General features: G+C 37.7%; 1 pseudogene; it reads left to right on the forward strand.

Moving 5' to 3' along the window:
* The first annotated feature begins 21,011 nt into the window (after positions 1-21,011).
* Positions 21,012-121,016, forward strand: LOC121329868 (annotated as a pseudogene).
* Positions 121,017-121,896: the final 880 nt, after the last annotated feature.

Here is a 121,896-nt window from a genome sequence, read left to right on the forward strand (position 1 = left end):
GCCAAATACATCTTTCGAAGAAGGCAAACTAGAAAGTGTAGCCAAAATGCTTTTTTTAAATTGAATTTTAACTGTCATTCAACATTTATGGCATAATTACATTTGAAGAGTTTTTGCCTATTTTAAGATCTATTAAACACAAATAATTGTTTCAACTTCAATCGTAGCTATTTTCAGTCATTGAAAAAAAGGAAAAGGACAAGATTTACAATCTTAACCCATACTTTACTACACAACAGCATTTGAAAACAATTAATAGTAAAAATGTATTTTTAGATAAATATTATGATTTGTGCAATACACTAGTGCTTTTACTAAAAAAATAATAATCATTTTAAATTTGACATAGTGTAATACCCAAATTTATTTTGAAATAAAATCACAGCAGATATAAATGAGTTATGGAACTTACCTCTACCATAGTTAATTACCAAACAGGCATCTGTGTCAGATACTAATGCTTAATGGAAAAAATGCATATTGTAACTAAATCCATTCTAAAACATTGGTTGTTTAAATTAATCCAGTATTACATTGCTTTTTAAAACTTTAGGAGCTGAACTTATGAAAATGGCCTAGCACTGCATTCGTGTGCAATAAATTAATTAAAGTAATATTATTTAATGAGTTTTTCCTTCATAACTAAAAGCAAGAAAGAATGAAAGAAATTAATCTAAAACCACTTCAGGGTGGAGCTTTACATTTGTGTGCAGTAGCTGTTAATTGGCTGTTTGCATGGGTCCATAAGCAGTGTGAATGTTATTATAAAAGTAAATGACAAAACCCCTTAACAGCAGGCACGTGCTTAGACATTTTATGAAGAAAGTTGAGCCATAAATATCCCTTCTTGACAGTTAGATGCAATACGTGCTGTGTAATATAATATATTACACTTTCGGTTTTAAATATTAAGATTTCATGTTAAAACAGGAAACTAGGTTAATGATTTCCCAATGCCAATTTATAGCACAAACAGTGATTCCCATTCATAATAGATTTAATTGCATATACTGTAGGCAATATTTAGAATCTTATAATGTTTTAACTACAGAAATGTGTTATTTAACGAGCATACTAAACAGAGTTATTTAATTATTACATCATGAATACAATTAACATTAAATCATTAACACGTCTCTACCTATTGTCATGATTTAGATCTGCCGCTATTTATATCAACTGAGTAGATCCTGTTATCTCCATTCAAAATTAAATGCATTTCACAGATACATTCATAACACAAAAACATTAATGCTAATGACCACTGGACAGAAATTGATCCTTTTTTGATCCAAGTTTTACCCTGGTGACATTGCCTGTTAGGACATTATACAGTTTTAAATATTGCCTACAGTAGATATAATGCAATTAAATTATTGATCTATAGAAATATGATACATTTTTGTGAACAGCAAGGAATCTGCCAATAGTTTTGTTAACAGTTGCGTTGGGTTCTCACAGCGGTCAGTCAATCAATCTTGCTTGGATGGGGAAAACCAGTCCTGATGTCTACATCAAACACAACCTCTGAGAGGCTTTTTATGCATTAAAAATAACTATAATTAATAATTACAAAATTAATGTAAAAACAAACAAACAAACAAACAAGCAAAAACATGTATCAAACATTTTAGCTGCAGTAAATGTAAACAGCATTCAATCAAGCTAGTTGTTTATTTTTAAAAAAAATTATCTTCCTAGCTAAAAGTAAAAGGTATATCCCTATTGAGTGCTTTTAGCTAACACAGTATTTCCAGAAATAATACATCTCACCGTGAACATCCAGTCCCAAATAGTATAGCAAATAAACATATGTTATAGAAAAAATATATTTTTCATTTTAAATTGTGAAATCAGGTAGTAGACTAGATTCCTACAGCTCTGTTTGCAGGCCTTACTTTCAGCAACTTGTACTTCCTGAGTCATTTCACATGTAGAGTGAAATTGTCCCCCATGCGTTTACACCTTCTTTCCTGCCAGTAGCCAACCAGCTGTTTACCCTCCTGATTGACACAGTTTTCATCCAGTAACATGCTTTGATCCTAAAGAGTCTGTTAAGAAATAAATAAATAATAATGTAAATTGACCTAGGAAGTGAAACAGTAACAGACTTCCTCAAGTAGAGCAAGCAAACAGAAACATTAACTAAACCTAATGAAGTACCACTAGACACCAGCTTTTAAAGTGAAAAGACATATACATTGTTGCTAATCCATATGTTTTTGATCCATATGTTTTATTCAAAACTGCACATTAGAGTCCTACATAGAGAATTGAAATGCACAATAGGTATTTATGGAATTATTTTGATAACTAGCTACAGTCGAGTAATATAACCTTGCTGCATTTTTATCTTATACACTACATAACATCACCAACAGCCATCTACACAATGTATTTTAAAATGCTGTTTGAAGCCCCATTTCGAAGTATCAGTACTGAATTCCTCCATTATACAGTTTGTTGTACTGTCAAGTTTCCCATATGAGACTTGTCTTACATTTACCTGACAGCATTGGTCCTCATAATTAACTCTGGCAAAGAGGGTCCTCCTGATGCTGTTCTGGGTTGTTTTTTTTATTTTTTTTTCATTAAATCTAATTTAAAACTGGAGCAGCAAACCTGCTGGTAATCTGTGACAGGCTAGGCTGGCAGGGGCAGACACAGTCATATGTTTAGCATCAAACCAATTATATTTTTATAGACTTGCAATAGTGTCATGATGCTCAACAAACTGCCCTATTTTTAAATTACAATAATTTATTTAAACCTGTATTATACGGTAACGACAGGTAATATCGAAAAAGCTGTATCTGAATTTGTCAAACTTAAAACAACTGGACCAATTTTCAGACAACTGGGAGGTATTTCAGCAGCCAGGCGTGATCATTATTCCCTGGCTGAAGTAAACAGTATGCGGAAACATCCATTTTTATAAGACCAATTTGTCTTTATAGATTTTTGGTGTGAAATACCCTCTCCAATTTTACAAACAAGTCCGAGCCAGGATCTTGTTTTGTGCTTTACTTGATTTGAATGAGACATTTTATTTAATTTTTGTTTTGATATGCTTTTTTCTTATCATCGTTAGAAAGGAGTACCTTCCATCAACGGTCAAATCAATTGTTATAGGCATGTGTTTACATTATAAACTGTGAGGAGAATCTCTGGGGACAGGTCAAACATTGTTTCAGTGAATTTTTTTAATGAATGTTTGGCACGAATAAAGAGCCAACAGGAATCTGGAAGACTTGCTTTCAAACTGAAGACTTTTCACGGCAGATGTATTTGCTGCAGAATTATATTAATGCATTTCATTTTAACCAGAAAAAAACAAACAGTAGCCAGCCTCTTGAAACATACAGCAGTACACACAGTGTACACTTTTTATCACCTTGGTTTGAAATAAAGAACATTCAGTTATGTACAATAGAACATACATGTGTAGATAGTTATTAACATTGGTATAAAGTATACCGGAACCAATAGAAGCTAGATCTCTTTCAGTTTGCATGTGCATCGACTTGTGATTATTCAAATCTAAAGGGGGTCCCGCGCTTCATCTTGGGGGTGCTTTAGGTTTCCATGTGGGTTAGTATTGATAATAGGACATTATGGAATCTATCACGGAGGAACTGTATCTGTCGCAGATTTATTATGTTATGTTTTGCTTTGTAAAAAGGACAATAACAAATATATATTTAAAAAACACGATTGAGGACCTAGACCTTTCAGGTTATACAAGTACTGATGCAGCTTAAATCTATCTTGCATTCATTCAAATCCAACAACAGAATAAGCAGGCAAATTGCATTGTTGCTAAGCAGATGCAGAGCTTGATTTTAAGGGAGTTAATTCTCTGAATTCAGGTGTTTAATTGAGGTTGTATACTTCTTACCCCTTTGGGGGCTTGTTGGTTAATCTCACTCGTGGAATAAATACTGTACTCCATGAACAATCAGGTTGCAAAAATATATATATAAAAACAAGAGGGGTTTTTTTTTTTTTTTTTTAGTCAACAGTATTGCCAGATGAACATCAAGCTCCCCAATGCCAGTTCCTTGAACTACCTATGTAGGGATGTTTTCACAAGATTCCTATCGAAGACAGTTGTCTTTGTTGTGTTTTTGTTTTCATGGTCCCAGTAGAGCCATTCTCTGACCTTCTAGTGTGGAAATTTCAGAACAGGATGACATTTTCATAAAAATGTCTGTTTAAAGAGGTTCTGACAATTTTGAGAACAATAGTTGGGGAAGTCCTAAATTGTCTCATCATAGCATTGCCTAATTATATATTATAATGTAATAGGTAATAAATTCCAACAAATTTGAGCTGTATTTATTTTTATACTAGATCGTCATATATAGTTTTAATCAGTCTATATATTTCAGAACACATAATTGACATATTGAAGCATATTTGCTTCAGAAATAAATGTTTTCTCATTTTAATTCCATTTTAGTATGTACTCTTCAAGTGTCTTTTATTCAGTGGTACTTTAGACTTTAATGCATGCAGTCTGAAACAGGACAGCACACTTTCCTCACTGACCAGTAACAAATAATATTGTGTATCCGTCCCTACACGGGGCCTCTTTCTTGTCCTTAAGTACTAGCTTCAATTCCCTGTCAGTGTAATGTAATTAAAAACACATGTTTTACTTTGTTAAATTTGTAACTGGAAACATGAAATTCTGTCACAGTGGCATTTTAAAAAAGAAGACTAAGATGTAGGATGTTTTTAGAGACTGATGTATCCAGCAATGGCTAAAATTAAATGCAAAGCACAACTGTGTAGGTAAAGAATTACTCAACGTGTGGTGGGGGGTGGGGGTGGGGGTGGGGCGTGGGACCCCCCCCCACTAAAGTATAAGTCACGGTGGAGAGCGGACACGTGTGCATTCTTAATTGAGTTGTCTTGGGGGGGGGGGGGGGGGGTGATTTCATATTCAGTGCCACCTATTGTCTGTGTGTTCCTGAGTGTTAACAACAATTATGAATGCAAACTGTAGCTAGCTGCACAAATGAAAACTGCAATTTCCATTATGGAAGAGTTCATTTAAGGAAAGTTTTAAGCTTTAAATTCATTATTCATTTGTTTCCATATTTCATTATTCATTTGTTAAAATGCAAATCAAATTCTTATAGAGTAGTTTAACCTCAGAATGGTACCTTAATGTTTTGGATCTAACGCATGCCATGTGTATAACACCCATCACATGTATATTCCTGTACATGACTGTGTTGCATTTGGTTACATCACTTGTATACCCTCTCCTTTTGTATGAATGCACACTATAGCATGTCAGAGGGGGTACCCCCTATAGTATTTACAGTTGTGCGCATGGGCAGCACAACTGTAGCTAGTTCTCAATGGGGGGACTTAGGTTGTCAGGCCTGTTTGGATTAGGAATATATCAAAGAGACTGGAAGTGCACTGGTTCCCCTGGTAAATTAGGTCCTGTTTACATTTCGTTATTGGGTTGTTTCATTGTCAGTGTGTGTGGGAGTGGTAAGTGAGGTGGCAGATGCGATTGGGTTGGGATGAGGATATATTTGTTATATTCAGAAACATATCATAACCTTTTCTGTGAGGACAACAATTTTTAAACCATTGTACATATTGAAGGTACAGACCAAATTGTTTCAGTTACTATCGTCACATGATAGGTGTATGTAAATGGGTAGAGAGCCAGATTTTCCATATGTGGTGCACTGCCAGCCGAGTTTGTTTTCAGGGAATCATAACCGAGGATGATGATGATGATGATGATGATGATGATGATGATGATGAATGAATGAATTAATTAATTAATTTAAAAGACACTTTTAACCAAAGAGCCTTAGAGAAATTAAACACAATATAACAATATATAAATTACAGTCTTAAATTGAAAAAAATAAAATAAAAATAAAGATACAGAGAGAAATGGCAGATGGAAAGACATAGCAGACATATAAAAGCAAATGAAGAATTATAAATATTTAAAATAGACAATTAAGTAACTAATAAAATAACATAACACAAGAACACAGAAACAACTCAGAACAGCCCCAAAACAGCCAGTGTCCTTTCTCGATGTGACACGTGGCCCATCACACCAGCAGGGAAGATGACGCCATAGCAACCCTTAACTGTATCCCAGCAGAGTGTTTTGTTATAAAGGGGGTCAGCTGTGGTTTCTTTTGGGTTTTTGTATTCCATTTCCTGTACACTTGATGTATAGTTTCCCATGCCGTACCATTGCTGGTATCGTCACCCGGTTGTGTTTTGCTTATTTTCGTTATAAATAAATCCTGTGCGCCCGCCGCCTGCATGTCAAAGAAAACTTCCTGTGTCTCTCCCATTGGTCAATGGACAATCCACAATCCCTATTACAGCTGTATTACAGCCTGTATTGTATTTATTACATCCAGTCAAACATTAACCATTTCACTGCCACATTCTTTTAACCTTTGGCCATATCCATTTTATTTTCTGTTGAAAAACGAATCGAACACAGATCTCATCCCTTCTATGCCCCTGTGATGCTTGCTTTTTTTAAAATGCACAGCTTATTCTTGCTGTTCATAGCTTACTTTTATTTTTTTTGTATTTAATTAATAAAATGTTATAGTTGAGGATAACTGCTGAGAGACAGCAAAAACTGCAAAATGAAATGAGGGCAAATGAATGTCCTCATGATGTTAGGAAAATACTAATTTTAATGAGAACAGTTAATAGAACTCAGTTAAAGTTTAATTGAATTACTGATTATTACACAGGTTGGATTCTGTACAACTTCACAGAATGGATGTCATAAATGATGTCTTTTATATCCATGCTCCTGCTTGACAGTGGGGTCGCTTTGTGTTTCTTTTATTTTCTACCCACTAAATTTGAGGTGAACCGAATTCACCTTAAACTCTCAGTAAGCGTGCTTAAAGTGCTATGTTATTTCAAAAACACACAAGAGAACAGTGTGAACTGGGCATACCCCTCTTTCAGATATATCAGGGCAGCCACAAAGAAAGACACTGTAGTACAGTTATCGCTGTCAGCATGCAGACAGTGTTTGGAAGCAAATTAAAAGGCAAACAAAATGATTGGATGTATTAAAAATGTAGAATGTTTATGCTGGGGTTACTGGTGAGACAGCTCTTAGAGTACCATGTAATTCAGTTCCTGAAATTACCAAAGGTTGGAAATTGAATGGGGACGGATGAAGTTATGAGATCAATCAGCTGCTAGGAATCCAAACACAGAATGTTGGGATGAATGTAAAAATAAACACTTCAACAAAAAAAAAAAAAAATAATAATAATAATAATAATAATAATAATAATAATAATAATAATAATAATAATAATAATAATTCAGTGATGAAGAAATTATGTTGGCTGACATTACAGACCCATGCTTTGTTTTAGTTTCAATTATCCAGTTTCCTTTTTCTGAAATCGTGACTGTCATGGAATAAAAATAGAATCCCACAGGTCTTGTTAGGAAGCAGATTTTTTTTTTTTTTTTTTTTTAGCTAACGCATATCTTTTTAAAGCAGCTATCATCAGCAGATCAAGAACAATTACACTGATAGTTCTGCTGAAAATTCTGCTTGCATTATCAAACCACTTTTTTTTTTTTTAAACTGGAGACTGTAGATCAGCTTCTATTATGTCTACCGCTTCTAGTTTTTGTCAGTCTCTGTCTTCTTGGAATTTAAAATATGTTTAATTCTGCTTGGTTTTACAGCGTATTGATTTTGGGGGGGGATTTTCCCAGGGGAAGGGTACTGGAGTATAAGTATAGAAAACTAAGATTGTTTCCAAAGTTTTTGCTGCACCCTTTTTTAAAAGAGTACGCATCCATGAACAGAGTGGTTTGAGGTGACAACTGCCAGTTTGCAAAGACATACAGAAGTCCCTCTTTCAAAATATATGTAATACAAAAAAGTCAGCACTAATATTAAAAATAATTAGAAAATGATTAAGTGCGAACAGCCAATCAGCTTTCAGATCTAGAGAGCTTCTATTTTGCATAGATGCCCGCTGGAACATTGAAGTGCCTAACTGTGAATTAAATTTAAAATCAATCCGTGCATAAATACCGTTTTTTTCCCTTAACATTATAATCTACTCAGTACTTCTTACAAAGTCAGTCAAGTCAGTCGAATGAAATCCAGCGACAGGAAGCAAAACAGTTCACAGGATATCAGCACCCCTGTCATAGACGTGAGGAGAACTTGCGTGGATACAACTAGTGGTGAATCTAACGATCCTTGTGAACCCGATCAGATGAACCAGTGTAAGAGAGAAAAGAACCTCAGCGGGCACAAGCCTGGCTTTAATTGGCCAAGAGCTTGTGAGAAAACTGCGTGGGACACAGTAAACACGGATCTCTGTTTTACTTTGGAAAGGTTAAATGGAACAGTTGAAAAGAAGCTGGATAAATTTGGGGACATCATCTACGCATATGGAAGCGAGAGGTTTGGGACTGAAAAAAGGAAGGAAAAAGTACAATCTATTCCTGGAAAGTCTAGACGGCAGCAGGAGACTGAACGCTTAGAGAAAGGGGGCAGTTGAGGAAGCAATGGAGAAAAGCAGAACAAAGTCAGAAGGAGGGACTCAATCTGTTACAAAGGGTCATAAAAGATAAGCTTGCAACATTACGCACAGCTGAGCGCCCATGGAAATGCTACAAAAAGAAAGAGCGTGCGAGAACCAACTTTTATAAAGATCCATTCAAATTTGTAAAGAAGATATTCACCAGCGAGAAAAATGGCACTCTCACAAAGAAGGCCGGAGTGGGTGATGTCAGACCAGAAACAGGAAATAAACAACAAGAGAGGTAGAGTTTGGTGGAGCTGAGCAAATGGTCTTGCTCAGCATTTAATAAATAAACTGAACAAAAAATAAAAAGGTTGTAAATACAAAAAACACAGGACACGGCACTCGTCGCGAAAATGGACTATACAGACAAACACAGTGAGCAGATATTTAACTACTATTATTATCACAATTATTACCTCTGTCTCCTATCCCGTTCTCCACTCACCGAACACACAACCCAGAGTGGGTGAAAACATGCAGCTTTTATGCAGCTGTACCGAGACCTGATTAGCAACCAGTCATTCAATTGGAGTCGCGGTACAACTGCACGTGAATTAATAAAGTGCAATTCCCCGTGCTCACAAATTATTACATTCTACTTGCACTTGAAGTGCTGTGCAATCCTCGTGCCTAAATACAAATATACATTTTAAACACTTGTGTTACACAGACCTGTTTATATCCCGTGTACCAATGACTATACACCAACATTAACACACAACACAAAATACACACAGGAGTGGGCACTTTGCCACCCACACTAAAATCATCTAAGTTTGAGCTGGAGAGATATTTGGAGGAAACACATACAGATTCAAAAAGGCAGGAGCCTATGTCAATTCCTTCAGATATCCCAACTATCAATCCATCCAAATACCAAATGGAGGACTGTGCACCTAAGTGGAAAGAAGTAGAGCAAGCTGTGAAAAAAGCAAGGGCATCATCATCTCCAGGGCCTAATGGAGTTCCATACAGAGTGTACAAGAGTGCTTCTGGAGTTCTTCGAATCCTGTGGAAATTGATGAAAGTGGCATGGGAAAAACAGGTTGTACCAAGAGCATGGCGCCGAGCAGATAGAGTCTTTATACCAAAAGAAAAGGATTCTACAAGCATCGGTCAGTTTCGCCCTATTTCCCTATTAAACATAGAAGGCAAGATTTTCTTCAGCATTATTGCTCAGAGATTGTCAACCTACCTATTAAAAAACTGCTTCATTGACACTTCAGTACAAAAAGCAGGCATTCCAAGTTTCCCAGGATGCTTGGAACACATCAGCGTAATCTGGCAACAAATTCAATCAGCAAAAAAGGAGAGGAAGAAGCTCCATGTGTCATTCCTGGATTTGGCTAATGCATATGGTTCAGTACCACATGAATTTCTTTGGGCAGCATTTGATTTTTTCATCGTACCGATGACAATAACAAATTTAGTGAAAGCCTACTTTAGATTTACAATTTCGTTTTTCAACTTCAGAATTCAGCACTACATGGTAATACCTAGAAGTTGGAATAATGGCAGGATGTACCATTTCTCCACTGGCTTTTACCATGGCAAGGGAAGTAATTATAAGGGCATCAAAATGGGTAGTGGGAGGAGAGTGCTTGGCTTCTGGAATATGACAACCACCGATTCGAGCATACATAGATGACATGACAACAATGACTACAACAGTAGCCTGCACTAATCGGTTATTGGGCAAATTAACCAATAACATTGAATGGGCACGAATGCAATTCAAGCCCACTAAATCAAGGAGCTTCTCTGTAATTAAAGGTAAAGTAATAGATAAAAGTTTCTACATTAATGGTGAAGAAATACCAACAGTGTCCGAGAAGCCAGTGAAAAGTCTAGGGAGATGGTACGACGGGGATCTAAAGGACACAGTTCGTGTGGGAGAAGTTAGACAACAAGCAGTGGAAGGGTAGAAGAGCAGAGACAGCAGCGCTTTACCAGGCAAACTGAAACTCTGGTGCTTTCAGTTTGGTCTACTGCCAAGACTGCTGTGGCCACTGACTGTGTACGAGATTTCCTTGACAACAGTTTTGAAGCTGAAAGCTTTAATCAGTTCATACATCAGGAAATGGTTGGGAGTTCCAAGCTGCCTCAGCAGAGTGGGACTTTAAGGTAAAGGAATACTGCAGCTACTGATCTCTGCTCTAACCGAGGAGTTTCAGTGTGCCAAAGTCCAACTGGAAATGACACTAGTAGATTCACGTGACAAATGCGTAACACCTGTGTTGAAAACTGGAAGAAAATGGATGGCAAAGAAAGCTGTGGAAGATGCTAAGGCTGCCCTTCGAATCTGAGATATTTTTGGGCCAATTCAGCATGGAAAAGGAGGTTTTGGTCTCAGTTCAGCTCCTCCTACATGGCACAAGGCAACCCTGGCTCAATGGAGGAATCTGGTAGTCAATGAGGTGCAAAAGCAGGAGGAGAGGATCAGGTGTGTAAAGGTCGTTTCCCAGGCCAAGTAGGGAGAATGGATGAGATGGGAGATTGTGGAACAACACAAGATCGGCTGCCAAGACCTATGGACAATGAAACAGAGTAGGATCAGTTTCCTCATCAGATCAGCATATGATGTTCTCCCATCACCACAGACCCTAAACCTCTGAGTGGGTAAGGATCCCTCATGTCCTTTGTGTTCCTTACCTGCAACATTAAGGAACATTTTGACAGGATGTACGGTGGGTCTTAGCCAAGGACGGTTTACTTGGCACCATGACCAGGTGCTGTGATGTTTGGCCTTAGCATTGGAAGACAAGCGTAACATGACCAATAAGTTGCCACCAGTTCCATCAAAGCATTACACACAAAAGACAATATTCCTCCATCCAGGAGAGCAACCACCAAGAAAAGATGTTAAAATCAAGCCTCGCTCAGGACAACTGGAAGCTGCTAGAGACTGGAAGATGCTGGCAGATGTTGGTCAACGGCTTATTTTTCCACCTGAGATTGCCACCACTAACCTTCGACCAGACATTGTCTTGTGGTCTGGATCAGCACGCCTTGTTCATCTGGTAGAGTTAACAGTGCCATGGGAAGATGCTGTAGATGAGGCATATGAGAGGAAGAAACTTTGGTATGCTCAACTAGCTGCTGAAGCGGAACAGCGAGGCTGGAGAGTCCGAGTTTACCCAGTGGAGGTGGGTTGTCGAAGATTTGTGGCACACTCTACAACCCGGTTTCTCAGAGACGTTGGGTTCAGTGGCCAAGAGTTGCATCGCACAGTGAAGAACTTATCTGAAACAGCAGAAAGAAGCACCAACTGGCTGTGGTTGAGACAGAAAGATTCTGGATGGGAATCTCAAGCACAATAGAAAGAAAGCAATGCTGATGTACAGGTAAGCAAGCTGGGCTGAGCTGAGTGGGGGACGGAGGGGGGTGATGCTGGGATGCCAGAATCACTGTTGAGCCCTCTTGAGGTGTCGTGGGCTAGTCAACGAAACACCGAGGATGGAAGGCGCCCACTTGAAGACCCCAGAGATGTACCCTACTTAGCTCAATCCAGATGGTTGTCATGCTGATGCGCTGGGGAGACTGCACTGGGTTGATCCCCGAAGGCAGCATCGCAGCTGTTGTGTGTGCTGATGCGCTGGGGAGGCAAAATGAGCTGATCCCTGGAGCCAGCATTACACTTCAGCAATCAACACCAGACAAAAGTATATCTACATTATCAGATGGAAAACAATGCAAATGGATGGAGATGCAGATGGATCACACTAGTTTACTGCAAAGTTATGTCTTAGCTGGTGCTTATCTTGGTGAGACCCAAGTTCAAATCAGCATGAAGTTCAACATCTACTCTCATGTAATGGAAATCAATTACAACTAATCTGATAACATACAAAGCTACTTAAAACATACTTTCTGATGCTGGCACAGTAATGAAGGCTCATTTCATAGCTACTGGACAGTAAATAAACAGGACAGACGCAATTGGTCCTCAATTCTGTTATCAGCCATAGTATCAACAGTATCTACAGAAGGTATGAACATGACATCAGCACAAAAGCAGCCAGGATTATTCACATTGAAATCATAAAAAAGAAGAAAATTGACAGAACTGGGTGGTGCAAGCCATCGGGAGACAGGTCAAAAATCACACTGGACATTTCCATCAATGCATATAAGTTCACCAACTAAAGCATCACCATTTTCCGTCAAATATTTATGATTAAGATTATCGGCTTAAGCAGTGTTTAACTGATGGACAGATAGTACTCTCACACCAAGTTACCAATACATACCTCTCTGCAATAAACAGTGGCTGTCCAGAAAAGCACAGCACTCTGACAAACTCATTAACACAGCTATTCTGCGCTTTCTTTTTATTAAAGCGTGTGTAAAATCCACATAAATGGACTGCTTGTCTCTCAGTTCATTTTATTGATTTGGTTTAATGTGTTGCTTATTTTCAGTATGTTCTTTTATTGTCCGCGCGAACATGTACCTCAATGCATCCTCTGCCTCATCTGGCCCACTTCTGTTATTTTTGCTTTTTTGTTCACTTCGAAACATTATTTTTCTTTTGAATATTCATAAACTGATTTATGTTTTCTCCACATTCTTCATTCACTAAAATTATTATATTTAAGTGTAAGTATTTCAATTTAGTTTTTGATCAAGCTAGTAGTTACTATGCCCAGCAATTGCCACAATAATCATACTTTGATTGGCCAACACAATCAGTTGATAATGTGTCTGTGAAGTGACAGTGAACCACGTTTGCACGTTTTTGACCTCTGACATCTAAATGTCTGCTGTATCCTAGGATACAATGTAGGGCTGCTGATTACAATGTCAGCATTTTGATCAAAATATTGTGTATTTCCTAGAAAATAATACTGGCATAATAATAATAATAATAATAATAATAATAATAATAATAATAATAATAATAATAATAATACTGGAAAAATATTGAATAATAGACTAAAATCGGGTATTAATCAGTAAAAACTGACATCCAGTTTTAAACAGAATGTTTCGGTAAAATTCGGAATAAACCGGAAACACGCAACAGTATGTATGTTTAAGCACAGTTCACATCTATTGGACAGTAAATACTAAACAAAGACACAATTGGTCCAAATTTATTTCATTATCCATCAAAACCAGCCAATCAATACTTTACATTGACAAAAGCAACCAATCCTGTACCTGCAACTGCTGAGAGCCAATCACAGAGACGGTCAGCTTGACTGGAGCACAGACACAGCAACAAAGCGAGACGCGGACAGTTCAATAATATTGATCCTTTCATATACAGATTCAGGAGAGAAAGCTTTAGCTTAAGTTGGAAACATGGTAAGTTAGGAGATATTTTAGTGGTATTTAATGAGAGATTGTATTGGTAGTTCAGACTTTTCTTAGAAAGTCTTTATTCAGTGGAAACGTACCTGACGAATCAGTACATGTTAAAGGTAAATCTAGGGTTTAAGATTTTTTAATTTTTTTTTTAAAGAAAACAATTGTAAAAATATTTTTATAATAGCGACAGTGCCCTCTCAATGTGGCTCTACTGTGTGGCAGTTGACCTTAACTTTTGTTAGCGCCACCGCCTTCTGCTTGGGACATATAAGTGCTGTTGAGGTCAACTACATGGTAGAGCCATTATTCATGGAGTTTCCACGCAGGTCAATTTACACGTGAAATGGCGATGCGCATGCATGTTTGGCCGAATTACTCGTGTAAATCAGGTTTGTGGCTAAAAAAAACGGATAGGGTAAATCTCATTTACTCGTGTAAATGACGAAACACACGGGAAAATCCACGCTCAGTTTCGCATGGAAACCCACATTTCATGTGTAAATGTTAATGAGCGTGTTTATGTTTATCCTTAACTATAAATATTGCAAGGGAGCTGGTCAGCTCTTACTGTAGATTCCAAGACGGCAGAATGTAGCGGCTGAATGGTGATTTTATGGTTAGCAGTAGTGTAATTCACCTTAATAATAATGTGGGCGGCTTTTTTTTATTAATGTTTTTTGCTGTGTCAGTATTGTCATGTTGTATATCTCTTGTGGGTTTACAGTTCTGTATAAAACCACTTACCATGAACTGCGTTATGTTATAGTATTAAAGCAGCTGTTTGAGAATATCCTTGCTGTAAAAACTATGCTAAAATTAAACACAAGTACAAGTGATCTGCTTAAATGTAACTGAATTAATTCCTGTCCTTTTTTTTTTTGATCCTAGCTATGTCCAAAGACAACGCGTGTCTGCCTTCCAACGTTGGTAAATATAGTTGGTGAACCTGATGTCATGAACCAGCTCGATCGCCCAAAACAGCCCAACAAACATCCAGCAAGTTGTTGATGCCCTCTCAGAACTGACCAAATAAAACTGCAAATGAACGTATTGATTGTGTTTTATTTGTTTGCATCACTAACATGAAACAAAACGGTAAGTCCAACACAACTTACAAGAAAGGAGAGAATCTCTGACAGCACGAGCCTCCTCCGATCACTGCTGTCCAATTGAAACTGGCTGCTGAGGTAACCTTTACAGTTGCCAAGTCCGCTTATAACAAGCGGAATTGGGCTTGCTTTTGAAAGTCGCTGGTTGTAATTTGCATAAACACTCACTGTAACATGGGATGCGCTTGTTTTGAGTAGGGATGCACCCAATCCAAGTTTTTAGGATTTGGCCGAATACCGAATCCATGTCAAAAGATTTGCTCAAGAACCTAACACCCAATCAACAAAAACGGTCAAGAAAATTGAAGGAAACTGTTGAATGAAAAACAGACTGGCAGCTAATACTAACAAGGAACACGCACAATCTAAAGTTTTGAGCTAGTATTTTTCATTACCGAATGCACATATATCCCTGAATAAGATTTAAATTGGAAACATACTCAATTTACCGCTAGTCCCCTCCCCCACAATAGAAATGCCAAAATACGGTACTGTTTACCGTTACAAGAAAGGAGAGCACCACCGTCGCCATGACCAATGGTGTGCTCGAGCCGGAACGCTCCGGAACACGGTCCGATACTTTCTCTATAGGCAGAGTCTTGGCTTAAGAATTAATTAAGAGCATTTACCTTAATTAAAAAAAAGAAGAAAAAAAAGGAAAATGCTTATTTAGAGCCAGACCGCTCTAATTTTGGTGGCTGGGCATCAATTAAGCTATCTATTGTCTGAAGGAAACATTAGCACTTATATTACAAACTACAGCACTACTTTAAGAAGGGTTACACTTTATTTTTGGCTAATATTCAGAATGTAGTGTACAACTGTATTGGATGCAGAGCTCCAGCAAAAAAGACGGGAGGACCTGCTATACTACAGCCTGGCGATTGAAGTTCTGCGCTGGAGATGACATAATAGAAAATAATAGGCAAAAACAAAAAAAGCATGCATGATAAAAATAGCCAAAAGATAACCAAACCACCAAAGGCAACATTAACCCGCTAGCTGCTTTCAAAACAGGCCAAATTTAGCTGGAAAAACGGCACTCAGCACTCGGGGAGTGCCTCAGCTTCACATGCGAGACACACGCATTACCTATTAAAATAAATGTTCCGTCAAGTTCAATGTACACATAAAACGTTAATCCCAATCACTGGTGTTTATCTGGGTCGTTTATTTAAATAATACAAAAATAAAATAAATATTTAAACAAGAAATCACTGCGCACAGAGCAAAATAAGTTTTAAATAAAACAAACCACGAATAGAATGATCAACACCTCCACTATTCCTTAGTTTTTAATTTTAGTTTAGTTTTCGTTCCCTCCTTCCGCTCGCTCCATAACCCACTATTTTCTTTAATGACGTTTCAACCTGTGTCACCTGATCTGAGACTGAGCGCTATCTGGAAAAACTTACCATGATGAGTGACCTAAATGATGTCCCTGCGAAATAAAACCCACGTTAATTTAAATGCACCGTGTGTGTAACACATATCAAATAAGCTATGAAATTTTACACATTCTTCTCGTGTAAATGTCTCGAGTTAAAAAAACAACAACTTGCATGGAAACCTGGCAGGCACTATCGAAGTACCGTATTTACTGAAAGCTGCCTTTATCCCAGAAGAGTATAATCTTATTTTACTTAATGTCTTAGGTATAGTTTGATACTGTAACTGCCCTGGCGATGGCGATGGCGGCATCCTCCACTTTGTGTTTGTCTTGTTTGTTGCACCCTGTCTAATACTCTGTGTATTGTGATGGTACAGGGCACGCCGTTAGTGTGTGTATGTGTGTGCGTGTAGTGGGCGGGTCCCCCGGAGGCTGTAAGCAGTGCTGGGGGCTGGGGTAACTGCGAGCGGGTGAATGTGTGTGGATTGTACTGGAGTAAGACTGGAAGACAGAGTTGTCTGGGATGCAGTGCGTGAACCTCGGTGAGTTGCAGCAGAAGAAAGGCAGAAAGAGAGACTACTTGTTTTATTATTTTTGCGTTTTATTTTATTGAGAGAATAAAAGAAAAGTAGAATCCCATCTGGTATCCCCATATTTACATTCTCTAATTTATCAAATTAAAGAAAACCTCAAGATTAAAACCTCTCACTTTGATGAAACGAGTTTTTCGAGATATTAGGCTAAGATCAATTATAGCCCCAAATGTCTCATAGACCATCAGAATAAAGTCCATGCTTTACTGATTGCTGAGCTAATCACACAAGTTGATGTCACCACCAATGCTTGTTCTGTAGCATACCTGCAGTAACCATTACAAGTGATTACCCTGCACTTTATGCAGCCTCTGTTTTGATAATCAACACAAAACTTTAACCAGAAAATTGGCTTCAGGAATTTTAACTAAAAGTTCACAATCTAGATAATTAAATAGTTATTATATATTGAGGACATGTCCAATGAGATACTCTGTGTTTAAAAGGTGAAATCAATGGGTGACATTGATGGGTCAGAGGATTAGGACACTTTGACCCCCTAGCCCAAACCATACGATTTCCTGTTTGGAGCCCTGTGCTCTAGTGTAAGTTACCCTGCACTGAGAATTATTTTCTATTCCTTCTGAGACTTAAATATAACTGCTTGCAGAGGGAGGGAGGACAAACCAACATGGTTTTTAGAATGGGTTTCGGAAGAAGGGAGGTCATGGTTGTTGGAGACTCCATATTGAGAAACACAGCAAGTTCAGTGCACAGTCTGGACCCCCTTACTACAACAGTGAGCTGCCTTCCGGGAGCCTCTGTCAAGCACATCATTGAGAACATGGACAGGCTCCTAGAACGAACAGGAGATGACCCAGTATTAGTCGTTCACATCAGTACAAACAGCACTGGAAGAGACAGACCAAAATCCCCGCAAAACAAATTCAGAGAGCTAGGAAGGAAATTAAAAGACAAGACCAAAACTGTGGTATTTTCTCTAATATAGTCGGCACCTTGCAAAGGAGCATACAGACAGCTGGAAATAATTAATCTAAACACATGGCTGAAAACTTTGTGCACACAGGAAGGCTTCACCTATCTTGAACACTGGACCACATTCTACAACAAGGACTGCACTTAAATAAAAAGGGAACCAACGAAACTAAAATTAAAAACTAAGGATAAGTAAAGGCACCTGCCCAGCCTGACCTTAGTTTTAGTTGATCACTCTGTTCGTGATTTGTTTTATTTAAAACTTTTATTTTGCTCTGTGAGCAGTGTTTTCTTGTTTAAATATTTATTTTATTTTTGTATTATTTAAATAAACGGTGCACCACACGCCTTTGCCCTGCATTACCTGTGTGTGTTTTGCTTCCTGCATCTGGTCTGACGTCACCACACGCCATCCTGTCACAGGGCATAATAATAGGAGCATGCTATAGGCAGCCAAATTCAAATGCCGAGCAAACTAATCTGTTATACAGTGACATTAGAAATGCATGTAGCAAGGGGGATTTCAACTTCCCCCATATAAACTGGGAAAACCTGGTGGGGAGCACGACGGACAAAATTGAAATGGTGGAAATGACAAATGACTGCTTCCTAACCCAATTTGTCAAGGCAATGACTAGAGGGGAGGCATGCCTTGATTTAGTCTTTTTAAATAACAAAGACAGAATAACTAAAACAGAGGTCAGAGAACCATTGGCAAACTCAGAACACAACATGGTCTCATTTGAAGTGATTTTTAAAACCCAAAAGGTAATGACTAAAGCTAAGGTTTACAATTTTAGAAAGGCAAACTATGAAGGTATGAAACAAAGACTAACAGAAGTAGATAGGAGAAAAAAAACTATTCAGTGAAAAAAGGCACTACACAGAGCGTTTAAAAGGGACCAAAAACAAAATACACAGAAAGAGTACTTGGAACTGCAAATGCAAGTCAAAAAGAAAGTTAGAAAGGCCAAGAGAGAAACAGAAATGAACACTGCTAAGGGGGCTAAAACCAATTCCAAAATGTTTTTCCAATAGTACAACAGCAAGAGAACATTAAAAAAGGAGTCTGAAATACAAATGGCAAAATCATAGGCGAAGAAAAAAAAAAAAGCAAATATATTAAATGATTACTTTTCATAAGTTTTTACAAATGCGAATACGAATAACATGCCCCACATGTTGACCCTTTCCTATCCAGTTTTAAATAACCTTAGCATAAACGAGGCAGAAGTGTTAAAGGGACTAGGAGCTTTTAAAATAAAACAAATCCCCTGGGTCGGATTAGATCCTCCCAATAGTACTCAAAGAAATGAAAGAAGTTATTTACAAACCGCTAACCAAGATCATGCAACAGTATCTAGACACAGGGGTTGTACCGACAGACTGGAGAATTGCAAACGTAATACCGATCCACAAAAAAAGAAAATAAACCAAACCAGGTAACTACAGGCCAATAACCCTGACTTATATTATATGTAAACTTATGGAAACTATAATAAGATCCAAAATGGAAAATTACCTATATGGTAACAGTATCCTGGGAGACAGTCAGCATCGTTTTAGGAAAGGCAGATCGTGTCTACACAACCTGCTCGATTTTTTTGAGGATGCAGCATCAATAATGGATAATTGCAAAGCATATGACATGGTTTATTTAGATTTCCAGAAAGCTTTTGACAAACTCCAGCATAAAAGATTAATTCTCAAACTGAACGCAGTAAGGATTCAAGGAAATGCATGCAAATGGATTAGGGAGTGGTTAACATGTAGAAAACAGAAAGTACTGATTAGAGAAGAAACCTTAAAATGTATACCACAGGGATCAGTATTAGGTACTCTGCTATTCCTAACCTACATTAATGACGTTCTGGTATAGAAAGTAAACTTTGTCCACAAAAATAGGAGTGGCAAACACTGTTGCATCAGCAAAGGTCATTTAAAATGATCTAGACAAGATTCAGAACTGGGCAGACACATGGCAAATGACATTTACTAGAGAAAATTGTAAGCTACTGCATGCAGGCAATTAAAATGTGCAATATAAAAATCATATGCGAGATACTGAAATTGAAGAAGGAATCTATGAAAAAGACCTAGGACTTTATGTTGACTCAGAAATGTCTTTATCTAGACAATGTGGGGAAGCTACAAAAAAGGTCAACAAGATGCTCGGATATATTGTGAAAAGTGTTGAATTTAAATCATGTGAAGTATTAAAACTGTACAATGCATTAGTAAGACCTCATCTAGAATATTGTGTTCAGTTCTGGTCACCCCGCTACAAAAAGGATATTGCTGCTCTAGAAAGAGTGCAAAGAAGAGCGACCAGAATTATCCCTTGTTTAAAAGGCATGTCTTATGCAGACAGGCTAAAATAATTGAATCTATTCAGTCTTGAACAATGAGGACTATGCGGCGACCTGATTTAAGCATTCAAAATTCTAAAAGGTATTGACCATGTCGACGCAAGGGACTTTTTCGACCTGAAAAAAGAAACAAGGACAAGAAAAAGAAACAGGGGTCACAAATAGAGATTAGACAAAGGAGCATTTAGAATAGAAAATAGGAGGAATTATGTAACAAAATTTCCCAGATGAAAAAAGCTTTTCATGTATAGCTCCGAGAAGCTGTGGTTCATGCTTTGATATTTTTTTAAATAAACACCTATTTGGTCGATAGGGGAATGGAAAAGTTTCTCATCCCTTTTCCTTTTACTGTATTGATTTGAGAGTACTGTAGTTTTTGGAGTACTGAGTATAGCTTCACTAGTCAATCAATGGTCACAAATGTAAATGTAAAATGAGACTTTCTATTTGGTTAACCAGTTATTGCTTCTAACTTACAGGAAAGAACATGTGGGAAATTGGCTCTCAATACAAGTACAGTCATATGTGTAGGTCTTTAATATGCGGTAGTCATCGTAAAGTAGTCTATAGCTGCGAGTGACCAAATTTTCTGAGAAGGACTGAGCACTTCTCTCAAGAGGTGAAGCTAGTTCGGGCAGGCAGCTGCTTAAACACCTATGTGCTAATAAGCCTACTGCCAGGTTTGTGAGGGGTCTTAGTCTGGGGGGAAACAAAGTATCTGTGTGAGCTTGGAGAAGATCTGTATTTTTTTATTTTTTGTTATTATTTCATGTAGAGCTAGTGCTTGAGTGCGGACAGGAAATGACCCTTTCATAACCTGCTTCACTGAAAACAAACAGCACAGCTTGAAGCTATCCGGCCTCTCTCTCGTTCTCTCTCTCCCCTCCCTCCCTTGCTGTACAGTGATGAGGGCTCCTCCAGCAGTTCTCTACCAACGTGCCCTCGCTCGCTGCTGTGTGTGATATAGTGACAGTGTATAGGATTGGTGGTGGCTTAGCTTGCGCTGTACCCAGAGCATCGCAGCCCATGTGCTCTGTATGGATGTTGATATTGCGCTGTGTAGCTTGAACCACCGCAAGTCGGCAAGATGTCCAGCACACCTCATGATCCCTTCTATTCCTCTCCTTTTGGACCTTTTTACAGGAGACATACGCCGTACATGGTACAGCCAGAGTATCGGATATATGAGATGAACAAGAGACTACAGTCGCGCACAGAGGTAAGCACCTTTCTATGTGAAAATATGCATGCATATATGATGGATGTGTGAACTATATATATATATATATATATATATATATATATATATAGAGATATATATATATATCTATATATAGTCTATAAAAATAATCTAATAGATTAGCAAATCAATTAACGTTTAGTTGGCGGGGATTGATTGACCTGCTCAGTAGTATACAGTTTAGTGTCCTAGAAGTATTTTGTTCTGCATTAATCATGAGCGTTTTGTATCGGTATATAGGATGTGCTGTAGCACTTCTTGATGAAAATTGTTCATCAAAAAAAGTGTTAATTGTTTTAAGCAAATTCAAATTTATTTGTTTAACGTATATAACGGCATTGCCTATACGTTTGTTCGTTTGTGTGTGAGTAGTTTTTTTTTTTTTTTTCGTCGCACTACGAAATGCTTTGAATCAAGGGACTTAGTTACTTGCTTAGTAACAGTCATATCCCAATGCGGGCACTAATGATGACTTTACTACTGATAACAATAATATAATCTATATATATTATAATATATATATATTATATATATATATAATATATATATATATATATATTTGGGGTGTTTGGCCAAACGAAAAAAAAATCTTAGAAAAACGTAATACCGGGAAAGTGAATTGTTTAACTTCACATAGAAAACACAGGATTTAAGATAGCATAAAAATGTTCCACATTGCCCACTGGTACCCCAATACGTTTGCTGATAAGAAAACTACCAATGCACGTTGTACCCTCAGTGTCTGGACAACTGTGTAGGAGATAGGAGTCACGTTTTACAGCTTCTGATAATTAAAACGGTTCATTGGGTAACCAATTTTTAGATATGTGTTAGAGCAATGTCGAGCGTCTAAAAGTTGTACATTTTACAAGAGCACCCAAGTCGTGTTACTTATGCTTACAATTAAATAAATAAATACATAACTTTGGGCAAACTACCTGTAAGCGAAAAGTAATTTGATTGACACATAATATAGAAATATATGTTTATTTATTTTTATTTTTTATTATTTTTGCTTCTCATAAATAGCTAATTCAAAGTCTGTTTACTATGAACTGCCGTTTCTGTACGAGGCAGAAGCTGTTTAGGGATATGTTGACTGTATAGACCTGGTAGACTTTTTTGACTGTGTAAATTAAATCTACTGACACAATCAGTATCTTCAGTAAACGAGTGAGTCAAAGTTCATACTGTAAGTGGGTGGGTTTGCTCTATTGTTTGGTGCTGCATCAGTTATTTCACGATTGTGATGTTTAAAAGGCTGACTGAATTATAAATGGACCTGTTATAAAATTGAGAATCTTGAATCCAGTTTCGTGATTATTATTTTTTTGTTTGTTTAATTGGATATCAGTTTCACCCTCTCAACCCTGCATTCCCCTCTGCCATTCCTGAAGCCAGTTACACTTCTTAAACTGCAGTAGTTGAAGGTTATGAATATAGTTGACAAGCTTGTACTGTTATTGTAGCGTGGACAGGATGCAAATAACAGTTTACAGAAAATGCCCATGGCTCTCATGGTTTCACCATTGGCTTGGTAAAGAAATATAATACTGTATTGTGAATTAGTAGATTTTGGACACATTAAGAGGTTTTGATGATGTTACAGATCATTACAGAAACTTCTGAGATGTGACCAAAAATGTGTAAGTGCACTGTTTTTTTCCCCTCTATAATGTTTAGTTAAATAAACTGGCAGAGATGGTTTTTCAGAGGCAGTGTGTGAAGGGGCTGTTTTAGCCAGCACAATATAATGCTGTGATAATTCGCTATTCACTGTGAATTACAACTCTTTCTCAATGGGTTGAGAATGGGTTACAGAGAATTACAATATAATATAATATAATATAATATAATATAATATAAAATGTTATATTTTATATATAATATACTATGTTTTTAATAAAATAATTAGACAGTTTTGTTCAGTGAATTATATTCTCTATCTAAAACAAAATTCGATTCACCACCAAAAAAAATAACAGCGGGGAATCTAATTGGTGATATTATGTATGCTGATAGTAAAGAAACAATTATCCAGAAACTAAACCCAAATACCTCCTTGTGTGCACCGGATAAACAAGGAAACATGTTTCCTGCTGGACTTCAAAACTGGAGATAATTTCACTGACCATCTCATTTATTTATTTATTTGCATCTTTACAGCGCTTTTAATAATAATAATAATAATAATAATAATAATAATAATAATAATAATAATAATAATAATAATGCAATATAAAAGTTACATTAAAACCAACTTAGACAAGAAAGACATTTTATAAACGTAAGTTTTCAGTTTTGAGTAAAAAACTGTAATGGTCCCATCTTCCCTGACAGACTCAGGTAGAGCATTCCACAATTTAGGAGCTTTACAAGAAAAGGCCCTCCCCCCCTATGGTGATTCTGTTGACCCTAGGAATAACCAGTAGCCCCGCATCCTGTGATCTCAGAGTGCGATTGTGAAATGTGACAAGTGTGTCAATAATGATCCCCTGTCCATTGTTTCAAACGTGTTGTTTTACTTACATCCATAATGCTGCTGCACCGTGTTTGCTGATCTGTATACCAGGTCACCCAAGTAGTTCACATCCCCTGTTCCCTCATCTTTTTAAGAAAAGATTAGCCTGTACATGTCAGTAGTTGTTCAAGTGAAGCACAAAATGCTTAGCAGGTTTCAAGCGGCAATAAAGATGTCCCTATCAGTTAAACTACCGTACTTTGGGGGCTGAAAAAGCAGCATGCAAGGGTGTGGAAAACAGAACACAATCACATTTTAGCATACAAATGTATCACATATTGTGAGGCTCTGCAACTATAAATGAGTGAAGCAGTTTGCAGTAAATGCTTTTGTTTGTACACACACATTCCTGGATCGGTATACAGGAAATATATAGTAACTGGAACCAGAACCACACTTGTCATTATTGATTGGCAATGGTGTATGTGGTTTGGTCACACGCATAATACTAATAATAGCTAATACATCTTTAAAGCAGTCGTGTCAAATAACACTTTGTTCCACATTGTTAAAATGTACAATAATCACTGCAAGGTAAAAACGTCCTGTTAATGAAACTTTCAACTGCAGCTTTAAGAAAAGCAAAGTCGTGCAATATAAATGCAGCGGCAAAACGTAATTAATTATTCAAAAGTGGCAGCGTAAACCCCAGAAGACATCTTCTGCTACTGGACTTCAGTTCTGAAAAGCAATTTTGAAATCTTGTGAAAAGTGCTGTTATTTAACAGTTCATTTTAAAACACAACCCTTCTTCTACATGGGAATTTGTTTTATACAGATAGACAATCTTTTAAAAACATAATAAGATTTTGTGAAAAACAAAACAAAAAAAAACATGGTTTTGTTTACAGGTTGAATTAAACCAGAAAGAGGCTAATATCCTTTCAGAATTGAAGGCTTTAAAACTTTAAAAGTTTGGCTAAAGTGTATTTAACAATTTAAAAATAAAGTTTTTTTGTACAACTCAAATCTTTGTACCACTCTGTATTGTTAGGCGGTTGTAGCATGGTGTGAATCTATTGTGCCTTTTTTAAGAAAGCACTGGTGATGCTGTGTTCACACTGTAGCACGTTTTGCTACTCAGCAGAGGCATGCAATGTTTCTGCTGCTGTCTAAGGAGAGGCCTGTGTTATCATGAATACAAATACATCCTCTCATTAATATTCAAAGGAGGAACCACACATTGACCTCCACTCTACAGTAGTTATCTTCAATAAGAAATATGGAATAAAAACAAATGAACAATGATAACGCAAGCTTCTTGTTTATTTATTTATTTTTTTTACTGTACGTGAAATAGTGTCATAAAACCAAATTTCTACGATCATTGTACTGTACATTTTTATTGTGAGACGCCTTTCTCAGGTTTTAGGACTGGTCCCTCCCTGTACATGGCACAAAAATAAGACAGCCATGTCTATATGCAAGACACAGTAATATTTTTACTGTCGTGGTCATAGAAGCAAAACATTTTCATTACACTTTTAATATATATTTTACTGTAAGCAGGGGGAGGGGGGCTAATTTTTTCTTATACCCCTACAACATTAAATAAAGCGTGATCAACACCCTTTGAAACTATTGACAATTAGGTTTTCAAACCGTGATGATTTTGCATTATTTAGGCCACGTGTATAGTGTAACAAACACCTGTTTTTGTAGCTGTTGCATTTATCACTTAATTAAACAAATAAAACATATCAGTGATCCTTTCTCATAGAACACCATAGAAACTGGTTGAACTGTTACTTTTTTGCTGAATATTGAAGTGTTACCATTTCTTTAAATATCATACAATTAATTTGCCATATGATGCTAAAAATACTAAATAGCTAATTTTATAAGTAAATGTTACTATTGGTTGCTTCAGTGTAGTGTGTCATGGTGGATCCATGGTTGAAACTATCCTGGATGGTCCTGGGGGCAGGCTGGGCTCACCTGGTAAAAGCAGGGCTGTATGGTGTGAAGGGTGAGTCACACAGCCAGGGGAGCGCAGGAGGGAGCATCGCACAGCTCGGCTGTCACAAATTCAGGGATGCAAAGTTTGAAACTTTAAATAAAACGGCATCAGGAAAGGGTAACCTGTTGTTTGTTTATTGTCATTCTCAATCATATGCCCACTTTTATCACTTCCCACGCTGCTGTGCAAAACAAATTATTTTGAGTGAAAACATGCCAACAAATGAATTCACACAAACACATTAGCACTGGAGTGATATTTTTTTGTTTTTTCTTGGAAGTATTCCACTTTTTAAAATAGTTTTTACTTGGTGTTATTGGTGTTCTTTCGTCAGCTTGGTTTATTGAACTTAATGCAGGCTAAATAAATTGACGGTCCACATACAGTAGTGAACTATCCAATTATTCTTACGCGAACCCCTCTAGATGTGCAACAACACTTTACACCCAGACACTCGCTACAGTCCTCCATGCAAATGTCATGGGAAAATGGTTTTTCATAATGTTTTTTGGGCGATTTTGCTTCTGCGCATAAGTTAGCATATTAAATAGTTGGATAGGGGTTTGTGACCAGTTGACATAATCATATCAGTCTGCTGTAACGTTATCTTCCTAATGTGGAGCTTTTTAACAGCTCAATGTTATTTAAGAGCTAACACCAGACTTAAAAAACAGGCTGCTGTTCTTTAGCCCTACCTGTCTCTTTAACTCCTAACCAAATGTTTTTTATGCCCTCTAGAATGGGTTTGAATTAATAATTTGTTTTTATCCCAATCAAACAAACTACAATATACAGTAAAGATTTCAACACATTAATCTGAAACAGAAAGCAGACAACTTTGTATTCGTACAAGCAAACTAGAGGTTTAACCTGTTACATTGAGGGACACAAAAACCTGAGAGGTATTACAACAAACCAGCATTTCTTAAGGGTGGCCTAAAACATGAGAATTTTAAAACCAGCAATGTGGCACGGTAGTTTGTTTGGTACTAGCAATGAACAATGAGGATTTGTAATGACGCATTTTGCACAAATCAATAAATATTGTATCAACTCTTGGACGGAAAGAGGATGTTGCATGACTGGCTATGATTTGATGCGATAGTCTAAAAAAATACACTGAACAATAAGGTAGTATGCTGGCCAGCAGGAAACGGCAACAATGTTCCCACCTTTTTCCTGTGACTTACCCAAAGTTCCTTCCAGGCTAGAGTGCTACGCTGATAAGAGATAAGGAAGAAGGACTCAGAAATATCTGGTACGGTTTGGATCTCTAATAACGTACACCAGCCGAGTTTCTGGAGTAGCCTTTTGTTGCACCACCATTTCCTTTGATTGAATCAAAACAAGTTTTTTTTTTTTTTTCCCCCCTGTAAATGTTTAATTTTGCTATAGTATAAGTTAATTATCTTTCACCTCTGGAGACCCAGCTTTGAATACAGCTCGGGTCACAGTTGAATACAGCTTTGGTCACACGTGTAATTTGGCGGAATGGGCAGGTTAGACCCTAATGGCAGGAGGTGTTCAGGTCTCAATTGAGGTGTGCTGCATTACTCTGGGTGCCTGCCGAATGTCTGTGGCCAGGGCCATTGTCTGTACCATTTCATGAGCACAAAATTCACATTTATACATATATATATATATATATAAATTGCAAAAAACTATGTTAATGCAACAGTTAGGGTTGAACTTATCACCACAAAAGCATAAGGTTTTTAACCCTAACTCGCCATTCCCAGACTAGCAACCGCAGACTGCTGTTATCAGGTAAGACACAGAACATGCAACTCTTTCCAGATGACAAAATCATGGACCAGCGGTGCTGTAGCAGTGGATATACATGCACACTTCAGTACATGCACACACGCTTCAGGCTGCAGAACTGTGTCAACTTTACAAAAATAGAACTATATTAACAGTAAAAAAAAAAATCATGAGCATGAAACATAAATGTAAATAGTTGTTTCTATAATCGAGAGCAAGCATTTAACATATTGCTCATTCTCCACTAAAGTTAGAAATTTGTTTTAAAAGTTAGATATTTTTTTTAAAAGTAATTCTATTAAATGTAATGTTAAAGTGTCGTTACAGTGTGGTTTTACTGCAATGTGGTGTTAAACTGCAGTTAATGTTCCTGCAGTTTATTGTTAAACAATTAGACTGTACTGCAGTGGGAGTTAGACTGCAGTTCCAATGATTATTTCCTTTTTGTGTTAATCTGTAGTTAAAATGTGATTCAGTACAGTGGTGTGCAATTCGTATTGTCTGACGCCCAGGACAAGATTTGTGTGAGGGACAACAGGTTTTGCTGTTATACTTTGTCCGTTGGACAAATAGTTTTTATTTATTTATTTTTTCTGTGTTTGTTCTCAATTTTCTGAAAACCGAATTGCGGAAGTGTTTACATCCCACCCCTATCACTTCTGATTGGCTAGCTGTGGAAGAAGCTGATCTTCTAATAGTTACAAAGAAACCTAGAAATAGCCGCTAAGAGAGCAAGGCACCGTCTAATCTTTTAAATTTAAGGTATTGCTGGTATGTGTGTTTTTTGTAAATGAGTGATAGTGCTTTCTTACTACATGAACCTGACCTTGAAAAGCAGCAATCTAGTAAACTGAGAAGTGCCATTAATCAATAAAACAAATAAACATACTTTTTTTTTTTTACTTCAAATATTACAAATAGTTCCCTGTTGTAAAAAACAAAAAAAAACAAAAAAAAAAACATCCGGACAGCTATTGTTAAAGTAGAGCTGCAGCATTCCAGCTACAATTGGTCTAACTTTGGAACGGCACCACCTCCCTAATGTGCTTGCTGAAAAATCCTCAAACTGCTGGTTGATCCACTTTGTACAGAGCAATGTTGGCTTTTCCACACATTTTGACAAAATCTGAAAGCACAGTTTCCCGCTGTTCTTTGGCAGTTGTAAGACGCTGAAGTGATCCAAACACAGTGGCCTGTTTCAGTGTTTTCAGTGGCCCTGCTGTTTCAGTCTCATCTTGTTTACATTTCGTTTCATTCCATTTATGTTTAGCGCTTCCCATGTGTTCTGTAATGGTCTGCCTACGAGTGTAACAGCACATTACCATCGACATGAAATTTGTCCTTGCCAAACTCGTTGATCCGATCTTTAGGGGTGATTCTTATTGTTCTCGGCATCTTTGAACAGCTCTGAATACTGAAGTAAACTGAACTTGAATACCGGAAGCAGTTTTATTAGACGGGTATGTTTATGTAAATTTAAAGCAAAGTTGCCTGTGTTAATGTTTATATATTATACTTATATTGATTTGATTATTATCAAACAAACAAAAAAAGCCTTGCAGGTATTTTGCCCCTCCCCAAGTGTAAACTAAAAAATCTCCAAAACCATAGAAAATCTCTGTATTTCCATGTTATTCTGCAGCAAAAGGATACCTAGGATCCCTGCTAATTATTAAGGATAAGATTTTGTCTTGGAGGTCACAGAAATTGTGAAAATCGTGAATTTGAACAAAAGACTGTGAAATGTTGGAAATGGATGAAAAAACACATTTGGTTAGGCACTGTCTTTTATTTCCTTTAAAAATGTCATGCACTGAAAATAAAAGTATCTGTAAATTGTTTGGTTGTGTAGCACGCAGCATTTACATGTAGCTGTGTAGTTCAGTGAATGAGATTTGTATTTTGTAGCTGAGCAAGCATGTAAATGAACAGATTGTGTGTTACTGTAAATTCTCGGTTGTGATCTTCACATACATACATACTGTGCTTGATAATTAATTTTCTGAAACACAAATGTGGGCTTGCGTCTTCAAAAAATATTATACTTACATTTCATACAATGTAGTGTAACCAAATAGTACTGGTTTTTGTTAACTAAACCGGACAGCTAAGCTGTTTACTGGCCACAAAACATATACTTTTCAAGCAGTGGCGTAGTCACGGGTGGGCCTGGATGGGCCTGGATGGGCCTGGGTCGGCCGGGCACAAAATCTACGTCTATGTGAATGCCAGGTTTAAGTATATTTATAAAAATAAATAAATAAATATACGTCAACTGTGCGCCCCAAAGGCGGGTGTTTAAGTTTAGGTCAAATAAGCTATTTTTAAAATACACAGGCTTTAGCCAGTTAAATCAAACTAATAATTGTGATGCAATATTTGGGTCGGCTCATCCTCTCACACAGCAAATCATGTGTGAGTCGCGTTTGATTGACAGCTTGTGAGGGAGTTGGCGCAGATCTGTTGAAAGTCTGTTCAAAAGTCACAGACTTTTATTTTAATGTGCATTTTTAAAGTAAGTTAGCAGCAGTGCTGTGGTTAACAAAATATGCAAACACTTTTAAGAGTTTAGTTTAGTAGAAAGGCTCGAGTGAACAGGATTAAGACAAAATGCTGACAAATAGCTTAAAATTGCTGTCCTTTGAAGAAATACGTGCAAATTTCTGGAGTGTCATGCCTGTATAACTGCAAGCACCGATGCTTTATCCTGTGTAAGGTGGAGCGAAGACGAGAGGATACTAACTAGGCAATGGTAAATAACTGACTGACTTTCATTGTATTTAGTAATTACTTCAAATGTAATACTGTGTTCTCACTGGTTTGGTGAAGCTGCCTTTTTGACTTTTTAAAGTGCATTCACTGCGAATATATGTAAATACATGTATTTTATGTCTACTTAAACAATTTAATGGTTTAGATGGGAGATATAGTGGTTGGGAGTGTTCCGTCTATAGACAGTTGTCCAACTTAAAAATATTTTGGAAACTGAAAAATGAGTGTATGTTTGGACTGTGTACCGTAGACAGGCATTGAACACCCCCTTGAAATTTTTTTATATTTTGTTGTGTCAGTGCCTCAGAATTTCGCGCATTTAAATGAGGATTTTTTCCACTTATCTACACACCATACTCCACACTGTTAAGGGGGGGGGGGGAATTATATATTAAATATACAAAACTGAAAGATCATAAGTGGATATGTCTCCACCCCCCTGAGTTAATACTGGAAGCACCTTTGGCAGCAATTACAGCTGTGAGTCTGTTGGGATAGGTCTCTACCAACTTTGCACAATATTTGACCATTCTTCTTTACAAAACTGTTCAAGATCTGTCAAGTTCCATGGGGAGCGTTGATGGACAGCAATCTTCAAGTCAGGGCACAAATTTTTGATTGAATTTAGGTCAGGGCTCTGACTGGGCCACTCAAGGACATTTACTTTTTTTGTTTCTTAGCCACTCGATTGTAGCTTTGGCTGTGTGCTTTGGGTCGCTGTCATGCTGAAAGGTGAACTTCTGTCCCAGTTTCAGCTTTCTTGCAGAGGGCAGGAGGTTTTCCTCAAGGACTTCTCTGTACTTTGTGCCATTCATTTTCCCTTCTGTCCTGACAAGTGCCCCAGTCCCTGCCAATGAGAAACCTCTCCATAACATGGTGCTTCACAGTAGGGATGGTGTTCTTTGGGTGATGCGCTGTGTTGGGTTTGCGCTTTGCATTAAGGCTAAAAAATTCCATTTTAGTTTCGTCAGACCACAAAACTTTTTGCCACATGGCTACACGGTGTTTTTTTGCATACTTCAAGTGGGATTCAGGGTGGGCTTTCTTGAGTAATGGTTTCTTTCTTGCCACCCTACCATACAGGCCAGATTTGTGGAGTGCTTGAGATATTGTTGTCACATGCACACTTTGACCAGTCTTGGCCATAAAAGCCTGTAGCTCTTGCAAAGTTGCCATTGGCCTCTTGGTAGCCTCTCTGATCAGTTTCCTTCTTGCTCGGTCATCCAGCTTGGAGGGACGGTCTGCTCTAGGCAGGGCCTTGGTGGTGCCATACGCCTTCCACTTCTTAATCGTCTTGACCATGCACCAAGGGATATTCAAGTCTTTTGATATTTTTTTATACCTATCCCCTGATCTATGCCTTTCAACAACTTTGTCCTGGGGTTCTTTTGAATGCTCCTTGGTGCTCATGGTTGAGTCTTTGCTTTGAAATGCACTACCCGGCAGAGGGAACCTACAGGAACTGCTGAATTTATCCTGAAATCATGTGAATCACTACAGTTTAACACAGGTGGAAGCCACTTAACTTGGTGTGTGACTTTGAAGGCGATTGGTTACACCTGAGCTAATTTAGGATTGCTATTACAAGGGGGTGGACACTTATCCAACCATTTCAGTTTTTATTTTTAATTAATTTTCTACAAATTTCTAGAATATTTTTTTCACTTAGAAGTTGTGGAGTAGGATGTGTAGATAAATGAATTTTATTTTTTTTTAATGCATTTTAATTCCAGGCTATAAGGCAACATAAGGTGAACATTTTTAACTGGGGTGTAGACTTTCTATAGGCACTGTATGTCCCATGGAAGAACTGGGACATTTTCTTCCAGGAATTGTGTACAGATCCTTGCGACGTGGGGCCATGCATTATCATGTTGAAACATGAGGTGATGGCGGCAGATGAATGGCACGACAATGGGCCACAAGATCTCGTCACGGTATCTCTGTTCATTTAAATTGCCATCGATAATATGCAGTTGTGTTTGTTGTCCATAGCTTATGCCTGCCCATACCATAACCCTATCGCCACCATGGGCCACTGTGTTCACAATGTTGACATCAGCAAACCACTCGCCCACACAGCACCATACACGCTGTCTGCCCTCTGCCTGGTGCAGTTGAAATGGATTTATCCATGAAGAGCACACTTCTCCAGCGTGCCAGTGGCCACTGAAGGTGAGCATTTGCCCACTAAAGTCGGTTACGACGCTGATCTTCAGTCAGGTCAAGACCCTGGTGAGGACGACAAGCACGCAGATGAGCTTCCCTGAGACGGTTTCTGACAGTTTGTGCAGAAATTCTTCATTTGTGCAAACCCACAGTTTCATCAGCTGTCTGAGTGGCTGGTCTCAGACGATCCCGTGGGTGAAGAAGCCAGATGTGGTTACACGTGGTCTGCGGTTGTGAGGCCGGTTGGACATACTGCCAAATTCTGTAAAACGACATGGAGTTGGCATTTGGTAGAGAAATGAACATTCAATTTTCTGGCAACAGCTCTGGTGGACATTCTGTAGTCAGCATTCCAATTGCACGCTCCCTCAAAACTTGAGACATCTGTGGCATTGTGTTGTGTGACAAAACTGCACATTTTAGGGTGGCCTTTTATTATCCCCAGCACAAGCTGCACCGGTGTAACGATCATGCTGTTTAATCAGCTTCTTGATATGCCACACCTGTCAGGTGGATGGATTATCTTGTCAAAGGAGAAATGCTCACTAACAGGGATGTAAACAAATTTTTACACAAAATTTGCGAGAAATAAGCTTTTTGTGCGTATGGAAAATTTCTGGGATCTTTTATTTCAGCTCATGAAAAACACTTTACATGTTGTGTTTATATTTTTGTTCAGTGTGTGTGTGTGTGTGTGTGTGTGTGTGTGTGTGTATATATATATATATATATATATATATATATATATATATATATATATATATATATATATTATATATATATATATATATATATTATATATATATATATCAACTTTTTTATGTCATTATATTAACTTGGTTCTAAAATATATGTCCCTCTTAGTAGCATACTATGTTAACTTTTCAGTGTGTTGTCAATGGCCAGTATAGCTTCATATTCAAATGTGTGTTACAAAGTGTTGAACAAAGACTGTAGGGGTTTATTGTAAGCCTTGGAATAAAACCACTGAGCACACAGTGGCCAGTCCAGTTATTATCTTTTAAATTCAGGCTTTAATGAATATATTAAATATAATTGTCTCATATTAACTGTACCATGCTTGGACTTAGCCTGACCTCTCTCTGTTTCTAAAAATCTCCTGCGCAAGCAGATTTCAGACACCCGGTTTACCTTTCAAGGCTATTTTTTTAATTAATATGAAACTCTACTGCTTTTCTTTTTTTACTTTTCTAATTTAAATTAAATGCTCGCTTTGACTGCCAAGATTTCATTAATTTCTATAATATAATGAAGAGAACGGACATTACCCCATATACTCCCTTATTCTGGTACTAAAAGTTATTTCGGTGGTTAATTTAAAAAAAAAATGCTCGTTATATAAAGGCTTTGGATTCAAAACTGCTGATTACCAGCAAGTCTCGCTTCGGCTATCAAAAAGCACTTTCCATGCCTGCTCTGCTATAAGCAGGTAAAGGCGAGGTCACCAAATTATTTTTCTTTAGTAAGTGTACTGTGTACTAAAGTTATTAAATACAGTTTATTGTCTTATATTCCAAATTAACAGCTCCTGTTTTTTTTATTGAAGTAAAACATTTATATAAACTAAATATTTGTATTCTTTAGTTTAATTGATATTGTTTAATTCTTAAATTGATTAAATTAAGTGCTCGCTCCTGGTTTTTCAGTCTGCTTGTATTACAGTAGCCTTAAACACACTTTTTAGTTAAATATTCTGTTAGTTTACTTAAAACATACGATTTCTCTTCAGAAAGTTTGGCCTAATGAATTTATTTCAATTGACTGATTTCCTTATATGAACTGTAACTCAGTAAAATCGTTGAAATTGTTGCATGTTGCATTTATATTTTTGTTCAGTGTATATATATATACACACATACAGTGCCTATAGATAGCCTACACCCCCGTCCAAAATGTTCACCTTTTGTTGCGTTATAGCCTGGAATTAAAATGCATTAAAATATGTATATATTTTCATTTATCTACACATCCTACTCCACAACTTCCAAGTGAAAAAAATATTCTAGAAATTTGTAGAAAATTAATAAAAAATATTAGATCAGAATACTTTTTTTTATTTAAAACCTCTATGCTTAGTAGTAACAACACAATCAAATAAAATCAAATTGGTCTTTTTAGTTTCAAATATCGTTCTGTCTAAAAAGGGTTACTTTTTGTTCTTGCTAATTTGCAATACCTAGCCTCTGTGTTTTAATTCTTTAAAAATTATGGCTCCATTTTCAAGCTAATTAAATGAGATGCCTGCTTCTGCCAAGGTTACAGGCTTCTGTAGCAGCAGCTCTTAAATAAGAGAAAGCATGGCTCATTTCACACGTGTTTCTTGGTCAGCGTGAGCTCAAGCCAGTGCGCTCTTTTTACACAGAATTACACAGACTCTGTAATACTTGTTTTTTTACTGTTATACTGGACTTTTCAAAATAACATATATCTACATCAACAGATGGAAAGAAATGCAAATGGATGGAGGTGCAGATGGATCACATTAGTTTACTATAAAGCTACGTCTTAGTTGGTGCTTATCTTGGCAGGAGCCGAGTTCAAATCAGCATGAAGTTTTTAACATCTACTCTCTTGTAATGAAAATCATACCTAAAGTCCTACACTATTCTTTTAAACCAATACAAAGTATATTTAATATTATCTCAAATGTGTCTTAACAATTTGTTTACAACATTCAGTAAATGCCAAGCAGATCAACTCTTTTGTTATAATACACTTTTAATATGTTCTTTCAGCAGTTTAACTTTTAAATTATTTTATAACATGTATTTCTAATTCAGATACTTCAATATAGCAGTCTTTCCTAGAAGATGTAATTGTATTTTACTCCATTAGTATACACAGAAGGCAAGAGATTAGTTTTAATTAGGCATCTGCTTGGCAGAAAATGCAAGCTTGAATATTCAAACTTAGGATTGCTCATACATTTTCTTAATGTTATTATATTAGTTTTTTTATTTATTTAAATACTTTTGTTTTTTCTTACTATAATCGAACCACATACCTGTCCTAGTTCGATTGCTCTGGCATAGTCACTCTGTTCTGTAGAGTTCTCCTCACCTCCCCCTCCTTCTCTGTAGCTGGCAGCTTCTTTTTCTTGGGCTTCGGCCCCAGAATTTCCAGCAGCACTACTGCTGCTGGTCGACACCACAAATCCCAGTCTGATGTGAGCAGACATCCCCAGGCAATGGCGAACTGGCATCCCCAAGTGGTGCCGGCCTGACAGTCCTAGACGGTTACGGGACAGGGCAATATTCAACAAGTTGAATACATTCAATTCAGGTAAGTTCTGGTGTAAGCTTTCGTCTTGGGCTGCACTGATGAAGTCAGTGGAAGATTGCCCCTTCTTTTTTTCTGTGTGATCTGCTTCTTTCTGTCCGAACTCAATCTCGGTCGATACTGTTCGTTCTTATCCATAAAAAAAATTTCCCTAACACAATTGAACCGGAAGTATTATTTTGGCAGATAAAGCCACTTAATTGAACCACAAGTATTATTTTTGCGGATAAAACTGCTTAAATGCTCATTACTTATTCATTTAGAATGGCAGAAAATAATGCATGAAATGTAATCCGCCGGCTCTTAAAACAGAGGATCACGTTAGAAAATAAGCATTTTGACGGATTAACAGGTGGAAAATATCTGCAGATTTTGCCATTTTCCACCGAAAATGAAACCTCTTGCAAAAATCTGGTCCATTATGTTTATATTAATTCTGCTTAATTATAATTTTCAGTTCATTTTAGTTTTCTAAATTCTTTCACTTTGGGAAAAGTACTTTCTGGAAAAAAAGCTCTCCCACTCTCCTTTCTAGTCTTTTTAGTGCATAAGGATATTGCTTTTATCTTCTGGTGAGGAAGTTGGCATGGTATTGGGATATATGTATGTTGTGTTGCCACAGCTATGTTTGCCATTGCTAACTGTTTGTTAAAAAAAAAAAAACTTGCTGATCACAAGAAGCAGATAAGTAAGGCTGTTTCTGACCTAAGACTTAAGTCCCTGTGTTTTAAAAATACCACTGCTATGTTTCAGCGATGAAGTGGAAAAGGCAAGCGAAATGAGCAATGGCATCTGAAAAGTCTGAATTTCTCAGATTGCCTCTCTTAAGAGCTTTACTGTACCCCAGTAATGCTCTTAAGAGGAGGAGGGGGGGGGGGTTGCCAGGTTTGTACCTGTTTCAGTTACATCATATATGTTTTATGAATAGCTTGTTAGGGAAAAGGTGTACACACACTATTAAACCCCATGCAAGATCAATATCCGGTGCAAAGGTTAATGCTGGAATTATTGTATGTGTTTTAACGACCTTTTAAAGCCCCTGATTGATAAAATCAGAATCTAATTGTAGCGGCTATTTACCACATAGGTTCGGATGTAAATGTAATTCTAGCATCTCAAAAGAATATATTATCTACTTCTTATCAGTCAATGTAAATAAATTCAATTAAAATAAAATATATATATATATATATATATATATATATATATATATATATATATATATATATATATATATATATATATACTTTTTTCTGTTCATAGTATATAGCTAATTTAATATTTTAAACAATATTCTCCATTTTCTTGGCCATACCGATAACCAATGGTTATCTACCTATATCGGTCGATACCAATAGGATACCAATAATAATAAATAGTGCAGGTAAGCTATTGTAAACTACTAGAACAAGGCACAGAGCCTATTTAAAATTGTTTTATAAATGTTAAAAAATGAACAGATATCGTTTACTTGTTGTATTTATGACAAAAATCAACAGGTATTGTTTATTTGTTGCATTTACTTCAGAAAATGAATACAAAGAATAGTGTAGGCTAGTTGATAGCAATGAATACTTGTTTTACAACATAGTCACACAAAAATAACACTTAGCATTTATACTAGTAAAACACTTCTGTAGAAAAAAAATACACACAGAGCGATTTTCGCCGGATTACAAACACTGTTGACATTTTGTGACTGGGTTTATTCTATGTAATTCAGTCATATCTGACAGAGGGCGCAAGAAACCAATAAAAGGTGTTACAGAAACCTAGTATTACACTGTTATATGGTCAGGGGTTTTGTAGGCTCAGTAATTCAAGTTTAAATTTGCAAAACATACCGGTACGTTCGTACTCCCTGGAGACCAGAGAGCAACGAACGTGCCAGTATGTTCGTACTACTCAAAGGGTTAAGGTTAAATATCCCAGTGTAAGGGACATGCAATTTTGATATTTGATTTCAGAGAAAAAGTAAAATATGACACAGAATTAATGGTAGAAAGTGTGATTTGTAACATGGCAGTTTGATGACTAAACTAAACAAACCATTACAGGACAGTGGAAAATGGGGCCCTCTGTCTTTATGGTTGTACGTAGGTTTTGCCTATGATTTACATTACTGTTTCATTACTGGTATTGCATTGGAGTTGGGCGGCATTTTTAACTGCACAGCCCATTATATCTGGATGATTTGCTAAGGTACTTGTCCAATCTTTTTATTTGGGATCAGCGTTATATTATTTTCTTGCTCAACCTTTGCCTGGTGCAGACTCTTGATATGTTTCTATGCTGCATCAGCCCTTCGCCTTTGTGATTCCCTGTAAAAACATTCCCATGGAAATAGGGATCATGGCAGAACTGTGGGGGCGTGGAGCATCTGCCAACAGCAGTGCCTGTAGTAATGTAATATAACTGAAATGCTGGGGGCATACTGACATTATAAAACCACTGGGAGCCTGAATACATTTTTAAACCATAACCTTTTACTTAACTGTTGTTAAGTAACGTTTAGAATTCTTATTTGGAAATATTATTTAGAATCAGTGAAATATGTATGTCATGGGTTATTAATATCATTAAAATGCATAGAATATCTGTCTATCTGTCTATCTATCTATCTATCTATCTGTCTATCATCTATAGAAACACATACATGTACAATGCTTGGTTCTTCTTAGTTAATGTGCTTACAGTAAGTCTTGACAAACCAGAATCTGGAAGCTGTTGATTTATATACAAATTTGGAGACCTTTGGAGTTTAGAGTTTTAGTAATCCGTAAGATAACAAGGTAAGCAACAAAGTAAATCAAGAATCTACAGTGCTACCATTTTATAAAACCCCCTGTGGCAGGAAGAAGGAGGCCCCGCACATAAAAAGAGGGCGGGGCAAAGCCCTGCTGTAAAATGTATTGTTTGTTTATTTTAGAATGGGGTACTCCCCGTCCCTGTGCATATTTTTTATTTACTTTGTATTGTTATTATGAGTTATTTATGTATAAATATGATGATGAAAAGCCGTATTTCTTACTGTTTAGCAGCGTAGATGGGGACGCACCATCCCACAAAACCTTGTGTAGAACGTGACTGTCTCCCGAGTTAATTAAGTGATTCACTCGTTGCTAAACAGGAGATAGTCCCTAGTATAAAAGCCTGCAGATTTTCTTGTTTGTGGGTGGAGTGTCTAGGAGTAGAGAGCGAGAGGAGGTAAAGAAAACAACACGAAAGTAAAAAGAAAATAACTGGTACGAGTACTGGACGATCCATCACCTTATTTGTTTAGTTTTGATTTTGTTTACCTTTTTATTTTGCTCTGTGAGCAGTGGTTTTTGTTACTTTTGTTTCTGTAACAGGGCGAGCAGCCCTGTATGGTGTATTTTTAGAACAGGGTTTCCCCCTCCGCCCCTGTGTTATTTTGTATTTGTTTGTTTTATGATTTATTGTATTGTGTACATGTATAGATGACGGCGTGGCCATGCATTTTGTTTTGCTGTTGTTTTGTATATGTTTTGCAGCGTGGATGGGAAGCCCCATCCACATTAAAAGCCTGTGCAGAAGGTGGCCATCTCCTGAATTAATTAAGTGATTAATTTGTTGCTAATCGGGAGATGGTCACCTGCATAAATACCTGCAGCTCTCTGCACTCCGGATGGGTGTTTGGAAGTGGAGAACGGGAGAGCGAGAGGAGAGAGAAAAAACTAAAAACTAAACTGAAACTTAAAAGAATCCGTGAAGGCTACTGCCCAGCTGGACCTTAAGTGTTATGTTGGTGTTCAGGATTATTTTTGTTTAAATCTTTTATTTTTCTGCTCTGTGAGCAAGTGTTTATTTTTGTTTAAATATTGTATTTCTTTTTGTGTTATTTAATAAACGGCGCACGCCGCGCCTTTGAACTGCAGTACCTGCCTGTCTGTGTTTGTTCCGCCTTCTGGCCTGACGTCACCGCAACGCCATTTCCTGCCACAGTTTCATATAAAAACGGCGCCGTAGTGCGCTTTCTCCTGAGTACCTGTGTCTGTGGTATCTGCTGCTGGCCTGATGTCACCGCCCTGGCTACCCTGTCACACCCTTTTATAATGCATAGGTTGTAAGGCAGAATGGTGAGTGGTCCCATTTGCCACGTATTGCCACTTGCATTTTTGTTATAGAGTGGAACACAAATGGAAAGTTCTTACTATGGCTCCTGACTATGTCAATGTCCTGTCACAAAATACACAGGGTTAGGCCCATTTGTGTCCCTGATTTAGAAGTACTTTTGGACTGCCTTATCGTTCATACCTTACCTGAGGTTGTCCAAAATTAGTTTAGGTAGTTTGAGATTACTGCCCATTATTGTGAAACCAGTCATCAATCATACGTCTGTTAAAACTCCTTTTGTCGAGTCTTTGTCTACAGGCCAACAAAGGTCATGGCCCCACAATCATGGAGTCAAAATGGTTGTGTGTCTAACCACATGTTGCACACGACACATTTCTAATGTACCTCTAGGTGATGTGCCCCAGAACACCCTTGTTAATTAAACATGTTTTAAATAGACACAATAAACAACCGTTAAACTGTTGGTGTTGATTCCACTGAATAAAATGTTGGATTACAAAGCTGTTTTGCTCTTTGAGTTGTAATTACACAGTGCAGTCAATATGCTGTAGCTGTTAGTGTATTAAGAAATATTATGAAATAACCTTGAACTTGTTATTTCATTAATAAAACATTAACGCTAGAAGTACTGATCCGGTATCTCATAGATTATCCTATTACAATAACTTCTCCGTCACACCTCAACTGCAGTATGCGGCTTCCAGAAAGTAAACATACGGTGAACTTAGACATTGTTTACTATCGCTTTGAGTTTGCTTAAGGATGTAAAACCTGCAGGATGTGAAATCTGTATTTTATATAAAATACATAAAAAAGTATGCACATCTCAGCAGGCAATATTGTAACTCTAAGAGACTGAAAATATTGACAGCAAGTCAGTCACAAGCTCTACACTATGTAGGCACTTATTGTCAGTAAGTAGTTATTGTTATTTACTGAGGAGTCTTTCAAATCCTGGAGATTCCCCCATAAATCCTTCAGGCTGCCCTGCTGTAATCCTTACCGCAGCATGCATTGACACATCAATAAATCCCTTTGACAAGAGCGATATGTAAAAATCAATATCTGTATATCAGCTGTGCTTCTGAAGGCTGTCATGTCAGTTCACCTGAGGTGTCATGCTTTTCCCAAAGCTGAGGAATTACTAGATTTCAACACAAAGACTATGTCAGCTTGCTCACTTGGCTAAATAGCCTTTTCCTGACAGAAACATGTTGGTAAGATATGATGAGGTCTATACAGTACAGTAACACAAATCTAGTGGATAAGGTCCAATGATGATGGTATATACTGGGGGGTTGTCACACTTTAGAGTTGTTCATAGATTTGTTAACTATGATTGTGATTAATCTCCCAGATATATGGTTGCTGTCTGTCTTTGTATGTCCAACTGTCTTGTCTGTATTTCACACTTAGATTTTTACATACCATATTTTTTCGAATTTAAGACGCACTTTTTAAACCATTTATCTTCTCAAAAATGGCCAGCGTCTTAATTCAAGTATAGTGAAGCGTGTATTAAAACCGCCAACAAGACGTCACTGCCCCAGTAGAGAAACAGCAACGTGACTTCCTGCCTAGAAAAGACGAACAACAACGCACCGCACGATCCTGAATCATCCTTGACATGCAGCAGCCATTTTCAAAGACGTGTCATTAGCTTCCAGAGGAATTCGAAGTGAAGCGTTTACAATTTCAGTGTTTTGTTATTTGGCTTCATTCTAACGAACAGTACCAGCTTGGACAGATTGTAAATGCTGATCAGAACCCTGTATTTTTCGACATGCTAAGCAATAAAACAGTTCACAAATTGGGAGAAAAACAGGTTCAAATAATCACAACTGGAAATGAGAAGCAGAACATGACTGTCTGCTGTGTGACAGCAGACAGCGGCAAACTGCCTCCATTTGCGTAACTGAGGTTGTATCTTTGTAAATGCAAATTGAGGATGGGAAATTTGGGCTGTGTCTTGAATTCAAAAGAACACAGTATATCTAAAAAAAACCAAAAAAACCCGCTAATCCCATATTTTCACCTTATTGATCATTTTGTATTTACAGCTACTTCGGGAAATGAATGTCCTAGACATGCTTTTTTTTCTTCAAACACTTCAAATCCTAAAGACACTGTGTGGCAAAGTGGTTAACAGTGTGCAGGTGATCAATAATCAGACAAGCAACGATAATCAAGGTGCAGTGAAGGTTTATTTTTTAAATCCAATGGCTTGATGGCAAACAGCAGTAAACAATAAACAATGATAAGCAACACAGCGGCATGTATTGCTTTATTTATAATCCACAGGTTGGCCCCAAAATAATAACAGTCCCATTTTAATTCACCCACACGTAATGCATACACAAACACCAGTCCACATTGCGTGCTCTAGTGCTCGTAGTGAATACAATTATTTTTTAAACAAAGTGCAGTGATGTTGATCCGGGTTTTGTACTGGCCTTTGGTGACAGCTCCGGATTGTGTTAGTTGTCTAAATAACAACACAACAGTATTTTAAATAACGACAAACAAAACACTCACGGTTCACAATACAGGTTCTCCTTTTGGTCATGCAATTTGACCATTCACAAAGGAACAGATTACATCACTTTGTGCCCTAAATAAAGTCGTCAATGACCCCTTGGTCAACGAGTGCAGCCGCTCCTCCAATCCACAGCTCCACCCCCTTTCTAGATGGCCGATTTCCGCCTAACCCTGGGAATGAACTGTCAGTCCATCCAGTCCAGGGTACTCTGTTCCCTTTACACAGCGCCCTTGCAGGTCGGGAGGGAGATCTAACGCCAAGAATCATTCGAGCTCTGTCAAAAACTGTCAGTGTTGTTTTTCACTAGCATTCAGAGTTGTGGCGGGTAAAAAAATATGTGCAACTCCAGTTTGGAAAAGAGGGTGTTCAGATAAAGGAAGGTTCTTAGGGTTTTTAATATTTATTGTTTGTCATAGTTTTAAACATACCTTGATGAATATGTGCTGTTCAAAAACATTAGTGTAACTATCCATGATCATCCACAAGCCTTATGAAACTGGACGGAAGTTTATTGTTAAAGGTCAAGCAACAAAGCCTGGATTGTTTCAAATTGAGGAAACACATTTTTGTAATTTATTAGCTGAATACTAGCAGCGAGTTCCCATGGTTCGTTAAGCAGTTGTGGGATACAAGCAGTGGTATCTTGACTGCAATGCACAAATCTTTTTTTCTTTTTCTTCTGAATTTACTAATATAAAACAAAACAAAAAATGTACCAAAACTCTAAAAGAAGAACCATTTAATTTCCCCTATTAAACACGGGTAGCCTAGCTGTCCAGGAGAATGATGGATTAGTTTTGAGGTGGTTCTGAATTTGCAAGCCTTTTCCTGGGCAGCAGCTCAGGGGAGATGGGGGATTGAATTCCAGCCTTGCTTCTCAGGTTCCCACATCCCTTTCCGGTAGCTGGGGCTTTTCAAAAGGGCAGCAGCTTGATTTCAGGCAGTCACACTTGGCTGACAGCAGATTCGGTCTGAAACGCTGTGTATTGAGGCTGTGTATTTTTTTTTTTTATTGGTTTGCGATAATCTTTTATTTCCTTAGGATATAATGGGGTTATTTTAATGATCTAACCCCATTTATATGTTAATCCAGCATGGATTTCCCCCAGGGGTAATTGTACAGAGTTGTTTATAAACATCAATACCGTTATTATACAAATCCAGTGACATTTGTTACATGTTTATTATAAAATGTAGGAATTAGGAGTAACCCCTGTTTTAGATGATTAGAACAGGCCCCAATGTCATGATAGATGGGTGCTTATAAAGTGGTAAGTTGGAATTTTGTTTTGCCATTTATTTAATGTACAATAACTTAAACTCCCAGAAGCTTCCTGCAGTGGGGTCGTCTGTCATCCCAGTACCAGTTTTAGCTTTCTGAACTATTCAGGCAAGCTTCATGTATTTCCACTCATACATATCTCTAATTCTTACACTTGAATGTTTATAGTGTCCCTCCATGAGATTTCATTGACTAGGCTAAAGCTGCCTTTAAAATCGATGGATATGTTAAGTAAGCCCTACGTTACTGAAGAACAGTGAGACTGAATGCTGGCGATTCTGTTCGTCATTCCATCCCTAATAATTGCATGGAGTTCAGCAGTAAGAGGCTCTGATGTTTCAGGAGACTGGCTGGGTGTCGTTGTCCCATGTTTGGAAAGAGATAGGACATTTATTGGTCAACTAGACCATCCAGGATCATCAAAAACTCAACTTGTATGTTACTTGTTTTACTGCTTTCATGTATGAAACCTTTTATGCAAAATAACAATCACAAACCATACATAAACAAAGGAGAACAGATTTTGCAAGTGTTTATAAAATTAGTATTTTGCCTTGGACTGTGCAAAGAATGGAGTAATACACATATATTACAAGATTTTGATGAGAAACCACGTTAAGTTAAACTGTTTTATATATCCCATATGCAGTACACTACCTAATAACATATTATTATGTTATATTATTATTATACAGTTTCACAGCTGTGTCAGTTAGTAAGACTTTATGATATATGAATACATTATTATGAAATAATGATTTGCTCTTTACTGTCAGCCAAATTAAATGTAATTCTGCAGCTGCACTGGTCTGCCTCCTGAAAATGCTCAGTGTGGTGCTATGCATGTTTCATTATACAGTATGTCCTCCTATTACCATGGTTTAAAAATGCTTGTAAAAATACCCTATTTCTTCTAATTAAAGACACATGTTTTTACCCATTTTTTCTTCTCAAAAATAGCCTGCGTCTTAAATTTGAGTACAGTATAGTGATGCAACAAAAGACGTGACTTTCCAAATGCACAAACAGCAAAGTGATTGACTTCTGAGAAAAGACTGCAAAGACGTCTGCCCGAATAACCAAGCAGCAACGTGACACTGCTGAGAACCAAAATGTTACTGCCCGATTTCCAATCATCCATGTTATACAGGCAGCCATTTTCAAAGAAGCGTCATTAGCTTCCTGAGGAATTCAAAAAGAATCTTTAACAATTTCAGTGTTTCTAACAAACAGTACCAGTTTGGACAGATCGGAAATGCTGATCAGAACCCTGTTTTTTTCTACATGCCAAGCAATACCTCAGTTCAAAAGTTGGGAGAAAAACAGGTTCTGACTGTTGTGTTTGCAATGCATTCAGTGCTGTTCTGGTTGCTAGGTTACAGGTTGCCTGATGTCATTCTTGCTGTTGCCAGGATGCATGATGGTGTGAGTGGTGGCATGTGTGCGAGAGACGCCATCTTAAGTATTATACAGTGCGCAGCACAATAAACAAGCTCTGTGGTTTAGCTACAACAACAGTGTTTCATGTCATTTTGGATAACACAACAGCGCAAATGAACATTTATTTTATGCTTTATTTTTTCCTTAAAGTGGTAAATTTGGGCTGCATCTTAAATTCAGGGTGTCTTATAATCGAAGGAATACGGTATGTTCATTACAGAGGAGTACAGTCAGAGTTGGAAATTAATGAGTAACAACAGTCAGAGTTCATATATTAGCTTTGAGTGTTTGTACTTTTTTTTTTTTTTTTTAACTTAAAGGCAAACGTACTCTGTTTGTAAAATGTCTAATTTACTGTGGTTCTTCTCAAAGCCTTTTGCTTCAAATGTGTTATTGGAACATTTTTCTTCTCAAAGGAAAGACAATGCCAATTATGATTCCGAAACGAAGAGGAAACCACTTAGGATGACTGCTGACAAGTCCCTAAATTTAACACCTAAGCTGTTTATTTCTGGTTTTGTAACTTTATTGGGCAAAATGTTCCATTCCACAAAACAAAATAAAGGGTGCTAATGTCTAGACTGTTGTGTTTTACTGGCACATATTTAAAAATGTGTCTGGAAAATCCAATTTCAAGGACTCAATACAGGAAGTGAAACAAAACACATTTTATAATTGTCAATTCAATCCTTAATGTAAATAACAATAATGCTTTTCCAAACTGTGATGATATAATAAGAAAATCACAAATTGTGCTGCTGCTGACTAGAGTGCATATATTTTGTAGTATTTGGTGAACAGAAGGGGCCTTTTTTCTAAAATGTTAATTAACAACCATTTTAGGGAGGTGATTTTCCACACCCCTTGTATATAACATACTATACTCTGAACACTAATTGAGAGTTTAGTGATGCTGTTTAGTATTGAACTGTATGAATTGTCATGAAGTTGTTTCCGATATCACTGTTAAGATTTAGGGAAAATTCCAAAGGACTATAAACACCCATCATCATGTGTGAAGACATTTTGAGCATTCCTGGTGTAGACCTAAATCCAAACTAAGACTGGGTCGTGTGGAGCAGAATGAAAGTAGCAGCAAACACTCGTCTGATTCATATCCTACGACACTTCAATAAACCATCACGGCAGTGGCAGTCACTGTTTAAAAAATGAGGGCGGAAAAAGCAAATTGTGATAATATTGAAAAAATAACCGTCTCTGAATCTCTGTTTCTCTCACATTTGACAAATGACAGATAATGTGTGTTTAATTAGAATCCTAGGAACTGTAGCAAATCTAACCTTAAAGGGGAGTATAATTTATTATTTTAACATTTAATAGGAGTGCTTTTAATTGTAAATCGGAGTTCACATTTCAGTCTGCTACTGTAATCCAAAAATTCACTTTTGTGCAAGACTGATGATAAGTTACTTTTTTTCATTTATGTATCATTGCATTTGCATGGGGGGAAGATGGGACAAACCAGTTTATATGAGAAAAGTGAGTATATTTTAACAATCTAAACAGCAGCAGATCTAAATACTGCCGTGACACTTGTAAACTTGTTTTATTAAGGACCTCTTTAAAACAAATTTGTATTGCAGTTAGTTACACTGATAGGGGGATGTGGCAAAGTGGCTAGTGGAGGGGAACAGGTGTAGCGGTGATGCGATGCAGGAGTGACAGGCAGACAACAGTTTCCAGTGAAAAGGTGCTTTTATTTATAATCCAGGTCTGGTGACCGTAAAATAATAAATCCCTGGTTATACACAACAATGTGTAAAGCGCGGCAGTCCAGAACAAAACGAACACACGGTCACCAGTCCTGGGTGAGTGCAGACGTGCTTGTGGTGGGTGAAGACACTGTATTTCGTGACGGTTCCGTGCAGTGGTGATCCGGATTGTGCTGACCCTGGTCGACAGCTCCGGATAGGTGAGTTAACTGTCTGGTGGTGCAAAACGCAGACAATTACAAACAAACACAACAAAACACAACACGTAACTATTTTTCACAATGAGAGCTCCTCTCTCGGTCCTTCTCTCGCCAAGCGTTTACCCAAACAAAGGAAAAGATCAGCGTTACCCTGGCCCCTATATGTAATCCCGCATGATATCTAAGTAAACGGTTGCAGCTGCCTTATTACTTGCAGCTGCCTCTCGTTTACCTTTCAAATCAATACGGTCTTACAACAGAGTCTCGCTTCTTTCCAGGCTGACCCACTTCCCTGACCCAGAAACGAACTGTCAGGCCAGCCCTTCCAGATACTTCTTCTCTCGTTCTTTAGCGCCCTCACAGGTCAGGAGGAAGATTCATCACCAGAAGTCGTGTTTCCGTCACAGGGGATCAGTAAATTCACCTGACTGGAGATATATATATATATATATATATATAATGTCTAATATTGTCTAAATCACTTGCTTTTGCATCCTATAGGAACTGGTGGTTGCATGTATGATTGTATTGCTTGGTTGACCAGTAGAGCAACGTCTGCTCTTGCAGATAATTACAGCTTAATGCTGCATGGGCATCAGTTCCTGTCAGAGCCTTTCAGACGGTACAGGTCTTATGTGTTACTAATTCCATACAAAAGCAATTTCACACTTTTCATGTACAGTTTTTCCCACCACTAGACCAAACCCTGCTTTTCTGAACAAAGATTCTGGAATTTATTGATATTTTATGACATGACCCCAAGCAAGCTGGATTTATCATCTGTCATTATTTCTCAAGTCAGAGAAGATACTACAGACGTACCAGCAACCGAGAGGAACTCAATTAACAGCTCTGTCTCCAGCAGAATTGTGATTCCCTCACAAAAACAACACTAATCTGCTTTAACCAGCAGCAAACATGTCAGTCAAATCTGCAAAGCCTTCAGGATAATTGGTTACATCATGTCATGTTTTTTTTTTTTTTTTTTTTTTTTTGTTAGGGTAGAGCCTTAGTTATCAGACCAGTTTAGCAAGTAAAAGCTATATCTGTAAATCATTAAACCCTTGAATTAAAGCTAGGGATTTAATTGATTGAAATAAACCCACAACATAACCAATTATAGATTGAGCTACTGACCTCGGTTTTGCATTGGGAATAACTGTACTCTGTTAGAAATAAACTATTAGAAAAAAAGGAAAGAAAAAACGTGATCCGAATTTAAAAGCTACCTGTACAGCTTAACCCAGTGTACCGTGCTGTTAAACTAAAACAAAGTACAAATAAACTGTCTAATACAGTTAGTTAACCTCAGGGGAGACTTATCAGTACTATACATGTTATATAATAGTCACATTTTGAAATATGATTGTGAATGAAGTAAATGGCAATTGTGTGGTAGCAACTTGTGCTGGTTGCATATTATTTAAGTAGTGTGGAGAGGGTGTTACTCATGATGTGATACGTATAGTCAGTTCAGAGCAGATTGATCAGGCACTAGGTAATTTCAATAAAAAACATAAACAAGTTTTATGTGTAATATGATGTGTAGCAGTTCTGGTTTCTGATTAACTTTAATGTCCCTGGCATGAACGATGAAGCAGAATCTGTCGAGGCCATATTTTCCCAAGTTAGCGGGTACTTTGCGAATATTTGGGCAATCGCTGTGCTGATGGAAATAGTATCTGCAGAAGGTATGAATGTGACATCAGCGCAAAACAAGCCAGGTTTATTCGCTTTGAAATCATAAAAAGAAAAGAACATTGACAACAAGGAGACACGTCACAAATCACACTGGACAGTTTCATCAATGCGTTCCATAAGTTTACCAACTAAAGCATTGCCATTTTCTGTCAAATATTTACGATTTAAGATTGTCAGCTTAGGCAGTGTTTTAGCTGATGGACAGTACTGTCGCACAAAGTCACAATAATCAGACTTTGATTGGCCAACAGAATCAGGTGATAATGCTTGTGAACAGAGAACCAATGTGCAACATTTTAACATTATTTGATCCTCTGATGTCTAAACGTACCTGCTGTATGCTAGGATGCAATGCTGGGGTGCTTATTACAATGTTGGAGTCGAAATAAAACAGCATATTGTGTCTTTTCTATAAAAAAATTTCTATAAAATAGTACCACGAAAATTTTGTATGGTAGACAAAAATCCTGTAATTTTTCAGTAAAATTCATAATAAACCCTATAAATGTCTATGAATGTATCAAATGAAACAGCTGAGGCTCTGTCTGCAGAGAAGTGGTTGAGAAATAGATCAGAGAAGTGCTGTGGATAAAAGCTGTCATCAAAGACACTACCTCCTATGCGTTGCGAGTTATGTGCAATTGTAGAAGTCAATTCATAGGCAACATTTTTGAGAGAGAGAGAGAGAGAGAGAGAGAGAGAGAGAGAGAGAGAGAGAGAGAGAGAGAGAGAGAGAGAGAGAGAGAGAGAGAGAGAGAGAGAGAGAGAACACCCAGTGAACATGTCACACCACAATCCCATCACAGGGCTACAGCTGAGAGTGAGGGAGAGGGAATTATGGAGTGGGATGGATAGTGGAAGAGGATGAAAGAGGGAAAGGGTGGGTGAAAGAGGGGAGAGGGAGGGTGAAAGAGGGAAGGAGAGGAGTGGGAGGAAGGGAGGGTGAAAAAGGAGAGGATCGTGGTTGCAAATGCTGGCTGAACCTTTTTCATTGTTTTTAGCTCTTAAACAGTTGCAGATTTCCAGTTAGAGATAACATGTTGTAAGTAACTTGAACTTTGCAGCTGTTTAAGAGAAATTGAATTAAAAATGTCATGACTAGTTTCAGTACCAATTTCTGAGTCCTTAACATTCCAAGCTGCTTGTTGATATTTTGTAAAACTAATAATTAACATTTTCCTTTTGCAAAGCCCTTGAAAAATCTGTTCCACTGTCTTTGTATTTGGTTGACAGCTGTATTCTGTTAAGTAAGTAGTAAATCATTAACAGTTTTTATTGCTAGATTTGACCTCTGTCCACATCAGTCATATACACCATATGCTTTAAATATTGCTTAATAAGTTCGCAGTTCTATTTTATGACTCACTTTTGATTACAATTTGTAATAAAATCACTGTTGTGTGGCCACTATTTACTGCAATTCAAAAGCACTTCCCAACCTTCACAATCTGATCTGATTTATCTAGAGTGGGAAATAGAGAATCTGTAACGAGCATCTGTTTGCAAGGTGGTCTTGTTGTATTTTTATTTTATTATTTATTAATTTTTTTAATTTAGTAAATTGGCAATTTTTTAAAAATGTTCTCCCAATTTAGCATATCCAATATTTTTTAGGCTAAGCTCACCACTACCACCCTGCACGGCAAAAACGAGCACATGCTGTCCTCTGAAGCGTGTGCCATCAGCTGACTGCTTTTTTTCACACTGCAGACTCACTATGCAGCTGTTGGAGGGCAATGCAGTTCTGGGCAGCTTACAGGCAAGCCCACAGGTGCCCAGCCAGACTACAGGGGTCACTGGTGTGTAGTGAGCTTATGACACCCTGGGTGCTCCCATCTACGGTCGTCAGTAGAATAGCTTGGCCTCGAACTGGCGAACTCCAGGTTATAAGTCGCATTCTGCACTCCACTCGGAGCGCCTTTACCAGATGCGCCACTCAGGAGCTCCAGGTGGTCTTGTTTTTAAAGAGATTAGGCAAATCTTAAAAAGCTGATCTCAATCTCAACCATTTCTCAAAGGTTATTGATATTTCAGTTGTCTGTGTCCTCATGTTGCCTGGCTGTTTAATGTTTTTTTGTTGATTGTCCCCACAGGAAAGTGACAACCTCTGGTGGGATGCCTTTGCCACAGAGTTTTTTGAAGACGACGCTACATTAACACTTTCATTCTGTTTGGAAGATGGGCCAAAGAGATATAGTAAGGACCAGTTTTTTTAATGTGACTAATAACATTTGTGATTCAGTTGTGTCATGGAAAACAATCATGTTCATTATTCCCTTTTGAAGATACGGGTACAACAAAGAACCTAGCTGATCTGTCCAACCTGCAGCTGGCTGGAAAAAATACATTTCCAGAAAATTCTATGCTTTTATGTCAAGTGATTTGCTGACAAAACTAATCAATTGATGCTTGTCTACTTCTCTTTTCTGTAACAGTGCCCTTGAGACTTGGCTTGGCAACCTGGCTTTACGAGTGTGGTTTAATTTTTTTGCAGCAATAAATGTTACCAGACTGATTTTAACCCTTTGCAGTCCATTTATTCAGCGCCTGTCAGGCGCGTCAGGTCCAATTTGTTTTCACATGCGTTGTTTATTTTACATGCATGTGACAATGTTGCCCCGCCCCTGTGTGTATTTCTGTGTTGTATGTTGCATGCAGTGCGTTAATGTTGGTGTATAGTCATTGGTATATGGGATATAATATGGATTATGCTCACGATTGTTTAAAATGTATATTTGTATTTAGGCATGAGGATTGCACAGCACTTCATGTGTTGGTAAAATGTAATAATATGTGAGCACGGGGAATAGCACTTTTTATTAATTCACATGCAGTTGTACCGAGACTCCAATTGAATGATTCTCGGTACAGCTGCATAAATGCAGCATGTTTTCACTCACTCAGGGTTGTGTGTTCGGTGAGTGGAGAATGGGATTGGAGACAGAGTTAATAATAGTAAATCATAATAACAGCTCACCGTGTTTGTCTGTGTAGTCCGTTTTGTTTGTCTTTTTGTTTTAGCTACCAGTGCCATGTCCTGTGTTTTGTTTGTCTTTCAACCTTTTATTTTCTGTTTGTTCATTTCTTAAATGCTGAACGCAACCAAGCACTCAGCTTCACCAAACTCCGCGTCTCTGTCTGTCCTGTGTTTTACTGTTCCGGGCCTGACGTCACCACTCAGCCATCTCTATGACAACTCGCTATTTAATTTTTTTTTTTCCAGCATAAAACAGGTTTAAAAGGCATTGTATTCTGTCCATGATATTCTTTGAGCGCTGGATGCAGAAGCAGCTATCTCCTTTGTTATGTCAGCGTTATCTCTGTAGTGCATGGGGCTATGAGATACGTCCTTTTTGCGGTTTCACGCGGCCATTGAAAGGTTTTCTCAACTTTTTCCGGAGAAAAAACGACTATATTCCTGTGCTTTTTGTCTTTTTGATGATGTCAGACAGGGTCCGACATTGGACTGGAAAGGGAAAATTGTAATGTTGGACCTGTCCAACATAAGAGCGCAAAGGGTTAAATGGTCAAGGGAAAGAATGTCACTGCCTAAACAGTATGACCAGTCACAGATAAAAGTTCCAACACTGTAACACAGTACACACAAGGTGCTATTTGGGCAAAATACTGAACTTGCCTGTCACCTAGAAGTGAAGAAAATAGGAAATGAAACTCTACACACATTAAGGACTACACTTTAAACGCATTATGTCACGTATGCAATCATTCACTAAAGCTATTAACAGATGATACAAACAAAAGAATGGACAGAACAAGTGCATCATAAATCACTGCAATCTTATGAATGGATTTATACACAGCATGGCTGACAGCAGATTCAGCTGAACCTTTCATTGTAGTGAATATCCTTAACAGCCAGTCTGATTTGGTAGTATACTTCCAATTATTTATTTAAACCCTTTCAGGCTATGACCAGTTTTGACTATCTTGCAAAAGACAAAAGCTGAGAGGGATAATTCTGTAATTATATTTGAGTCTTTAAGCATCTCTGTGAGATGAGGATACTCATGTACCATAAAAATTGTTGTATAGGTCACACTGGCATAAAAGTCGCTCCCCCCTTTTTGAGACTTAAATTTTAGGAAAACACCTTTTTATGTTTTAAAATACTTTTTTTACCAGGTTTTTTTTTTCTTTTCTTACATGCTAAGCATCGATAAATAAAGTTTACTTTCGTAATAACCCTCGTTTGCAACATTTTATTTCATTAATAATTTTACAGTTTTAATATTCCCAAGTTTTCTAAAATTTACAAAGTAATGATTAACAGAGCATAAAATCAAGTTATACATCCCACATCACATCTGTATTAACCTATTTTATTTTAGCTTATCAAGTATTCAAGTCAAATTAATTTCAAGAACATATCTTCTTTGCTTTACTGAACATTTCTTTCCAAAGACAATAGTTCCAGCTGCACTGGCTTTTACACGTTAATTGTATTAATTAAAATTTAAAATAAAAATATTACAATAGTATTATTGCATCAATAAAAAAGCAAAAAAAAAAAAAAAATAAAATAAAATAAGCACCATCTAATAACCAGTAAACCAAATATTTTAGTGTTGCATACAGTGCAGTGCAATTGCATTAAACCTCCAGCTGCACTAATACATTCATATTGTTTTGTTACTCAGAACCATTACCATACACATCTTTACACGTATACCACTGTGCTGCACTGACATGCAGAACAAGTTACAGCAAGGCCGTAACCAGCTATGAGACGCCCGAGGCACGGGCCTCGGTTAAAATCATACAAATAATTATTTATTTAGGCTCTCTTATACGTTGCTTTGTCACAAGATAAAATGCATTTCGTCCCTTGTTATGTTTATGCATGAATTCCCAAGTCCCGCTGATATCTACAGCCTCTGTGCTCTTCAAAATCTTCACTGTCATTGTAGACTGCAGCAACAGCGCTCAGTTCACACCACCACAGCCGTTAAATGTGTTTGAAAAGGTTTCTAAATGACCAAGGATTATTAACGACTTACAAGGTGAGGCAAAGTAATCATGTTGATATATCAGCCTAATAATAAGGAATAATACATTCTGTTGGTGGTCCGCAGTTTAGCGAACCCAGCTTATTAATATTCCACTTCTAAACTTCTAGGGGGAGCAGCTTGTAAACCACAGTTTATCGAACCCAGATTATTAATATTCCACTTCTAAACCTCTAGGGGGAGCAGCTTGTAAACCACAGTTTATCGAACCCAGCTTATTAATATTCTACTTCTAAACCTCTAGGGGGAGCAGCTTGTAAACCACAGTTTATCGAACCCAGCTTATTAATATTCCACTTCTAAACCTCTAGGGGGAGCGGCTTGTAAAATGCACGGTGCGGTACGTTGGCAAGTGTAGCGGTGGTTTTTCATAGCTGGCTACAGCCATGTACAGTATGTATTAAAGTCATTCAAAGTACTCCATTCAAACCAAATGTTTTCGGGCCATAAACACTTTCCACCTCTATCATCTCGTTTTTCTTTTGCCATTTTAAGTTTGTCTTTTGTTTTGTCTCCGCACAATTTAAAACCTGTTGTGTAGCATTTTCATTTTTTGTCTGACTGTCCTACCTTATCCCATGTGAAAGTCACCTGCATTATTATAGCATTACAGTTACAATGAACGGAAGACTTCATAAGTTTGCTCAGCTTTCTAACCAATAGCTGTTTGCTACGGACCCCTGGGGCAGGTTCAGTCTGAATGTTGACAAATCAGTGGTCTGGGGGGTGGGAATAAGGAAATTCATAGAGACTGCCAGCTGTTGTGTTGGCAGTGAAGCAGTATAACTGTGACGTTTTCATATTCTGAAGATTGGTAACTTTAACCACTATTTTTTTTTTCTCCACCTACACTCGTGTCTGGGTGGAGAGGAGGTCAGTCAAGAGTCTGAGCCAACAAGGTGTTCACTTGTGGTAGTAATGCACTAGCAAAAGCCACAAGGCAGTGATGTCAGCTCCCTAGCAACAAGCCTCCTATGTTGTTGGGAATGGATTCTTTCAATGCAATGGTTTTGTGCATTTGAGAAAGGAGAGGAAGACTCATGAAATTAATTGGAGACTGAAGTTGTTGAGAAGCAATTACCCTCTGCAGTACGAATTAAAACAGTGTGCTGCTTTATATACTAAAAATTAGAAAAAACAGGTTGCGTAGAGGATTTATACTGGACCCTCACATCCCTGGTAAAATGAAGGAGTGGTTGTACAGTATTTATTTGTTAGCCAGTTTGTTTTTCTAAGGGTCTCTCGCTATATCGCGGCCCTCGATATATAGCGGATTTATATTGGATCCTGACACCAGCATTATATTGAGTGGGTGGCTGTCGCAAAGACGGCCTTAGGGGGTGATGTCAGACCAGAAACAGGAACCAGGAAATAAACAACAGAGAGGTGGAGTTGGATGGAGCTGAGCGATTGGTTTCGCTCAGCATTTAATGAGTGAACAGAACAGTAAATAAAAAGGTTGTAACAAATAAAAAAAACACAGGACACGGCACTTTTGCCAAAATAAAGAGACAAACACGGTGAGCTGATATTTTAACTATTATTATTGTTACCTCCGTCTCCAATCCCATTCTCCACTCACCGAACACACAACCCCGAGTGAGTGAAAACATGCTGCTTTTATGCAGCTGTACCGAGACTCGATTGCTAATCAATCATTCAATTGGAGTTGTGGTACAACTGCACGTGAATTAATAAAGTGCAGTTTCCCGTGCTCACATATTATTACATTTTACTTGCACGTGAAGTGTGTGCAATCCTTGTGCCTAAATACACATATACATTTTAAACACTCGTGTTACACAGACCCGCTTGCCACAGACAAAGGGGCATTCAGAACAGAAAATAGGAGGCACTTTTTTACACAGAGAATCGTGAGGGTCTGAAATCAACTCCCCAGTAATATTGTTGAAGCTGACACCCTGGGATCCTTCAAGAAGCTGCTTGATGAGATTCTGGGATCAATAAGCTACTAACAACCAAACGAGCAAGATGGGCTGAATGGCTGCCTCTCGTTTGTAAACGTTCTTATGTTCTTATGTTTATCCCGTGTACCAATGACTATACAACAACATTAACACACAACATACAACACAAAATACATACAGGGGCAGAGCACTTTGCCACAGTGGCGTATATATTTTTTTTGTTAAAGAATGAAAAAAAACTTTGAACGGTGCGATCGGTCTCGTGTTAAAAAATCTACATCGATTTAATATACAAAATGCATGCTTAATTTATACTGACGTTCTTTGTATGCATCTTAGTGGTTCAGTGCTGGTGATTTTAGTTGCATTGCAGAAACTATTATTATTATTATTATTAATAATAATAATAATAATAATAATAATAACTTAAGAGATTTCAGGGATCAGAATGCAGTGCTTCCAGACAAAAACAAAAAAGTAAAACGTAAGAAAAAACGAGCTGATGAAAGAAGAAATTATTTGTTTTGGACAGTATATAATGGGCAAAGCCAGATACTGGGGAAAAAGAGAAAGATTGATCGTGAACATCGGCAGTTTAACCCAGAGTTGACAAAAACATATTGTTTTGTTGAATCAAAACTTGTCTTGTCTGCCTTGAATGTATTGCCGTCCCTAAAGAATACAGTTTACATAGTCAGTATGAGACAAAACATAAAAAACACAAAGACTTGCTGGGAGAATTCTGAGTTACAAAAATCTCAGAATGCAGTTAGTCGGCCAGCAAGGTGTTTTTAAACATGAAGTCCACCAGGAGCTGGCGTCCCTTGCATCTCTGCACGTGTAATGCATTTAAGAGAGCAGAAGAAGAATTACTGTTGCCCAAGGATAAGCTGGTGGGGGTCTCTACTGATGGTGCACTGGCTATGGTAGGTGAGTGCCACTACCATTGCATAATACACCAGGAGGCCTTATGTGTGAAATATTTGAAATTCAAAGAGGTCATGGACTTTGTTGTGTTGACAGATAACTTTGTGCACATTCTTCTGAATTTAAGTCATTTTTGGAAAATATAAGTGCCGTTTACGGTGAGGTTGTATATCACACGGAAGTTAGATGGTTTAGCGATGGCAACATCCTAAAAGGGTACTTTGCGCTGAGAAATGAAATAAAAACATTTCTACAAAAGAAGGGCAGGGACACCACCATTAGAGAACAGGGACTGGCTTGCTAGTCTTGCTTTTTTAACTGATGTTACAAGTCATCGTAATGATTTAAGCCTGAAGTTACAAGGCAGTCAGCATCTTATTTCTGATTTGTTTGTGCGTTTGGAATTAAGTTAAAGCTGTTAACAAACCAGCTTGAGAAAGGTCAGCTGACGCATTTTTTGAAGCCTGTCAAGAAGCCTTTTCACATGACAACATACAAATGGAGTCGACATGTAAGTGTGCTGAATGAACTACAGCTAGAGTTTGGCAACAGATTTCAGCATTTAAAGAGCGAGCCTCACTTAAACTCTTTTCCAGACCCTTCCTCAGTTGAAGGTGTAAGTGTCCTTGATCAACTGGAAGTCAATGGACACCAGTGTTCCACTGTGCTCAAGAATATACATAGGGAAGTACAACTCTTGGAATTCTACTGATCTGTGGATCAGTTTTCCAATCTCTACAGAGAAGCTTTAAAGTTGGTCTCCTTGTTTGGCAGTACTTATCTGTGAGCAGGTGTTCTCTCTGATGAAGTTGAGTAAGTCAAACCTGAGAACAAGACTGACAGATGATCACCTACATGCTGTGCTTGGAGTAGCCACCACTTCAGTGGGAACCAACATCCAAAAACCTGTGTCCCAGAAACACTGACATGTTTACCTGACACTGTGCCACCTATTGGAGAGGGTGAGTAATAAAAAGCTACCATCGTTTAAAACTAAAATGCATATGGTTTGCAATATGTGGGAATCATTTTCCATTTCTCAGTAATACTTTTCCTCATGAGTTGGCCAGTTAACCTTCTCTATATCTTGCCCCTCACAAAATGTAGTTGTCCACCACTGAGATAGCTACATGTGCAGCCCTAACAGTGTAACCTTGTAGTAGCTGATCTGCCCCGATTAGGTTCAATCAGCGTGTCAGATAACAGATTTGCTACTTGGCAAGGTCATAATTGCTTTAGAAAACTCTTTTTTTCATTATTTTCTTTAAAAACATTTTTTTTTTTTTTAAAACCAATACCTTGAAATTATAATGCTTCGTCAGATACCCTTCCTCTGAGAAGTTTTAGGAAAATAGTCCAGCATACTGTACATAATGAGAGAAAAAAACAAATAACTTTTTAAATTATTTGTCAGAGTTACTTGTAATTTATCTGGACAGTGCCAGATATCTAAATGGAGCAATATTACTGAATTGTCTTAGTTGGTTGTTGAATGATGCTGAGTTCCAGTCGAGCTGACGAGGCTATGGATTGGCTAAGGCGTCAGTGGCAGGTACAGGACTGGTTGGCCATGTGTGGTGGATAATATAATAAATTTGGACCAATTGTGTCTTTGTTTAGTATTTGCTGTCCAATAGATATAAACTGAGCTTTCAATACAGCAAGTGAAAAAGCCGGCACTTGCACAGATTGATCTTAAGTTTGATTCACAGATGATGCTGGAAGCTGTTTGGCTGATGGTACTGAAACTTTATAATTTTAAATTTAATTACTGGTGTTGTTCAGTAAACGTTAACCCTGCTTTATTGTTTTAACTTCTGGCCATATGAATAATACAGACTGCACACTTTGAGGTACTGTCTTTACAGTTGGTACTGGCCACCATGCTCCATTACGAATGAAACATTGCCACATTCTTTTAGCTTCCAGCTAAATCAATGGTACAGATCTTTTTCACATATCCATTTTGCTTCATATTTCATCAGGGATGCCTTTCTGCCTTTATTATGCCCCCAGGGATGCTTTTTTTTTGTTCTAAAAAAATTTAATACAGTTCTAGTTTTAGTTACATACTTGGATACAGAGATATTGCCCATATACTCTTGTCTTGAAAAAATAACATGCATTTATGAGTCTAGCTCAGGCAAACAAAACAAATCTAACCAGGCTGACCAAAAACACATTTTCATTATCTGTCGGTTACACGTGTCCGGTATGCATGGTTATAATTTAAAATGTCTGGAGAACCTGGAAACTATTCCTGTTTGGATGAGGAGGAACAAAAGCAGCATGGGAGGTAGGTAGAGCTCCTAAATTATGAAATGCTCTGCCTTCGTTTGTCAGGGAAGCTGAGACCCTTACAGTTTTCAAGTCAAGACTAAAAATGGACTTCTATAAGATGGTTTTCTTATCTTGCTGGGTTTTAATGTAACTTAATTGCTGCTTTTGTATTATGTGTATACTGTTATTTAAATATGTAATTTAAATGGTCTGACTGTGGCAGTTGTATGTGTGACATGCTATACAAATGTATTGTGGTTTGTTCTTTTTTTCTGCTATGTACTGTATAGTGCTTTGCGATACTTTTGTATAGAAAAACACTATGGAAATGCAATAAATAAATAAATTAATAAATAGACTTGAGAGACCGGCAGGGAGAAGCAGAACCCAAGATTATTTTTTGCTTCTTGCTCGCTCATAGTGACAACACAGTGCCAGTTTAAAAGGAAACTGCTGTTGATAAAACAGACCACACAAGGAAGTAACAATAACGCGTGAGTTTATTATAAAATAAACCCAACATCAATATAAAGTCAGTTTTTGTTTTTCTCCTAGTCTGAAATATGATGGCTTACTCATGGGTAGTGTTTATTTATAAATGTGATCCAAATTCGATTTATTTACACCAGACTTTGCTTTCGGTCTTTGCAATCCATGTGATATTGAAAAACAAAATTGACCTTGGAAGGATGAGTGCAACGCTGTTAGTGACTAATTTGGATGCTGTGTGCAATCAGAATAAAAAGCATTGTCAGCTCATTAACTTGGGCTGTTGAGTGCCATCAGTATGAATATATTTACTATCCTCACAAACCTTATACAGTGATGCATGGGCTTACAATATCACAGAGGACTTCATGGAAACGCCTATTGCAGAAGACTTCATGGGAACGCCTGTCACAGAGGACTTCATGGGAACGCCTGTCACAGAGGACTTCATGGGAACGCCTGTCACAGAGGACTTCATGGGAACGCCTGTCACAGAGGACTTCATGGGAACGCCTGTCACAGAGGACTTCATGGGAACGCCTAACACAGAGGACTTCATGGGAACGCCTAACACAGAGGACTTCATGGGAACGCCTGTCACAGAGGACTTCATGGGAATGTCTATCACAGAAGACTTCATGGGAACTTCAGAGGACCTTATACAGTGATGCATGGGCTTACAATATCACAGAGGACTTCATGGAAACGCCTATTGCAGAAGACTTCATGGGAACGCCTGTCACAGAGGACTTCATGGGAATGTCTATCACAGAAGACTTCATGGGAACACCTGTCACAGAGGACTTCATGGGAACGCCTGTCACAGAGGACTTCATGGGAAAGCCTAACACAGAGGACTTCATGGGAAAGCCTAACACAGAGGACTTCATGGGAATGCCTAACACAGAGGACTTCATGGGAACACCTATCACAGAGGACTTCATGGGAATGCCTATCACAGAGGACTTCATGAGCACGCTGATTAAGGCTATGATTTTGGCACAGTCATTTTTAGGACATTTCACAGGCACCAAAACCAATAATTCATTGAAAGTTCACCAAATAATATAGTTTTAGCTACATCATTGTACACAAAAGCTTTTAAATAGTACACCAAATACAGTAATATAAGGACTTGCTGTTGACTACTGACAAGTTTAAATGTTACTTTAGAGTACAAAACTTAAAATACATACTTCAGACTCCGACATAATTTCTGGTCCTGTCGAGGGTCTCTTGACTAGAGGTCTGCTTGGGCCTAAAATTAAAACCTGATCCGAACCTGACCAAACACGACCCAAGCCCGAGACCTTTGAAATATTTGCATACCCGACCATCTCCACAGATATCATAACTCCAAACATACGCTATTGAAACTAAGTACCTTCCGTGTAGAGTTTATTCACGATTTCTAGTTAAAACGTAAATAAAGAAAAAATTACTCAATTAATCGTATTGCATTTACTTCTTTTACTAATAATCAAACACTGCATGATTTAAAAGACGACAACAAAAGGCTTCTTCAAAACTTTGTTCTCATGCTGATTTTGGACAAGCATATATATCATATCAAACCACTAAATTAATGTTCAACAACAAATATTGCACCACAACTATGGCTTTTAAAACAGCTCCAGGACGAATACATCCCTTATCAGTGTGCCACTGCAGAGGTGAATTTCTCATCTTTTTGCTGTCATATTCCAGTAATATTTTGTAAAATTTGCATTGTACAAAGCCATGCAGACTTTTATTATTGCTGAATACAACAATGTCGTAATTTTTTCAAACAGTGGATTTAGAAGTGCCCTTTCCAGCAACGAAACATTCCACTGCTACACATTCTCCTGTTGACCAAGTTTCACATTTGCCTATGACAGCACATTACAAGTGAGAGAAAAAAGAAAGAAAACTAAAAGTGAATTAAAGAGCATTGTTTTAATACTGTACATTTAGCCGTTCTTTACATTTAAACACATGCATATGGTTTACTACAGGACAAATACATTTTCTATTATTAACTGGAATGAAACAGTTTGTGTCATTGTGCAAAAAAGTACTTGGTAAAGCCAGGCCACACAGGTTGCACAAAATGAATAAGGGGGTTTGTGAGATGATACTAAGGGCCTCATGCAGTAAACGGTGGTAAATTACCCGAAATACAGCATGGTAAGAAAAACCCATACTGCGTGCAAAAAGGAAGGCGTGAATGCTCTGTTCACTAATATAATAATATGCACGAATAAGGCGAGCTAAATGATTCATTTGCCAGTCATCATAGCATGTGAAATGCTGCACACGTTACACACCCTTTATTTTAGTATATGAGCACTCCAAAGGACAGACAGACAGGTAGTCCGGCTCTCACTTTGTCAGAATGACAGCGACCAAGGAAGCGGCAGCCGGCACCAGCTGCATCTTCAGCGGGTCTCCGTAGGATGAGGGGAGACGGCCCGGGAATGTCTTGCTTTGAGACTGTCAAAGCGGAGAAACAGAAAATAGTAAAACTGAAAACAAATATTTGTTTGTTCACCTTTATCCCCCTCTGGTTTATTTTGAAGGTACTCCAGTACTGAAACGTTGGCTCAATATAAATGTGTTTCTTTTAAAGGGATTGCAAGTGTGCTGTTTATTTCTTTTAAGAAACTTAATTTCGACGTGCTGCACAGGCTAGTCAATTTGTGCAGTATTCACTGTTGTCTTTTCCATGACAAAAATGCTATTGTTTTCAGGGCCAGAATAATTCAGTGTAATTCATGTGTTAAAAGAGCACAAATAGTGAAGCTGCACAGCTAGTTTTACTGGCTGTCTGCATCTGACATATCACATTCATCTGCAGCAGGAGTGCTGTATGAACCAGGCTTTAATAGTTTTCCACGATTCTGAAACAAACAGCATGTTGTAAAGAAAGCCTCTGCAAGTTGATAAACTTCTATTCTCCGATGTATTTGTTCTTCTCTTTACAGAAAACAGCTCACTCACAATTTGTTTTATGTTTTAGCTGTCACTCATTTACATACTTGCTCAGCTAGCTCATTCGCTGACCTACATAGCTACATGTAAATGCTGCGAGCATGCGCAACCAAACAATTTACAGGTACTTGCAGATTTGTATTTACGGTGCATGACATATTGCATGTTTTAAAGGAAATAAAGGAAGTGCCTAACCAAGTGTGTTTTTACATCCATGTCCAAGATTTCACAGACCTTTTTTTCAAATTCACAATTTTCATGATTTCCATGACCTCCGTGACTGTGACAAATTCATAGCCTTATTGATGATGGATGGACTTCATGGTTCTGAGGGAGCAAGAAATGGTACAAAAAAATAAAATAGTAGAAAACTGGCTTGTTGCTGGTTTCCCAAGAGTACAATAGCTTGATTGATGTTTGAAGGTTGTGTATTTTTATCATTTATTTATTTTTTTTACAGGATGAACAACTATTTTTCTAGATCTTGGTCTGTAACCATAATCAAATATCGTACTTTATAGAATACTGAAGGGATTTTAGCCAAATAAACCTAATTCATGGCTTCAGCTGTACAACATTTGCTTACTACAGTACTTCGTTCTCGGTTGAAATCACATACTTGAAAATTATACCTTAGGCGCCTCTCCCTTCCTTTCATTGCAAAGTCAGGTCAGAACAGGGACATCACACTGGAATTCCCTTCCAAAAATACGTCTTAAACCTTAATATGGTGGAACAGTTTGCAAGCTGATGGACAAAAGAAACATCTGCACACATTTCTAGCTATACATGCCTGTTTATTGGTTTAAAATAAAATGACATTTATTAGTTTGTCAAAACTGGACATATGACTTTGCAATACACAATTAATGTTTGATAACCTAGTAATCCATGTATTATTATTATTATTATTATTATTATTATTATTATTATTATTATTATTATTAATAATAATAATAATACATCATTGGTAAGATAGGAGACATAGCAAAAGCAGACCACCACTTGCACTGTTGTTTTCTTTCATACTGGTCCTAAGTCTAAATATGTGGACCTGTGAAATGTAGACGTTTTGAATAAAATAAAGCTCATGTGCGCTTTGATTTACTAAGCCGAGCTGGAGCAGACAGGAGTGCTGGGTTTGACTGGCAGGCCTGAGTAGATTCTCCTCGGCGTGGAGATGCAGACCTGCCTGCTGGTGTGGACTGACGGTGATTGACAGCACGGCACCATGGAGACAGGAAGGCATGCTCAGTGTGCATATGGCTGAGGCATGCTCAGTGTGAATGAGGCTGAGGCATGCTCAGTGTGAATAAGGCTGAGGCATGCTCAGTGTGAATAAGGCTGAGGCATGCTCAGTGTTAATGAGGCTGAGGCATGCTCAGTGTGAATAAGGCTTGGGCATGCTCAGCTTGAATAAGGCTGAGGCATGCTCAGTGTTAATGAGGCTGAGGCACGCTCAGTGTGAGTAAGGCGAGTGAGGCTGAGGCACGCTCAGTGTGAATGAGGCTGAGGCACGCTCAGTGTGAATGAGGCTTAGGCATGCTCAGCTTGAATAAGGCTGAGGCATGCTCAGTGTTAATGTGGCTGAGGCACGCTCAGTGTGAATGAGGCTGAGGCACGCTCAGTGTGAATGAGGCTGAGGCACGCTCAGTGTGAATGAGGCTGAGGCACGCTCAGTGTGAATGAGGCTGAGGCACGCTCAGTGTTAATGAGGCTGAGGCACGCTCAGTGTGAATGAGGCTGAGGCATGCTCAGTGTTAATGAGGCTGAGGCACGCTCAATGTGAATGAGGCTGAGGCATGCTCAGTGTGAATGAGGCTGAGGTATGCTCAGTGATAATGAGGCTGAGGCACGCTCAATGTGAATGAGGCTGAGGCATGCTCAGTGTGAATGAGGGTGAGGCACGCTCAATGTGAATGAGGCTGAGGCATGCTCAGTGTTAATGAGGCTGAGGCATGCTCAGTGTGAATGAGGCTGAGGTATGCTCAGTGATAATGAGGCCGTAGCATGCTCAGTGTTAATGAGGCTGAGACACGCTCAATGTGAATGAGGCTGAGGCACGCTCAATGTGAATGAGGCTGAGGCATGCTCAGTGTGAATGAGGCTGAGGCACGCTCAATGTGAATGAGGCTGAGGCACGCTCAGTGTGAATGAGGCTGAGGCACGCTCAATGTGAATGAGGCTGAGGCACGCTCAGTGTGAATGAGGCTGAGGCACGCTCAATGTGAATGAGGCTGAGGCACGCTCAGTGTGAATGAGGGTGAGGCACGCTCAGTGTGAATGAGGCTGAGGCACGCTCAGTGTGAATGAGGCTGAGGCACGCTCAGTGTGAATGAGGCTGAGGCATGCTCAGTGTGAATGAGGCTGAGGCACGCTCAGTGTGAATGAGGCTGAGGCACGCTCAGTGTGAATGAGGCTGAGGCACGCTCAGTGTGAATGAGGCTGAGGCACGCTCAGTGTGAATGAGGCTGAGGCACGCTCAGTGTGAATGAGGCTGAGGCACGCTCAGTGTGAATGAGGCTGAGGCACGCTCAGTGTGAATGAGGCTGAGGCACGCTCAGTGTGAATGAGGCTGAGGCACGCTCAGTGCGAGTAAGGCTGAGGCACGCTCAGTGTGAATGAGGCTGAGGCACGCTCAGTGTGAATGAGGCTGAGGCACGCTCAGTGTGAATGAGGCTGAGGCACGCTCAGTGTGAATGAGGCTGAGGCACGCTCAGTGTGAATGAGGCTGAGGCACGCTCAGTGTGAATGAGGCTGAGGCACGCTCAGTGTGAATGAGGCTGAGGCACGCTCAGTGTTAATGAGGCTGAGGCACGCTCAATGTGAATGAGGCTGAGGCACGCTCAGTGTGAATGAGGCTGAGGCACGCTCAGTGTGAATGAGGCTGAGGCACGCTCAGTGTGAATGAGGCTGAGGCACGCTCAGTGTGAATGAGGCTGAGGCACGCTCAGTGTGAATGAGGCTGAGGCACGCTCAGTGTGAATGAGGCTGAGGCACGCTCAGTGCGAGTAATGCTGAGGCACGCTCAGTGTAAATGAGGCTGAGGCATGCTCAGTGTGAGTAAGGCTGAGGCACGCTCAGTGTGAATGAGGCTGAGGCACGCTCAGGGTGAATGAGGTTGAGGCACGCTCAGTGTGAATGAGGTTGAGGCACGCTCAGTGTTAATAATGTGCAGTGTTTGTGCAGCACTGTAGAGGATGTTGAGGTAGAGAATGATTAACACCTTCAGGGCAGAAGGAGATTCCAGTAGTTAGGCACAGAGTCTCTCAGAGCCTGCACAGGCCACAAAGCCCAGCAGGACAGGTCTGGGCTGTTTTTGTCCTCTCAAACCTCCTAGTTTCTTGCCTTTTCCCTCTGCCACCTTTCTGAAGAACCCCATTTATTTATGTATATATGTATGTATTTATTTTCATATTAGTATCTTAAAGTGCATGCTTATTACCTCGTGCTTCTGAGCATCTTGAGAACTGCTTACTGCAGTGCGACTAAACTTGGCATGAATGTTCCTTAACAAACATAATCTCAGTCATGGTTACCTACATGTGCAACCTTTGGATTTTCTGAAGGAAATGTACTATTAAGAATTACTGTTTACAATTACTTTATTATTATCATTTTTTAATGTGTGTTTATGTTCAATAAATCTTAAACCACAAGAAAACAAAAAAAAAAAGATTGTATGTAACTCTTTCTCCATCTCCAAAAAATACTGAAAGCTGAACTTTCTGCTTGGGACACAACTATTACATTTTGCTGATGTCCAAGATTTTTGTGATGGGAGAAAAAAAAAAAAAAAAAAAAAAAAAAAGCCCCCCCTCAACCTCTGGAAATAAACTTTGATTATTTTGTCTTTGATTACACTCCTCCAAAACTACCTGAACTTGATGTGAATGAATTTATTATAGACTGAAAGTCCACTAAATAAACAAGATATGTGATTGAAAGTTTGCAGCGGATCCAGCTTCATTGCCTACGTTGCTATCATGCTTGGCAATCAATATATGGTTCAGTTGTTACTTTCTAGAGGTATTGTCAGAGGTAATGTTTTAAAGAGTAAGTAGCAGGGTTCTGAAAAATATAGCATTACCCATCCCCATGCGTTGCTACAACAGTTTAAATAACGTACCTGTAATTTCTCTTTTCATTGTTTACATCCTGACGCCTTTTTACACTTTTATAACTTTAAAGTCAGTTTAAAAATATTTTCAAAATGCACACTCTAGTGCACTGACAGTGTAAAGATTATTTCCCACATTGTCAAACAGGTATAGTATTAATGATCAATGATGTGTTAGGGAACAGAAAAGCCAGATCATTTGTTATGACGTTTGTTTTGTTTTTTTGTTTTTTTTTTATAAATCGCTCTTGCTGCAGTGATTTTAGAACAATATGTCAAACCCCAGTGCACTAGAGCGGCCATTTTGCAAAGAGCTTTGAAACAGACTTTAAAGTTTAATAAGTATACAAAGTTGTAATTAAAAGTTGTAATTAACAACGAAAAGAAAAATCACGAGGACATTATTTAAACAGCTGTAGCAGTACATGGGGACATGTAACGCTATATTTAAACAGTTATAGCAGCACGTGGGGATGTGTAACGCTATATTTAAACAGTTATAGCAGCACGTGGGGATGTGTAACGCTATATTTAAACAGTTACAGCAGCATATGGGGACGTGTAACGCTATATTTAAACAGTTATAGCAGCATGTGGGGATGTGTAACGCTATATTTAAACAGTTATAGCAGCACGTGGGGATGTGTAATGCTATATTTAAACAGTTATAGCAGCACGTGGGGATGTGTAATGCTATATTTAAACAGTTATAGCAGCAAGTGGGGATGTGTAACGCTATATTTAAACAGTTATAGCAGCACATGGGGACGTGTAACGCTATATTTAAACAGTTATAGCAGCACGTGGGGATGTGTAATGCTATATTTAAACAGTTATAGCAGCACGTGGGGATGTGTAATGCTATATTTAAACAGTTATAGCAGCAAGTGGGGACGTGTAATGCTATATTTAAACAGTTATAGCAGCAAGTGGGGACGTGTAATGCTATATTTAAACAGTTACAGCAGCACATGGGGACGTGTAACGCTATATTTTAAACAGTTATAGCAGCACATGGGGACGTGTAACGCTATATTTAAACAGTTACAGCAGCACATGGGGACGTGTAACGCTATATTTAAACAGTTACAGCAGCACATGGGGACGTGTAACGCTATATTTAAACAGTTATAGCAGCAAGTGGGGATGTGTAACGCTATATTTAAACAGTTTAGCAGCAGTGGGGACGTGTAACGCTATATTTAAACAGTTACAGCAGCACATGGGGACGTGTAACGCTATATTTAAACAGTTACAGCAGCACATGGGGACGTGTAACGCTATATTTAAACAGTTACAGCAGCACATGGGGACGTGTAACGCTATATTTAAACAAGCAGCTGGGGACGTGTAACGCTATATTTAAACAGTTATAGCAGCAAGTGGGGACGTGTAACGCTATATTTAAACAGTTATAGCAGCAAGTGGGGACGTGTAACGCTATATTTAAACAGTTATAGCAGCACATGGGGACGTGTAACGCTATATTTAAACAGTTATAGCAGCAAGTGGGGACGTGTAACGCTATATTTAAACAGTTATAGCAGCAAGTGGGGACGTGTAACGCTATATTTAAACAGTTATAGCAGCACGTGGGGATGTGTAACGCTATATTTAAACAGTTATAGCAGCACGTGGGGATGTGTAACGCTATATTTAAACAGTTATAGCAGCACGTGGGGATGTGTAACGCTATATTTAAACAGTTATAGCAGCACGTGGGGATGTGTAACGCTATATTTAAACAGTTGTAAGCTATATTTAAGCAGTGGGGATGTGGGGTGGGGACGTGTAACGCTATATGTGTAACAGCACTATATTTAAACAGTTATAGCAGCACGTGGGGATGTGTAACGCTATATTTAAACAGTTATAGCAGCACGTGGGGACGTGTAACGCTATATTATTTAAACAGTTATAGCAGCACGTGGGGATGTGTAACGCTATATTTAAACAGTTGTAGCAGCACGTGGGGATGTGTAACGCTATATTTAAACAGTTGTAGCAGCTATATTTAAACTAGCAGCACGTGGGGATGTGTAACGCTATATTTAAACAGTTATAGCAGCACGTGGGGATGTGTAACGCTATATTTAAACAGTTGTAGCAGCACGTGGGGATGTGTAACGCTATATTTAAACAGTTATAGCAGCACGTGGGGATGTGTAACGCTATATTTAAACAGTTATAGCAGCACGTGGGGATGTGTAACGCTATATTTAAACAGTTATAGCAGCACGTGGGGATGTGTAACGCTATATTTAAACAGTTATAGCAGCACGTGGGGATGTGTAACGCTATATTTAAACAGTTATAGCAGCACGTGGGGATGTGTAACGCTATATTTAAACAGTTATAGCAGCACGTGGGGATGTGTAACGCTATATTTAAACAGTTATAGCAGCACGTGGGGATAACGCTATATTTAAACAGTTAGGGATGTGTAACGCTATATTTAAGCAGCTGTAGCAATACATGGGGATGTGTAACACTGTATTTTTCAGAACCCCGCTACTTCCTCTTTAACCTCAATGAAATGCAGTAGCAGCACAGGGGTGTTTAGTTCATATCACCCGATGCCCGGGACAACACGTAAGACTAATCTTTAAAATTTAAGGTATTATTTACGTTTTTCGTAAATTTGCAAATAAGTGATACTGCTGTCCTAACCCTTAGCGGTCCATTTATTCAGTGCTTGTCAGGAACATCAGGTCCAATTTATTTTTACATGTGCTGTCAAATTTTTGGAGGAAAACAGGTTTAAAAGGCACTGCATAGCAAAGGACACATGCTGATAAATCCTCTCCTGATCATTCGTTTTATCACCAAACGCCTCAATAACGCGATTCCACCAAGCCATTATTTTATTACTATTACATCTCAAAAAACTCTGCAGATGTCAGTGATATTCTATGAGTGCTGGATGCAGAAGCAGCTATCTCCTTTGTTTGTGTCCGTGTTATCTCTGTGGTGCAGGGGCTATTGTATTGCTCAGATACGCCCCTTTTTTCGGCTTAATTCGGCTCCTATTGGTCTCAATCGGCTATTGAAAGGTTTTCTCGGCAAGAGACCTGTGCTTGATGCCTTTTTAATGATGTCAGACAGGGTCTAACATCAGGCTGAAAAGGGAAAATTGTAATGTCGGACCTGGTCAGACATAGGACCGCAAAGGGTTAGTGCATGAGCCTGACATTTAAATGCAGCAATCTAGTAAAGTGGAAAAATAAAATAAAACACCATAGTCGCTAAGGTATTTGTGGATAAGAAAAAATCGTGTTGTGTAATTTGTAACACTTTGTGCTCAAGCGTGTACTTGTTGGGAATATGTTTAAAAAAACATAAAGTTTACTGTTTAGAAGCATTTCAAGACAAACTTTCCCTGGCAAAAAATGATTTTCATTTTTCTTTCAATTTTAGTGTTGCTAAGTTAGCTATTTACCATATTTACATATTTGTTTAGATTTTAATGTTATATTAAAACTATATATATATATATATATATATATATATATATATATATATATATATATATATTTTTTTTTTTTTTTACTAGATTTGTGAAACTATTGTGAAACTATTAACATGAAGATTGACAAATATCTTTGGAATGATATAAATGAAATGCTTATATATGAGATCATTTGTACAGTATTTATTTTTTAATAAAATAGACAGTAAATCTCACGATAATGTGCTTATGTATTAATTAATTTATGTATTTATTTTTAGTGCAGAAAAAGAATGTTGCCCTCCCAAACAAAATTAAAATAAAAAAGCACAATGATGGTATGAAACAAGGATGACCCTGCAGCAGTGTTCCAGCTAGCAATCATGTGTGTTATAGGAAAAAAAGCTGGAAAATTGTGTACACTGTTTACAAAAAAAAAGATTATATAATAGAAATAAACAACAGAAAAACATATTTTGAGTTAGCAGAATTTGATGCAGCCTATTGTAAATATTGTGTGCTTTTTGGTAGAAAAATCTGGGGTTCAGAAGTTACAAAACTGTAAGAACGTCAAGAAAAATCTGAATTCCACTAAGCAGCAGTAATAGCTGGCCCTGACTCTGTATCTGTGATGCAACAAACTGAAACACCCGTACATCAGGAACTGAATTTAGCTTATAGAGAAAGTTGTACTCTTATTGTATTACTTTCTTTTTAGCACTTGTGTTCCAAACTGCAATGAAAGGAACATTTTCTTAAAGTATGAATTTGTTGAGGTGAGGTGGGGTCACAGGGAACCGTTTGTGTATCTTGAAGAATTTAATGAACCAGTCAAGCTGCAAGGCTGGATCTGCCCTGTTAATCACTAATTGATTGATTGTGTTCACTGTTAAACAAAACCACAATCCTACAAGTTATATTCTACTTTTTTTGTTTGTGCAATGGGGAGGGGGAAATTTGATTTTTAAGAAGTACAAGTAGATGTTGTCCATTAGACAACAATTTTATTTCAAAAGTCGCACAGCCCTGCAGCAGAATGCTACTGTCTGCTTGCCTGTATGATATAACTAACTATCAGGAGATCTAGTGGAAGTTTAGAAAATCTCAAACTGGCAAAATCAAAATTGTTGTAGATTTTTTTTTTTTTTTTTTTTTTTTAACGAACACCAACTAAATTTCCAAAATTATTTTTAAAAATAAATACATAAATAAAACAACTTGGAACTACTTGCAAGTCCCTAAATTAGTCTTTTTAGTGCATTATTTGTATGCAAGTTCTCTTTGTGGCAACGTTATTTTATTTTTGGACGAAAAGACTAAAGCTGCTTTTTTTTTTTATGCACAATGCTTCATATTGAAGCACAGGTACTGTATGTGTAGACAAATTAGGGTTTTGTCTGGATTTTGGACATGTTAAGTTTCCAAGTGGAGTATAAGATTTATTTGTATAGTTTACATTTGTGTTTGTGGCATTTTAAAGGTGTTTACTGTTGATAGCATAATTAAAAAAAGGAGGATGGCTGTGGTGATGTGTGACGTCAGGTTACAGGAATGCGGGGCAAAACATTGCATGGTTGCGCAATTTTTTATTAAACAAAATAAAGACTTTTCAGAACACAAAATAAAAGGGCACAAGGGCCAAACAAAACAGAGCTACAATACAGAAAGTAAACAGAACAAATACCTCAACAAAAATAGCAGTCATTTTCTACCAATGCTGTATTGCTCCTTCAGACTCTCCAAACTCAGTCTCTGTTCTTTCTCCTAACTCCAATCATCCATAATGAGCCTGGTGCTGGGCTTATATAGCAGGTGGTTAGGAGTTAATTGCACAATTGACAATTAAACTCCTAGCCACCTGCACCTGACCAATCATCCCTGGATGGGAATTAACCCCATCCTAGCCAAACACTAATGCAACTGCATTTTAACTAATACATAGCCAGTTTTCAAACATCAGAATATACAAAATACAAACAATAATATAACGATAAATCATAATACAAATATATAGGGGGGCAGGCACCCCGTCACAAATATATGGTTTGTTTTTTTAAATGCACTTTCAAATAACATGTGTTCAGCAGAGAACTGTGTATTAATATAAACCAGCTTTCTGTCGTTAAATAATACGTTTTATGTTTTTGGAGTGCATTTTCACCCCTTTCCGCCTTCAGTATTGCTGCTAACAAATGGGTTAAAAGCTTGCAGAACCAATGCCGTTAAGCATCCCACAAAAAAAAGGTTTTCTGAACACATTTAGGAACTTAACTGTATATATGACATGATTTCATCTCTTTTGCTTTGTTTGAATCAGCTCCTCTCTTGTCAAACTGGCTCCTGGTGTGATGTAATCAACAATAACAACAAAGCAGTTTGCTCATTGTTGTTTCAGATAATCTCTAATCAAAACAAGCACTAATGCTAATGTGGTCGCAGTGGTGAGTTTTTGTGTATTCATTGGATGGATGATATTGTGTGTGTGTGTGTGTGTGTGTGTGTGTGTGTGTTTTTTCATCTTCTTTACTGCAAAGCCCCACTTGATTTGTGCAGGGAAGTGGATCACAGGGCAGAGAGGCAGATTCACCAGCCAGCGTGGGGCTTTAACACAGATCTGGAAGTTTAACGATCAAGACTTGAATAGAACACAGCGGATTATGCTGTTTCGTCATTTTTTGTAAAGGGATTTACGGGGAAAAAACTCTCTTCTCCCCTCTACTTCCACAGTGACCTTGTGAATGCAATGGGGCTGAATCAAAAGCATCAGCTTAAAAGCCTGAGAATTGTCCTTGATTTTATATGGGCTGTGAACTAGACTGCTCGCTGTCTTCTAATACAGGTGTCAGGGGTCTTATATATAATTGCTTTAGGGGTTTGTGTAAATATAGGAAAATAGCCACTAAGGTAATGAGTTTACTTCTCCCTCTACTGCTTGTTAGGTTTGGGCCGGACCTCAGTTGGCTCAGCAGTGTGGCATTAGGTTCCTGAGTTATTGACGGTGATTGCTGTGGGCATGGGTGTTGAATTATCATGTTTAGAAGACTTTAAACCCTCCAACCACTATGCTGACTGACTTACCAGTGGCCATTTCTATTTGGAAATGTTGTGGTGTGTGGTAATATCTGCATTGAACAGAAACAATGTGTGATATTCTGTATGCCTTAAATTTGAGATTTAAGAATAACTAGTGTATACTATTTATACTATACTATGTATTGTTGAAAGTTGAGTTTGAGTTGAAATACTTTAAAATATCAGGTCACGAGACTGCTGTTGAGCAAGCAAGTTCTAACAGTGTGTTAATGTGATGCTGTTTTTCGATAGTGAAAAGAAAAAATGTAAGTTGTTTGACGATAATAACTATGATGTTTCATATTGTCTTAGTCGCAAGCAAGTTGATTTTTCTTTTTATTCAATGCATTTCTTTCAGACGGTATAAAAAAATTAACAGCCATATCATATGTTTTCTCCAGCTAATTAAAATAAAATAGAACCAAATAAATTACATTTCTGTTCAGCTAACCTACATAAAATGGAACTCAGTGAGCTACCTTTGTTAGTCCTAAACTTGAAAGCTTACAGTGTACCAAAAACAGATGTAGTAAATAGTTTTCTAGGTTTTAGTGCAACTGGTAATTTACAGTAATATATACGTACTTGATGTATTTATTATCTTTTTTTTAGACATGGCATTTGGCTGAAGGAACAAACAGGCAGTACAGCTCAAATGAAAATGTCACATTACATCACTAAAAGTGATTAGAGTACTTGTAATTGTCTTCCAATACAATTTCATATCACTAGTATACAGGTGTGGTTAATTGACCGTGTAGATTGTATTGTTAAATCGAGCAATAGAAAATGTCAAGATTTAAACCCCTAATATATATAGAAAACTGGACCGAAACTTGCCTTAAGTAATTCTAGAGAATAACTCAAGTTTTCTAAGCTCCCAAACTAGAACTGAAACTAATGCAAGCTCCTTCCTTGTAAATTGACCAAGTCCAATCAGCGAACATGTTTTCCTGTAAATTGTCCCTGATGTGTCCAGTTAACCAGTGCATATTTGCTCTTTAGATATAATGTGAAATTTCCTAAACACTGGCATCACAGTTGGTACAACATTTGCATTCAGTACAGTTCAGTACCTTTGTTCTAGTAAGCTATGGTATCTTGACTATCTGCTTAGCTTACATCAAAGGGACTTAGCATTTTCTATGTACTGTACATCAAAGGACATTCAAAGAAGCCTGTGAACAGGCTGGCTGTAGGGGCGACCTCAGGCCAGGAAAGGAACGCAGGACACACAGCAACTGAGAGCGAAACTGAGACGCTGTGGAGCTCTGTGTTTGATTATAAAATAAAAGGTTTAAACAGAAAACAAAAACAACAGACAATAAACAATTACTGTGCTGGTTTATAAGCCAGCACGTTTTAGCAATTGCTGTTTTAGTTTTTAATCCATTTTTTTTTTTTTTTTTACCTCCTCTTCACACCTGTTCTCCACTCACCGAACACACAACCCTGAGTGAGTGAAACACTGCATCTTTTATGCAGCTGTACCGAGACTCGATTGCTAATCAATCATTCAATTTGGAATATCAGTACATCTGCACGTGAACTAATTTGTGCAGTTCCCTGTGCTCACATACAAATACCCCTTTTAATCTGCATGTGAAGTGATTGTGCCATCCTTGTGTCTAAATATAATTATATATTTTAAATCACCTGTGTTAAACAGACCCATTTATATCCTGTGCATCAATACCTATACACCAACATTAACACAACACACGCAACATATAACACAAAATACACACAGGGACGGAGCACACTGCCACAATGCCACAATCACACAGGTTCATATGTGGGTGTTGCAGTTTACATGTATAATAATTTGATGCTGAAAGTGTAGAGCTATTTTTAAATTTGTTGCTGAAATAGACTCAGTCAGGATACATTCTGCTATCTGTCTTCTGAACTGTCTTTGTTGACCTTGTGCTAACTAAGATGTTAAGTGCATTTTTGACCCATTTTGTTGGCTGATATTTGCTCACAATTAGTATTCAAAATAGTAACAGTACTACTTTGAACTAATTTTAATATGTACAGTGAGCCCAATATTTCCATATTTCTGTAGCACAGAACTGTCTATGCACATAAGTTATTGAAATGCTTGCAGCATGACCGCAATTACAGGATTAAAGGCTAAATGTTGCATAGCAATTGTTTGAGATAGGTGACAGGAGTTTGTATTTCCTGTCAGTTTGTTTTGGATTACTTTATCTTTCACTGGTGTCCTGGGCAGTAGGGTACCATTCTAGTCACGCTCTCATGAGCAGATGCATTTTGCTTACGTCCTTGAGCTCATGTTAATTATCCATGAAAAGATTCTCCAGGTAGTAAAGATTTCTGAGAGGGAGGCTGGGAGTACAGAATGAAAACCAGTTGAAAAATACATGTCTTCTTACTGTGTAGCAGGAAATTTGCAAGACCCCAGTAAACAAACCAAGCTTTTTTTCTGGTAGCTTGTGTTGTGGAGAAGCATTCTTTTGTCATAATGTTTGCCTTGGGGTATTGCAATAACTGCGATTCATTGACAGCCCTAAATATAACAATAAATACATAGCTTTAATGTGGAGGCAGGCATCCGATCCAGATTCTCCAATCAGTCACCACTGTATCTAGTTCCAAGGAGGCAGATGAGCTCTTGTCTCTGTAGTTATGATTAGTACGTCTATTATCCAATTATATTTTTCCATTTCTTCAGCTGGCTTGCACGGAACGCCTCTCTTTTTTGTCTCTTTTGCCTGTTTTAGCAAATGGCATCTGATGCTGTACTGACGAGGGTGAAAGTAACGAAGCATGGTAGAAGGATGTAGTGAATGTCTATAGATTGATTCATTTTAATTAATACATTTAAAAAAACGAAATTATAATTAAGAGTACTGTTTCTGTCTGTTTCTTTGAATTGTAATGTACCTCGCTTCCTTTTTATAAAAATAGTTTTATTTGTACAGAATGGTATATAATAATTTTGTTGGTCATTTATCTAAATTTAGCAAATTAAGTCGATAGGATGTGCTTGATTTTTGTCTGCCTTTCTCCTGCCTTAACAACTTTGTTTAGAAAGTAGTTTATGGAAAATATGTCAAGTTGACAGTAAATGCTATAGTAATATTCTATTGAGTGAGTTTTTAAATATATGCCGGCAGTGTGTAACAGGGAAGTTTATTAGAATTAACAATGATGGGCTACTGTTTTCTTTTCTTTGTTGGCTAGTGCGTTTAACAGCCAAATTGGGATAAAACGTCTATATATGAAAATTGTTGTCGGTCAGAATACAAAATACCATTCTACTGTTTTGCTGAGGTATTAAGGAGACCCTAAGCCCTCTGACTTTTTTCTATCTCTCCATTTTTTTTTTGGCCACCAGCCACCACTGGAAAACGGTAACCCGCCTCAAACAGAGTTGCAGTAATCTAATCGAGATCTGATCAAAATGCAACCTGTGCTGCGATCCCTGGCTAAAATATAAACATTCTACATTTGGTAGAATGATTCGGCACAGTTTTATAGCAGCTAACCTATCCTTGAGAATTTCTAGGAAGGAATGTATTTGGATATTTTAAATCTTCCTTTAACTCGCTAACTCCAAACATGTAAAACATTACAATTATACTGGCATAAAAAAAAAAAAAGTAATTTTTAAAAAATATTGTAGTGACCTTTGCCCTTGGAAGATAAAGAAGCAGACAGAGACATTGCTAGGTGCAATGAGTAACCAATTTATTGGTGGGATGAACACGGTCCCTGTTTGGGCCAAGACCACGCCACAAAAACAATAAACCCCCCAAATTCCTTTCTTCCTGGAGTTCTGATGGCTCGGTTCCATCAGCATTTGAACCCCCACTCTCTCTGACTCACACTCTCCCGCGCTGGTGGTACTTATACCCCTTGTTGCTCCCGTCCACTCTACCTGGACTGACTAACTGGATCCAGCTCCTCTCCCCATTCTAAGTGGCGTGGTGGCACCCTTACAATACATGCAACATGTACACAGGACAAGACAGGCGAGACAAACAAACGGGACAAGTCCAATAGACACACAACGTTGCCCGGGTCGCTACAATATATTTAATGATGTCTGTGACATAGTGCTTTGGTTTTGAGTTCAGGAACTACTCATCAGTTCTAGTTGCGTGCCCTAGACATATACGTACAGTGGCTCTCAAAAGTATTCACCCCCCTTGGACTTTTCCACATTTTATTGTGTTACAACATGGAATCAAAATGGATTTAATTAGGAGTTTTTGCCACTGATCAACGCAAAAAGGTCCATTAAGTCAAAATGAAAAATAAAAACAACAAATTGTACTAAATTAATTACAAATACAAAACAGAAAATAATTGATTACATAAGTATTCACCCCCTTGAGTTAATATTTAGTAGAGGCACCTTTGACAGCAATTACAGCCATGAGTCTATTTAGATAAGTCTCTACCAGCTTTGCACATCTGAACACTACAATATTTGCCCATTCTTCTTTGCAAAATTGTTAAAGCTCCATCAAGTTGGATGGGGACCTTTGGTGAACAGCAATTTTCAGCTATTTCCACATATTTTCAATTGGATTAAGACTGGGCCACTCCAGGACATTGACCTTTTTGTTTTTAAGCCACTCCAGTGTAGTTTTGGCTGTATGTTTTGGGTCATTGTCTTGCTAGAAGATGAATCTTCTCCCAAGTCCCAGGTGTCATGCAGACTTCAGCAGGTTCCTCCAGGATTTCTCTGTACTTTGCTGCATCCATTTTGCCCTCTATTTTCATGAGGCCCTGACGCAGAGAAGCATCCCCATAGCATGATGCTGCCACCACCTTGCTTCACGGTAGGGATGGTGTTCTCAGGATGATGTGCGGTGTTAGGCTTGCACCAAACATTTAGGGTTGCTGCCAAAAAGCTCTATTTTGGTCTCATCAGACGATAGAATCTTCTTCCACTTGGTCTCAGAGTCTCCCACATGCCTTCTGGCAAACTCTGGCCGAGAGTTTTTCAACAATGGCTTTTTTTTTTGCCACTCTCCCATAAAGGCCAGTTTTGTGACGCACCCGGTGTATTGTTGCTGTATGCACAGCGTCTCCCAGCTCAGCCGTGGAAGACTGTAATTCCTTTACAGTTGCCATAGGCCTCTTGATGGCCTCTCTGACTAGTGCCCTTCTTGCCCGGATACTCAGTTTTTGAGGACGCCTGTTCCAGACAGATTCACAGTTGTGCCATATTCTCTCCATTTCTTAATAATGGACTTTACTTGGCTCCTGGGGATATTCAATGCCTTGGAAATGTTCTTATGTCCTACCCCTGACTGGTGCTTTTGAAGAACCTTATTCTGGATTTGCTTTCAATGCAATCAATTATTTTCTGTTTTATATTTGTAATTAATTTAGAACAATTTGTAGATTTTATTTTTCATTTTGACATAATGGACTTTTTCGTGTTGATCAGTGGCAAAAACTCCTAATTAAATCAATTTTGATTCCATGTTGTAACACAATAAAATGTGGAAAATTCCATGGGGGGTATATACTTTTGAGAGCCACTGTATATCAAAGTGGTTGCCAATACCATCTAGGGATCTGCCCCTCTGGATCAAGTTTCCTGTACACTAGAGGGCGGTGGCGCTTACTTCTGTAAAGACACTTGGCGTGATCTAGCCTGCATTACAGATGTCTAACTAGAACCGAGGAGCAGCTCCTAAACTCAATCAAAGATTGACAGATCGATCACTCAGCTGTTTCCACCTTGTTACTAAGTGATTACCCTGTACTGTACCTTGGCTATTTAATCCCTGTACGCAGTGTCAGGTTTATTTACAGTTTGAAAAAACAGCACTGACTGCAACAGCAAGCAAGCATGGCTGGAAAGAAAAAGCAGTGAGCATCAGCATGAAAATTCAGTGTAAATAAACTGTCTCTATTAGATGCTGTGAGCTTGCTAAAGCGTGCTTGGAACTCTGTTAGTCAGCAAACAATGCAACGTTGCTTCAAAATGCTGGGGATAATTATGGACTAGGGAAAGGGAATGGGAGTAAATGAATGGATTAGCACCTAGTTATTTGCAGGAGTTACTGACTCTTCCAAACTGCACGGAGATCACAGGATGTGTGGTTGCTGGTTATTCCTAGGGTCAACAAAAGCAACACGGGAAGTAGGGCTTTTTCTTGTAGCGCTCCTAAATTATGGAATGCTGCTTTTGTTTGTCAGGGAAGCTGGGACTGCTACAGTTTTCAAGTCAAGACTAAAAACTGTGTAACTGGCATTAGAGAGAATTATTAAATGTATTTATTTATTTAGTTTTTTTAAACCCGGGCTGTGATGGATATTCAGATAAATTGTAACATTGAAGAGATGGGCTTTGTATCAGAAAACTGGTGACAGAGTCGGAAATCGCATGTGATGGGTAAGAGCATTCATTTGTTACATATATATTATGGGGATTGATTTTATTCTTAATACAAGGGTGGTAAAACGTGGCTGACATGTATCTGGGTGATGGACATCCGAGTGTTGACTGTATTCTTGTTCAGATCTGTTAGCGTTCTCTGTGTGTTTTGATGCTTGTGTGACTAGAGCTGACAGACTTCTGTGTCAGTGCGTCACAGAGAGGGGCTGACATGATCAGTCAGAGATAGGGAGTGTTGGACCAATGAGTGAGGAAGGGGGAGATTTGTGATTTTGTAACACATGGGTGTCCTCTATTAATATGTGTCTACAGCTTCTACAAGTTCTGCTCTGGAGAAGGTCTTGCGACCGAAACATTTGTTTCTATTTTCCTTTAAATAATTAAAAAAGTGATATTTGGCAAAATATAGTGTGCAGGAGTGTTTTATATTTTTTCATGTTGTTATTTGGCTTGCTATGCACCTCTGATGAGGCTAATCAGGAGTGCAAATGTTTAATTTATTTTGAGATGACAGTTTGAAAGAGATAAGTGGATCTGGCGGCAGGAGCATTGAGAGAGAGAGACAGAGTTAAGAAAGGTTAAGTTTGTGAGTGAGAGGAGAGGAATGAGAGCCACTGTTCGCTAAAAGCTAAAAAAATAATAAATACAGCGGTTTCCTACTGCTTTGAACCACAACTGTTGTCTGTCTCATTATATCCTGGAAACCCTGCAGCTCAGCACTACAATATGTAAATAAATCCTATTCGCCTGCAGGGCGTATCAGCTTCAACCTCCGTCAAGATCTCCTGCCTGTCAGCGAGTGCACGCATCCACACGACAGACAGCTACTCTGTCACAAGCATTAATACCCTGTGTCTTTATAAACAAGGGATTTAGGGGAGCTCCCTAATAAAAGCAGAATCTGAAAACAATAATAATATAGTGCAGTAATTGTTCAGCTGTGTATAATGGTATTTAAAACAGGATTCATTTATCCGCCTTTTTACAAATCTTTACATCTGTTATTTTGCGCAGTCTTGCATGCAGAAGAACCTGGTAGTATAGCACCTGCTGTCTATTCAGGTGTGTCAGTTCAGCTGTCTTGCATGATTGAAATTGACTGGCAGGGGTGTGATTTAATTTAAAAGTCAGTCATGTAAGGGACAGACGGTATGCACACAAGTGTCTGTGCTACAGCTGGCAGGCGGTTCATGGCTTTTTGTACAACCTGTGTATATTAAGGCAATTTAAAAAGCAGAGACTGCAGAAGACAGCAGAATATGTTTCTTTTTATTCTGACGTCTCGAGTACAGCTGGTTCTGTATTAATGTACACTAAAATACACTCTGTAATGGAAACACATACGTAATGGTGTTTCTCCACTGGCTTTCACTCTGTGTTTCCTTGAAACTATGGTGTCCCTGGCAATGTAGCATTGTGTCTGCAAAGGCAAACTGTTGCAGGACGCTGTGAAACACCCTAGCTTGCAAATTGGTGAGTTTTTTGTTCAGATTGCTTGGAGTGGATAAAATAAAGCAGTCTTGTTTCGTTTAGGATACCAGACTTAATGCTCAGTGCAAAAATTAAATAAACATGCAGGCAGGTAAAGCTATTTACGTGTCTTGGGTATTAGGTTTGCTTTGCTTTTTATTCTCTGGCTATTTTAAAGAACCTTAAATATGGTAAAAAATAAATAAATATAAATAAATAAACAAGTACTACTTTGGTAATACTTTTGTAACAACTGTCAGTAGCTCAAATGTAATGTACCAGACTGATTTTCTGTTCACATTAATTTGTGATACATTTATTTATTTAATAACATTTTAATTTCCTTATTAAAATTAAGTAGTTTGGGTTCTATTATTTATTTATTTATTAGCAGACACCCTTATCCAGGATGGCTTACAGTTGTTACAAAGTATCATATTACACACTATCACCTTACAGATAAGAGCAGTTACAAAGTACAGTAAAATCAGTAGAAAATAAGATCAAATTAAAATAAGAGCAAAATAGAGTACAGTAAATAATTACATTTAAGAGCGAATTCGACTAAGAGCAGTTAAACATATAGTAAAGATATCTGCTATGAGTAAATTCTATTACGAGCATGCAGTAAATACGATAAATGGATAAGAACCATTTCAAATACAGTTGAACCCAGTTTATCCAAGCTCCGATAATCCAGGTCTCCTTATAAACCGAACCACCAAAACAGAAGTGGAAATGTTGCCCTCGATGTCCGGTTTATCTAGTCACGCCTTTTCGCTGTTGCAAAATGACTTCAGGTGCTTCAACTAGTGAAAAACGAAAGCGCGTTCTACTGCCTCTACATCCTAAGGTAGAAATTATAGGTAAAATAAAAAAGGAGAGTTGCTCGTAAAAATACAAACGACTATTATCTCAGAAAAAGCACGGTATCTGACATCAAACACAATGCAGAGCAGATTATTAAATTTACCTGTAGTAACGCACTTGAGTCTGCTGCTGGGCCTGCAGCACGGAAGACCATGAAGCAAGCTAAGGATTTTAATCTTAATGAAGCTGTATCGGTGGTTTGTACGAGCGAGAGAGGTAGATGTTCCAGTTAGCGGCCCTTTACTGTGTGACAAGCCAAAGAGCTTCAATCAAGCTTTAGGAGGGGTCGGAAGTTTCACTGCAAGACAGGGATGCCTCAACTGGTTTAAAAGGCGGCACGGCATCCGACAGCTTACAATCACCGGAGAAAAGCTGTCTGGCAATTCAGAAGTTACTGCTGACTACCAAAAAAAAATTAAAAGACATTCTAGCTGAGCACAACTTGTCACCAGAACAAGTTTATAACTGTGATGAGACAGGTTTGTACTGGAAGATGTTGCCGCCTAAGACACTTTCCAGAACAGAGAGGTCTGCACCTGGCTAGAAATAGAACAAAGAGACCTTGACTCTTGGCATGTTGTAATGGAAGTGGCACACACAAACTCCAGTTAACTGTAATCGGCAAAGCAAAAAATCTGTGAGCTCTAAAAATTCAAACATGAATGCTTTGCCTGTCGATTACAAATTACAGAGGAAAGCATGGATGAACAGTGCTCTTTCGCGACTGTTTTTTTTCACATGTTTATACCAAGCGTAAGAAAACATCTAAATGAAAACAACATCCAACCAAAAGCTTTCTTACTGTTGGACAATGCACCTGCTCATCCTGACGACAGATCGCTTACCTCTCAAGAAGATTCAGATCTTCTATTTGTTTTCTTCCTCCAAATGTAACCTCTCTAGTACAGCCTATGGATTAAGGAGTCCTGGAAAGTTTAAAACGGCGCTATAGATGGTATCTTCTTAATCCACGACTGATGTTAGATGAAGCATCTGAAAGCAAAGGGGATATGTTGCAAAGGTGGGAAAAAAATGAATATCAAAGAGGCTATTTATGGAATAGCTGAAGCATGGGAAGACATCCCCAGGTCAACGTTACAAAAATTGTGGAAAACTCTATGGCCTGAAGTTATTAATGAAACACAAGAGGATGACCATGCAGCAGCAACAGCAGCATTGACATGGCGAAGATAGCGATGAAGCTGAAGATTCCGCTGATGAAGAGTCGACCAAAAAGAGACAGGGTGCGATTTGTCAAATTTCCAGGAGGGGGAAAAATACACAAAACAGTAGGAAAACCTCTAGTAAAGGTACATGTTGATACACCACTAATATGCTAACATCTGCCACCTTGCAACATGTATTATTATTATTATTATTATTATTATTATTATTATTATTATTATTATTATTATTGGTAACTAAAAGGCAATAAAAGTGTATGCATATAATTAGGGATGTAATAGGGTTAAACGGTTAACCGATAAGAAAATGTACACCATTTTTACATAAGTTAACGTATAATACAAATTGATAAAATGTGTCCTCCATTTTGTGTTTTAAAAGTAAATATCCAACAAGACATGTGCTCTTTACGCACTGCCTCTGAACTCTGCAACTCCTCTGCCTGTAACTGTTTTTATTTGGAAACATATGACATTGGATTAGGCATGGTTAGTTGACTGAAAACTCATCTATCAAACTAGTCTCAAGCTGGCGATTTCCGGTGTTCGTACGCGGAGCACAGCAGCTGGTGTCAAAATAGAAAAGGGAAGAGTGTAAAGATGGAGTGGTCAAAATGAAGTTATGTGTCTAATACCCATGAAATAAAAACATTTTAATTTAAGAAGCAGGTGCGTTAATGTATTATTTTTGCCACTTTTTACTCAGTTGTACTCCCAGTGAGTTGAAAGTTCTGAAAGTTCTGAACTGGTTACCTAGCAATCAACTTGCCATGTCAGTGGGATGCACTTCTGTAGTCTCTGTGATTTTTGTTGTGAAGGGAGTTCAAAAAGTTGCTTTATATATGTAAAAAAAAAAAAGAAGAGAAGTTTTGGAAATGGGGAATCGAGTGCCACTGCAGTAAAAGAAGTGCCGACAACAGTGACCCGAGCAGCATGGTTTCCTAGCAGATCGCTTAAATATTCTTAACACGTCACTCCAAGGACGGGACATATTTGTCTTTTCTCTCACTGACAAAATCGAAAGCTGGATCAAGAAGCTTGTGATATGATCGTGTAAACCGTGGCAGCCCAGAAGCATTTGTAATTTTTTTTTTTTTTTTTTACTGTTCACTGTAAAAAAATATAGCGTAGTCATTGTTTATTGCTGAACCAGGGGGTCACAGTGCAGCGAAGTTTGAGAACTGCTGCTCTATGATAAAGATGACATTTTCGTTTTTAACATTTTCGTTCAACTAAAATGTTTTAGTCCAGTAGTTGTAGGAACAGTTTATTAAAGTTGCAGTTTATGTGTGGTCTTTTCAAGCCTGTTGTCTTTTATGTACTTGCTTTTAAAATGGATTCATAGCATTATTTCATAAGAATCTTGAAAAATGAATTTTTGATTGCTACGCTAAGCTTTAAATGGTGTTTTATTTTATGTGAAACCAGTGTGCCCTGTAGTGGATCGATATTAACTATGATGGCGATACTGTCGTCAATGTGATACAATCGTAATGCAATTAGAGGATTTGTGTTTTTAAGATGCCTCTTTGTATGCTTGGTAAACAAATGTCAATGAATGACAAAGAGTAAATATATATATGGAAAGTGTGTTTATTTAAAGGGTATTTAGTGTAACAGTGTAACTACGGTTAAACGGCAACTTATAATGCTACAAACAACATTTGCCAAACAAAAAATGGAGTGATGGTGTGCTGTATGTACGTACAGAGAATTGCCTTACTTGATGCAAAATGTTTGCATATCATCAGTAGAAGTTACATTTTCCAACAGCAAGTCATTGTCAGTACAAAATATTTTTTCACTGCAAGGCAGACAGAGGTGTGATACAAAAAGCAGAGCCAGGGACATGCTCCCTTCAAAAAGCAGAGTCAGGGACACGCCCCCGTCAAAAAGCAGCGCCAGGGACACGCCCCCATCAAAAACAGACCCTGTGACATGCCCTCTTCAAAAAGCAGAGCCAGGGACACTCCCCCTTCAAAAAGCAGAGCCAGGGACACCTCCCTGTCAAATCACAACATGCTAACAGATTTTGCAAACATATTTTTTAAATAAGCTTGTTAAGGCAGACTAAAATCAAGCATAGTCTATCGACTTAATTTATGAGACATAAGTAAATGACCAACAAAAGTATTATATACCGTTCGTGCCAGTGGTGACTGGTGACTCACAAGAGGCAGAATTACAAACACGTTGTTTCATCTAATCAATCTGCCATGCAAAAAAAGAGCTTCATTCATTTCTTCATTCATTTCTTCATTCATTTCTTCATTCATTTCTTCTAGTCCAGTAAAGGAAATGGATGAAATCAGGTCATTCTGTATGGTTTTTGACATCCTAGTAAATATGGTTCCTTATTTCCATGTGAGCAGCTGAATTTTGCATTACTTGAGATATACTAATGAATCATAATTTCTTACAAATTTATTTATCGCCATGGTTTCAGTGTGAACTTAAGACATTATAAATGAAATGCACTTTTTAGTTATAAAAACATTAAAACACAAAACAGATCAAGTGAAAATTATGTGAACACAGCAGTTATTACTTTCTATTCTGTCTACTTTTTGTTGATATATTTGCTTTGAAATATGCGCTATATCTAGCCTCAAGGTAGAACCATTTTTGGCCTACTTGCTTCCAGGTGTTAAGATTTTTAATTTGCCAGGCTCCCCTTTTTTTTTTTGTATCTTAGGCTACGATCTGCTCAACATGCAGATGGATTGCCATGGGACACAGTCCCCTCTACACTTTCTACAAGGAACTGGCTCACTAGTAACACTATATCAAAAGGATTGACAGCACTTATTTATAATCATTTGCTTAAAAAAGCTTACAAGCCCCTTGGCCTTCTTACGTCCTGGGACCATGATATTGGTGTGTTTAACAAAAAGATCTCGTGGGATGTGGTGTGGGTTAATACTTTCACAGCCTCGAGGAATCCAGATCATCAGTTAATTTATTATAAACTATGTCATAGAGCTTACTTGACTCCACGTAGGAGATTCAGAATGGGACTTGCTCCCAATCCAATGCAGGATTTTGTCACCATGTTACTCCTGGCACTTTTCTGCATATGTTTTGGACATGTCCTGATGTTTTTTCTTTCTGGAAGCAAGTTGCCTCTACTCTATCAAGGCTAGTTAATTATGAACTTCCTCTGGAGCCTTCATTATTTCTTCTGATTGATGACTCTACAATTCAACTCAGTTTCTCAAGGGAGAACTTTGCTAGCCAGTCTACTGGTGCTAAAAAACTATTGGTTCAGCGTTGGCCTCCTCCACACTCATTATCTTGGCGACACTGGATGCTTACTTTCTCTGACGCTATTCTGTTAGAATTATCTACTGCCAAAGTCAATCATGCCTCTGCTTTTGTGCTTAAAATATGGAAGGAGGCCCATGTTAAGGTATCCACGTTGATCATGGAATAGTTTTCTCTTGTTTTATTCTGGTCCTTGGGAGGGGGTGGGGAGATGGGCTGTGTGTAAGTTGCTTGGGTTTGGGTTACTGTTTGGTTTGTTTTGACCAATCTTTAAAATAAAATAAACAATTATGGATCGCAAAAAAAAGGTAGAAGCATTTAAAATCATCAAAACATATAAATCATTCACCGTTTTCCGTATACTATGTGTATGCTGATACGATAATACTAATCCTTAGGTCATTACCTTTCAATGTAATATATTTCAATTACATACTGTATTTCTTTTTTTAAAAAGCTGAATTGCTTGAACACAACATGCTGACTGTATTCTGTCTTTTAAAATGCCTGCACACGACAAGCACCAAGGGTTGAAGATGATAAAACACCAGTGTTTAAATATATGGTTTGTATACAATACACAGTTTTTAAAATATTCCTACCGTTATGATGGATTTTTTTTTCTGGTCACTTTATAAAATCTCTTTCAGAAAATTGAATAATGCAATTTGCAATATTCAACAATTCACTCATAATAATCGCGCGTAGCAGTGCTTCAGCAGGGGACGAGAGGATCTGAGTTGCTCCTCCAATTAAAACCAGCCTGCGTCATCTGCCATTGGTGGTACTGTACTGCGTGTGGTTATAGGTGATAGGAGTTTATAATGGGGGCTTGTCTCCTCTGAGGAAAAAAAACTCTGGACCCCTCCAATTAAAACCCATGGTTATCTGCTACAGCCAGTACTGTGGTTTAATAGCATATATATATATATATATATATATATATATATATATATATATATATATATATATATATAATAATTGTAATTAATCTAATTACAATTCTTGAACAACAACAAATGTACTGCACTCTGTTTACTTTTCTTTTTAAACAGCTGAAGGACTTTCGCCCGAAACGTCCTGAAAATAAAAGAGTTTTTAATCATTTAAACTTTTTGTGTACATTTTTTAAAAACCTTTTCTTTCATATGCCTTCAATTTTGTACACTGCAGTTATATATATACACACACACACACACACACACACACGCACTCTATAACAGCGTCAATGTCAGTGCTACAAAGTGTTTGAAAAAACTTTTCAAGCACGGTGTGCTTCGTCTTGGGACAACTGTATACAAGAATCTCCTCCACTGGACAGACCTGTTTAACTTTTATGTGTATTACAATAACTTAGTTTATGCTGGCTGTTATATATTATACATTATTTTACCTATACATGAGGATGATGGCAAAATGTAATTTTAAGCTACTACCTGTAACTCATTAAATGGAAAGACAAGGATGAATTATTTAATCAAACCAAAATCAACATTTATTCATCATGAACATTTTTTTTTTCTTTTTTTAATTTAGTCACCAGTTGATTTTACACCGTTTTTTCTCCCAATTTGAAATAGCCAATTGTATTTTAGGCTCAGCTCACCGCTACCACCCCCTCGCTGACACGTAAGTGGCGAAGACGAACACACGCTGTCCTCTGAAACGTGTGACGTCAGCCGACGCTTCTTTTCACTTTGCAGGCCCACCATGCAGCCAACCCAGAGCTACAGCGTCAGAGGACAACACAGCTCTGGGCAGCTTACAGGCAAGCCCGCAGGCGCCCGACCAGTCTACAGGGGTCGCTGGTGCGTGGTGAGCAGAGACACCCTGGCCAACCTAAGCCCTCTCCCCCGAGCGGCGCTTGGCCGATTGTGCGCCGCCCCCTGGGAACTCCCGTCCATGATTGGCAGTGGAAAAGCCTGCTCTCGCCTTTACCGGATACGCCACTTAGGAGCGCTGTGAACAGGCATTTGTGATACAGCGTGACTGATATATTTAGATTGTATGTTTTTTTTAAAGGATTTTTTAAAATTAATTAATTAAGTCAACAGCTCTCTCAGATATCTTACTGTAAACTAATTCAGATGACTCTGACTGCCAGTTTGTAACTTGGAACATTTGTAAATAAGAGCTACTTTTTAACAGATTGAGCTGGAGGTGACATTGGTGGTGAATTAAAACTCTAGTCTGCCCTGGCCTCCATGAAATGAGTTTCTGGTTACACCTCAGTTGCTTGTGGACAGTCCATATCACAAAACTGTATGTGCTTCTCTGAGCCTCACTCAGACAGCCTCTCAGCTTGCAGACTAAAGCATAGAGAGCACGCAGGGTAATAATGTGCTGCTGATACTAATATTCTTGTGCCAAGAACATGGAGGTTGCCATGGTGCACTGGAAAGACTGAAGCAGTAGCAAATACTTTGCCAGTGCTTGGAATTATAGCGATTCTAACAAAAAAAGATTGTTGCTTTTCTGATACTACAGGGTTTCTAGACAATATTTTTCCAGTAACAGAAAGGTTTTTTTTTTTTTTTTCTGTACATGAAATTGTTCTGTTTAAATTGCTTTGTTTAAGTGAATGTGTCTCCCCTGCTTTTCTGGTGCCTCATTTCCATATGTCCTTTCCTGATTGCAAACTGCACTTTCCTCATGTTGTATTTGCAGCATAAACAGTTGCTGAGTTTTAATTGTTTAAATTGGAGATTACTTTCTAGTATGTTTTATTTCTCATGTTTTTTTTAGCCCCTAACCAATGTTAAACCAAAGTAAGTGAGAAATATCTTTGCAGTAAGTATGGACCATGATGCAATATATTGCCAGTGGAACTGTATTGACAAGACAATACTTGGAACAGAATACAGTTTGTCATGTCTTAAATAACCCTTTTTTTATCTAACCCTTATATTTTATCATACTTCGATCTGTTATGATATACAGTTAACTGATGAGGATACAGGCCGTGTAGTACAGCAGACAGAGTTAAGGATTTTAAGTCACTCACTCTCAGTATATCAATGGAAGCTTTAGAGCTTAACCAACCGATGTGGAGCATATCCAATCAATGTGGAGGGAGGAGCTTCTGAACGTGAGTCCGTGTATGGAGGAGCCGTCTTTATGTTGGAAAGGGTTGCGGTTTTCAAGAGAAGCTGACTAATAATCTCGGAGGTGGTTGATGACAAATGGTCAGACTGTGCAGTTCTTCCAGTCTGCAGTGAGTAAAATAGTAGCTGTGTCATCAGAGAAAGCATGAGAGATTTTACAGATTACAGATTTTCTGTAATTCTTAACGATGATGATCTAATCACAGTTTAAGATATATGTTGATATTTTTACCCACAGAAACACTATGTAGCGTTTTTGTGCCAGCTCTCAGACCCCCCAAAAACTTGAGATGCTATATTCTTTTTCTTCAGCGTTTCTAACTGTGGCATAAAAATGCCTGAGGAATTTATTCAATTGAACACTCTGTACAGTTTTAAAGTCCAGGCTAATGTTTTTTTTTTTTTTTTTTGTTTCAACTAGTTATAAAAACATTTATTATTATGAAGGTGTAGTGATATTAATAGATCAGTTAAGTGAGGTGGTCTGTTATGTCACAGCTGTGCAGTAAGACTATACTTACTGCACAGTCATGTGCTCTTGTTCAACCAGTCACATAATTTGTCCAAGCCATTTTATAACAGCAATTATCCACCTACAACACTGTGTGTTACTCTATCAGTCTTTACATCTCCCAGCTGCCTCTTGCTCATGCTATGTAACACACAGCCAGCCGTCACCACAGTTACTTCAAGCACATTTTCTTTTGGCTCAAACTGCTGGCTACACTCTTAAGGACTCTGAGGGAATAATTCCATAAAGTGGCATAAATTAATGTGACTAATTAACATGCTGTTAATTAGTTGTAAATTGCATGTTTGGATACACATTACTTGAGAGGCATATGTTGTGTTCAGTGTTTACTGAAACAAGTGGCTGCTAATCCCATCTCTCGAGTGTTCCTTTCACTGTTGAGACAATCAACACGTGCCTTTGTTAAAAAATAAGAAAAGGAAAAGAAAACATGCAAAAGCATCTCCAGTGAAAAAATGAAGCACTGCACCACATAAAGTATTGTTTCAGACTGGGCAACTAGCCTAGCTTTCTGGCTTTTTTTCAGTTTTGTCAGAAAGCAATTGTTCAGCCTTGCAAAAAAAAAGCTTTGATTACCATAGAAAGGAGTACAAACTTAGGAAATAACCAATTTGTCAATACATGCATGTACTTCAATATGCATCTGCATTATGCATTAAAAAAGCAGCTTCAGTCTTTTTCCATGAAAAAAAAAACAATCCACAAAGAGAACGTGTCATGCGTATTCATAAACCTGTTCCCGCCCCTCTCAACCTGTGCAGGTAGGATCCTGTCAAAGATGACGGACAGATGAACCAATAAAAATGCTCATGTTTTTGATAAGTCGGACCTGATTCATAACCACATGCATTGCAGTGTTGCTGATGAAGGGTTAAACTCATCCTTTCATTGTCATTGTTCTACAGGGCGGTTGTAGTTGATAAAAAATGTATTACTCATTCACTAAAGTATTGCATTTTTTGTGTTTTCATAGCACTGCTATGTTTTACTGGAAACTGGGATTGACCAATGTCCACAAAATGCTTTTATAAGTCCATTATTAAGCCGCTGTGGTGTTGCCACTGTAAACAGATATTGTTTGTAGTGAAAGGAAGCTTACTGTACTACCAGTTTCAAAGGCAGCAGGGGAGAAAATGACTCCAAGGCTTTGTGCATATTTATCTGATTTGTTTCTAACCCAGTGGAGATCTTCATTACACCTCTGAACAAGGCTGCAGTGTGTATTGTGCATTGTACTCTGAAACCTGCCGAACATAGGTTTCGTGGTTACCTCGCAGGGGATGCATTTCCCCAGTGACAGGGATCTGTAATGAGGGCTCCAGAACTGTCCTAATGTCTGGACATCTGTGGGGTGGGGGCCAACAAATGACCCTTGTGATAAACACCAGGAGAATATAGAGCTGTGTTTGTTTTTTTTTTCTTTTTTTTTTTTTAGATCCACCATGGTTTAGGTCATTAAAAATATTTAAAAAAAATATCTGGATTTGTTCATGGTGACCTACATAATTTCTGTCTTTTGTCATGCGTGGGTATTTGTTTTGAGATGTTATTGGGTGCACTGTACGCTTGCTTTTGTTATTACTTTTTATTTTTATTTATTTTTTTATTTTATTTCAAATGTTGATTTAATTGTTTGTATGTTTTCGAGTAAGTAGGCTTTCAATGTATTGTTTTAGGCAATTACATACTTTGCCAGGGCTGGGTGATTTTTAACCAGGGCCCGAAAACAATTACAAGTTTTAACAGAAGTGGATTTATAAATGACCAAAAAGTAGACTGGAGCTTAAATCATATTTTAACTTCATAGTATTTTTTCTCTCCCTGTTGCTCATCTTTTCAGGGATGAGGTGGGATTCCATGTTGGTGTGATTGATAAATCTTGAATCCTCACTATTCTGCTGATGCAGTATTCCAGATTTCCAGGCCTCTTGGGAAGCATGCATAAACAGTACAAATATTACCAACTGTCATCTTCAGCCTACGCTGTGGCTGGTTCTTCGTTCTCTCAGTAGTAGCCCAAGGAATCCCTTGTAATTAAAGGAGATGCTGGGAATCTGCTGGGAATGTACATCATATTTAAGTAGCAGCATGCACATCAGCGCTTTCAGATTGAATAATCTCATTGATCACTCACAGTTTGATTTGAGATTGTGGAATTTTTTATCGTATTTATTTATTTCATAATTTCTGCTACTGATTAGCATCAAGTAGTGTTAATTCCAAGCTCTTAAAAAAATGTTTTAATTGACTGTTGATTTCTATGGAATCAGCTGAAAAACATGTTTTATGACTGATGTGATAGTAGTGCCATTATCGACCTGCTGAAGCCTGATTAACTCTGTGAGCATGGGTCAGAACTCCAGATCAAACACTGGTGTTTATCAGAAATACAGTCCTCCAGAAATGTAAGAAACTAATCACTTAGTTAGAAGTTCCGAATGAGAAAATACCACGTGAACCTCAAACTCATTCTGTGTTCTTTCTTTCATGCCCTGCAGCTATCGGAAGGACTCTCATCCCTCGATATTTCAGCACTGTCTTTGAAGGAGGTGTCACAGACCTGTATTACATTCTGAAGCATTCCAAGGAGTCTTTCCAGAACTCCTCTATCACAGTGGACTGTGATCAGTGCACCATGGTCACCCAGCATGGAAAACCAATGTTTACAAAGGTAAAGGGTACTTTTCATCCTGCTGCTCGTCAGGCTGGTAATTAAACAGTGGAATACGGCATTTTTGAGTCTGGCATTACTGTTTAATAACTGTTCACACTTGTTTTTACCCAGCCATTTTATAATTTGTATTGTAACATTTTTTTTGTTGACAGTGGCCCAGACACTGAGAGTAATTGTAGTGACCAGCTATTCCTTGTCAGTAGAATACCCTCTCACGTCTAATTCAACATTTTCAAAGGAAAATACTTGGACTGTACTTTAGCTTATGGATGCAATAACTACATGCACTTATACAAATGTTATTAATGATGTTTATAATAACAATATGTATTTCATTAAACGCTACTTAGAGGAAAACTCAGTTTCAGTAAAAAAAAAGTAGTAAAAGGATTCTCATAATGCCTTAGTTATATGTGTTCTAACACTGTATTGCTGTGTCCTGTAAATAATATAACATTCTTTAGAAGTATGTTTTTTATAAAACATGTTTTCTTTACCTGTAAAAATTACACTATAAATTTAGGTAAGTCTTAAAACCTATCAATAATTTTCATAATTCGGTAACACTTTAGTTTAGAGATCCATTAGAAGCGATTTATAAACAATCTATAAACAATAACAACAATGTATAATAACTGTGTTGCAAATGCAAAGCAACCCAATCCCACTGGTGAGACAGAAAGGCAGGCAGGCAGGCCTGAAAAGACAGAGACGTACTGTATATACCTGAAACGACAGACAGACAGTCCTGAAAAGACAGACAGAGACAGTCCTGAAAAGACAGACAGACAGAGAGACAGTCCTGAAAAGTCAGCCAGACAAACTATATCCATTTTATAAGCAATTATAAACATTGGCAAAAAAAATAATGCCAAGTATTTACAGTAACACAGAAACAAGAGAAAATGAACTCAGGATCTTTTTCTTACAACCCAGACTGCAGGTTGAGAATTTGATTCTTCCAGTTTGTCTGAAAGCAGTAATGTTTACATTAGTACAGTTATTTTATTTAATAAGATGTGCAGCAGCTTTCTGTTTTGGGCCATTCTGAGGTATGACATTTTGCTCCTCGTCTCCAAAGACTCATCCACACAAACCAAGTTGTTATATGACCAAAGCTGTTTAAAGAGGTTGTCTTGGAAACCCAAGAAGTGCAGTAGGAAGTGTAGGGCATTGCAGGGGTTAAGAAGAATAGTGCTGTTGCCTGCATCAGTTTCAGCAGCTCTTGGTGTGAGAGTCAAGTGACATTCTTGATATAACTCAGGTAATTGAGCCAGCATGTTTGCCATTATAGGGTATGGAGAAGAATGATTTTCTGGATGCAGGACTGGAACTATGCCGAGAACTCACACAAGGCGCCCGCAGTTACTAACCCATTTACAAGTAAATGAAATCAGGCCTGCATTAGGAAACGGTTTGCCACAAGCTTGCGGGGCTGCGGTGCTGTAGAGAGGGTGCTGCTGCAGCATCACTGTTGATGCTGCAGTGAGGGCCTCAGTTTCTCTAAGCTAATGCACTAATTTATTTATTATTGTCGTCCCTGAATTATCATGTTCAGAATTAAGAGGAGAATAGCTTCTTACTTTGTACTTCCTACTAACATACATTGCAGCAGGCTAAATTATAGTAGAACAGAAATAATAAATAAATAAATAAATAAATAAATAAATAAATATAACACGGTTGTCAGGGTCCATAATTAAGATACTGTGTTATTTGTGTTTTGCCTTATAATGAATATTGGCATTTTGGTTTCCGAAATGATTTGCAATGGCCAAATTAATATTGTAGCATACTGTGGAAAAAGAAGGAAGGAGACACATACAATTTCCAGGTACTCGAATCCACGGTTTATTGGGTTGATTATTCCTGGCCCTTGTCAGCCTGGGCCAGACCAGAAACAACAAACAGTCTTGCACATTCACACAACAGCTTGTCTGACTCCACTGTCAGTCCTGTTCGTGTTGATGTGGGCTTTCATATCCCCGCCTACCCGGACATCAATCAATCCTGGTTGAGGCAAGCTTATTGTTTCCTCACACACACACACACACGCAAACATGCACACACGGTCCATAGACCAGTCGTTTAACAGTATAAATCCCGGGTCGTTACAATATATACAGTATAATAGAATTTGCTATTCCACCAGTTTAAAGTTACCTCCACCAGTTTAAGTTACCAGGATAGGGTAAAATCTGCAACGACACAGAACGGCCATGAACGGTACTTTAATGAATTCAGCTGCTTTAAAAAAACAGCATAGAAAGTTACACACACGTGAGGAGAGCATTTTACCAATCAGAACCGATTAATAATACGCTGTCATTAACCCGTTCCGGCCCAGAACCTTCTTTTTATCCTCAAAAAGCTCCCGGAACACTGGGTTCCGAAGGTGCGAAGACGACGAAAATTATACACATAATAAAACAAAGTGGGAACAACATAACACTATTGAAAAAAACCACCGAACCGACCTTTCATTGCCCATGCCGTGCAGTAAACAGCTGTATAAACAAAACCAGCTGCAGTTCATTAATGGGGGGGAAGCGATACCAAAAGTGTGTGTGTGTGTGTGTGTGTGTGTGTGTGTGTGTGTGTGTGTGTGTGTGTGTGCGTGTGCGCGTGTGTGTGCATTCAGAACAGAAAATAGGAGGCACTTTTTTACACAGAGAATTGTGTGAGTCTGGAATCAACTCCCCAGTAATGTTGTTGAAGCCGACACCCTGGGATCCTTCAAGAAGCTGCTTGATGAGATTCTGGGATCAATAAGCTACTAACAACCAAACGAGCATGATGGGCCGAATGGCCTCCTCTCGTTTGTAACCTTTCTGATGTTATAATTTAGCATGATATTATAAACATTTTTTTGTGCAACAAATAATTATGGTAGTGAATTAATTTTGCAGTGATTTTTAATTGTGTTTCTCATCTTGTTCCTGGCAGTCATTTTTGTGATAAAAAGAATAAGCACCATAGCTATCAAGAGATTCTGGGGGTATTAAATAAGTTATATCTAATTTGATTGGACAACGGGAAGTCACAGCAAGTCCTGCTAACTAGGGAGATAGTCTTATTGAAAATCAATTACAGTAGCTAAAAGTTGCTCTCTGATTTTAAATTAAGAAAACGGAAATCCTTTCTGCATTTAGAGGCTGCTGTGGAGATTGAAGTAAAAAGTACTTTAAGGAGTTTTTAAGTCTTCATAGCTGCTGTAGGATTGGTTAAGTACCAGTAATGGGCACAGAGGCACTCATAGACCATGAAGAAAAACAAACGTATTCTGTTGTGCCCAAGTAACACAGAAAACCTGCAAGGAGCTTGGGCAATTTTATTGTACTGTATAATACACATCCTTAAAAAAAAGGAATAAATCTTCATTGTATTTGTTGTTGTAATTAGTATATACATGTGTTGCTCAGGCTACAGTATTGTACAATGTAGACTGTGCTGTTTTTACTGGGGCTGTATTCAACACCAGTAGTGCATGTTATACAGTGTACCATTGTATTCCAAGGGTGCTGGTAAACACATGTTAAACACAAATTGTTCTTTTATATTTTATGCAAAATTACAAAAATGACGATATTTTGGATCACCTAGAACCAGCTACAACTATCAAGTTCAAAATCAATAACGACAGCTCCTATTTAACACAACACTCCGGAGTTCACCTAGCTCTGGTTTATTATTTGAACCCTCCTTCCCTCAGATGCAATTGCTCATCCCATCCCAGAGCAAAGCTCTGCCCCTGCTGTGTGCAATCATGATCTGTAAACCTGTAGCAACAGGAGGGAGATTCAGCTACCAATCCCACTGCTGGGCTTCTGATTCGCCCATCTAACAGTGTGTTTGGCTACCTGCAGCAGGGGTCTTAATTGTTTTCATGCATTCAGTAGCTATGTAATGTATACTTCAAGTGCAGGATTATTATTTGTTTTTGCATTTTGTAACCCTATCTCTTTACACAATTTAACTGGTACTGTATAATTTGGGTTCTCAGGCTGTGGATTTTGATCCCCGGCCAGAGCTGACTCAGGTTATAAGTAAGCCGATCGCTCTTAGGCAGACTGGCTGTCTGTCTACCTGCAGGTTAGATACAACAAACTCCTCTTGGAAGGAGATAATGGCCTTATTCCTATAGAAGCTGCTGCAAAAGAGATGGGTCTGTAATGATTAAAATTCATCCTAACACCCTTACATTTGTGAAGACACATAGGGGGTCATGTATCAAGCATTTGCCACGGCATTAAGGCCATAGTGCCGAGTTGACGCCAGCCTTAAAATTGCCCCTTATGTATCATGACACATTTGCAGTGCACTCCGCCGCTCATTAGCCATGCATTTTAAGGCGTGTCAAGCCTTAATTGTATGCATGGACAAATTGTAGGTGGGGCTCATTTGTAAATGAAGTCTGTGATATTAAAATGAGATTCATGAAGCAGCAGAACAGCTGCGCCAGCTCTAAAAGAGTCCACAAATAAATACGATTTCAAATTGGTCTCATTTCAGCGCAAAGAAAGTCAGAAAGCAGTTGATAGGAAAGAGCATTGTGGTATCAGTCATAACGTATTTCTTATGACAGAGAGTACAGGCTCCTAACCTTTCTGAACAACCATGGAACAGAGGGAGAGTGCTGAGAAGAAGGGAGAGTATTAGGGTCCGCATTTCCCTTTTTGATCTCCCCGAGGATGAAATTATAGCTCGATACCGGCTCTTGTATTGTGTACAATTGTTTGTGTTTGTTGTGTAATAAACTTGGTTCATTAAGTTGTCGTTTTCATTATGTATATTTGGTTTTAGGTGTCGTATAATAGTAATATAATATAAAGTCAAGACACTTGGTCAACACAGGTCATTTCTGCCTCTCCAGATGAGCTACACAGGCTGTAAACCTGTATATTTTATTTAAAAAACAAATTAGCCCGTTTTGAACTCTCATTTCTGTGACAAAGTGGCTGAGTGGATGCAGGTGCAGGAGTGATGCAGTGCGTTAATGAAATAGACAGAGATTAAATCCGGTTTGGAAAAGGGGTTCTTTATTTTGTATTTCCAGGTCTGTTGACCAATTAAAATAATAATAAAGCAATAACGGGTTTTGCAGACCCAAACAATAATAAACTACACGTATCCGCCCCACAATTATACATACACAGTCACCAGTCCTTGGTGAGTGCAGTAGTGCTCTTGGTGGGTGTGACAGGGTAGCCGATGTGGTGACGTCAGTCCAGAATGCTGGAATTAAGACAGACACGCAATACTGCAGGGCAAAAGATGTGGCGTGCGCTGTTTATTTAAATAACAAAAATATAAAACAATCACTTGCTCACCGAGCGGAATAAAAGGTTCAAACAAAAATAAAAATCACGAACACTAGAAACACCAAACACGTCAGGCTGGACAGATTGCTTTCACTGTTCCTATAGTTGTGTTTTTTTTCTTTTTCTTTTTCAGTTTCCTTTCTCCTCTCGCTCTCCCGTCCCTCTCCTCTGTACTCCCAGCCAGAAGGTAGAGAGCTGCAAGCTTTTATTTACTATGGCCGAGGAGTTAACTATCAATTCTCTCATTACCCCTCAGCCGCAATCTGCACATGTTTTTTTATTACTCCTGGCAGAGGATGAGCTGCTGACCTCTCCTCTGCCAGAACACATTTAAATAACAAAACAAAAGCGCATGGCTACTCCATCATACATATTTACAAATAAATAAATAATAATACAAACACAAAATAATAAACTGCACAGGGGCTGATGGGTACCCCATTCTAAAATAAATAAACAGTCATGTACAGGGCTCCTGTTACAGTGGGTGTTACAGTTTAGTTTGTGTGACAGTTAGTCCAGTGCTGTTCCGGTATTAGTGCTGACCATTGGTGACAGCTCCGGGATCGTTCTAGCTGTCTAGTGTACAAACAAGAAGATTATTACATAGACAAATAAACACAGAACACTCACAAGACTGTTCTTTTTGTTTATCACTGGTTCATTCTCAGTCCTTCTCGGTTCTCTCCATGTAAAGCAAAGCAAAGGAACAGATTAAGATTCTCTGGCCCCTTTTATGCTGTCGCGCATGACCCCTTGATAAACAAGTGCAAACGCCTCTCCAATCTGCAGCTGCCATGTTGTTTCCGGGTCAATACGTTCTTGCAGCGGAGTCTCGCCTTCTTCCAGACTGGCCGACTTCCCGACCCTGGGAAAGGACTGTCAGACCAGCCTGTCCAAAAGAACTCTGTTCTCACTGCTAATGCCCTCACAGGTCGAGAGGGAGATTTACAACCAAGAAACATAGTATTTCTACCTGTTGTTCAATTGAGGTAGCCCATTTGGTGGGGAGGCACTATTTTTCAGATTAGTCTGTTAATCTGTGCTACCAGTAGCTCAATTTTAGCACCTTTAAGTCAGTCTAGATGAAGTTTTTCAAAAATCCGGATCCCTCACAAATGACCTCACAATTAGTATAGCATATAGATACATATATAATTATATATAATATATAGCTATCTATATACCATAATACTAATATATATATAATATATTTACAGTAAATGTGACGGTTATGATAAGGAAACATTAAAAGAAGTGCAATACATAAAAACTGGTAAAATGAAAAAGAAAAATCATATAGCTATCTATTTATATGAAATAAAATGTTCTCTCACAAAAGGAGACAAATATGTAACATTTGAATACAAAAACTAGTAACTTGCCGAGGCTGAGCTGATCGGGAGATCCTGATTGGCTGAGGGGTGTGTCTGGGGAGGCCTCGCCTGTTTAACAATGCAGCAGTACCAGTTCGAGGCTACCGCAGCACGGCCATAGCTACATAGGCGGGCACTTGAGTGAACGCTTGCTTTGTTTACATCGAGGAGGAGAGCTTCTGCTCCGTAGGATAACTACTATGGAACCCTTCAGCTGCCAGTCAGTCTCGTTGCTGTTTGTGTACTCGGGCGCATAGACGCATCACTATACTGTACTTGAATGTAAGACGCTGGCCATTTTTTTTGAAAAAAAAAAATGTGTCTTAATTCAAAGGAATACGGCACAAATGTAACCGTCTCAAAAGAAAATATGCAACAGAGGAAATGTTTTGCTGGCATTTTACTGCAAACTTTTCTCATCAAAATATCCCCCTTGTTAGCAATCACAGCTGGGCATACTCTAGACATTCTGTCACACAACTTTAGCTATTTTTGTCCATTCCATCCTAATCTTCTCCCAGAGCATAGGTATGGTGATTACATTCTCCTGTGAAGCTCATCCCATGACATTTCAATGGGGTTATAGTCATGTGACTGGGGAGGCCAGTGCATCCATTTCAAAACCTGTTCTTCTTTCTGATTTAAGTAATTGAGGTTTAGTCTGGCTGTGTGTTTAGGGTCCTTTACAAACGTACCTTCTGTTTTTACTATAAAACAGCCCCAAACCGTCACGCTACCACCTCCATGTTTTACTGTTGGCACTACACAACATCCTGACCAACTCTTGCCTGTCTTTCTTCACGTACTGTTTCCTCATGGTGCTAAAAAGTTAGCAGCCATTTTAGGTAATTCTGACAGCCTCCTCGTCTGTACAAATGTTTTCGAGCTACAACTCTCCTTGTTATAGCAGCTTCTCAAAGACATCTCTTTACTGTTTCTTCTGATATGGTGACTTTTGATGTGAAATTGAAATCAGCAGCTAGTTTGGTGCTGGTTAGGAAACAAGCAGCCTTGGACTTTCGAACAATCAGTCTGTCTTCTCTTTTGTTGTTTTCCTCTTTATGTCACTTTTCTCTACATACCTTCCTTTTTTTCTGGATCTGTTGATTGTGGTCAGCATTCCACTATGCGAAAAATTGACTTTTCCTGCAATTTCCCTCACGGAATACCCTTCCCTGTGAAGAGTAAGTATGGATACACAATCATCATATTTATCTCCTTCCTTGGAATCAATTACCATACTACTCCTCTACACTCTTTTTCTGGCTCACCGTTTAAAAGAAGGCAGATTTTCACATGTCCGTCCCAGATTTTCAGATGTCTGTCCCAGATTTTCAAAGGGCTCTCTTGTCTCAATTAGTTCAGATTCTAAAAGCTGTCTGTAGTCTTCTGACTGTGATGGGAATGTACACTCTGTTATAAGGGGTAATAATTTCATGGGAGAAGCTGAGCTAAAATGCCAGTAAAACGTATCCACTTATATTTCCTTCAGAAATATATTTCTATTTACCATAAAAGGCAACGGAAAAGTGAAAAAAAACATAAATACTGTTTAATTTGTCTTAAGAGGCTTTACTTTTGTTATAGTTACTCCCATGACCAGAGTGTCTTGTTGCACTGCTACACTGAGCACTGTGCAAGGTGTTTTCTTTCCAGTTTTTCACATGACTTTTGAAGCTACGTTTTCTTAAAAATCCAACATTTTGTGTTTGCAGATTCATTCCTCTTCTTGCAGTCTCTTGATTTAAATTATTCGTCAGTTTGTGATTTTGGAACAAGCAAAGAGAATTGAGTAAGAGGAGCAGCTGACCTCCAGTTTCTCACGTTGAAACTCAAACCACCAGGGATCTTGCATTTTGGTTGATATACAAGCATATTAACATTGTCGCTATTCACTGGAAGTACAGGACATTTGAAATGAATACAAAAGTACCCAATTTTGATGAGTGCGTCAACGTAAGGCAATGTTCTATGATATGTCCTGCCGTATCCCCCAAGTTGTGATTTCTGATTGCGGTAAAGCAGTTGCTATTTTAATGCATTTTTTTTCTCAAAATGGGTGGATATGTGCTTATAAATCAGTTTGGAATAAATTATTTCACACAGGTATGATGTATAAGCTATACAGAACTGAAAATAAAAACAACCTTTTGGGGTCCAAGCCTTTTGTTCGTTATATTGAGGGGATCGTTCTAGCGAAAGGACAATCAAAATGAAGGATAAACTGTTGGAGTAAGTTAATGAGATGAGATTGTGAATAGAAGTAGAATTACACGTACCTGCTCGTCTCATGTATGCAGTATGATACCTTTGCTTTATCCTATTCGTTAAAAGCAAAAATCCCAAATTGAAGCTGAACTTTATTTCAAAATCAAACATGAATCGTTTCAAAGTGCACCAAATCTTAATCCAACATGCAAGAATCCCAAATCAACCCAACATGAAAAGTTCATCAGATCCTCAAGTTTTTATTTTTTTGTTGTTATTGTTGTTTATCTCTAATCAGTTTTGCTTTGCCGTGTACTCGCTGAACAAGCGAGAAAAAACAGAAAGCTTTTTGACAACCATATTCACGACAGACATATGCCTGCGTTACTGCTTTTTTCAAACAATCAATATAGTTTCCAGCTTTGTTGCAACATAAAATGATTTTCGTTTTCGGAGGCATAATTACACAGCATGTGCTTTTTTTATTAAGACAAAAGAGTTGACTTCACTGTGGAGGTGGCATCCTGTGCGTACAGACCGGGATGTTGGCAGTGTGTGTTTATGTGATCTTTTTTAGTTTTTTTTGTTTGTGGTCCAGGGGCTAGGTTCGTTATAGAAAGGGTGTACTGTATTTTATTTATTTATTTATTGCATTTATATAGCGCTTTCTATACAAAAGTATTGCAAAGCACGGTACAGTACATAGCAGAAAAAAAGAACAAACCACAATACATTTGTATAGCATGTCACACATACAGCTGCCATAAATCATAAGAAATAACCGTATGCACATAATACAAAAGCAGCAATTTTAAAGTAACATTAAAACCCACTAAGATGTAAAAGTGTGTTTTTAGTAGTAGTATAGGACAGGACAAAGCCCCCTTAAAACTACAGCTGCGTGTTTTTGCCCCCAAGCCTGTTGGTGATTAAACACTAATAACACTTTCTCAATAATAAAAAAATAAGTATTCTTTCTTAAGCTGCATTGTTAATCAGTAAAAGCCTTGCCAAACTAGTTTCTTAATTTCTTGTTTAGTGTAGGGATCTGTTATAAGTGGTTATAAACAATAGCAAAATAAATCCCTTTCAGGCACTGCACATAGTGAAACAGTGAAAACTCATTAAAACATATTGACAGGTATTTGAAATTTGAAGACACAGACCCTGATTAGAAAGGACTGGAGATAAAAAGAAAATTTGGTTTATGGTACAGGAATAGGTTAAATGCTATATTCACTAGTTGGAGGAAAAAAAGTTATTTTTCTGGTTTCCGTTCCTTGCATGGTCTAGTGGTACCACGTGACGAGCTGTATGCCTGCCAGCCTCTTCCTTGTTGATCCTCCGGAGACCATCTGTGCTGGGGGCATTGATTAGAGTGTGTCTGCTGGGATTACATCTTTTCTGTTGCCATGCCAACTAATCAGCTGATTTCAGTTTCCCTGGCAACAGAATGTCAGAGCGCAGAGTACCGTAACATGAATTCAGCAAATGTTTTCTTAATTGGCCCCTCTTTTGATTTAAGATACTTTGTCTTAAAAATAAGCTGAGTTTTCTATCTATCTATCTATCTATCTATCTATCTATCTATCTATCTATCTATCTATCTATCTATCTATATATCTATATAATAGCTATCTGGACTATTCTGATACTGGATTATATATATATATATATATATATATATATATATATATATATATATATATATATATAAACAAGATAGATAGATAGATATAGACAGTAGATCAGTATATATATATATATATATATATATATATATATATATATATATATATATATATATATATATATATATATATATATATATATACACACAGTAAAGAGTCAGTAGAGAACTAATTGGGACAGATACTAATTTGCATAATTGAACATGTATTAATAATAATTATTGTACCTTTAATAATGTATAGAATTAAAGTTAGCATACACAAGTACTTAGTACAGCTATTGTATCACATTAAGCATACACAATTACAAAGCTTAACATCTATTCTATACTTTCTGGTTTGGACTAGCTGCTAAAGAGGATTGTAGGTTGTATCAGAGGGTATATGAGAGCTTCTTGATAGAGAGAACCTCATCCTGTAAAGGGCAAAAGAAACAGAAAGATCTAGCCACAGGCTTTCAATTGCTGGAGAATGATGGCTGATTTAGTTGAATTGTTCCTATTTCATGGAGTACTTTGATATTCACTGCATTTTGTAAATGACTATCGTGCCAGTCAGATTGTTTAATCAGTGGTCAAAAAACAAAAACAATGTAACACATCATCACGCAAGTAAATTACAGGACGATCTTTACCTTATAAGATTTGTGTATAGGATTTATGGAAAATAATGTAGTACATCTACTCAACCCCCAGTGTTTTCTGTTGCTTAAAAGATCCAGGACCTGTCAGGGGGGAGGGAGTCTGAGTGGTCCCAAAATATAAATAATTTAATCTCGAGTAATTTGCTAATGGAATCGTTTTAATATCTCAGAAGGATACAACAGCCACAAAATGTTATGATAACCCTATGGGACCAATTATTTTAAGAGACCTACATTTTACAGGGTTCAAATATGTTATGAGGACTGAGGATTTTAAAGATGCTGGGTCACCTATCCTCACACCACAGAGGCAATGTGTGTCTTATAGGCAGTGTTGTTTTAGGGTTGCATGATAGAGTAGGGTGAAGAGAGAGAGGGTCATGAAGAATAGAATTCAGAGGAGGAGGTTACTGTTCTGAAGATGATCAGATCATGGGTGAGGTGACAAGGCAATATATGTCGGGGATATTGATAATTTCACTTGTGTCTGAAGAAAGAATGATATTGCGAGTTATAGAAACCTTTTTTTATGTGTCCAGTATGTACACTATCACTGGCAATCACAAAAAAGCAACACATTTTAAAAAGCTTTTCTTCTGTTTGTTTTGGGGTTTTTTGCCACCTATTGTCCTCTATTAATAAACTTTTTTATTTTTGTCTCCACAGGTCTGTACTGAAGGGCGTCTGATTCTGGAGTTCACATTTGATGATCTCATGAGGATTAAGGCATGGCACTTTACAATCAGACAGTACAGAGAATTGGTCCCACGCAGTATATTAGCAATGCATGTAAGTTTTCTTTTAAAACACACATTTGTAATCCATGAAAACTGTCGATCTGTATGTACAACTTGCAGAAGTCTGCCTGTGTGCCAATAACAAGACAGGTGATTCATGCCGTATTCATATTTTCATATCTTCAGTTTATTGTAGTTGCTATTTATAATAGCACACCAAATTAAACAACTAAATATGCCTAATAGAGGCTAACCCAATTTTGGATGCAAATGCATTTATTGGTGTAATTAAAGTGTTTCCTTATGCTATGATTGTTTGAGTATAAAGGATTATCCTGCTAATAAAAATGCAGTGAGAGAGTTGTTGCATCTATCAGAAGTCTGCCCGTGCATGGCATTGTTTCTGAATAAGGGAGTTCTATCGATGAACTCAACAACATTGAGCTATGTGGTCCGGTAGTTAAAGAAAAGGGCTTGTAAACAGGAGGTACTGGGTTCAAATCCCAGCTCAGCCACTGACTAATTGTGTGACCCTGAGCAAGTAACTTAATCTCCTTGGTGAGACATTGTTGTAAGTGACTCTGCAGCTGATGCATATTTCACACACCATAGTCTATGTAAGGCACCTGCTAAATAAACAAATAATGACGGGCTTAACTTCAAGATAATCAGTTATACTGAAGTTGGACATGTCATAAGCAGAAATAACAAGGGTTATCTATGAAAATTTATTTTCACTGTCATTTCATATACAATTTATTTTCGCCAGTCGGGGTTTGTCCTCCTGTGGCGAATAAAAAACATACCATGAGCGATCATTCAATATTCTGTTTATACCGCAGGTATTTTTTAAATAAATAGCAATAAAATGTGTAAATTTTTTATATGAAATCAATTAATTCAAGGATTATTTTACTTGTTGGATCTTTACTTTCATTGTCAAAATGCTATGCTTCAATGCGGAATTAATTTCTAACCCTGTTTACGCAAATGTCTTTTTAGATAAATCAGACTCTGGCAGATCTGTGACTGGTATTTCTTGACTAAACTCAAAACAACAACAGAAATGTGAAATGATCTTTCTTTTCTTTTTTATATCTATTAGTCTGACAGAGAGAAATATATTCCAGGTACTGTAGTTGCTGCATCTTTATAATAAAAGATGTTGGAGGATGTAATTTATTTCAACCTCTCAATAGGGGATTTGTGTACTCCCCAGTTGTTTCATTAAGAATCTAATTATATTCAACATAAAATAACAACAACCCTTTTTATACCTTTTAGTCATATTGTTAACTGATGTATGGAGAGAGCCATTCAAAATATATTGGGAATTGAAAAAAATGTGGTTGTTCTGAAGTAGTGTGATTAAGCATTTATAAACACAAGACTGGCAACTGGATTATAGGAGAAAAGGAAAACTATTTCTGTCTCAGTAAGATGATGATTCTTGGAACAGTGTTAGTCGTACCAAACTTGCACTGGCCTACCCTCTCCAGGGGTTCCATACTTGGAGCGCGCATGTCCAAAATCTAGAAAAGTTACTAGGGTGACGGTATGATGACATCCAAATTCTAGAAAAGGAACATTCCATTCTGATGCCAACTATCGTTGTAAATATAGCCAATTGTAGCTCATGCTTAAATACTGAAACGGTATGGTACATTGAGTTATGGCATGGATAGTGTTTATTATTTTTATTATTATTATTAAGATACACCAACATTGGTTAGATGTGCTTTGCTGAATCACATGTGAGATAACTAAGTTTAGTATTGCTGATACTGAGGCTTTTTCTTCTATGGCATGTACCCATTTGTCGAGGGTGGGGTGGCTAATGCAAACTGTAATGATCAGCCATTAAACTGGTTTCTTAGGGTATCAGTCAACAGAAAAACCCTGTAGAAGCCAAGCAATGTTTGTAGCAGTGCTTCAGACTTGATGAACCTGTTTCTTTTGAGAAGGGAGAAGACTTAGACATATTATGTCTAATTGGAAGCTGCAACTTTAAGTCCATGTTCAACCTTTGCAAAAGCTCAATTGAAGTAGGTTGCTTTTGTGTATGACTGATAAATATTGGAAAAGAATGGTTAGAGACTGAACCCTACAGAGTGTGTCTGTTGTTCCATTACTTTTATATATGAAAGCAATGCAGTGGCAGAATACAAAATTATGTAATGGAAGCATTATAGAAGCCAAGTGTTTTAAGTTGTGGATGACCATTAACTGCTTTAACTGGGGCTGCCAACCTGAGTCCCAGTTCAGATCTGTTTTTTCTTTTTTGTCTGCCGCTGATAATGCTGTTAGAAATAGATTTCAAATGTGCCACATAATTTACTATCCATGTTATGCTATTGTAATCTGAATCTTTGAACACCTTTTGAAATGAATAAATCAGTGTAGTAAATAATCGCCTATTATACTATACGTCATGTGTCAAGTTAGCATTTCAGCATCCTTTGCCAACATGCTGACAGCATTCAATCTGTTACATTCAGCAGTTTACCCTGAAAACACATTGTTCAAGTTTTTGTCTGGGTAATTGGTTTATTGCCACCTTAATGAATAATCTGTATTTACACCTTCAATTCCAACTGTTGAACTTCCTCCTTGTGTGTGTGTGTGTGTGTGTGTGTAAAACTGAACCCTCTGTTTTGAGATGTTAAAATCAGCTGAATGTTTTGCAAGGTGCTACAGTCAAATTCACGTTAAGATGAATGTCGAAGGACTAGGAATTATTTTTAACAGTAATGTATGCCAAACAGTCATGCCTACTACTGTACATTGATCATGTATTGTACATTGATCATGTATTGTACATTGATTCTGTGTGTATTGTACTGGACATGTAGCTTTTGCTGAACTGATGTACATGCAGTGCAATGGACTACAACTAAACTGCAAGAAAACAAATCTGATTCTATTACATGCATAGTACCGGTACTGTATTTGAAAATAAATATGTTTTACCAAAAAAAATAAAAAATAAATCAAATTTGTTGTAAAAAGGAAAGGCTTAAGAAAAGGAAATGCTTCTAATGAAAAGGCCAGTCAAGTGAGTACATTCTGGTTGGACTCTAATAACAAACCTTTTTAAACCTCAAACAAAAGAATAATTTCTGGCTACTATATAAAATACAATTGAATTATCTGTACAAGAATATATGTTTTTCTCTGTATAAAACTCCAGATATGCTACCATACTGTACAGTGATTATTGCATTACCAGTACTATTATTTCATGGCTGCAGTTTTTACAGATTTCCCTTGTGAAAATATTTCCCCGCATATATAAGTTTATTATAATAACTGTTAGATTTGGAAATAACTGAAAAATGAGGAAAGAAATCAAATTTAGTATTTCTACAGCGTGTGAATTATGTGGTTTCATTCGTGTACCACTGTGAATGCAGGCTACCATGCAAAGCACACTTGATTTTGTTAGTTTTTTTTTTGTTTGTTTTTCCAGCACTTATATTTAGTCTTATATTGAAATTATGCAAAAATATATGAGGAGTTGTAGTTCAGATGCATTTTATAGTATAAGTAGCACACCATTTTCCTTTAGTTTTCATTTAAAAATAAAGAATGCAAACATGCACTGTCATTTTTTACAGAAAGTAAAGTAAAACCTATTCTTATTTGTAGGGATATATGGCAGGCAGAAAGTTTAATGCAGAGGGGGTAGCAAAACTTCTCACTGAAGATATAACCTCAGGTCCAGAGTCAGAGATAGAGAGTGGCACCCTGGCTCCCCCAGTCACATTGACTCTGAAATGTCTGACCAAGACACAGTTGAGGATGAAGCAGGACATGAAGAGAGAGAGGGGACAGTGGTGAGGAAGCAGACAGTGACAAGGTAGCAAACAGTAGTGAGGAAGAAGAAAGCTGCACAGAGATTGTAGAGGAGCTAGAGCAAAGAAAGTGGGCAAAGAATGACATCACTTTACTCATTCCAGAGTGTATACAGGTTGCTGGCCCAATTGCTTAGTGAATTTAGAGTCCAGTGGAGTTTTTCATGTGCTTGTTTGATGAGGAACTGTTTGAGCACATGACATTTCTGCCCATGAAGCCAGTGAAGAGAGGTTACAAAATCTGACATGAGCTGACATGAACGGCTATGTGTGCGTCTTCAAGGTTTACACTGGGAAGACTGGAGGGAACCCTGAGTGAGACTTAGGTGGGCAGGTGGTGAAGTCACTCTGCTCCCAGCTGGAAGGAAAGGCTTACCAAGTCTACTTTGACATCTGTTTCACATCTGTGCCCTTACTACAAGAAATGAGGGCCAAGGGACTGTGAGGGCAAACAGAAAGCATCTGCCAACTCTGAAGTCAGAGAAAGATCTGAAGAGAGGAGACTCTGATTTCAGTGTTTCATCTGACAGGATCTCCTGTGTGAGATGGAAGGATGGGTGCACTGTCACACTCTTGTCTGCCATTCACAGTCCTGTTTCCATTTCACAAGTGGAAAGAAAGGAAAATCACGGGTCGGTTGTCCAGCTATCCTGTCCTAAAATGACAAAGGATTACAACATATCCATGGGCTGCGTCGACAAGGCTGATAGGATGAAGTCGTTCTATGCTATTGATCGGAAGAGTAAAAAGAGGTGGCACAGACTTCTGTGGCATTTTGTGAATGTCAACACGCACATCTTGTTCAAGGAACACTTCAAGACCAACAAAATGAAGCTGAAAGCCTTCCGATGCTCAGTTTTTACAGGATTGGTGGGAACAATATACTGGGAGAAGACGCTGTAGTGACGGAAGAAGATCTGGTGAGGGAAAAAGGGGCTCTGGTGAGGGAAGAAGTGACCAAGATCAAGTCCTGCGACACAAGCCATACATACCCCTTGAACTACGCACTGCCCGGGCCCTACACCTCCCTGTACACAGCACTTCAGTTGCACTACAGCTAGGGAGCCACAACGTACGAGATGGATGTGCTCTGAATGTAAAGTGGGGTTATGCTTGAGCACATTCAAGAACTGTTTCTCTACTTACCATCAGAAGTAAGGGATTTGCTAGATGGGTGCCAAGGGACTTAAGTGTCACAGTGGTTTCAGGGTGAGACCACAAAAACCCAGGGACCGATACACACAATTTTTTTTTCACATGTTTATTCCACTTTAACATGGAATGTGGTAATTTTTCCTTTGAAGTTGAATTATTACAAACAATTATGTTTCTGTGCCTCGAAGGGTTAAGTTAAATCATTGCGCTTGTAACTTTATAACATCACAGAAATCCTTATAATCTTTTTTTTTTATTATTTGTCTTCATTGGAATCGACATATTGAGGACATGTTGTCACTTCAAAAGAAGGAGGTTACCTGATCTGCCTGTAACCTTATGATGCTACACTTGTATTGTAACATTCAGACTACATGCAACCATTTTTTCCAGAGACATCTAGTTCATAAACCTGTTTTTTTTTTTTTTTTTTTTCATGGAAAATATAACGTTAGACTTTTTTTTTTCCTTAAGGTAAAAATGATCTCTGCTTCATGCTTGGCTCCTGGTTCTTATTGATTTTCAGTGTATTTACTGCAGCACCAGAAATGTAGTAAAGGCAATCTTTTTGATAAGTGGATCATTAAAGAAAACAAATAGTTTAGATTTATGAATGTGATATGTTCTGTTTAACCACAAGGGAGTTATAAAGGTCTTCAATAAAAAGTCAAACAAAATCTTAATAAACCATTCAAACCCATGTTCTTCAAAAGAAAGCTGAATGCTTTTTTTTAATATTTTGTATTTTTCACATCAAATGTTTTTTTTTTTGGAGTAATGGAAATATTATTATTATTATTATATATTATTATTATTATTATTATTATTATTATTATTATTATTAATAAACCCAGCTTAAAGCTGGGAATCAATCAGGGGTGGGGGGTTATGATTATGAATCAGTGAAAGTTTCATGCCGTGTTGCACACTGTACACAAAGCGATTTGTTTTGTGGTGCAAGAAAAAAATAAGACTCCCTTTCGAACACTGATCAAGCTTGCACTGGGGCTCAACTGCATCAGCAGCACTGGTATACTGTATATTGTATATACTGTATATTGTAACGCTCCATGAAAATAAACGGGTTCACACCGGTTGTGAACACAGGTAAAAGAAATTTTAAAAAAGGACCGCTGTCAGCCGCGGATCACGACAAAGAAATAATAATAATAAAATAACTATCTATTCTCAGTTTCTCACTTGCTCTCCGCTTCACAGTGCTGTTTCAAAATGATTATGCCAGAGACTTTGTGTATGTACCGCTATTTATATTAAAAATTTTCCTTCATATAAAGCTACAGATTTTTAATCTTTTTTTTTTTTTTTTTTTTTTCAAAATAGGCAGTGTTAATCACGGGTATGTCAAACTGTATAACAGAGCAAGTGTAGTAATAAAATGTGTCTTTAAAAAAATAGTCTGCTGAGGCTGTCATTAGTTTAGACTTGACTGTAGAAAGCGTTCAATAACTCCTTGTTATCGACAGCATTTTGCTGTCGTTCACTCTTATGAATAGCAGGTTGACACTCAGAACTGCTCGAAAACTTTATGCTAATGACATAATCGTTAACCTTTCTCTCAATTTGTAAAAAACATGCCTTCATAGACGAAAATCGCTGGGGCTTAACAACGCATTTGAGTTATTTCTTATGAATAGCAACTGCCTTTAAATAGGTGGCTATGGACAAAATCTCTTGAGACAGGGATTGTACCGACAGATTGGAGAATTGCAAACATAATACCGCTCCACAAAAAGGGAGACAAAACCAAACCAGGTAACTACAGACCAATAAGCCTGACTTCTATTGTATGTAAACTTATGGAAATTATAATAAGATCCAAAATGGATAATTGCCTATATGGTAACAGTATCCTGGGAGACAGTCAGCACGGTTTTAGGAAAGGGAGATTGTGTCTAACTAACCTGCTAGATTTTATTGAGGATGCAACATAAACAATGGTTTGAAATGGTTTGTTTATTAATTTGTAATCCAGATGGTCTGATGACCAGGCAGAAAGGAATAATGATCTGGCAGTACACAGCAATGTTTATTGCACGGTAGTTATAAAGGGTTGCAGTCCCACAAATAATAACTCGCTATAAAACACCCACAATGTACAAACACAGTCACCAGTCCAATAGTGCTGTACTGCTCGTAGTGCAAATACAATTAATCGTGATACACAGTGCAGTGTTGTCCGGTTTTCACAGCTCCGGATCGTGTTAGTCGTCTAACAATGACAACAAGCAAACAGCTAGACACGACAAAACAAACAAAACACTCGCGATACAATAAGATACAGGTCCTTCCTGGTTTCGTAACACAACCATCAACAAAGGACGAACAGACAAAACAAACAAGCACCATGCTGGTCCTCCTGCTTTTCTATTCTTTTCTTTTCCTTTCTCCTTCTCACTCCCCTTCTTTCTCCCTGAACATCCAACCCTGAGTGAGTGAAACGTGCTTCTATATATACTGCTGTGCCGAGATTCAATTACTAATTAATTATTCATTTGAATCCCAGCACATGAACTAATTTGTGCACTCCCAGTGCCCACATACTATGACATACTTTAAATGCACGTGAAGTGTTTGTGCAATCCCTGTTGCCTAAATACAACTATATATTTTAAGTCACTCGTGCTACACAGACCCATTTATATCCCGTGCAGCAATATCTATACTCCAGCATTAACACACCACACGCAACACAGAACACATAAATATGCACAGGAACACTTGGCCACAATATGACATGGTTTACATAGACTTCCAGAAAGCTTTTGACAAAGTCTTGGATGAAATATTAATTCTCAGACTGAACACAGTGGGGATTCAAGGAAATGCATGCACATGGATTAGGGAGTGGTTAACATGTAGAAAACAGAAAGTACTGATTAGAGGAGAAACCTCAAAATGGAACGAGGTAACCAGTGGAGTACCACAGGGATAAGTAGTAGGTCCTCTGCTCTTCCTAATCTACATTAATGATTTAGATTCTGATATAGTAAGCAAACTTGTTAAATTTGCAGATGACACAAAAATAGGAGGAGTGGCAAACACTGTTGCAGCAGCAAAGGCCATTCAAAATGATCTAGACAAGATTCAGAACTGGCCAGACACATGGCCAATGACATTTAATAGAGAAAAGTGTAAGGTACTGCACGCAGGCAATACAAATGTGCATTATAAATATCATATGGGAGATACTGAAATTGAAGAAGGAATCTATGAAAAAGATCTAGGAGTTTGTGTTGATTAAAAAATGTCTTCATCTAGGCAATGTAGGGAAGCTATAAAAAAGGCCAACAAGATGTTTGGATATATAGTGAAGTGTTGAACTGAAATCAAGGGAAGTAATGTTAAAAATTTACAATGCATTAGTAAGACCTCATCTACAATATTGTGTTCAGTTCCTGTCACATCGCTACAAAAAGGATATTGCTGCTCTAGAAAGAGTGCAAAGAAGAGCGACCAGAATTATTATTGGTTTAAAAGAGCAGAAAATTCATTCATTCAGAGCAGAAAAAAGAAGACACTTTTTTTACAGAGAATTGTGGGAGTCTGGAACCAACTCCCCAGTAATGTTGTTGAAGCTGACACCCTGGGATCCTTCAGGAAGCTGCTTAATGAGATTCTGGAATCAATAAGCTACTAACAACCAAACGAGCAAGATGGGCCGAATGGCCTCCTCTCGTTTGTTAGAGATCCACAAATGTAATTTGTTGCTAGTGGTAAAATAATTTTTTAATGTACGATTTCTCATTGTGGTCAACATTTAGTGAAGGCTAAGTTTGCCTCAATTCTTGTCCTTCACAAATATATGATTTTGTGATTTGTAGGGTTAGAAATGGTTATTTGAATCTGGCATAGACTAATGTAAGCCGCAGTGCCTTAGACTTCACCATTAAAAACGAATCACATTATTTCTTCATCATGTTTCTACCTAATACTGGTGTTTTGTGCCAAAAGGAATAGCAAGAAGCATTTGATTTTAAGCAGATGTATACTGTACAGCTCACTTTTCCATCCTGTACTGTAGCTTATTGTAATTGTTTTGTCCTTTAAACAAATCTAGAAAGATTAAAGTGTGCACAATGTAGGTTTCTTTACAAAGTTATTTACGCTCACTTTCTCGCATATGGTGAATCCCATTGAAAATTCCCTAGTACTACAGAGAATCGCTCTGTAACTTGAGGCAAGTCAATATCTACTGTGGTTATCCTGCGGTGCGGCTTGCAGTGTAAACTCAATACTCTCTTTTTCCAGTAGAGTGCGCTAGACAGCTTTTAGAAATTTAGCGGGCTGTATACCATTGTTCAATAACAACATGATTGTATACCATTGTTCAGTAACAAGAACAATTATTTATAACTGCAGTTAAAAAAAATCTGTAATTTGGTTGTGCTTTTAATTTGGAATAAAGCAGGAACTGAACTCTGTTGTAACCCTTTATTCTTGAAAGAAGCAAGCTTAGTTTTCATAATGGAAAAAAATGCATAAACTGCTGGTAGGAATTGTGGATTCAATTTAATACTCATTAACCCTTGGAATGAATCCATCCATCCATTCATTATACGAACTTTTTGCGTGCAACATCTGCAGGCTTTAAATACACATTAATCAGGGTTGTACTGTTTTTTCAGATGCTTTAACACACTGCTAATTATGACATCTTATTTGACAATGATTGGTATTATTAATTCAGCCAATTTATTCTTGACAGTAAACTATCATTCCAATGAGCCCCTTCCTGTGTGTTGCAGGTGGAATTGTGCCAGTAAACTGGAAAATCTTCATAACATTAAAAAAATCAGAATAATAGCTTTTATTTTTAGTGTAATTCTACATAATATACAATAAACATGGATAAATATAAATATAATAATGTACTGGGCATATCATAGCATATTTATTTAACATGGTTCATTCTGACAGAATTGGCTGCAGGCATCGTTTTATATTACACTTTTCATAAGCAGTTTAAAAAGCATTTTAATGTATTTTAGTTTGTTTTTCGCTGAATGTAACGTGATGGAGCAGACAATGGTTTAATGGCATTTTTTCCTGTTTTTAAAACATTGCAGGCACAGGACCCTCAGGTGCTAGAGCAGCTGTCTAAAAACATCACTCGAATGGGCCTGACCAACTTCACCCTCAACTACCTCAGGGTAAGAGCTGCTGCGCCATCCTCTGAGCTGAGTGCGGCTTTTCAAGCAACAGTTTGATCTCAACTTCATATAATTATGAGCACAGATAAGTATCCATTGAATATTAATTACACAGGAGAAAATTAATTGCCTATAATAGCTTTTATCTTGAATAAAAAGATAAAGCTCTTCAACCCCCCCCCCCCCCCGCCCTTTCTTTCAACCTCCTGTATTACATATTTTCATTCTGGCCTTCTTACTGTTTATAATATTTTAACCCGTGTGTGACACTGTTTTGTGTACATGTAGATTACCGTGTGTATCCAGTTGTGATGGAATGTGTTAGGGCATTCTGTTATGTCATTCAGAGTATCAAAACCTGGTCCTAGAAGGGGAAGCATGTCTGTCTGTTTACGTTAAAGATCAGTTACACTGAAAAAGGGACTGTTCGATAGGTTTCTCTACTTGACTGATTTTTCTTATATGTTTTACCTTCAGGTTCTGCTTGTGTTTTTGTGTTTAGCTGAGATTTACTGGATGTAAATTACCAAGCTTTGAAAATAACTCTTTTAGTAAGCATGTCAACCAATCAGTCTTTATTGCTTATATAATTAGGGCTGAATTAGAAGGTTCAAAGGTTCGTTCGCCAGCCAGGAATTCAAAGATTGTTTTAAACCTTCGAAGGTTCACCAGACACTATTCACGCTCTGTTTTTTTTGTTTGTTTGTTTGTTTTTTCGTTAACGGAAATTGTTTGACAATGTGTGAATACTATGAATCACACATTAAATGTCACTCATATGCAAAATTAGATTTTCTTTTTGTATAATGCATATTACATAAACAAAAGTTATTAAAGTATTAAAATCCAACCAAATCTTTATAAGTATCAACTCTATGTGATGCCGCTGCCATGTTTGGAGCAGGGTATAGTATCCAAAGCACTGGGGGGTACCTGTAGCGGTTGTAGTGCTTCAGTAAAATATGTACTGAATACCTAGTGTAAGAGAAGTGCTATGGTAGGATATGTTTGAAACATACAAAATATACGCTAACACTAATAATTTTAATTTAAAAATACTGAGCACCGTCTGTCCCTCCCCCCTCCAGCTCATTTTATCCAGAAGCAAACCTTTAATTTCTTCATTCACCATCTCGACACCAAAGCGTCGTATAGCATAAGCTATATTGAAAGAAATGTCTTGAAACCCCTCTGCTGTTTGGGATTTTTTTGTTAAATGCCCAATCAAATAAAAGGTTCAATGCAAACTGTGCAAGTGACTCGTATCATGGAGGCACATCCAGTCTCCAGGGTCACTTTACAATCGTAAGTTCATATTATTATTATTATTATCATTACCATTATTATTATTATTATTATTATTATTATTATTATTATTAATAATAATAATAATAATAATAATAATAATAATAATAATAATAATAATAATAATAATATATTTTTAGTCTTATTTAAATGCCTAAGAAGGGCTTCATCAACTCCAGCCATCAATACGATGACTGGAGAAAAAAAAATCAAATTAGCATCCTCTTGAAAGAGGATGCAAAATAAGTAGGCATTTAACTAATTAAAGAAAAAAAGCAGGTAAAAGGACTGTAAATTAAATGGTCAAAACAAAGGGAGAGGTGGTACAGAGCACGCCACCCAGAGCCCACTGGTTGACAAAGGCCGACATGTCGCCAGCAGACTTTATTTTGAGTCATTCATTTTGTAACGTGACAACGCATTACAGATCCCTTTTTGTGCTGACATGTGTCATAATAGCAGACACAATAACGCTCTGGCTACATATGTCATGCGTCTTCTGGCCTTGTACAAGCTGAATACACTCCTACGTGATTGCAGTGACAATAGGGAGCTGCATGGGGAGTGGGAACGAAAGCACCTGCTATGCATGTTCAACAGTGCCCTCTAGAGGCTGCTGCTGTTATAGGCAAGCTGTGGCATTTCTTCACACTTGACCTTGCATGTTTGCCTTTTAACTTGTGCTTCCTGAATTTTGATCACTTCAACTTACAGACAGTTTGCTTTTTTGTTTTGTAACATGATTGCTGCTGCATGCAGATGTGTTTGGTGATATATTTAATGCAATATGTGTTTGCTCACAGGCTGCTGTTAATGAGATGTGTAGAAAGTGTCCAATGAATTGTAATTAGTACTCTCAATCTCTCTTGTCTTTAACACCAGCTGGACAGATTGCTATATTTTTTGTACAGATTGTCTTGAGGTTTTTCCACACTAGGGTAGGTGACAGCCACCATGCAATAACAGATGGCAAACTCAGGCCTTGTTGGCAATCAGCAGGTTTTTGCTAATGACTTAATTAGCTATGCAAATTGTCAAATCAGTATGTATATTGTTATTTAGTGAAAGCCTCACCTAAATTAATTACCATAATTAAACAGCAGAACGTTAAGTATATTGGGGGTGGCCTGGGGATTTGTTGGCTTGCTAACAGGGAGAAGGATCTGTCTTGGATAAACAAACTTGTTCTGTATTTCTTCCAGTGCAGTGTGTGTGGGGGGAATTCAGTGCTTGTATAGCGAGTCAAATGATCAGTGAAGTGCTTTCCATTTAACCACTGCTTTGTTTCCTGCATGGGAATCCCAGTCTATCACTGTGTGTGCAACACAACAGAGGACAGGTCACAGCTGCCAGGACTGAAGCCATAACCTGATTTTATTTAGGACCTACTCAATCATTGACAGCACTTGTGTTTGTTAACTCAATAAAATATTGCTGAAATGTGTTCCCATATTCCAACTTGCTTTTCTTGTTATTTGTCTTTTTTGATAGATTACTTCTACAGTAGGAGCAGTTTCTTAAAGTTGACTAATGCTTGAACTTGACAAGTGTCACATTTTACCTCTTACTGATTGTACTACATCAGTCTTTTTATGATGCTTGGGATCACTGAGAGTGATTCTGGGGTCTCCAGATCTGTGTTTGTCTGGTTTAAACTTGCTTTTGGTTTGCCTGGAGAATTATAACTGCCTAGCACGGAACAGACTTTCTCGTTCCATTCAAACCATTCAAACTTTCAACTCTGCTGACCCAATCTACTGTACTGACAGAAAATATAATAACGCTGCAGAACCCAGAACAATATTTATTTTAAATATAACCCACACCTAGTGTATAATGTAAATGATCTGCCTTTAGTTCACTGGCATTGTGTGAACCTCTTGTATAATATCAAAAAGATTCTTCCAAAAATTAGCAAATCTAAATTGACCAGAAAATGTATAATAGCATAAGGGCATTTTGATTATTATGGGTATTCTATGATAACTGAAAACATGTAGAGCATGAATCCAAATATGAAAACGTAGCTTTACAGTAGTAGTATACACACAACTCTGCAATGTAAATGTTTTTCTTTCATCCTTCCCTTTTTATAAGGTTTGCAGTGATTCAGTGCATTTCAGGTTTCTGTTGGTCTAATATTGAATTAAATCAGTTTTTCCCTGCAGCTCTCTCTAATTGGCTTTCAGATAGCTTGAGGCTTTGTTCAGATCCTAGATCCTGTTGCCTCCACTGGTTTCTATATTCTTTAAAGACTATGGTGACGTTATAGAAGATACACTGTAGCTATCATTTATTATTTGAGTACGTGCACTTCAAACACAATTCAGTCATTGTGAGGATGAAAATGCACACACTCATCAGAGTGCTGAGTTGACACACTCAAGTCTGTCTGTCTGCTTGCAGGACGTAATGGTGGTGGGCGAGCCAACGCTGATGGGAGGAGAGTTCGGCGACGAAGATGAGCGACTCATCACGCGGCTGGAGAACACGCAGTACGACGCAGCAAATGGCATCGACGACGAGGAAGACTTCAGCAACTCTCCCGCACTGGGCAACAACAGCCCCTGGAACAGCAAACCCCCAAATAACCAAGATCCCAAGCCTGAAAACACAGCTCCACAGCCGTCTCAGTAAAGCAATCGCCCTGCCCAGGCTAGTGGGTTGTTCTGACAGCATACTGTACTCTGTGGGTATAACGTTAGCACTGTACTCTTTAGTGTTGCAAGGTTAACAGACATATGTTGGAAATTATATCCTTGTTAACACTGAAGAGAAATATAGGACTGCAATATACATATTATAAATACACATTTTTACATACACATATATAATGTGTGTAACAAATAGCTGGAGAATGGAAGACTTCTCTGCCACTGTACATATCGTAGCTAGACATTGTTTGTAGGAGTTAAATTGGGGTTAAATCAGACAGTTTGGTTGGTATAGCACTTGTACGGTTGCTGTAGACTTGGGATTAGTTTAAAACGACCTCCTTCATATAAGTGACAATTCAAGTCCACAATGTAATAATAGTTAATAAATTGCAAATAATAATAATAATAATATAATAGAGTTAAACAACAACACATTTGATTTTAAGGGAAGGCAACCTGATTAATTTAATTTTAAAAGATTGTGTTGGTAACGCCTGATATTCTGAACCAATGTGATCTTCTTAATGACAACATTTTTATAATAAAATTGTTTGTAAAATAATGTCAGCGTTCCTTGGGCAAGACATATTTAGAGATGTGTGTGTGTGTGTGTGTGTGTGTGTGTGTGTGTTGAAACTTTTGGAGAAGTATTTTCAGATAAGGTATATATACTGCGTTGACTGTCTTAGAAGATGGTAGCTTTAGCGCGTTGTCTGAAACCAAGAAACCAAAACAGCAAGAATGATCAAAATGAGTCAAAACCCAGGGAAGTTGTTTAAGGATGTATCAGTGAAAAAGAAACATACGCAATGATAGATGGAAATAACAATAATTCAAGCACATGCTTTTTTATACTGTCAAAAAAATACACCAAACAGGACCGCATTAAATGTAAGCCTTTAGGCAAGGTTCAAGGGATGGGAGCGGGGGCTCAGCTATACCCTACTAAAAAACTAACACATTCGATTGATACAGTAACACCTCCACTCCTTGTCAAAGTGTTTCAGTAGTTGAGCTGGACACAGTAAGACCTCTCTATTTTGCTATTCCATAGTAAAAAAAAAAAGACAAGCTAATATATTTGCAGCGGTAACTGGAATGGATCTCAGCGGCAGTGGATTTAAACACTGTCACCGTTTTAAATGGTGTGGTTCTCAAAGCTGTACATGTGGGTTGAAACGCAACAAACAGAATCTGGAACACAGCAATCCAGATGTTTTAGGAGGGGAACTAAAGTCGTTCGAATCTGCTGTTGTGTACTCTTACATTTGGTTTCACAGACCCTGATTAGTACTAATCTTAGATTACTTTACATAGAATAACATTAGGCAGTTCAAGAGTAGTGCTAATCTAGATCTGAGAAACCAGCCATGCTCTTTTTGTGACATTTTATAATTATGTAATGCATATTTTAAAACAACAAGTAAAACAACCATGCCATATACATGCTAAGAAATATACACAAAGACGTTGAGGATCACTGGCTTAAAGCATGTAACTAGGGAATTTTACATGCCTTAAAAATCCCAAAATACCAGAGACTTGCATGCCCTGTTAGAGGTGCTTTATTTGTTCTGTGTCTTCCACCAGGATGTATTGAATAAACCCTACTGTACTAGACTATATTAACTTGTGGGGTGGCATTGAAAGTGAAGTGCTGGATAGCATAGCATCTTTGTTTGACTTTCATTCATTAATTCTTCTATAAATGGAACAGTGTGATTTACACTAAAGGGTTGTGGGTTAAAGGTTTGTAAATAAGCTAGTAATCCAGAAATCTTAAAGCCATGGAACCCATTATTTAGGGGTAACTGCGTAGAAAATGTTTTGTGTTTTTACTGGATTTTGATGTTTTATTAGTATTGCTGTCATTTATTCCATGTTTCCTATTTTTTCAAAAAACAAATACAAAAAAATCAAACAAAAAAAGACCAGCGCTGACTAACTTCTTTTATCCTTGTGTATTGATGTGAGCATTCGTAAGGAAACTAACAGATTTTCAGAATTTGTTTCATCCATGTATTAATAGTGTTCAACACAACATGTAAAATATAGTCTTTGTGTCACATTACTGATGTATTTTATGTATGCTTTGCCATTATACGTGCCAATAAACTGTGGTTACATGAGATATGCCCAAATTGTTGACCTTTCCTTTTTGTATTCATATAATTTATTGAAAACCATTTTTAAAGGCATTTAAAATATTTAACTGTACTACACAACCATACTATCTGGGACATCATGAGTCTCAAATTAATACTTTTCAAAGTCTGCTAATGTCTCATTTCTAATTTGCATTTATTAACTGTATTTTTTTTAGCATCTGTTTCTCCTTAGCTAAATACTAAATATTTTCCAAGGTATATTATAAATATGTTGGTAAATATATACCAATTTCAAGTATATATATATATATATATATATATATATATATATATATATATATATATATATATATATATATATATATATATATACACACACACACACACACACATATATTACTGCATACATCCAGAGAGTGCAGTAAATAAGTACTATAGTATTACTAAAACACTAGTACTGTACTATAGTAAAATATGAATACTATACTACTGTCTATAGATAGACAGTATGGTCTAGTATACTATATTCAGTACTAGAGTAGTACTATAGCACTGTTCTACAGTATTATGGTACTGTACCACAGTACTACTATACTGTAATATTGTATTTATATTATATTGTAGTGTACTATACAGTACTATAGTAGTGCACTATACATTACAACTATAGTAGTACTATTAATCTGTGTTGTATACAGTAGTACAACAGTCAAACATACAGTATTATTAAAATGGCAATATTAGTAGTAAGCAATATTTAAACACAGTTCAGCATTCTTCTATTGGTTTATTACGAATAAAACAAACAATCTCTAAGACATTTTTAATTTAAACATTTTTATTTGTGCACAGAATGTTGTTAATTCTGTATATTACTTAGCAGTTTACATTCTTTGCATCCAA

Source organism: Polyodon spathula, chromosome 2 (assembly GCF_017654505.1).
Source record: "Polyodon spathula isolate WHYD16114869_AA chromosome 2, ASM1765450v1, whole genome shotgun sequence".
Classification (NCBI taxonomy): domain Eukaryota; kingdom Metazoa; phylum Chordata; class Actinopteri; order Acipenseriformes; family Polyodontidae; genus Polyodon; species Polyodon spathula.